This window comes from Cherax quadricarinatus, chromosome 96 (assembly GCF_038502225.1).
Source record: "Cherax quadricarinatus isolate ZL_2023a chromosome 96, ASM3850222v1, whole genome shotgun sequence".
Classification (NCBI taxonomy): Eukaryota; Metazoa; Arthropoda; class Malacostraca; order Decapoda; family Parastacidae; genus Cherax; species Cherax quadricarinatus.
The window spans coordinates 8,618,492-8,762,670 of record NC_091387.1 but is presented as its reverse complement, the minus strand read 5'-3'; the positions used below and the strand labels follow the sequence as shown (position 1 = coordinate 8,762,670).

The 144,179-nt window shown below is 40.8% G+C and overlaps 1 protein-coding gene across 4 annotated transcripts; it reads right to left on the bottom strand.

Moving 5' to 3' along the window:
* Positions 1 to 74,297: 74,297 nt before the first annotated feature.
* Positions 74,298 to 142,989, bottom strand: hrg (poly(A) polymerase hiiragi). 4 transcript variants are annotated; one of them, XM_053795567.2, is made up of 13 exons: positions 142,308 to 142,989; positions 139,619 to 139,766; positions 139,025 to 139,109; positions 137,707 to 137,883; positions 136,824 to 137,079; positions 136,013 to 136,209; positions 134,829 to 135,049; positions 133,857 to 134,128; positions 133,168 to 133,427; positions 125,395 to 125,490; positions 123,820 to 123,867; positions 79,100 to 84,039; positions 74,298 to 78,908 (listed from the first exon to the last, which is right to left on the bottom strand). In XM_053795567.2, exons 2-11 carry the CDS (start codon positions 139,759 to 139,761, stop codon positions 123,844 to 123,846), a joined length of 1,731 nt encoding a protein of 576 aa, XP_053651542.1. In that variant the 5' UTR covers positions 139,762 to 139,766; positions 142,308 to 142,989; the 3' UTR covers positions 74,298 to 78,908; positions 79,100 to 84,039; positions 123,820 to 123,843. The 4 variants fall into 4 exon arrangements, with proteins under 4 accessions (XP_053651542.1, XP_069961170.1, XP_069961171.1 ...); XM_070105069.1 differs by lacking the exon at positions 123,820 to 123,867; XM_070105070.1 differs by lacking the exons at positions 74,298 to 78,908; positions 79,100 to 84,039 and having other exon boundaries at positions 119,519 to 123,867.
* Positions 142,990 to 144,179: the final 1,190 nt, after the last annotated feature.

The window sequence follows — 144,179 nt, the reverse complement described above, 5'->3', positions numbered from 1 at the left end:
ACCTTCATACCTACCTTCATACCACCTTCATACCACCTTCATACCACCTTCATACCTACCTTCATACCACCTTCGTACCACCTTCATACCACCTTCATACCACCTTCATACCTACCTTCATACCACCTTCGTACCACCTTCATACCACCTTCATACCACCTTCATACCACCTTCATACCACCTTCATACCACCTTCATACCTACCTTCATACCACCTTCATACCACCTTCATACCACCTTCATACCACCTTCATACCTACCTTCATACCACCTTCGTACCACCTTCATACCACCTTCATACCACCTTCATACCACCTTCATACCACCTTCATACCACCTTCATACCTACCTTCATACCACCTTCATACCACCTTCATACCACCTTCATACCACCTTCATACCACCTTCATACCACCTTCATACCTACCTTCATACCACCTTCGTACCACCTTCATACCACCTTCATACCACCTTCATACCACCTTCATACCACCTTCATACCACCTTCATACCACCTTCATACCTACCTTCATACCACCTTCATACCACCTTCATACCACCTTCATACCACCTTCATACCTACCTTCATACCACCTTCATACCACCTTCATACCACCTTCATACCTACCTTCATACCACCTTCGTACCACCTTCATACCACCTTCATACCACCTTCATACCACCTTCATACCTGCCTTCATACCTACAATCATACACTTCCTGCCGTTATGTTTTCAAGCAGGTAATAACTAATAGGTAATAAGTAATAGGTAATAACAGGTAATTACTAATAGGTAGTAATAGGTTAGTAATAGGTAATTAATAATAGGTACTAATAGATAGTTAGTAATATTCAATAAGTAATATTAGTAATAGGTAATAAATAATTGGTAATTAGTAATAGGTAATTCCAACTAACAGTCAACTTCTCTTACTTGAACACACATTTCTGGTTTTTCTCTTGCCCTCGTTGTTTTCTCCTGTCCTCTGCTTTCTACAGTTTTTCCATGCTTTTGCACTTCCCTCATTCACCTCTCTGGGTCTTTACTTGACCCACTTGTTCTCTCTCTCTCTTTCCTCACTGTTTTCTCTTCTGGGTGTCAAGTTCTTCTCTGTCTCCTGGCGTTTTTTCAAGGTTTCTTCCACAGCTCATTCATTAACTTTCTTTCTAGTTCCCTTTCCCACTGTGCTACATTCAAGATTTCTCTCCTTTACACAATGTTTTTTTTTGTCTCTCTTGAGATCTAGCTCTTTCTCCATCTTTCTTTCTCTCATCTGGCTATTTTTATCTTGTAAATTCACTATTCAGTAGATCCAGTCTTGATAGATTTACTCTCTCTTTCGTGCTGTGTCCTTAACATTCTTAAACAAACTTTTCCACCACCAGGTGAGTCCCTCAGGTCTCTGGTCTCACAGGTTGGTCTGACAGACCAGCTACAGTACACTAACACAGTGATGGGTGTGAGAGAGGAGACAGAGGGTTGGATAATCTAAATATTCTTGCTTGACGAGAAGCAGAACTAAGTGGGGTCCCGTAGCTCGGTTGGTAGCGCACTCAGCTCACACATTGAGGTCCAGGGGTCGATCCCTGGTACGGCTGGCAACATTATGACGTGTTTCCCTAAGACACTTGCTGTCCATGTTCACCTATCAGTAAAATAGGTACTTGGGTTTTAGTGGACTGGTGTGGGTCGCATCATGGGGACAAAATTAACCTAAGATGCCAGAAATGCTCTGTATAGGATGGATAATGAGAACCTTCAAAATTAAACTTTCATGTCACACATAAGTACGATAAAACACCTAAATTACTGGGAACTAAGAGACAATACAATAAGTATCAGGGGCCCAAGACTATTCAACTGCCTCCCAGCATACATAAGGGGGATTACCAATAGACCCCTGGCTGTTATCAAGGAGCTGGACAGGTATCTAAAGCAAGTACCTGACCAGCCGGGCTGTGGTTCCTACGTCGGTTTACGTGCAGTCAATAGTAACAGCCTGGTTGATCAGTGCCTGATTCACCACGAGACCTGGTCACAGACCGGGCAGTGGAGGCGTTGAACCCTGAAACTCTCTTCAGGTATACTCCAGGTATAACCAGGAACTTTCTATATAGTATGTCATAGGTGTGAACTATGGTCTGTATAAGTTGTATCTTGTACTGGTAGAAATAATAATTACAAAACGAAATACCAGAATGGGAAGAGTGCCTACCGTGGCCTGGTAGACGACGCTTTCGCCTCACACACTGAGTGTCCGTGGTTCGATCCCTAGAACGGGTGAAAACATCGGGTGTGTTTAGTTACACCTGCTGTCACTGTTCACCTAGCAGTAAGTAGGTACCTGGGTGTTAGTTACCTTACACCTGCTGTCACTGTTCACCTAGCAGTAAGTAGGTACCTGGGTGTTAGTAACCTTACACCTGCTGTCACTGTTCACCTAGCAGTAAGTAGGTACCTGGGTGTTAGTTACCTTACACCTGCTGTCACTGTTCACCTAGCAGTAAGTAGGTACCTGGGTGTTAGTTACCTTACACCTGCTGTCACTGTTCACCTAGCAGTAAGTAGGTACCTGGGTGTTAGTTACCTTACACCTGCTGTCACTGTTCACTTAGCAGAAAGTAGGTACCTGGGTGGTAGTGGACTGGTGTGGGTGGCACCCTGGGTGGTAGTGGACTGGTGTGGGTGGCACCCTGGGTGGTAGTGGACTGGTGTGGGTGGCACCCTGGGTGGTAGTGGACTGGTGTGGGTGGCACCCTGGGTGGTAGTGGACTGGTGTGGGTGGCATCCTGGGTGGTAGTGGACTGGTGTGGGTGGCACCCTGGGTGGTAGTGGACTGGTGTGGGTGGCACCCTGGGTGGTAGTGGACTGGTGTGGGTGGCACCCTGGGTGGTAGTGGACTGGTGTGGGTGGCACCCTGGGTGGTAGTGGACTGGTGTGGGTGGCACCCTGGGTGGTAGTGGACTGGTGTGGGTGGCACCCTGGGTGGTAGTGGACTGGTGTGGGTGGCACCCTGGGTGGTAGTGGACTGGTGTGGGTGGCACCCTGGGTGGTAGTGGACTGGTGTGGGTGGCACCCTGGGTGGTAGTGGACTGGTGTGGGTGGCACCCTGGGTGGTAGTGGACTGGTGTGGGTGGCACCCTGGGTGGTAGTGGACTGGTGTGGGTGGCACCCTGGGTGGTAGTGAACTGGTGTGGGTGGCACCCTGGGTGGTAGTGGACTGGTGTGGGTGGCACCCTGGGTGGTAGTGGACTGGTGTGGGTGGCACCCTGGGTGGTAGTGGACTGGTGTGGGTGGCACCCTGGGTGGTAGTGGACTGGTGTGGGTGGCACCCTGGGGAACAGGACTGAAAGATCACAATGGAAGCAAGACAGATAGTCCTTGATGACGCATTGATGTTCTTGGGTTATCCTGGGTGGCTAACCCTCCCTACCCTGGGTTATCCTGGGTGGCTAACCCTCCCTACCCTGGGTTATCCTGGGTGGCTAACCCTCCCTACCCTGGGTTATCCTGGGTGGCTAACCCTCCCTACCCTGGGTTATCCTGGGTGGCTAACCCTCCCTACCCTGGGTTATCCTGGGTGGCTAACCCTCCCTACCCTGGGTTATCCTGGGTGGCTAACCCTCCCTACCCTGGGTTATCCTGGGTGGCTAACACACCCTACCCTGGGTTATCCTGGGTGGCTAACCCTCCCTACCCTGGGTTATCCTGGGTGGCTAACCCTCCCTACCCTGGGTTATCCTGGGTGGCTAACCCTCCCTACCCTGGGTTATCCTGGGTGGCTAACCCTCCCTACCCTGGGTTATCCTGGGTGGCTAACCCTCCCTACCCTGGGTTATCCTGGGTGGCTAACCCTCCCTACCCTGGGTTATCCTGGGTGGCTAACCCTCCCTACCCTGGGTTATCCTGGGTGGCTAACCCTCCCTACCCTGGGTTATCCTGGGTGGCTAACCCTCCCTACCCTGGGTTATCCTGGGTGGCTAACCCTCCCTACCCTGGGTTATCCTGGGTGGCTAACACACCCTACCCTGGGTTATCCTGGGTGGCTAACCCTCCCTACCCTGGGTTATCCTGGGTGGCTAACCCTCCCTACCCTGGGTTATCCTGGGTGGCTAACCCTCCCTACCCTGGGTTATCCTGGGTGGCTAACCCTCCCTACCCTGGGTTATCCTTGGTGGCTACCCGTCTCTACCCTGTGTTATCCTGGGTTGCTAACCCTCCCTACCCTGGGTTATCCTGGGTGGCTAACCCTCCCTACCCTGGGTTATCCTGGGTGGCTAACCCTCCCTACCCTGGGTTATCTTGGGTGGCTAACTCTCCCTACCCTGGGTTATCCTGGGTGGCTAACCCTCCCTACCCTGGGTTATCCTGGGTGGCTAACCCTCCCTACCCTGGGTTATCCTGGGTGGCTAACCCTCCCTACCCTGGGTTATCCTGGGTGGCTAACCCTCCCTACCCTGGGTTATCCTGGGTGGCTAACCCTCCCTACCCTGGGTTATCCTGGGTGGCTAACCCTCCCTACCCTGGGTTATCCTGGGTGGCTAACCCTCCCTACCCTGGGTTATCCTGGGTGGCTAACCCTCCCTACCCTGGGTTATCCTGGGTGGCTAACCCTCCCTACCCTGGGTTATCCTGGGTGGCTAACCCTCCCTACCCTGGGTTATCCTGGGTGGCTAACCCTCCCTACCCTGGGTTATCCTGGGTGGCTAACCCTCCCTACCCTGGGTTATCCTGGGTGGCTAACCCTCCCTACCCTGGGTTATCCTGGGTGGCTAACCCTCCCTACCCTGGGTTATCCTGGGTGGCTAACCCTCCCTACCCTGGGTTATCCTGGGTGGCTAACCCTCCCTACCCTGGGTTATCCTGGGTGGCTAACCCTCCCTACCCTGGGTTATCCTGGGTGGCTAACCCTCCCTACCCTGGGTTATCCTGGGTGGCTAACACACCCTACCCTGGGTTATCCTGGGTGGCTAACCCTCCCTACCCTGGGTTATCCTGGGTGGCTAACCCTCCCTACCCTGGGTTATCCTGGGTGGCTAACCCTCCCTACCCTGGGTTATCCTGGGTGGCTAACCCTCCCTACCCTGGGTTATCCTGGGTGGCTAACCCTCCCTACCCTGGGTTATCCTGGGTGGCTAACCCTCCCTACCCTGGGTTATCCTGGGTGGCTAACCCTCCCTACCCTGGGTTATCCTGGGTGGCTAACCCTCCCTACCCTGGGTTATCTTGGGTGGCTAACTCTCCCTACCCTGGGTTATCCTGGGTGGCTAACCCTCCCTACCCTGGGTTATCCTGGGTGGCTAACCCTCCCTACCCTGGGTTATCCTGGGTGGCTAACCCTCCCTACCCTGGGTTATCCTGGGTGGCTAACCCTCCCTACCCTGGGTTATCCTGGGTGGCTAACCCTCCCTACCCTGGGTTATCCTGGGTGGCTAACCCTCCCTACCCTGGGTTATCCTGGGTGGCTAACCCTCCCTACCCTGGGTTATCCTGGGTGGCTAACCCTCCCTACCCTGGGTTATCATGGGTGGCTAACCCTCCCTACCCTGGGTTATCCTGGGTGGCTAACCCTCACTACCCTGGGTTATCCTGGGTGGCTAACCCTCCCTACCTTGGGTTATCCTGGGTGGCTAACCCTCTCTACCCTGGGTTATCCTGGGTGGCTGACCATCCCTACCCTGGGTTATCCTGGGTGGCTAACCCTCCCTACCCTGGGTTATCCTGGGTGGCTAACCCTCCCTACCCTGGGTTATCCTGGGTGGCTAACCCTCCCTACCCTGGGTTATCCTGGGTGGCTAACCCTCCCTACCCTGGGTTATCCTGGGTGGCTAACCCTCCCTACCCTGGGTTATCCTGGGTGGCTAACCCTCCCTACCCTGGGTTATCCTGGGTGGCTAACCCTCCCTACCCTGGGTTATCCTGGGTGGCTAACCCTCCCTACCCTGGGTTATCCTGGGTGGCTAACCCTCCCTACCCTGGGTTATCCTGGGTGGCTAACCCTCCCTACCCTGGGTTATCCTGGGTGGCTAACCCTCCCTACCCTGGGTTATCCTGGGTGGCTAACCATCCCTACCCTGGGTTATCCTGGGTGGCTAACCCTCCCTACCCTGGGTTATCCTGGGTGGCTAACCCTCCCTACCCTGGGTTATCCTGGGTGGCTAACCCTCCCTACCCTGGGTTATCCTGGGTGGCTAACCCTCCCTACCCTGGGTTATCCTGGGTGGCTAACCCTCCCTACCCTGGGTTATCCTGGGTGGCTAACCCTCCCTACCCTGGGTTATCCTGGGTGGCTAACCCTCCCTACCCTGGGTTATCCTGGGTGGCTAACCCTCCCTACCCTGGGTTATCCTGGGTGGCTAACCCTCCCTACCCTGGGTTATCCTGGGTGGCTAACCCTCCCTACCCTGGGTTATCCTGGGTGGCTAACCCTCCCTACCCTGGGTTATCCTGGGTGGCTAACCCTCCCTACCCTGGGTTATCCTGGGTGGCTAACCCTCCCTACCCTGGGTTATCCTGGGTGGCTAACCCTCCCTACCCTGGGTTATCCTGGGTGGCTAACCCTCCCTACCCTGGGTTATCCTGAGTGGCTAACCCTCCCTACCCTGGGTTATCCTGGGTGGCTAACCCTCCCTACCCTGGGTTATCCTGGGTGGCTAACCCTCCCTACTCTGGGTTATCCTGGGTGGCTAACCCTCCCTACCCTGGGTTATCCTGGGTGACTAACCCTCCCTACCCTGGGTTATCCTGGGTGGCTAACACTCCCTACCCTGGGTTATCCTGGGTGGCTAACCCTCCCTACCCTGGGTTATCCTGGGTGGCTAACCCTCCCTACCCTGGGTTATCCTGAGTGGCTAACCCTCCCTACCCTGGGTTATCCTGAGTGGCTAACCCTCCCTACCCTGGGTTATCCTGGGTGGCTAACACTCCCTACCCTGGGTTATCCTGAGTGGCTAACCCTCCCTACCCTGGGTTATCCTGAGTGGCTAACCCTCCCTACCCTGGGTTATCCTGGGTGGCTAACACTCCCTACCCTGGGTTATCCTGGGTGGCTAACACTCCCTACCCTGGGTTATCCTGAGTGGCTAACCCTCCCTACCCTGGGTTATCCTGAGTGGCTAACCCTCCCTACCCTGGGTTATCCTGAGTGGCTAACCCTCCCTACCCTGGGTTATCCTGGGTGGCTAACACTCCCTACCCTGGGTTATCCTGAGTGGCTAACCCTCCCTACCCTGGGTTATCCTGAGTGGCTAACCCTCCCTACCCTGGGTTATCCTGGGTGGCTAACACTCCCTACCCTGGGTTATCCTGGGTGGCTAACACTCCCTACCCTGGGTTATCCTGAGTGGCTAACCCTCCCTACCCTGGGTTATCCTGAGTGGCTAACCCTCCCTACCCTGGGTTATCCTGGGTGGCTAACACTCCCTACCCTGGGTTATCCTGGGTGGCTAACACTCCCTACCCTGGGTTATCCTGAGTGGCTAACCCTCCCTACCCTGGGTTATCCTGAGTGGCTAACCCTCCCTACCCTGGGTTATCCTGGGTGGCTAACCCTCCGGGTTAAAAATCCTAACAAAATCTTATCTTACCTAAAGACTGTCTGAAACAAGATATCAGAATGCTAGAGTAGATCGAAGATTAAGAAAAACAATGTTGTGTAATTAAGATACCAGAATGGGAGTGTGTGTCACGCGGGGTTCCGCAAGGATCAGTACTTCGACCACTATTATTTCTGGTTTATGTAAATGACTTACCACAAGATGATATAATGTTTATAAGGAGAATAAAAGCTAATGGGGAACAAGGAAAGACTACAAATTAACCTGGACAAACTTCAGAATTATACAGAATTAAAAGGAACAATACCCGTGGCTGGAACAACAATCAGACAAGTGGCTGCTGGAACTCAACCCCAAATTCAACATTACGAACACTTGGGCATAGAGTAAGTAGACTGGAAACTGAGTATAAACACAACCTTGATAAATTAGACACATGTGCAACTCTTGGGTATCTTTATTGAGGAAACGTTTCGCCACACAGTGGCTTCATCAGTCCATACATAGGAGAAACTTGAAGAACAGGAGGAGAATGAGGTAATCAGTCCCTCAACCTTGAGTCGATGTGTTCAGTCCATCAATCTTGAATAGAATACGGCATATGAGCGGAGAAGCAGCTTATAAACCGTATGGCAGGAGAGGTGCAGCAGTCATAGGTGGTGTCACATTTGTTCAGTGTGAACAAATGTGACACGACCTACTTCCACATTGAACAAATGTGACACGACCTATGACTGCTGCACCTCTCCTGCCAACGGTTTATAAGCTGCTTCTCCGCTCATATGCCGTATTCTATTCAAGATTGATGGACTGAACACATCGACTCAAGGTTGAGGGACTGATTACCTCATTCTCCTCCTGTTCTTCAAGTTTCTCCTTTGTATGGACTGATGAAGCCACTGCGTGGCGAAACGTTTCCTCAATAAAGATACCCAAGAGTTGCACATGTGTCTAATTTATCAATATGTCGGTTCTCTGAACCATTCATCTACAAACACAACCTTCAAACCACACTAGTAGAAAGACCTCGGGGTGAGCAGAGCGCCAAGCATATCGCCTGAAGTACACATCAGTCAAATAACCTCTGCTGGCAGTTCTCGTCTGTTAGCCTTCAAGATTCACAACAAAGTTATTGAATACCCTTCTGTATAACATATGTTAGGCCTAGCCTCGAGTACACAGCACCAGCATGGAAGCCAAACCTGATAAAGCATGTTAAGAAACTGGAGAAAGTGCACACACGCACACACAAACACACACCAGACTGGGTCATGGAGACATAAACGGGTTACTAACCCACCATAACCCACACCAACCCACTCTGAACTTAACTCCTCCCCTGAGATACCACCCACAACAACCCACTCCCCCTAAATACCCTAAATGAACAGCAGAGAGCAGGTACAAGACGTGCCCATAAGAAAGGGGTAAGGTGTTAAGCAGGAGAGCAGTATTTCAGCAGGTGATGGGCGTCCCACCAAGATTCATTGAAATTCAAAGAGCGAGAGAGTGAGGAATTTAAGTTGGTGTGACAAGGTGGGTAGAATGCCTTCTCCGGGCACACTAGTGCCCCCTCCTGCCCCTGCCAGGCAGGTATTATTACTGTGTGTAAATTCAGTGCCCCAAATGCGTATTGTGGGTGCGCATGTTGCACGGGGTATCAAGGCAGGACCAGCATCCTACGGTAATTCACATGGGAGAGGCATCTTCTGAAGTTGCCGTTACTGTTGCTACTAGTGATGCTGTTACTAGTGTTGCTGGTGATGCTGTTACTAGTGTTGCTGTTACTAGTGTTGCTAGTGATGTTGTTACTAGTGATGCTGTTACTAGTGTTGCTAGTGATGTTACTAGTGTTGCTGGTGATGCTGTTACTAGTGATGCTGTTAATAGTGATGCTGTTACTAGTGTTGCTGGTGATGCTGTTACTAGTGTTGCTGTTACTAGTGTTGCTAGTGATGTTACTAGTGATGCTGTTACTAGTGTTGCTGTTACTAGTGTTGCTAGTGATGTTACTAGTGATGCTGTTACTAGTGTTGCTAGTGATGTTACTAGTGTTGCTGGTGATGCTGTTACTAGTGATGCTGTTAATAGTGATGCTGTTACTAGTGATGTTGTTACTAGTGTTGCAAGTGATGTTGTTACTAGTGTTGCTGGTGATGTTGCTACTAGTGATGCTGTTACTAGTGTTGCTAGTGATGTTGCTACTAGTGATGCTGTTACTAGTGTTGCTAGTGATGTTGCTACTAGTGATGCTGTTACTAGTGTTGCAAGTGATGTTGTTACTAGTGATGCTGGTGATGCTGTTACTAGTGATGCTGTTACTAGTGTTGCAAGTGATGTTACTAGTGATGCTGGTGATGCTGTTACTAGTGATGCTGTTACTAGTGTTGCAAGTGATGTTGTTACTAGTGATGCTGGTGATGCTGTTACTAGTGATGCTGTTACCAGTGTTGCTAGTGATGTTGTTACTAGTGATGCTGTTACTAGTGTTGCAAGTGATGTTGTTACTAGTGATGCTGGTGATGCTGTTACTAGTGATGCTGTTACTAGTGTTGCTAGTGATGTTGTTACTAGTGATGCTGTTACTAGTGTTGCTAGTGATGTTGTTACTAGTGTTGCTGGTGATGTTGTTACTAGTGTTGCTGGTGATGTTGTTACTAGTGTTGTTGTTACTAGTGTTGCTAGTGATGCTGTTACTAGTGTTGCTAGTGATGTTGTTACTAGTGTTGCTGGTGATGTTGTTACTAGTGTTGCTAGTGATGCTGTTACTAGTGATGCTGTTACTAGTGATGCTGGTACTAGTGTTGCTAGTGATGTTGTTACTAGTGTTTCTGGTGATGCTGTTACTAGTGATGCTGTTACTAGTGTTGCTGGTGATGCTGTTACTAGTGATGCTGTTACTAGTGTTGCTAGTGATGTTGTTACTAGTGTTGCTGGTGATGTTACTAGTGTTGCTGGTGATGCTGTTACTAGTGTTGCTAGTGATGCTGTTACTAGTGATGCTGTTACTAGTGATGCTGTTACTAGTGTTGCTGGTGATGCTGTTACTAGTGATGCTGTTACTAGTGATGCTGTTACTAGTGTTACCAGTGATGTTGTTACTAGTGTTGTTGGTGATGTTGTTACTAGTGTTCCTAGATGATGCTGTAACTAGTGATGCTGGTACTAGTGTTGCTAGTGATGCTGTTACTAGTGATGTTGTTACTAGTGTTGCTGGTGATGTTGTTACTAGTGTTGTTGGTGATGTTGTTACTAGTGTTCCTAGTGATGCTGTTACTAGTGATGCTGGTACTAGTGTTGCTAGTGATGCTGTTACTAGTGATGTTGTTACTAGTGTTCCTAGTGATGCTGTTACTAGTGATGTTGTTACTAGTGATGTTGTTACTAGTGATGTTGTTACTAGTGATGTTGTTACTAGTGATGCTGTTACTAGTGATGTTGTTACTAGTGATGTTACTAGTGTTGTTGTTACTAGTGATGCTGTTACTAGTGATGTTGTTACTAGTGTTGTTGTTACTAGTGATGTTGTTACTAGTGTTGTTGTTACTAGTGATGCTGTTACTAGTGATGTTGTTACTAGTGTTGTTGTTACTAGTGATGTTGTTACTAGTGATGTTGTTACTAGTGATGCTGTTACTAGTAATGCTGTTACTAGTGATGTTACTAGTGATGTTACTAGTGATGTTGTTACTAGTGATGTTGTTACTAGTGATGTTACTAGTGTTGTTGTTACTAGTGATGTTGTTACTAGTGTTGTTGCTACTAGTGATGTTACTAGTGATGTTGTTACTAGTGATGTTGTTACTAGTGATGTTGTTACTAGTGATGTTGTTACTAGTGATGTTACTAGTGTTGTTGTTACTAGTGATGCTGTTACTAGTGATGTTGTTACTAGTGTTGTTGTTACTAGTGATGTTGTTACTAGTGATGTTGTTACTAGTGATGTTGTTACTAGTGATGTTGTTACTAGTGATGTTGTTACTAGTGATGTTGTTACTAGTGATGTTGTTACTAGTGATGTTGTTACTAGTGATGTTGTTACTAGTGTTGTTGTTACTAGTGATGTTGTTACTAGTGATGTTGTTACTAGTGATGTTGTTACTAGTGATGTTGTTACTAGTGATGTTGTTACTAGTGATGTTACTAGTGTTGTTGTTACTAGTGATGCTGTTACTAGTGATGTTGTTACTAGTGTTGTTGTTACTAGTGATGTTGTTACTAGTGTTGCTGGTGTTGTTGTTACTAGTGATGTTGTTACTAGTGATGTTACTAGTGTTGTTGTTACTAGTGATGTTGTTACTAGTGTTGTTGTTACTAGTGTTGTTGTTACTAGTGTTGTTACTAGTGTTGTTGTTACTAGTGATGTTGTTACTAGTGTTGTTGTTACTAGTGTTGTTGTTACTAGTGTTGTTACTAGTGTTGTTGTTACTAGTGATGTTGTTACTAGTGTTGTTGTTACTAGTGATGTTGTTACTAGTGTTGTTACTAGTGATGCTGTTACTAGTGATGTTGTTACTAGTGATGCTGTTACTAGTGATGCTGTTACTAGTGATGCTGTTACTAGTGATGTTACTAGTGATGTTGTTACTAGTGATGTTGTTACTAGTGATGTTGTTACTATTGTTGTTACTAGTGATGTTGTTACTAGTGATGTTGTTACTAGTGATGTTGTTACTAGTGATGTTGTTACTAGTGATGTTGTTACTAGTGATGTTACTAGTGATGTTGTTACTAGTGATGTTGTTACTATTGTTGTTGTTACTAGTGATGTTGTTACTAGTGATGTTGTTACTAGTGTTGTTGCTACTAGTGATGTTGTTACTAGTGATGTTGTTACTAGTGTTGTTGTTACTAGTGTTGTTACTAGTGTTGTTGTTACTAGTGTTGTTGCTACTAGTGATGTTGTTACTAGTGATGTTGTTACTATTGTTGTTACTAGTGATGTTGTTACTAGTGTTGTTGTTACTAGTGATGTTGTTACTAGTGATGTTGTTACTAGTGATGTTACTAGTGATGTTGTTACTAGTGATGTTGTTACTAGTGATGTTGTTACTAGTGATGTTGTTACTAGTGTTGTTGTTACTAGTGATGTTGTTACTAGTGATGTTGTTACTAGTGATGTTACTAGTGATGTTGTTACTATTGTTGTTGTTACTAGTGATGTTGTTACTATTGTTGTTGTTACTAGTGATGTTGTTACTATTGTTGTTGTTACTAGTGATGTTGTTACTAGTGATGTTGTTACTATTGTTGTTGTTACTAGTGATGTTGTTACTAGTGATGTTGTTACTATTGTTGTTGTTACTAGTGATGTTGTTACTATTGTTGTTGTTACTAGTGATGTTGTTACTAGTGATGTTGTTACTAGTGATGTTGTTACTAGTGTTGTTGTTACTAGTGATGTTGTTACTAGTGTTGTTGTTACTAGTGATGTTGTTACTAGTGATGTTGTTACTAATGTTGTTGTTACTAGTGATGTTGTTACTAGTGTTGTTGTTACTAGTGATGTTGTTACTAGTGATGTTGTTACTAGTGATGTTGTTACTAGTGATGTTGTTACTAGTGATGTTGTTACTAGTGATGTTACTAGTGTTGTTGTTACTAGTGATGTTGTTACTAGTGATGTTGTTACTAGTGTTGTTGTTACTAGTGTTGTTGTTACTAGTGATGTTGTTACTAGTGATGTTGTTACTAGTGATGTTGTTACTAGTGATGTTGTTACTAGTGTTGTTGTTACTAGTGATGTTGTTACTAGTGATGTTGTTACTAGTGATGTTGTTACTAGTGTTGTTGTTACTAGTGATGTTGTTACTAGTGATGTTGTTACTAGTGATGTTGTTACTAGTGATGTTGTTACTAGTGATGTTGTTACTAGTGATGTTGTTACTAGTGATGTTGTTACTAGTGTTGTTGTTACTAGTGATGTTGTTACTAGTGATGTTGTTACTAGTGATGTTGTTACTAGTGTTGTTGTTACTAGTGATGTTGTTACTAGTGATGTTGTTACTAGTGATGTTGTTACTAGTGATGTTGTTACTAGTGATGTTGTTACTAGTGATGTTGTTACTAGTGATGTTGTTACTAGTGTTGTTGTTACTAGTGATGTTGTTACTAGTGATGTTGTTACTAGTGTTGTTGTTACTAGTGATGTTGTTACTAGTGATGTTGTTACTAGTGTTGTTGTTACTAGTGATGTTGTTACTAGTGATGTTGTTACTAGTGTTGTTGTTACTAGTGATGTTGTTACTAGTGTTGTTGTTACTAGTGTTGTTGTTACTAGTGTTGTTGTTACTAGTGATGTTGTTACTAGTGTTGTTGTTACTAGTGATGTTGTTACTAGTGTTGTTGTTACTAGTGATGTTGTTACTAGTGATGTTGTTACTACTAGTTGTTACTAGTGTTGTTGTTACTAGTGTTACTGTGATTGTTACTAGTGTTGTTGTTACTAGTGATGTTGTTACTAGTGATGTTGTTACTAGTGATGTTGTTACTAGTGTTGTTGTTACTAGTGATGTTGTTACTAGTGTTGTTGTTACTAGTGATGTTGTTACTAGTGATGTTGTTACTAGTGATGTTGTTACTAGTGATGTTGTTACTAGTGATGTTGTTACTAGTGATGTTGTTACTAGTGATGTTGTTACTAGTGATGTTACTAGTGATGTTGTTACTAGTGATGTTGTTACTAGTGATGTTACTAGTGTTGTTGTTACTAGTGATGCTGTTACTAGTGTTGTTGCTACTAGTGATGTTGTTACTAGTGTTGTTACTAGTGATGTTGTTGTTGTTACTAGTGATGCTGTTACTAGTGTTGTTGTTACTAGTGATGTTGTTACTAGTGATGTTGTTACTAGTGTTGCTAGTGATGTTACTAGTGTTGCTGGTGATGCTGTTACTAGTGTTGTTGTTACTAGTGATGCTGTTACTAGTGATGCTGTTACTAGTGATGTTGTTACTAGTGTTGTTGGTTATGTTGTTACTAGTGTTGTTGGTTATGTTGTTACTAGTGTTGTTACTAGTGATGCTGTTACTAGTGATGCTGTTACTAGTGATGTTGTTACTAGTGTTGTTGGTTATGTTGTTACTAGTGATGTTACTAGTGATGCTGTTACTAGTGATGTTGCTACTAGTGATGTTACTAGTGTTGTTGTTACTAGTGATGCTGTTACTAGTGATGTTGTTACTAGTGATGTTGTTACTAGTGATGTTGTTACTAGTGATGTTGTTACTAGTGATGTTGTTACTAGTGTTGTTGTTACTAGTGATGTTGTTACTAGTGTTGTTGTTACTAGTGATGTTGTTACTAGTGTTGTTACTAGTGATGTTGTTACTAGTGATGTTGCTACTAGTGTGTTACTATGTTGTTACTAGTGATGTTGTTACTAGTGATGTTGTTACTAGTGATGTTGTTACTGTTACTAGTGTTGTTGTTACTATGTTGTTACTAGTGATGTTGTTACTAGTGTTGTTGTTACTAATGTTGTTACTAGTGTTGTTGTTACTAGTGATGCTGTTACTAGTGATGTTGTTACTAGTGTTGTTGTTACTAGTGATGTTGTTACTAGTGATGTTGTTACTAGTGATGCTGTTACTAGTGATGTTGTTACTAGTGATGTTGTTACTAGTGATGCTGTTACTAGTGTTGTTGTTACTAGTGTTGTTGTTACTAGTGATGCTGTTACTAGTGATGTTGTTACTAGTGTTGTTGTTACTAGTGTTGTTGTTACTAGTGATGTTGTTACTAGTGATGCTGTTACTATGTTGTTACTAGTGTTGTTGTTACTAGTGTTGTTGTTACTAGTGTTGTTGTTACTAGTGTTGTTGTTACTAGTGATGTTGTTACTAGTGTTGTTGTTACTAGTGTTGTTGTTACTAGTGTTGTTGTTACTAGTGATGTTGTTACTAGTGATGTTGTTACTAGTGATGTTGTTACTAGTGATGTTGTTACTAGTGATGTTGTTACTAGTGTTGTTGTTACTAGTGATGTTGTTACTAGTGATGTTGTTACTAGTGATGTTGTTACTAGTGATGTTGTTACTAGTGATGTTGTTACTAGTGATGTTGTTACTAGTGATGTTGTAACTAGTGATGTTGTTACTAGTGATGTTGTTACTAGTGATGTTGTTACTAGTGTTACTGTTGTTACTAGTGATGTTGTTACTATGTTGTTGTTACTAGTGATGTTGTTACTAGTGTTGTTGTTACTAGTGATGTTGTTACTAGTGATGTTGTTACTAGTGATGTTGTTACTAGTGATGTTGTTACTAGTGATGTTGTTACTAATGTTGTTGTTACTAGTGTTGTTGTTACTAGTGATGTTGTTACTAATGTTGTTGTTACTAGTGTTGTTGTTACTAGTGTTGTTGTTACTAGTGATGTTGTTACTAATGTTGTTGTTACTAGTGTTGTTGTTACTAGTGATGTTGTTACTAGTGTTGTTGTTACTAGTGTTGCTGGTGTTGTTGTTACTAGTGATGTTACTAGTGTTGTTGTTACTAGTGATGTTGTTACTAGTGTTGTTGTTACTAGTGATGTTGTTACTAGTGATGTTGTTACTAGTGTTGTTGTTACTAGTGATGTTGTTACTAGTGATGTTGTTACTAATGTTGTTGTTACTAGTGATGTTGTTACTAGTGTTACTAGTGTTGTTGTTACTAGTGTTGTTGTTACTAGTGATGTTGTTACTAGTGATGTTGTTACTAGTGTTGTTGTTACTAGTGTTGTTGTTACTAGTGATGTTGTTACTAGTGATGTTGTTACTAGTGATGTTGTTACTAGTGTTGTTGTTACTAGTGATGTTGTTACTAGTGATGTTGTTACTAGTGTTGCTGGTGTTGTTGTTACTAGTGATGTTGTTACTAGTGTTGTTGTTACTAGTGTTGTTGTTACTAGTGATGTTACTAGTGATGTTGCTACTAGTGATGTTACTAGTGTTGTTGTTACTAGTGATGCTGTTACTAGTGATGTTGTTACTAGTGATGTTGTTACTAGTGTTGCTGGTGTTGTTGTTACTAGTGATGTTGTTACTAGTGATGTTGTTACTAGTGATGTTGTTACTAGTGTTGTTGTTACTAGTGATGTTGTTACTAGTGTTGTTGTTACTAGTGTTGTTGTTACTAGTGTTGTTGTTACTAGTGATGTTGTTACTAGTGATGTTGTTACTAGTGATGTTGTTACTAGTGATGCTGTTACTAGTGATGTTGTTACTAGTGATGTTGTTACTAGTGATGTTGTTACTAGTGTTGTTGTTACTAGTGATGTTGTTACTAGTGATGTTGTTACTAGTGTTGTTGTTACTAGTGATGTTGTTACTAGTGTTGTTGTTACTAGTGATGTTGTTACTAGTGATGTTGTTACTAGTGATGTTGTTACTAGTGATGTTGTTACTAGTGATGCTGTTACTAGTGATGTTGTTACTAGTGATGTTGTTACTAGTGATGTTGTTACTAGTGATGTTGTTACTATTGTTGTTACTGATGTTGTTACTATGTTGTTACTAGTGATGTTGTTACTATGTTGTTACTAGTGATGTTGTTACTAGTGATGTTGTTACTAGTGATGTTGTTACTAGTGATGTTGTTACTAGTGATGTTGTTACTAGTGATGTTGTTACTAGTGTTGTTGTTACTAGTGATGTTGTTACTAGTGATGTTGTTACTAGTGATGTTGTTACTAGTGTTGTTGTTACTAGTGTTGTTGTTACTAGTGATGTTGTTACTAGTGATGTTGTTACTAGTGATGTTGTTACTAGTGTTGTTGTTACTAGTGTTGTTGTTACTAGTATGTGTTGTTGTTACTAGTGATGTTGTTACTAGTGATGTTGTTACTAGTGTTGTTGTTACTAGTGATGTTGTTACTAGTGATGTTGTTACTAATGTTGTTGTTACTAGTGATGTTGTTACTAGTGATGTTGTTACTAGTGATGTTGTTACTAGTGATGTTGTTACTAGTGATGTTGTTACTAGTGATGTTGTTACTAGTGTTGTTGTTACTAGTGATGTTACTAGTGTTGCTGTTACTAGTGATGTTGTTACTAGTGTTGTTGTTACTAGTGATGTTGTTACTAGTGTTGTTGTTACTAGTGATGTTGTTACTAGTGATGTTGTTACTAGTGATGTTGTTACTAGTGATGTTGTTACTAGTGATGTTGTTACTAGTGATGTTGTTACTAGTGATGTTGTTACTAGTGTTGTTGTTACTAGTGATGTTGTTACTAGTGTTGTTGTTACTAGTGATGTTGTTACTAGTGTTGTTACTAGTGATGTTGTTACTAGTGATGTTGTTACTAGTGATGTTGTTACTAGTGATGTTGTTACTAGTGTTGTTGTTACTAGTGATGTTGTTACTAGTGATGTTGTTACTAGTGATGTTGTTACTAGTGATGTTGTTACTAGTGTTGTTGTTACTAGTGATGTTGTTACTAGTGTTGTTGTTACTAGTGATGTTGTTACTAGTGATGCTGTTACTAGTGCTGTCGTTACTAGTGTTGTTGTTACTAGTGATGTTGTTACTAGTGTTGTTGTTACTAGTGATGTTGTTACTAGTGTTGTTGTTACTAGTGATGTTACTAGTGTTGTTGTTACTAGTGTTGTTGTTACTAGTGATGTTGTTACTAGTGTTGTTGTTACTAGTGATGTTGTTACTAGTGATGTTGTTACTAGTGTTGTTGTTACTAGTGATGCTGTTACTAGTGCTGTCGTTACTAGTGATGTTGTTACTAGTGCTGTTGGTGATGTTGTTACTAGTGCTGTTGGTTATGTTGTTACTAGTGTTGTTGTTACTAGTGATGTTACTAGTGTTGTTGTTACTAGTGATGTTGTACTAGTGATGCTGGTGATGTTGTTACTAGTGCTGTTGGTGATGTTGTTACTATGTTGTTACTAGTGATGTTGTTACTAGTGATGTTGTAACTAGTGATGTTGTTACTAGTGATGTTGTTACTAGTGATGTTGTTACTAGTGATGTTGTTACTAGTGATGTTGTTACTAGTGATGTTGTTACTAGTGATGTTGTTACTAGTGATGTTGTTACTAGTGATGTTGTTACTAGTGATGTTGTTACTAGTGTGATGTTGTTACTAGTGTTGTTGTTACTAGATGTTGTTACTAGTGCTGGTGTTGTTACTAGTGATGTTGTTACTAGTGATGTTGTTACTAGTGTTGTTGTTACTAGTGTTGTTACTAGTGATGTTGTTACTAGTGATGTTGTTACTAGTGTTGTTGTTACTAGTGTTGTTGTTGTTGTTACTAGTGTTGTTGTTACTAGTGATGTTGTTACTAGTGTTGTTGTTACTAGTGATGTTGTTACTAGTTGTTACTAGTGTTGTTGTTACTAGTGTTGTTGTTACTAGTGATGTTGTTACTAGTGATGTTGTTACTAGTGTTGTTGTTACTAGTGTGTTGTTACTAGTTGTTACTAGTGTTGCTGTTACTAGTGATGTTGTTACTAGTGTTGTTGTTACTAGTGATGTTGTTACTAGTGTTGTTGTTACTAGTGATGTTGTTACTAGTGATGTTGTTACTAGTGATGTTGTTACTAGTGATGTTGTTACTAGTGATGTTGTTACTAGTGATGTTGTTACTAGTGATGTTGTTACTAGTGATGTTGTTACTAGTGATGTTGTTACTAGTGATGTTGTTACTAGTGATGTTGTTACTAGTGTTGTTGTTACTAGTGATGTTGTTACTAGTGTTGTTGTTACTAGTGATGTTGTTACTAGTGTTGTTGTTACTAGTGTTGTTGTTACTAGTGTTGTTGTTACTAGTGTTGTTGTTACTAGTGTTGCTGGTGTTGTTGTTACTAGTGATGTTGTTACTAGTGATGTTGTTACTAGTGTTGTTGTTACTAGTGTTGTTGTTACTAGTGTTGTTGTTACTAGTGATGCTGTTACTAGTGATGTTGTTACTAGTGATGTTGTTACTAGTGATGTTGTTACTAGTGTTGTTGTTACTAGTGATGTTGTTACTAGTGTTGTTGTTACTAGTGTTGTTGTTACTAGTGTTGTTACTAGTGTTGTTGTTACTAGTGATGTTGTTACTAGTGTTGTTGTTACTAGTGTTGTTGTTACTAGTGTTGTTGTTACTAGTGTTGTTGTTACTAGTGTTGTTGTTACTAGTGATGTTGTTACTAGTGTTGTTGTTACTAGTGTTGTTGTTACTAGTGATGTTGTTACTAGTGTTGTTGTTACTAGTGTTGTTGTTACTAGTGTTGTTGTTACTAGTGTTGTTGTTACTAGTGATGTTGTTACTAGTGTTGTTGTTACTAGTGTTGTTGTTACTAGTGATGTTGTTACTAGTGATGTTGTTACTAGTGATGTTGTTACTAGTGATGTTGTTACTAGTGTTGTTGTTACTAGTGTTACTAGTGATGTTACTAGTGTTGTTGTTACTAGTGTTGTTGTTACTAGTGTTGTTGTTACTAGTGATGTTGTTACTAGTGTTGTTGTTACTAGTGATGTTACTAGTGTTGTTGTTACTAGTGATGTTGTTACTAGTGTTGTTGTTACTAGTGATGTTGTTACTAGTGTTGTTGTTACTAGTGTTGTTGTTACTAGTGTTGTTGTTACTAGTGATGTTGTTACTAGTGTTGTTGTTACTAGTGATGTTGTTACTAGTGTTACTAGTGTTGTTGTTAGTGTTGTTGTTACTAGTGTTGTTACTAGTGTTGTTGTTACTAGTGATGTTGTTACTAGTGATGTTGTTACTAGTGATGTTGTTACTAGTGATGTTGTTACTAGTGATGTTGTTACTAGTGATGTTGTTACTAGTGATGTTGTTACTAGTGTTGTTGTTACTAGTGATGTTGTTACTAGTGATGTTGTTACTAGTGATGTTGTTACTAGTGATGTTGTTACTAGTGATGTTGTTACTAGTGATGTTGTTACTAGTGATGTTGTTACTAGTGATGTTGTTACTAGTGATGTTGTTACTAGTGATGTTGTTACTAGTGATGTTGTTACTAGTGATGTTGTTACTAGTGATGTTGTTACTAGTGATGTTGTTACTAGTGATGTTGTTACTAGTGTTGTTGTTACTAGTGATGTTGTTACTAGTGATGTTGTTACTAGTGATGTTGTTACTAGTGATGTTGTTACTAGTGATGTTGTTACTAGTGTTGTTGTTACTAGTGATGTTGTTACTAGTGATGTTGTTACTAGTGATGTTGTTACTAGTGATGTTGTTACTAGTGATGTTGTTACTAGTGATGTTGTTACTAGTGATGTTGTTACTAGTGATGTTGTTACTAGTGATGTTGTTACTAGTGATGTTGTTACTAGTGATGTTGTTACTAGTGATGTTGTTACTAGTGATGTTGTTACTAGTGATGTTGTTACTAGTGATGTTGTTACTAGTGTTGTTGTTACTAGTGTTGTTGTTACTAGTGATGTTGTTACTAGTGTTGTTGTTACTAGTGTTGTTGTTACTAGTGTTGTTGTTACTAGTGATGTTGTTACTAGTGATGTTGTTACTAGTGATGTTGTTACTAGTGTTGTTGTTACTAGTGTTGTTGTTACTAGTGTTGTTGTTACTAGTGTTGTTGTTACTAGTGATGTTGTTACTAGTGTTGTTGTTACTAGTGTTGTTGTTACTAGTGTTGTTGTTACTAGTGTTGTTGTTACTAGTGTTGTTGTTACTAGTGTTGTTGTTACTAGTGTTGTTGTTACTAGTGTTGTTGTTACTAGTGATGTTGTTACTAGTGTTGTTGTTACTAGTGATGTTGTTACTAGTGATGTTGTTACTAGTGTTGTTGTTACTAGTGATGTTGTTACTAGTGTTGCTGGTGTTGTTGTTACTAGTGATGTTGTTACTAGTGATGTTGTTACTAATGTTGTTGTTACTAGTGATGTTGTTACTAGTGATGTTGTTACTAGTGTTGTTGTTACTAGTGATGTTGTTACTAGTGTTGTTACTAGTGATGCTGTTACTAGTGTTGTTGTTACTAGTGTTGTTGTTACTAGTGTTGTTGTTACTAATGTTGTTGTTACTAGTGTTGTTGTTACTAGTGATGTTGTTACTAGTGATGTTGTTACTAGTGATGTTGTTACTAGTGATGTTGTTACTAGTGATGTTGTTACTAGTGATGTTGTTACTAGTGATGTTGTTACTAGTGATGTTGTTACTAGTGATGTTGTTACTAGTGATGTTGTTACTAGTGATGTTGTTACTAGTGATGTTGTTACTAGTGATGTTGTTACTAGTGATGTTGTTACTAGTGATGTTGTTACTAGTGATGTTGTTACTAGTGTTGTTGTTACTAGTGATGTTGTTACTAGTGATGTTGTTACTAGTGTTGTTGTTACTAGTGATGTTGTTACTAGTGTTGTTGTTACTAGTGTTGTTACTAGTGTTGTTGTTACTAGTGATGTTGTTACTAGTGATGTTGTTACTAGTGTTGTTGTTACTAGTGATGTTGTTACTAGTGTTGTTGTTACTAGTGTTGTTACTAGTGTTGTTGTTACTAGTGTTGTTGTTACTAGTGTTGTTACTAGTGTTGTTGTTACTAGTGATGTTGTTACTAGTGTTGTTACTAGTGATGCTGTTACTAGTGTTGTTGTTACTAGTGTTGTTACTAGTGTTGTTGTTACTAATGTTGTTACTAGTGTTGTTGTTACTAGTGATGCTGTTACTAGTGATGTTGTTACTAGTGTTGTTGTTACTAGTGATGTTGTTACTAGTGATGTTGTTACTAGTGTTGTTGTTACTAGTGATGTTGTTACTAGTGATGTTGTTACTAGTGTTGTTGTTACTAGTGTTGTTACTAGTGTTGTTGTTACTAATGTTGTTACTAGTGTTGTTGTTACTAATGTTGTTACTAGTGATGTTGTTACTAGTGTTGCTGGTGTTGTTGTTACTAGTGATGTTGTTACTAGTGATGCTGTTACTAGTGATGCTGTTACTAGTGATGCTGTTACTAGTGATGCTGTTACTAGTGCTGTCGTTACTAGTGATGCTGTTACTAGTGATGCTGTTACTAGTGCTGTCGTTACTAGTGATGCTGTTACTAGTGCTGTCGTTACTAGTGATGCTGTTACTAGTGCTGTCGTTACTAGTGATGCTGTTACTAGTGATGCTGTTACTAGTGCTGTCGTTACTAGTGATGCTGTTACTAGTGATGCTGTTACTAGTGCTGTCGTTACTAGTGATGCTGTTACTAGTGATGCTGTTACTAGTGCTGTCGTTACTAGTGATGCTGTTACTAGTGCTGTCGTTACTAGTGATGCTGTTACTAGTGCTGTCGTTACTAGTGATGTTGTACTAGTGATGCTGGTGATGTTGTTACTAATGTTGTTGTTACTAGTGATGTTACTAGTGTTGTTGTTACTAGTGATGCTGTTACTAGTGATGCTGTTACTAGTGCTGTCGTTACTAGTGATGTTGTTACTAGTGCTGTTGGTGATGTTGTTACTAGTGTTGTTGGTTATGTTGTTACTAGAGTTGTTGGTTATGTTGTTACTAGTGTTGTTGTTACTAGTGATGCTGGTGATGTTGTTACTAGTGTTGCTGGTGATGTTGTTACTAGTGTTGTTGGTTATGTTGTTACTAGTGTTGCTGGTGATGTTGTTACTAGTGTTGTTGGTTATGTTGTTACTAGTGTTGTTGGTTATGTTGTTACTAGTGTTGTTGGTTATGTTGTTACTAGTGTTGCTGGTGATGTTGTTACTAGTGTTGTTGGTTATGTTGTTACTAGTGTTGCTGGTGTTGTTACTAGTGTTGCTGGTGATGTTGTTACTAGTGTTTCTGGTGATGTTGTTACTAGTGTTGTTGGTGATGTTGTTACTAGTGTTGTTGGTTATGTTGTTACTAGTGTTGCTGGTGACGTTGTTACTAGTGTTGTTGTTACTAGTGTTGCTGGTGATGTTGTTACTAGTGTTGTTGGTGATGTTACTAGTGTTGTTGGTGACGTTGTTACTAGTGTTGTTGGTTATGTTGTTACTAGTGTTGCTGGTGATGTTGTTACTAGTGTTGTTGGTTATGTTGTTACTAGTGTTGCTGGTGATGTTGTTACTAGTGTTGCTGGTGACGTTGTTACTAGTGTTGTTGGTTATGTTGTTACTAGTGTTGCTGGTGATGTTGTTACTAGTGTTGTTGGTTATGTTGTTACTAGTGTTGCTGGTGATGTTGTTACTAGTGTTGTTGGTTATGTTGTTACTAGTGTTGCTGGTGATGTTGTTACTAGTGTTGCTGGTGATGTTCTTACTAGTGTTGTTGTTACTAGTGTTGTTGTTACTAGTGTTGTTGGTTATGTTGTTACTAGTGTTGTTGTTACTAGTGTTGCTGGTGATGTTGTTACTAGTGTTGTTGGTTATGTTGTTACTAGTGTTGTTGGTGATGTTGTTACTAGTGTTGTTGGTTATGTTGTTACTAGTGTTGTTGGTTATGTTGTTACTAGTGTTGTTGGTGATGTTGTTACTAGTGTTGTTGGTTATGTTGTTACTAGTGTTGTTGGTTATGTTGTTACTAGTGTTGTTGGTGATGTTGTTACTAGTGTTGTTGGTTATGTTGTTACTAGTGTTGCTGGTGATGTTGTTACTAGTGTTGCTGGTGATGTTGTTACTAGTGTTGTTGGTTATGTTGTGATGTTGTTACTAGTGTTGCTGATGTTACTAGTGTTGCTGGTGATGTTCTTACTAGTGTTGTTGTTACTATTGTTGCTGGTGATGTTGTTACTAGTGATGTTGTTACTAGTGTTGCTAGTGATGTTGTTACTAGTGTTGCTGGTGGTGTTGTTACTAGTGTTGCTGGTGATGTTACTAGTGTTGCTGGTGATGTTACTAGTGATGTTGTTACTAGTGTTGCTGGTGATGTTGTTACTAGTGTTGCTGGTGATGTTGTTACTAGTGTTGCTGGTGATGTTACTAGTGTTGCTGGTGATGTTACTAGTGTTGCTGGTGATGTTGTTACTAGTGTTGTTGTTACTAGTGTTGCTGGTGATGTTGTTACTAGTGTTGCTGGTGATGTTGTTACTAGTGTTGCTGGTGATGTTGTTACTAGTGTTGTTGGTGATGTTGTTACTAGTGTTGCTGGTGATGTTGTTACTAGTGTTGTTGGTGATGTTGTTACTAGTGTTGTTGTTACTAGTGTTGCTGGTGATGTTGTTACTAGTGTTGCTGGTGATGTTACTAGTGTTGTTGTTACTAGTGTTGCTGGTGATGTTGTTACTAGTGTTGTTGGTGATGTTGTTACTAGTGTTGCTGGTGATGTTGTTACTAGTGTTGTTGGTGATGTTGTTACTAGTGTTGTTGGTGATGTTGTTACTAGTGTTGCTGGTGATGTTGTTACTAGTGTTGTTGGTGATGTTGTTACTAGTGTTGCTGGTGATGTTGTTACTAGTGTTGTTGGTGATGTTGTTACTAGTGTTGCTGGTGATGTTGTTACTAGTGTTGCTGGTGATGTTGTTACTAGTGTTGCTGGTGATGTTGTTACTAGTGTTGCTGGTGATGTTGTTACTAGTGTTGCTGGTGATGTGATGTTGTTACTAGTGTTGCTGGTGATGTTGTTACTAGTGTTGTTGCTGGTGATGTTGTGTTGTTACTAGTGTTGATGGTGATGTTGTTACTAGTGTTGCTGGTGATGTTGTTACTAGTGTTGCTGGTGATGTTGTTACTAGTGTTGTTGTTACTAGTGTTGCTGGTGATGTTGTTACTAGTGTTGTTGGTGATGTTGTTACTAGTGTTGCTGGTGATGTTGTTACTAGTGTTGTTGGTGATGTTGTTACTAGTGTTGCTGGTGATGTTGTTACTAGTGTTGCTGGTGATGTTGTTACTAGTGTTGCTGGTGATGTTGTTACTAGTGTTGCTGGTGATGTTGTTACTAGTGTTGCTGGTGATGTTGTTACTAGTGTTGCTGGTGATGTTGTTACTAGTGTTGTTGTTACTAGTGTTGCTGGTGATGTTGTTACTAGTGTTGCTGGTGATGTTGTTACTAGTGTTGCTGGTGATGTTACTAGTGTTGTTGTTACTAGTGTTGCTGGTGATGTTACTAGTGTTGTTGTTACTAGTGTTGCTGGTGATGTTGTTACTAGTGTTGCTGGTGATGTTACTAGTGTTGTTGTTACTAGTGTTGCTGGTGATGTTGTTACTAGTGTTGTTGGTGATGTTGTTACTAGTGTTGCTGGTGATGTTGTTACTAGTGTTGTTGGTGATGTTGTTACTAGTGTTGTTGGTGATGTTGTTACTAGTGTTGCTGGTGATGTTGTTACTAGTGTTGTTGTTACTAGTGTTGTTGGTGATGTTGTTACTAGTGTTGCTGGTGATGTTGTTACTAGTGTTGTTGGTGATGTTGTTACTAGTGTTGTTGGTGATGTTGTTACTAGTGTTGCTGGTGATGTTGTTATTAGTGTTGTTGGTGATGTTGTTACTAGTGTTGCTGGTGATGTTGTTACTAGTGTTGCTGGTGATGTTGTTACTAGTGTTGTTGGTGATGTTGTTACTAGTGTTGCTGGTGATGTTGTTACTAGTGTTGCTGGTGATGTTGTTACTAGTGTTGCTGGTGATGTTGTTACTAGTGTTGCTGGTGATGTTGTTACTAGTGTTGTTGGTGATGTTGTTACTAGTGTTGTTGGTTATGTTGTTACTAGTGTTGTTGGTTATGTTGTTACTAGTGTTGCTGGTGATGTTGTTACTAGTGTTGTTGGTGATGTTGTTACTAGTGTTGCTGGTGATGTTGTTACTAGTGTTGCTGGTGATGTTGTTACTAGTGTTGTTGGTGATGTTGTTACTAGTGTTGCTGGTGATGTTGTTACTAGTGTTGCTGGTGATGTTGTTACTAGTGTTGCTGGTGATGTTGTTACTAGTGTTGCTGGTGATGTTGTTACTAGTGTTGCTGGTGATGTTGTTACTAGTGTTGCTGGTGATGTTGTTACTAGTGTTGTTGTTACTAGTGTTGCTGGTGATGTTGTTACTAGTGTTGCTGGTGATGTTGTTACTAGTGTTGCTGGTGATGTTGTTACTAGTGTTGTTGGTGATGTTGTTACTAGTGTTGCTGGTGATGTTGTTACTAGTGTTGCTGGTGATGTTGTTACTAGTGTTGCTGGTGATGTTGTTACTAGTGTTGTTGTTACTAGTGTTGCTGGTGATGTTGTTACTAGTGTTGCTGTCTTTACCCAGGATAAAATTCACAGTACCTGGGGTATTCACTGTATCTAGGTAGTTCACAATAACTGGGGTAGTTCACAGTACCTGGTAGTTCACAGTACATGGGGTATTTCACCGTACCTGGGTGGTTCACGGTACCTGGGTAGTTCACAGTATCTGGTAGTTCATAGTACCTGGTAGTTCACAGTGCCTAGTAGTTCACAGTACATGGGGTATTTCACGGTATCTGGGTGGTTCACGGTACCTGGGTAGTATGCAGTACCTGGTAGTTAAAAGTACATAGTAGTTCACAGTACACTGGGTATTTCACGGTATCTGGGTGGTTCACTGTACCTGTGTAGCTCACAGTACCTGGTAGTTCACAGTACCTAGTGCATTTCACGGTACCTGGATGGTTCACGGTACCTGGGTAGTTCACGGTACCTGGGAAGTTCACAGTACCTGACAGTTCACAGTACCTATGGTAGTTCCCAGAACCTGTGTTCACAGTAACGTGTAGTTCACAGTACCTGCGTAGCTCACAGTACCTAGGTAGTTCACAGTATATGGTTCACCGTACCTAGGTAGTTCACACTACCTAGTTCACCACACCTGGGATAGTTCACAGTACCTGGTAGTTCAACGTTCATGGGGTAGTTCACAGTTCCTTATAGTTCACAGTATCTGGGACAGTTCGCAGTACCTGGTAGTTCACATTACCTGGTAGTTCACAGTACCTTGTAACTCACAGTACCTTTTAGTTAACAGTACCTGGGTTAGTTCACAGTACCTGGGTTAATCCACAGTACTTGGGTTAGTTCATAGTACCTGGTAGTTCACAGTACCTGGTAGTTCAGAGTACAGGGTGACTTACAGTACCTGGGGTAGTTCACAGTACCTAGGTAGTTCACAGTACCTGGGGTAGTTCACAGTACCTGGGGTAGTTCACAGTACCTGGGGTAGTTCACAGTACCTGGGGTAGTTCACAGTACCTGGGGTAGTTCACGGTACCTGGGGTAGTTCACAGTACCTGGGGTAGTTCACGGTACCTGGGGTAGTTCACAGTGCCTGGGGTAGTTCACGGTACCTGGGGTAGTTCACAGTACCTGGGGTAGTTCACGGTACCTGGGGTAGTTCACAGTACCTGGGGTAGTTCACAGTACCTGGGGTAGTTCACAGTACTTGGTAGTTCACAGTATACCTTGAGAGGGTTTCGGGGGTCAGCGCCCCCGCGGCCCGGTCTGAGACCAGGCCTCGTGGTGGATCAGGGCTTGATCAACCAGGCTGTTACTGCTGGCTGCACGTAAACCGACGTAAGTTCACAGTGCCTGGTAGTTCACAGCACCTGGTAGTTCACAGTACCTGGTAGGTCACAGTACCTGGTAGTTCACAGTACCTGGTAGGTCACAGTACCTGGTAGTTCACAGTACCTGGTAGTTCACAGTACCTGGTAGTTCACAGTACCTGGTAGGTCACAGTACCTGGTAGTTCACAGTACCTGGTAGTTCACAGTACCTGGTAGGTCACAGTACCTGGTAGTTCACAGTACCTGGTAGGTCACAGTACCTGGTAGTTCACAGTACCTGGTAGTTCACAGCACCTGATAGTTTACAGTACCTTGTAGTTCACAGTACCTGGTAGTTCACAGTACCTGGTAGGTCACAGTACCTGGTAGTTCACAGTACCTGGTAGTTCACAGTACCTGGTAGTTCACAGTACCTGGTAGTTCACAGTACCTGGTAGGTCACGGTACCTGGTAGTTCACAGTACCTGGTAGTTCACAGTACCTGGTAGTTCACAGTACCTGGTAGTTCACAGTACCTGGTAGGTCACGGTACCTGGTAGTTCACAGTACCTGGTAGTTCACAGTACCTGGTAGTTCACAGTACCTGGTAGGTCACAGTACCTGGTAGTTCACAGTACCTGGTAGTTCACAGTACCTGGTAGTTCACAGTATCTGGTAGTTCACAGTACCTGGTAGTTCACAGTACCTGGTGGTTCACAGTACCTGATAGTTCACAGTATCTGATAGTTCACAGTACCTGATAGTTCACAGTACCTGATAGTTCACAGTACCTGATACGTCCCAGTACCTGATACGTCACAGTAACACAAACTACCACCATGAATCAACATACCAACATACCAACGTACCCACATACCAACATACCAACGTACCAACGTACCCACATACCAACGTACCAACGTACCAACATACCAACGTACCCACATACCAACGTACCCACATACCAACGTACCCACATACCAACGTACCCACATACCAACATACCAACGTACCCACATACCAACGTACCAACATACCAACGTACCCACATACCAACGTACCAACATACCAACGTACCCACATACCAACGTACCCACATACCAACGTACCAACATACCAACGTACCCACATACCAACGTACCAACATACCAACGTACCAACATACCAACGTACCAACATACCAACGTACCAACATACCAACGTACCAACATACCAACGTACCAACATACCAACGTACCAACATACCAACGTACCAACATACCAACGCACCAACATACCAACGTACCAACGTACCAACATACCAACGTACCCACATACCAACGTACCAACGTACCCACATACCAACGTACCAACATACCAACGTACCCACATACCAACGTACCAACATACCAACGTACCAACATACCAACGTACCAACATACCAACGTACCAACATACCAACGTACCCACATACCAACGTACCAACATACCAACGTACCCACATACCAACGTACCAACATACCAACGTACCCACATACCAACGTACCAACATACCAACGTACCAACATACCAACGTACCAACATACCAACGTACCAACATACCAACATACCAACGTACCAACATACCAACGTACCCACATACCAACGTACCAACATACCAACGTACCCACATACCAACGTACCAACATACCAACGTACCCACATACCAACGTACCAACATACCAACGTACCCACATACCAACGTACCAACATACCAACGTACCAACATACCAACGTACCAACGTACCAACATACCAACGTACCAACATACCAACGTACCAACGTACCAACATACCAACGTACCAACGTACCCACATTCCAAGGTGTATTATACAGCCAATGTATTAACCGCTTGGGTTTAGCGCTTCATGTATAATCATTACTGAGAGTCAGGTGGACTCACACCTCTGACTTAGCGAAGGTTCTAATGCCATGTATATAATGTATACACATGTATACAACTTGCACCTGTATACACCTCGCATACACATGTGTACACCTAAACATGTATACATCTCATGCACAGGTATACACCTCACATACACATGTATACACCTCACATACACATGTATACACCTCACATACACATGTATACACCTCACATACACAGGTATACACCTCACATACACATGTATACACCTCACATACACATGTATACACCTCACATACACATGTATACACCTCACATACACATGTATACACCTCACATACACATGTATACACCTCACATACACATGTATACACCTCACATACACATGTATACACCTCACATACACATGTATACACCTCACATACACATGTATACACCTCACATACACATGTATACACCTCACATACACATGTATACACCTCACATACACATGTATACACCTCACTTACACATGTATACATCTCGCATACACATATATACATCTCATACACATGTATACACCTCACTTACACATGTATACACCTCACTTACACATGTATACACCTCACATACACATGTATACACCTCATATACACATGTATACATCTCGCATACACATATATACATCTCATACACATGTATACACCTCGCATACACATGTATACACCTCACATACACATGTATACACCTCACATACACATGTATACACCTCACATACACATGTATACACCTCACATACACATGTATACACCTCACATACACATGTATACACCTCACATACACATGTATACACCTCACATACACATGTATACACCTCACATACACATGCATACACCTCACACATTTTTACATCTCATACACATGTATACACCTCGCATACACATGTATACACCTCACATACATATGTATACACTTCACATACACATGTATACACCTCACATACACATGTATACACCTCACATACACATGTATACACCTCACATACACATGTATACACCTCACATACACATGTATACACCTCGCATACACATGTATACACCTCGCATACACATGTATACAAACAACAGATTACCTTTAATCACTGACAACAGGAGCGGCTACGTTGCTGTTCCGTTGCCGTTATTTCCCGTTAGGTCACCGCAGTGCTGCAAACAGTGACTGTTGTCTCAGGGTAAAAATCACTGCCCTGAGGGCCCATATTACTGTTATTCACTGTTGATCGATTAGTCACTGTTATAATCACTGTTGATCATTTATAATCACTGTTGATCGATTAGTCACTGTTATAATCACTGTTGATCATTTATAATCACTGTTGATCGATTAGTCACTGTTATAATCACTGTGGATCATTTATAATCACTGTTGATCGATTAGTCACTGTTATAATCACTGTGGATCATTTATAATCACTGTTGATCGATTAGTCACTGTTATAATCACTGTGGATCATTTATAATCGATTAGTCACTGTTATAATCACTGTGGATCATTTATAATCACTGTTGATAGATTAGTCACTGTTATAATCACTGTGGATCATTTATAATCACTGTTGATCGATTAGTCACTGTTATAATCACTGTGGATCATTTATAATCACTGTTGATCGATTAGTCACTGTTATAATCACTGATCATTTATAATCACTGTTGATCGCTCAGTCAATATTAATCGCTTTTAATCACTGCTAATTACTGTTGAACACTGTAGTAGAACTGTGATCACTAATACAGTGATCACTGCAGTCATCTTGTGATCACTGACCGCCTCTAGTCACTGCATCTCATTTCAGATCACTGTTTCTCGTCAGTCATTACACATTAGATCACTGCAAGTCACTGCACTCCATTTATGATCATTGTACTCCATCTAAGATCACTGCAAATCACTACACTCCACATCACTGTAAATCACTGTACTCCAGATCACTGCACTTCATATCACTGCATTCCAGATTATTGAACTCCAGATCATTATATATCACTGCACTTCGGATCACTGTAACTCACTGCACTTCGGATCACTGTAACTCACTGCACTTCGGATCACTGTAACTCACTGTACTCAAGATCACTGTAACTCACTGTAATCAAGATCACTGTAACTCACTGTACTCAAGATCACTGTAACTCACTGCACTAATGATCACTGTAACTCACTGTACTCAAGATCACTGTAACTCACTGCACTCATGATCACTGTAACTCACTGTACTCAAGATCACTGTAACTCACTGCACTTCGGATCACTGTAACTCACTGTACTCAAGATCACTGTAACTCACTGCACTCATGATCACTGTAACTCACTGTACTCAAGATCACTGTAACTCACTGTACTCATGATCACTGTAACTCACTGTACTCAAGATCACTGTAACTCACTGTACTCATGATCACTGTAACTCACTGTACTCAAGATCACTGTAACTCACTGTACTCAAGATCACTGCGGCACAACACGAATAAAACACAGCTAACTTTTTAATTTCACTGTAAATGACTACACACTCACTGTTTCTCACTATAAAGTCACTGTAGGTTTTATATCCCTGAGACTCACTGTAAAATATTAATTATTGTATATTATCATTATTATTACTGGTAGACACTAGTACTGGTAGACACTAGTACTGGTAGACACTAGTACTGGTAGACACTAGTACTGGTAGACACTAGTACTGGTAGACACTAGTACTGGTAGACACTAGTACTGGTAGACACTAGTACTGGTAGACACTAGTACTGGTAGACACTAGTACTGGTAGACACTAGTACTGGTAGACACTACTAGTACTGGTAGACACTAGTACTGGTAGACACTAGTACTGGTAGACACTAGTACTGGTAGACACTAGTACTGCTAGACACTAGTACTGGTAGACACTAGTACTGGTAGACACTAGTACTGCTAGACACTAGTACTGCTAGACACTAGTACTGCTAGACACTAGTACTGGTAGACACTAGTACTGGTAGACACTAGTACTGGTAGACACTAGTACTGCTAGACACTAGTACTGCTAGACACTAGTACTGCTAGACACTAGTACTGGTAGACACTAGTACTGGTAGACACTAGTACTGCTAGACACTACTAGTACTGGTAGACACTAGTACTGGTAGACACTAGTACTGGTAGACACTAGTACTGGTAGACACTAGTACTGATAGACACTAGTACTGGTAGACACTAGTACTGCTAGACACTACTAGTACTGGTAGACACTAGTACTGGTAGACACTAGTACTGGTAGACACTAGTACTGGTAGACACTAGTACTGGTAGACACTAGTACTGGTAGACACTAGTACTGGTAGACACTAGTACTGGTAGACACTAGTACTGGTAGACACTACTAGTACTGGTAGACACTAGTACTGGTAGACACTAGTACTGGTAGACACTAGTACTGGTAGACACTAGTACTGGTAGACACTAGTACTGGTAGACACTAGTACTGCTAGACACTACTAGTACTGGTAGACACTACTAGTACTGGTAGACACTACTAGTACTGGTAGACACTGCAAGTACTAGACACTACTAGTACTGGTAGACACTAGTACTGGTAGATACTACTAGCACTGGTAGATACTAATACTGGTAGACATTAGTACTGGTACACTAGTACTGGTAGACACTAGTACTGGTAGACACTACTAGTACTGGTAGACACTAGTACTGGTAGACACTAGTACTGGTAGACACTAGTACTGGTAGACACTACTAGTACTGGTAGACACTAGTACTGGTAGACACTACTAGTACTGGTAGACACTGCAAGTACTAGACACTACTAGTACTGGAAGACACTAGTACTGGTAGATACTACTAGCACTGGTAGATACTAATACTGGTAGACATTAGTACTGGTACACTAGTACTGGTAGACACTAGTACTGGTAGACACTACTAGTACTGGTAGACACTAGTACTGGTAGACACTAGTACTGGTAGACACTTCTAGTACTGGTAGACACTAGTACTGGTAGACACTACTAGTACTGGTAGACACTACTAGTACTGGTAGACACTGCAAATACTGGTACACTACTAGTACTGGTAGATGCTACTAGTACTGGTAGATACTAGTACTGGTAGACATTAGTACTGGTACACTACTAGTACTGGTAGACACTAGTACTGGTAGATACTAGTACTGGTAGACACTAATGCTGGCAGACACTACTAGTACTGGTAGACACTAGTGCTGGTACAAACTAGTACTGGTAGACACTACTAGTACTGGTAGACAATAGTACTGGTAGACACTAGTACTGGTAGACACTAGTACTGGTAGACACTATTACTAATGTTAGACACTAGTACTGGTAGACACTATTACTAATGTTAGACACTAGTACTGATAGACACTACTAGTACTGGTAGACACTATTACTAATGTTAGACACTAGTACTGGTAGACACTATTAGTACTGGTAGACACTATTACTAACGTTAGACACTAGTACTGGTAGACATTACTAGTACTGGTAGACTCTATTAGTACTGGTAGACACTATTAGTACTGGTAGACATTATTAGTACTGGTAAACACTATTAGTACTGGTAGACACTATTAGTACTGGAAGACACTATTAGTACTGGAAGACACTATTAGTACTGGTAGACACTATTAGTACTGGAAGACACTATTAGTACTGGAAGACACTATTAGTACTGGAAGACACTATTAGTACTGGTAGACACTATTAGTACTGGAAGACACTATTAGTACTGGAAGACACTGTTAGTACTGGAAGACACTATTAGTACTGGAAGACACTATTAGTACTGGTAGACACTATTAGTACTGGAAGACACTATTAGTACTGGTAAACACTATTAGTACTGGAAGACACTATTAGTACTGGAAGACACTATTAGTACTGGAAGACACTATTAGTACTGGAAAACACTATTAGTACTGGTAGACACTATTAGTACTGGAAGACACTATTAGTACTGGAAAACACTATTAGTACTGGTAGACACTATTAGTACTGGAAAACACTATTAGTACTGGAAGACACTATTAGTACTGGAAGACACTATTAGTACTGGAAAACACTATTAGTACTGGTAGACACTATAAGTACTGGTAGACACTATTAGTACTGGAAGACACTATTAGTACTGGAAGACACTATTAGTACTGGTAGACACTATTAGTACTGGTAGACACTATTAGTACTGGAAGACACTATTAGTACTGGTAGACACTATTAGTACTGGAAGACACTATTAGTACTGGTAGACACTATTAGTACTGGTAGACACTATTAGTACTGGAAGACAGTATTAGTACTGGAAGACACTATTAGTACTGGAAGACAGTATTAGTACTGGAAAACACTATTAGTACTGGTAGACACTATTAGTACTGGTAAAGACTATTAGTACTGGTAAAGACTATTAGTACTGGTAGACACTATTAGTACTGGTAGACACTATTAGTACTGGTAGACACTATAAGTACTGGTAGACACTATTAGTACTGGAAGACACCATTAGTACTGGAAGACACTATTAGTACTGGTAGACACTATTAGTACTGGTAGACACTATTAGTACTGGAAGACACTATTAGTACTGGAAGACACTATTAGTACTGGAAGACACTATTAGTACTGGTAGACACTATTAGTACTGGTAGACACTATTAGTACTGGAAGACACTATTAGTACTGGAAAACACTATTAGTACTGGTAGACACTATTAGTACTGGTAAAGACTATTAGTACTGGTAAAGACTATTAGTACTGGTAGACACTATTAGTACTGGTAGACACTATTAGTACTGGTAGACACTATTAGTACTGGAAGACACTATTAGTACTGGAAGACACTATTAGTACTGGTAGACACTATTAGTACTGGAAGACACTATTAGTACTGGAAGACACTATTAGTACTGGTAGACACTATTAGTACTGGAAGACACTATTAGTACTGGTAAAGACTATTAGTACTGGTAAAGACTATTAGTACTGGAAGACACTATTAGTACTGGTAGACACTATTAGTACTGGTAGACACTATTAGTACTGGTAGACACTATTAGTACTGGAAGACACTATTAGTACTGGTAGACACTATTAGTACTGGTAGACACTATTAGTACTGGTAGACACTATTAGTACTGGAAGACACTATTAGTACTGGTAGACACTATTAGTACTGGAAGACACTGTTAGTACTGGAAGACACTATTAGTACTGGAAGACACTATTAGTACTGGTAGACACTATTAGTACTGGAAGACACTATTAGTACTGGTAAAGACTATTAGTACTGGTAAAGACTATTAGTACTGGTAGACACTATTAGTACTGGTAAAGACTATTAGTACTGGTAAAGACTATTAGTACTGGTAGACACTATTAGTACTGGAAAACACTATTAGTACTGGTAGACACTATTAGTACTGGTAGACACTATTAGTACTGGAAGACACTATTAGTACTGGAAGACACTATTAGTACTGGAAAACACTATTAGTACTGGAAAACACTATTAGTACTGGAAGACACTATTAGTACTGGAAGACACTATTAGTACTGGAAAACACTATTAGTACTGGAAGACACTATTAGTACTGGAAGACACTATTAGTACTGGTAAACACTATTAGTACTGGAAGACACTATTACTGGTAGACACTATTAGTGCTGGAAGACACTATTAGTACTGGTAGGCACTAGAACTGGTAATCTTACTCCTGTTTGGTCAGACGTTTGAGGTACTGGTGAGAGGTAATGTTGTGGTGGGTACTGGTGGTGACCTGGGCAGCTTTGTGGGCATGGGTAGTGGGTAGGCAGGGTACTGGTCTGCCATGGTAGTGGGTAGCCTGGGTAGTGGGTAGCCAGGGTAGTGGGCAGAGTGGGCACGTACTTTGATTGGTGTAGTGAGCCCTGCTCCTGCCCACACAAGACTGACCACTGCTGGTGTGTGTGTGTGTGTGTGTGTGTACTCACCTATATATACTCACCTATATGTGGTTGCAGGGGTCGAGTCATAGCTCCTAGCCCCGCCTCTTCACTGGTCGATACTAATTCACTCTCTCCCTGCTCAATGATATTTGTCATACCTCTTCTTAAAGCTATTTATGGAACTTGCTTCCACTACTTCTCTCCACATTATTCCAGTTCCTGACAACTCTAAGGCTAAAGAAATACTTCCTGACATCCTTATGAATCATCTGGGTTTTCAGTTTCCAATTGTGTCCCCTTGTTTCTGTATCCCATCTCTGAAACAGTCGATCCTTGTCCACGTTTTCCATGCCTCTTAGTATGTTATACATTGTTATCATGTCCCCTCTATCTCTCCTATCCTCTAGTGTCACCAGGTTGAGTTCCCTTAACCTCTCCTCATAAGATATACCCCTCAGTTCCGGGACTAATCGTGTTGCAAATTTTTGCACTTTCTCCAATTTCTTGACGTGTTTGACTGAGGGTTCCATACTGGCACTGCATATTCCAGTATAGGCCTTACGTACACTGTGTACAATGTCGTGAATGACTCCTTACTGAGATGTCTAAACGCCAATCTCAGGTTTGCCAATCTCCCATATGCTGCAGCAGTTATTTGATTGATGTGTGCCTCAGGGGACATGTTCGTTATAATGCTTACCCCAAGATCCTTTTCTTTAACTAACGTTTGCAGCTGTTGGCTTCCTAACCTGTACTCCGTCTGCGGTCTTCTGTGTCCTTCCCCAATCTTCATGACCTTACACTTACTGGGGTTAAACTCCAGGAGCCATTTGTCGGACCATACTTGTATTATTATTATTATTATTATTATAATCAAGGGGGAAGCGCTAAACCCGCCATACTTGTAGTTTGTCCAGATCCCCTTGTAATCTTAACTGATCCTCGCCCACTTGTATTCTCCTCATCAGTTTCACATCATCAGCGAACAGTGACACTTCTGAATCTATTCCTTCCACTATGTCATTCACGTATACAGGAAACAGCACCGGGCCTAGGACTGAACCTTGTGGAACCCCACTCGACACATTCGCCCACTCCGACACTTCAGCACGTACCAACACTCGTTGTTTCCTTCCTGTCAGGTATTCCCTGATCCATTGCAGTACTTTCCCCTTTATTCCTGCCTGCTCCTCTAATTTTTGCACCAGTCTCTTGTGTGGTACTGTGTCAAAAGCCTTCTTGCAATCTAAGAAGATGCAATCTATCCATCCCTCTCGCTCCTGTCTTACTTCTGTTACCTTATCATAGAACTCAAGTAAATTTGTGACACAGGATTTCCCATCTCTGAAGCCGTGCTGACTGTCATGTATGAGCCCAATCTTTTCAATGTGTTCCACTACTTTTCTCCTGATAATCTAATCCATGACTTTACATACTATACAAGTCAGTGACACTGATCTCTAGTTTAATGCTGCCTGTCTGTCCCCTTTCTTAAAAATTGGAACTACATGTGCTGTCCTCCACGCCTCAGGCAACTGCCCTGTTTCGATAGATTTACTGAAGATTGCTGCTAATGGCACACACAGTTCCTCTGCTCCCTCTCTCAGTATACATGGAGATATGTTATCTGGGCCCACCGCCTTTGAGGTATCAAGTTCGTCTTGCAGTTTCTTCACCTCTACCTTGGTTATGTGTATTGTGTCCAGCGCCTGCTGGTGCACCCTACCTCCACAGTTTGCTGGAAGCATTCCTGACTCTATTGTGAATACTTCTCTAAATCTTTTTAGTTCATCACATACTTCTTGGTCACTCTTCGTCAGCTCCCCTCCTCCTTTCCTCAGCCTGATTACCTGGTCCTTGACTGTTGTTTTTCTCCTAATGTGACTGTATAACAACTTTGGTTCAGATTTGGCTTTTGATGCTATGTCGTTCTCGTATTGCCTCTGGGCCTCTCACCTTATCCTTGCATATTCGTTTCTGGTTCTTCTGCAGAGCTCCTTGTTTTCTTGAGTCCTTTGCCTTCTATACCTTTTCCATGCTCTTGCACACTTGGCTTTGGCCTCTTTACACCTCCAATTAAACCATGGGCTCACTCTGGTCTTACCATTTTTTCTATTGCCCTTTGGTATGAACCTTTCCTCTGCCTCCCTGCACTTAGTGGTTACTATATCCATCATTTCATTTACTGTCTTTCCATCTAGTTCTCTTTCCCACTGCACTTCATGCAGGAAACTTCTCATTCCTATGTAGTTCCCTTTTTTGAAGTTTGGTTTCTCTCTTTGTTCTCGTGCTTCTGCATTCTCCACTGTTAACAAGATATTCAAAACTCAGGACATCATGATCACTAGTGCCAAGGGGTCTTTTGTGAGTGATATCCCTTATGTCTGAACTATTCAAGGTGAATATGAGATCTAGCCTTGCTGCAACATCCTCTCCTCTCCTCTCTGGTTGTATCCCTAACATGTTGATGCATAAAGTTCTCCAATACAGTCTCCAACATCTTAGCCCTCCATGTTTCTGGTCCCCAATGTGGCTCTAGGTTTTCCCAGTCAATCTCTTTATGATTGAAATCCCCCATTATAAGCAATTTTGTCCTACCCATATGAGCCCTCCTGGCCACTTCAGCTAGTGTATCCACCATTGCCCTATTGCGCACATCATACTCTTCTCTTGTTCTCATGCTGTTAAGTGGTGGGTTATACATCACTGCTATCATTACCTTTGGACCACCAGTCTGAAGTGTTCCTACAATGAAGTCGTCTGTTGCCCTTCTTTCCATTCCTCCATCTCCTCAAAACTCCACTGGTTTTTTATAAGCAATGCTACTCCTCCCCCTCCTCTGTTCTCTCTGTCTTTCCTCATAATCTGATATCCAGGTGGAAAAATTGCATCTGTTATCATCCCTGTAAGTTTTGTCTCTGTTAGTGCTATGATGTCAGGTGATGCATCAATGATGCATTCTTGCCACTCTTCACTCTTGTTATTCCATCTTCATTGGTGTACCATACCTATAGCTTCCTTTCCATTACTGTATTTTGGGAGATGGAAGAGGAAGGTGCAGGCTGGGAGGGTGGGAGGCAGGGCACAATATTATGGGAGGCTGCTGTGATTGTGGAATTAGTGCTTAGGGGGGTGGTGGCTATGGAGTGAGGTTCGTTTCTGTTTACTGTGTTTGGTTGATATGTGGTGACAGGGGTTGAGAGGTTTCTGTAAGGATTTGTGTTTGATGTTCCCTCAAAGGCTGAGTTTTCCTGTCTGTCGTTGCCTGTCCTGTCTCTCTTTCCTTCCACTGGTTCTGTCTTCTCACTTTCAGTTGTTCCCTTTCCTTTCGTGTTCTGTCTCGATTGAGGAACACTTTTTGATAATCTGGAGTCCTTTAACAGTGATTTCTGTTGTAGTATCCTGTTCCATACAACATCTGTCTTGAATGTCAATCTGATTGGTTGTTTTCCATCGAATACCCCCCCCCCCAAGTCTATGAAAATTTTCTACCCGAGACATGTCCCTCTCTCCTGTTATTGCAATGATGTTCTTAATCTCTGTTTTCTCCCAATGCTTTCTTTCATCATAGGTCTGCCCTTCAGCCTCCTGAAGCCCATGAATAATTATTGACCTCTCCCTCTCCTCTTCCCATTTCTTTTCCCTCTGTATCTCATTTAAGCATCTCCTTTGCTGTTTCCCTAATCATCTCCCAGACACCATGATGGCCTGATATTACTGCTGCAAAAGACTGCTTAGATCCATCCCCTTCTTCAGTCCCCTCGCTGCTTGCTGATGTTCCCATTTCAGTCATCTTGCTCCTTTTGGACATCTTTAGATCCTGCTTCAGCATATCCATTTCTTCCTCCAATCTCTGTATCTTTGCCTCAGCTACTACAGCTCGTGATTCCCACTTCTTGCTCTCTGCAGATATTTGCTCTAACATGTTACTGCAAAGCTCATTTAACCTTTCCTCCCATTGTTGTTCCATTTTGTTCTTGCACCGTTCTACCCATTCTTCCTTTTCCGACCAGCCATCATCGGTTCCCTTGCCTTTACGTCCTCCCTTTTGAGAGCCCATTTTGTTTTTATCCTTTTATCCTTCAGCTTATCGTAAAAATGTGTGTGTGTGGTGGGGGGATTTATGAGCTAATGTGTTTGGTTAGGTTAGATTTGTGTGTGTGTGTGTCACCTAATTGTGGTTGCAGGGGTCGAGACTCAGCTCCTGGCCCTGCCTCTTCACTGTGTGTGTGTGTGTGTATGTGTGTGTGTGTACTCACCTATTTGTGGTTGCAGGGGTCGAGTCATTGCTCCTGGCCCCGCCTCTTCACTGATTGCTACTAAGTCCTCTCTCTCCCTGCTCCATGAGCTTTATCATACCTCGCCTTAAAACTATGTATGGTTCCCGCCTCCACTACTTCACTTTCTAGGCTATTCCACGGCTTGACTACTCTATGACTGAAGAGATACTTCCTAACATCCCTTTGATTCATCTGAGTCTTCAACTTCCAATTGTGACCTCTTGTGTCTGTGTCCCATCTCTGGAACATCCCGTCTTTGTCCACCCCGTCTATTCCACGCAGTATTTTATATGTCGTTATCATGTCTCCCCTGACCCTCCTGGCTTCCAGTGTCATCAGGCCGATTTCCCTCAACCTTTCTTCATAGGACAATCCCCGTAGCTCTGGGACTAGTCTTGTTGCAAACCTTTGCACTTTCTCTAATTTCTTGATGTGCTTGACTAGGTGTGGATTCCAAACTGGTGCTGCATACTCCAGTATGGGCCTGACGTAAATGGTATATAGAGTCTTGAACGAATCCTTACTGAGGTATCGGAACGCTATCCGTAGGTTTGCCAGGCGCCCGTATGCTGCAGCAGTTATCTGACTGATGTGCACCTCAGGAGATATGCTCGGTGTTATACTCACCCCTAGATCTTTTTCCTTGAGTGAGGTTTGCAGACTTTGGCCATCTAAACTATATTGTGTATGCGGTCTTCTTTGCCCTTCCCCAATCTTCATGACTTTGCATTTGGCAGGGTTAAACTCAAGGAGCCAGTTGCTGGACCAGGCTTGTAGCCTGTCCAGGTCTCTTCGTAGTCCTCATCCAATTTGATTCTTCTCATTAACTTCACATCATCTGCAAACAAGGACACTTCTGAGTCTATCCCTTCCATTATGTCATTCACATATACCAAGAACAGCACAGGTCCTAGGACTGACCCCTGTGGAACCCCGCTTGACACAGGCACCCACTCTGACACCTCGTCACGTACCATGACTCGTTGTTGCCTCCCTGTCAGGTATTCTCTGATCCATTGCAGTGCCTTTCCTGTTATGTGTGCCTGATCCTCTAGCTTTTGCAGTAACCTCTTGTGAAGAACTGTGTCGAAGGCCTTCTTGCAGTCTGTCACCTTGTCATAAAACTCTAGTAGGTTTGTGACACAGGATTTTCCCTCCCTGAAACCATGCTGGTTGTCAATTATACACTTGTTTCTTTCCAGGTGCTCCACCACTCTCCTCCTGATCTTCTTCTTCATGACCTTGCATACTATACATGTTAGTGATACAGGTCTGTAGTTTAGTGCCTCATGTCTGTCTCCCTTTTTAAGAATTGGGACTACATTTGCCATCTTTCATACCTCAGGGAGCTGCCCAGTTTCAAATGATGTGTTGAAGATCTTTGTTAATGGCTCACACAATATCTCTGCTCCCTCTTTAAGGACCCGCGGAGAGATGTTGTCTGGTCCCACCGCCTTTGAGGTGTCAAGTTCGCATAGCAGCGTCTTCACCTCCTCCTCGGTTATATGTACCTCATCCAGCACTTGCTGGTGCACCCCCCTGCTCTGATTTCCTGGAGTCCTACTGGTTTTCACTGTAAATACTTCTTTAAATCTCATGTTGAGCTCCTGACATACCTCCCAGTCGTTTCTTGTGAATTCCCCATCACCCTTCCTCAGTCTGATTACCTGGTCCTTGATTGTTGTTTTCCTCCTGATGTGGCTGTACAACAGCTTCGGGTCAGTCTTGACTTTCGATGCTATGTCATTTTCGTATTGCCGCTGAGCCTCCCTTCTTATCTGTGCACATTCGTTTCTGGCTCTTCGGCTAATCTCTTTATTTTCCTGAGTTCTCTGTCTTCTGTACCTTTTCCATTCTCTAGTACACCTAGTTTTTGCCTCCCTACACCTTTGGGTGAACCAAGGACTCGTTTTGTTCTTCCCATTATTTCTGTTTTCCTTGGGAACCTCTCCTCTGCCTCCTTGCATTTTGTTGCGACATAGTCCATCATTTCTTGTACTGGTTTTCCTGTCAGTTCCTTCTCCCACTGAATGTCTTGAAAGAAGTTCCTCAAGCCTGAGTAGTTCCCCCTTTTGTAGTTTGGTTTTTCCCACCCTATTCCTGCTGCTCTCTCCACTTGGAGCTCAACTATGTAGTCAAAGCACAGAACTACATGATCACTAGCTCCCAGGGGCCTTTCATACATGATATCCTCAATGTCAGAACTACATAAGGTGAATACAAGGTCCAGTCTTGCTGGTTCATCCTCTCCTCTCTCTCTCTGGTAGTGTCTCTAACATGTTGATGCATGAGGTTTTCCAGTACCACATCCATCATCTTGGCTCTCCATGTTTCGGGACCCCCATGGGGCTCCAGGTTTTCCCAGTCAATCTCCTTGTGATTGAAATCACCCATAACTAGTAACTTTGCTCCCCCCATGTGTGCTCTCCTGGCCACCTTGGCTAGTGTGTCGACCATTGCTCTGTTGCTCTCATGGTATTCTTCTCTTGGCCTCCTGCAGTTCTGTGGTGGGTTGTACAGTACTGCAATTATCACCTTATGTCCCTCAGACTGGATTGTTCCGACTAAGTAGTCCCTTTCGCCCATGCCATCCATTCCTTCAATTTTCTCAAAACCCCACTGGTTTTTAATGAGCAGTCCAACTCCTCCTCCCTCTCCACTACACATATAAGCACCTAAATTACTGGGAACAGTTGAAATTCCTTGACCTGTACTCCCTGGAAAGCAGGAGGAGCAAGAAATAGAGTAGACACCAGTAGACACCCTACATTTCCGGTCTTTCTAATCTCAACAATTCTCTCTGTCCCTTAGACATCAAGCTAACCTTCCGCCAGACTAACACTCTTCGCACTAATCTCGTTCATACCTCTCCTCTCTCTACAGATGTTCCTGGTGTCTACTCTATTTCTTGCTCCTCCTGTCCTCTTCAATACTTCGGAGAAACTGGTCGATCTCTTTCTGACAGACTTAGGGAGCACAAAAATAATGCTAGGCTTGCCGACACTAACAATGCTCTTTTCTGTCACGTCAGAGATCATAGCCATCCTATTGACTTGTCTTCTGCTAAAACTGTCTTCCCTACTTCCAACTCGAACAGTTGCCGTCTAGTTGAATCCTCTCTAATACACAAATTTCCTTGTATGAATCTTAGCCCTGGTTTCATCTCTGTAGATGCCTTCCTCTCCCACTACATTGTAAAATGCTCCAAACTTAACCTGACTCCTCATTTTTTCTTTTACTTTCTCTTCTTCTCCCTCTTCCCCTTTCCTCTTTCCATTTCTCCTCTGGGTTGTCTTTCTCTCTTCTGTCTCGTGTTTCTGTTCCTTCTTCATTTATTTCACCACTTCTCCTTTCACGCACCTCTGTGTGCTTGCTCTCCCTCTGTGGGCACCTAACTCCCTTACAGTGCTCCCCTTCCTTTGTATTTGACTGGCTCGTCCTCCTTATTCCCCACTACTACCACTACCACTACTAGTACCTCTTCTACTACTACTACTACTTCTACTACTGATGAAATTAGGACACATTTGCGGCATCTGGGTGTCTTTGTTGTGGACGTTTCGCCATCCAGTGGCTGGCTGGATGGCGAAACGTCTACGATAGGGATGCCCGGGTGTTGCACGTGTCTTAATTTCATCTTGTCAGTATTATATACCATTCTTGTACTACTACTACTACTACTACCACCACCTCTTCCTGCCTGTATATAGCCGTCCTGCTCCACTTCTGGTTAGTGTGACTTTGTAAATGGTCCAAGTCGGACCGAAATGTTGTCGTAAGCTTCTCTCTTTTATGTGCGGGTTATTTGTGTATCGTTCCAGTCACGGTATTGTGCCTTTTTTGTTATTTACCAGAAATGCTCTGCTTAACCAAGGACTTTCTATATAGTATGTCACTGATGTCAGCTATGGTCTGTATAAGTTGTATCATGCATGTACTTGCAGAAATAAAAAAAATAAAGTATTTATAATTTAGAATAGAGGATCTTTAATAACTTCAAAACTGCTTATGAAATCCTAATTAACTTAAGATCACTGAACCAGTTTAAAGTATTAATGTATACATAACTGAAAATGACCAGTGACTTCCTCAGTCCAGTGCAGAGAAGAATGATAAATTAGACACGTGCAACACTTGGGTATCTTTACATTGGAAACAATTCACTGTGGCAAAACATTTCCACAAAAAAATACCCAAGTGTTGCACGTGTCTAATTTATCAACTTGTCGGTTCTCTGACCTATTTATCTACAGAGAAGAATGTTTGAAAATCAGTAGGCATTCGAGGTAATCAGTCCCTAAGCCTGGAGTCAATGTGATCAGACCATAAATCTTGTTAAGACTACAGCATATGTGCAGAAGACCTTATATACTGCAGACAGGTGAAGTGAAGCAGTCGCAGGCTGTGTCACCTTAGACAAATCCAAAGGTGGAAGTAGGTTGGTGAATTATTATAATCAAAACCAAGCACTAAACCCATCAGGGTCATACAACACGTAAGTTGGCGAAACGCTTCCACAATAAAGATAAACAAGTGTTGCACAAGTGTCTAATTCATGTACCACAACTGCCCACTGGATGGGCACTTATTTTTATTTGAGGGGCAGAGGGAATTTTTGGGCTGAGGTTCCCAAGGTCTCCTATGATGCTTCTACTGCCTTCACTGCTTTTTAAGTTGCACAAGTTTGGTAAAAATTTTTAATGCTACATTAAATCCTTCATTCAACAGATTTCAGAAATACAAGACAAAATCGGCTGAGTCAGTTGATTTGGAAACGATGGACAAAGTCTTTTATTACAGAATTGTTCGTTATTGTTGCAATCACAGCAAAACAATATCGTGTCTTTTAGTGGTATACAATACCGACATGATGATGAATTAGACAGGTGTTGTACATGTATCTAATTTACAATCTTGTGTCTATCACCACAATTACCATTACCATCTATCTTCTCACAATTAATAATCCGTTCAATCAAGTTTACTTAGAGCAGGCCCTCAATTAAAGCACTTCTGTATAGTGTGATATTTGTTGTAAATACGAATGACAAAATGCATTCAAAGCTGCAGAGCATGTGAAAAAGCCTTCATAGTATATACTATTCAGCTTTGGAAACACTTTTTTTAATATCATTTACAGTTGCACAGTAACAGCTTGGCTGATCAGGTGCTGATCCACCACGAGGCCTGGTCATGGACCGGGCCTCAGGGGCGTTGACCCCCTGAACACCCTCCAGGTAGCAGGTACACGGAGGTGCCCTTACTAAAGCCCGACCAACTGTATTATAGATTATTATTACAACGAAAACTAAGCGCTAAACCCACAAATGTCATACAGTATATAATACATTGCACTGCTGTTTGTGTTGTCTTTCAAAGCCAATTACATGTTTAACGTAATTTTCACGTACATGATGTAATTACAGTGGACCCCCGCATAACGATCACCTCCGAATGCGACCAATTATGTAAGTGTATTTATGTAAGTGCGTTTGTACGTGTATGTTTGGGGGTCTGAAATGGACTAATCTACTTCACAATATTCCTTATGGGAACAAATTCGGTCAGTACTGGCACCTGAACATACTTCTGGAGTGAAAAAATATCGTTAACCGGGGGTCCACTGTATACCAGTATACAGTGGACCCCCGGTTAACGAACTTTTTTCATTCCAGTAGTATGTTCAGGTGCCAGTACTGACCGAATTTGTTCCCATAAGGAATATTGTGAAGTAGATTAGTCCATTTCAGACCCCCAAACATACACGTACAAACGCACTTACATAAATACACTTACATAATTGGTCGCATTCGGAGGTGATCGTTAAGCGGGGGTCCACTGTACTAGATTCATACACCTCAAACACTAAGCACATTACAACTTATAGGTGTATTAATAAAAAAACTATACAAATAGCATAATCTTTATTGAAGAATACTATACATAACAAAAATCTGCACTAAGAGATAAGAAACGAACTGAAGCCAGAGATGTATATTGTATTAAGGTTCTCTATTAAATGTTGAATAAATTTAGTTTTGTGAAATAAAGATGAAAAGAAGTCATAAACAGAAAAATAAAAATAGAGAAATAATAATGTGGCATTTTTATCATGAATGGAAAACCAAAATGAAGGAGGCAAGGCAATAAGAAGAGAGAGGGAAATGATTAGAAGGTGAGAATAAAGGAAGAGAAATAGGGAAAAGTGAGAAAGATGAGGAAGAGAGGAGAGAAGAAAAGGACAAAGGGGAGAGGAGGACAATGAAAGGAGGGGTAAGAAGAAATGGAGAAGTATGAGGAAAAGTGGGAAGAAATTGAGGATGAAAAGGGAAGAGAGATGAAGATGGGGCAAAAAGATGAAAAGGAAAGGGCAGAGGGAAATGATGATGATGAAGGGAGGAGTAAGAAGAGTCAGAAAAGTATAAGGAACAGGGAGGGGATGAGCAAAAGGGTGAAGAAAATGATATAGAGGGGAAAGAAATGAAGATAAAGCAAAAAGAAGAAAAAGAGGGAAAGTATGTGATCACGTATCTATAGTCCTGTCTTCAATATTTTTAAAAATCTGCAGTGGCACTAGGATTCACGATCTTTGAGTATACAGTATACATGTATATGTATCATACAAACACACATGGACGAGGTCTTGTAAGTTCTGACACATTTCCTTGAGCACTATGACTTGTGAACAAAAGGGCAAGAAGTTATTCCTATTTTTTTTCACTTCTCAAAGGCTGCTGCTTCACCTCTTCTCAGTGGTGTGTAGCAGGTGGGAAAGTGTAGTTTCTGTTGTTGCAATGAATGGTTGGCCTAGATAAGGTTAGAATAGATTAGGTTTAATTAGGTTGGACTAGGTTAAATTACATTGGGTTAGAGTAAATTTGGTTAAGTTAGGTTTAATTAAATTGGTTTGGCTAGTCCTGTGATACGTAATGAATTTTATGAAGACAGTTTTCCACATAGAATCTGCAACTTAGTAGTAGAGCGCACAGCTTACAAGAGAAGGGGCCAAGCTCCATCCCTGGGCAGAGCAGGTTTACACAAGTTTACACAAATAACTTGCACATAGGAGAGAGGAGCTTATGACAATGTTTTGGCCTGACCTGGAACATTTACAAAGTCACACTGTGACTTTGGGACACTTACAAACTCACAGTGTGATTGCAAATGGTCCAAGTGGGAGTGAAACGTTGTTATAAGTTCCTCTCACCTACGTGCGGGTTATTTGTGTATTGTTCCAGTCACAGTATTGTGCCTTTTTGTTCTTTATGGACAAGTTTCCTTATACCACCTGCCCCTGTTCATCTAACAGTAAGTACCTGGGTCTTTGCTGATACTAGGTTACAACTATGGTTTCAATTTCAATTATGAAATGATCCAAGGCACAATTACTGAACATTGTCAATATTCATGATCCACAGCTCTTCAACCTGCTACCTGCGGCTCTAATAATATTACAAAGCAAATGTAGCAATGTTGTTTGTAATCTGTGTTAAATTAGGAATTATTATTCTTACCATTAGGCTGGAGATTTCTTAGTTTACCATTATTATAGGAAACTAGTCATCTCACAACCATAGTTTAACCTCGACTCAAGCCTCAGGAAGTTTTATTATAATCAAAACCTAGCGTTAAACCTACTAGGGTTATATAACCTCAGGAAGTTTTCAAGAGGTAATTGGACTACTACCTGCAACAAGTGCTAGATCAACCAGGTTGTGATTGTTATACTGGCCTGTATAACAACCTAGACTAACCAGAGAGTAAACATGGAAACTTGGCCCTCAAGCCAGGCTGTCATTGCAATACACAAGTGTACTGTAATGGGTCAGTATCTAGATGAGGCCCTTGTGTCACAAAGTGGTAACTTATTTCTTAAAATGTCTAATATTAAGTGGGCTTGGCCATGGACATATTGTTTTGTGCCAATTGTAAAAAATGTAATCTAATGATACTCATAATAACCCAACCTAATGTAACCTGACCTACTCCACCAGCAGTATATATGAAACTGTAATGTGTTAACATGCGACTGGCCAGTCATGTCACCTGACTCGATACTAACCACTGATTTTCCTTGAGGGAACTTTGAGCTAATATACAGGTGCTGCATTGCTTTTACAAATATCTCCAAAAATAATTTGTGCAAATATTGTTGCAGAGGTGAACAAAAGTTGTTTGTATGCTAAGACTTACAATAATGGCTCAGCTTGGTTAAGGACCTAAACTGGATATTAACCTTGTTATGTCTGCAAGTAGCACAGAGTGACACGCTATGGATCTTGAGTGTAAATACAACCTCTCCTCACTTAACGACGGAGTTTCGTTTCTAAGACCACGTTGGTAAACGAATTCGTCGCTAAGCAAGGAGCATACTATGATGGTAGTGGGTTTGTGTCAACCATCTCTGATATTGTTTTAATGTCATCTTTGCACCATTTATAATATTTTTAGTGTATTTTAAATTTTTATAGTGTACTCTATATTATAATAAACAGAACAGAGGAAATCAACTCTAATATACATTATTTAGGTATTTATACTGGTCAGAGAGCCAGTCGTTAGTCTGAGTCGTTGGTAAATGAGTACGTCGCTAAGTGAGGAGAGGCTATAGTTCATTACTAGTGTATTTTGCTTTGTAATCTACCCACAGGATGGTTATGGGGTATATTAACAAAGACATTAAACTAACACTGAGACCTCATTATATAGTGTCATACATCGTATATTTTTTATTTTACAGTGTGGACTAGTGAGCTACCAGGCCTTGGCTAGCTGGCCAAAACCTCCAATGATCAGGTCATGTGTAAGACCCAGGTCAGGAGACCAGTTAGTCAGCAGACAGACCAAAACATTGCCTTTTGTTTTCTTAACCCTAGAGAGGCTTACCTCTAAAAATAAATCTCTACCTGTTGTACCTGGCTACACTGTATGCAGTGAGGACAAATATTAAAATATGAAACATAATCAGAATTTATTGTTGATACTGAGAAACATGTAAAGTAACAATCATTGAAGTGAATGTGCAGTTTATAACAATTCTATTTCAAGACCCAACACCTGTGAATGCCTCACTAGATTCATGAAATCATAATGACATGAATTCAATCCCCACCCGTACCATGGTTTGCCTCACTAGGTTAAGTGTGGGTATTTTGCGACTTGCTCCGGCCAAGTTATTGTGACTTGCATTCTTCTACAGACAGCCTTGGTTAAATTACCGAAAGCTTTATGAGCAGTTTACCACATGACTAAACCCAGAGTCAGGGAGAACTTTTCCATTTGCAAATATTTGCTATTGTGAAGTTCAGAGCCCGGGACACAAGCAAAAATATAGAGGTGTGCCACTAGCCTCGGTAACTTACATCACTGTTTAATGTATATCATATTTATATTCCTGAGGAGAGAAGATGTAGGGGTAGAAGGAGAGAAAAGTGAGGGAAGATAAGGGAGAGCAAGAACTGATGGAGGATAAGAAGAGTAAGGAATGGAAGGGTAGAGTGAATTAGGGAAGTGGAGGAGAGAGAGAGAGGGAGGGAAGAGAGAGGGAAGAGAGAGGGAAGGGGAGAGAGAGAAAAAGAAAGAAAAGAGAGAGAAACAAAGAGAGATAGCAAAGCAGGGGATGGTAGTTATGCACCTCTTGCTCTCACCTACAGGACCCACCATCTCCAGCCATGAAAAAAATCTCAAAAGTCTGATGCTTGACCGGTAGACCAAAGACCCAGTCAAATCTAACACTTGACAGTAAGACTGGTAGACCAAAGACCCAGTCAAGTCTAACTTGACAGCATGACTGGTAGACCAAAGAGCCAGTCAAGTCTAACTTGACAGCATGACTGGTAGACCAAAGAGTCAGTCAAGTCTAACACCTGAGAGCATTAACTGGTAGACCAAAGCCAGTCAAAAATAAGAGTGAACTATGTATCAAGAGTATTGTGAAAGCAGTAAACAATATATATTACAAGTATTACACACATTTAGCCAACAATTAAAATAGTTTGTCCCCAAAACATTACGATAAATATGAACACCGCCTACCCCGGATTTTACTGCCATCAATATCGGCACATTGCATTTAAAAAAAAGATTACTTAATTTATAATTCAGCATTTTGATGAAAATTTACTCAATGAAATGTTTATTCAATAGATATATAATTTATCAATGAATTAATTTACTTGAAACTCGAGTGGAGGAATAATTAAGATAAATATTTAAAAATGTTGTAAATGCGTTTTCCCCTATCATATTTAAGGCATAACTAAGCTAAACATTAAAAAAAAAAGCTGCAAATATTTGTCCTGTTATATTTAAGGGGTAACTAAGCTTAATATTTGAAAAATGCTGTAAATGTTTTTCTATCATATTTAAGGCATAATAACTAAGCTAAATATTTAATAAAATGCTATAAATTTGTTTTCCTAACACATTTAATATTATGTATATACTGAAAAGCAATTCTATGAAAAAATTCCCATGAATTTATTCCACAAGAATGAACACTGAACACCATACAAAAGTGTACGACCCGAGAAAATAAAACAAATATCATTATTTCATCTTCTTTTATCATTTTTATTCTACAATTTTAGTCTCGTCTTTTTTTTTTCTCAAGTATTTTCATTTCATAATTCCTGAAAAATAAACGTATTTGCCACTGGTGGCTTTTATCACTTTAGGTATAAAATAGAGTACACAGTGTAATATTTTAACAAGAGTCTGGGGTCCCCTTAGCAACATATAAATACAGTAAGCTTTTCTATAAGGCTCTTCTATACAGTGCATTTTTTTTTGTAATAACAAATGAAAATGTACACAAAAAATTGAATATCTCATGGAAAGGCTTTCAACAAAATAAAGTCAGTTGATCAAATGAAATTGCTGGCCCACAGATGGATCCAACTTCACCCTGTTCCCTACTTGTATGTCTCGTAATAATTAAAAGACTTTTAAATGAGCTGATGTAGGTAACAGCTCTTAGCTTGTAAATAAAGTTAGGAATCGTTACCCTAACCTTGTCAAACCCTGAGTAAAAAACAAAAGTGGGAGTAGAAAGATTCAGAACTCATCAAAGGTATATACAGTGGTACCCTGAATTTCGAACAGCTCCCAACTTGAACAATTACGTAAGTGTATTTTTGTAAGTGCTTTTGTAAGTGCATTTTTGGGGGTCTGAAATGGACTAATCTAATTTACATTATTCCTTTTGGGAACAAATTCATTTGGTAATGGCACTCAAACAGCATTCTGGAATAAATTGAGGCCGATATTCGGGGGTTTCACTGTACAGTGGACCCCCGGTTTACGATATTATCTCATTCCAGAAGTATGTTCAGGTGCCAGTACTGACCGAATTTGTTCCCATTAGGAATATTGTGAATTAGATTAGTCCATTTCAGACCCCCAAACATACACATACAAACGCACTTATATAAATACAGTGGACCCCCGCATACCGTCGGCATCACATAACGTTTAATCCACATACCGCTCGCTTTTATCGCAAAAATTTTGCCTCGCATACCGCTCAAAAACCGGCTCACCGCTGTTCGTCCGAGATGCGTCCAATGTGCGCCCTTAGCCAGCCTCACATGTGCCGCCGGTGGCATTGTTTACCAGCCAGCCTCTGCGGTAACATCCAAGCATACAATCGGAACATTTCGTATTATTACAGTGTTTTTGGTGATTTTATCTGCAAAATAAGTGACCATGGGCCCCAAGAAAGCTTCTAGTGTCAACCCTACAGCAATAAGGGTGAGAATTACTATAGAGATGAAGAAAAAGATCATTGATAAGTATGAAAGTGGAGTGCGTGTCTCCGAGCTGGCCAGGTTGTATAATAAACCCCAATCAACCATCGCTACTATTGGTGGTACAGCTGCTGCTGCTGCTGTACCACCGTCAGCTGCTGCTGCTGCTGCTGTAGTACCGTCTGCTGCTGCTGTAGCATCGTCTGCTGCTGCTGTAGCACTGTCAGCTGCTGCTGCTGTTGTACCACCGTCAGCTGCTGCTGCTGTAGTACCGTCTGCTGCTGCTGTAGCATCGTCTGCTGCTGCTGTAGCACTGTCAGCTGCTGCTGCTGCTGTAGCACTGTCAGCTGCTGCTGCTGCTGCTGTAGCACCGTTGTTGGTGTGGCTTATTGAGAATACCAAGAAACAATTAACCCCAGAGGATTTGCCACCCAGGATAACCCAAAAAAGTCAGTGTCATCGAAGACTGTCTAACTTATTTCCATTGGGGTCCTTAATCTTGTCTCCCAGGATGCAACCCACACCAGTCGACTAACACCCAGGTGAACAGGGAAAAATGCCTGGAACTAGTGCTCATATTGGTGAATTTAAAGCCAGCAAAGGTTGGTTTGAGAGATTTAAGAATCCTAGTGACATACACAGTGTGATAAGGCCTGTTCTGGAAGAAAATGCCAAACAGGACCTACAGTACTCAGGAGGAAAAGGCACTCCCAGGACACAGTGTCTCATCAGTCATTGCTGCATCTTCAATAAAGGTAAGTGTCATTTATTCTTCATTTAGTAGAGTAGTACATGCACAATATATATTGTGCATGTACTACTCTACTATTGTGCATGTATCCTTCTCTTTGTGTGTAGGAAAATGTATATTTCATGTGGTAAAATTTTTTTTTCATACTCTTGGGTGTCTTGCATGGATTAATTTGATTTCCATTATTTCTTATGGGGAAAATTCATTCGCATACCGATCATTTCGCATAACAATGAGCCCTCTTGCACGGATTAAAATCGCTATGCGGGGGTCCACTGTACACTTGCATAATTGGTCGCATTGGGAGCTGATCGTAAACCGGGGGTCCACTGTATATCAAAGATAAAGGTAAGCACTAATCAATTTTGGATGGGCTTTTTTCAATCTCATTTGCAAAAAAACACACCGTAGAGGAGCTTCATAAGAGAGCTGCTGAGGTTTTGCAGATGATACACCATTATTACAATAAGAACAATAACTTAACTTTTAAAAATATGTGAGGTTTTCTTGACAATTGATGCCTCAGTGGTTAATTGCACAACAAAATGTGGAAAACATATAGAATATATATATATATACATGCATACATACATACAATCATCTGTTCATACAAATGTATCTGTAAATTTTTTTTAGTTTGTATATCTGCTCTAGGGGAAGGGACGAAATCACATTAATTTGTCTAAAATTAAATTTTAACATTAAAATTTTACTCAGAAGAATTCTGATTAAATACTGAAAGAATAAGAAAATAAAAAAATATATAATATTAACATTAAGGTAATCTCTCTCCCCTATAAAAGCACAGAAAAGTCGGAGATACAAATGTAATTAACAAAGTGATGACTGTCGGAACTGACACGTAAGATACCCATCACCAAGCAATATCATTTCAAAACACTGGTGAGACATGATAGTACAGTAAACCCTCAATATAACAAACAAGGGCAGAGGGGGTGGCTGGTAACGGTTATTGTGGTGGATTGTTTCTGAGTTGGGTGATCCAGCGGATTTCATTCTGTATCTCTGAAGTCCATTACACAGAGCTCCATTATCTCAAGGGTTTACTGTTCTTCCATAACATTTGAGACAAGCAGCACAATGTATGTTGAGAACTATGGCATAATGTACAGAACTAGAGTAGTGTCAACATACATAAGTGAGGTATTCAATCTACATCTTTTAATACATGCACGGAGGATGGAACATCATTTGCTTACATTAGGTTGCTCACCCTTAGAAACCATCATACAAATCATATAAATTAGGCTGACGACCAATGCACATGCGATTCATCTAAATTATAAAAAATATTGCAAGGACAGAGTGTACCACTTTATATTATGCTTTATTTTGAAAAAAACTATATTTAAGCCGTGTCCATCAACAACCTGTAAAAACACATGGTGTCCACTACCGGATACATATTCATATTTGACCTTTTTTATGACCTTCTTTTGTAACCTAAGATATTTACACTCAAATCACTTAATGCTCCCATTATCACTGATTTTCATACCAAGTTATCATACAGGAGAGCATCAACTTGCAAATGAGTTGTGTTCCTGGTGTTTCAACTCACAAATTGGTTGAGTTCCTGGAGTTTCAACTTACATTCCACTTGTATTCCTGGTGTTGCAACTTACAAACTAGTTGTTTGTACTTAAAGCAATAACACACAGGGTTGTTGCGTATCAAATGTGACTCGGCAGTTCTAAAACTCCGAGTCCTAAGTGTTGTGTTGGCAAGTGCAGATGTGTGCAACTTAGTGCACTTGCAAGTTGCAGACCTCCTGTGGTCACAAAAAAAAAGGCAACCAACCTATAAGGGTCATACAGCAGTTCACCATACCAAACATTTTGTCCACTAATGTAAAACTAGAGAAAACCTGAAGACTGACATAGCATATCTCCGTATTCTTTCACCACGTGATATGGCAAAATTCGAGTTGGACACCCTATCAAACTTGGGAAGATTGCTACTACAGAAAGTCCTTAACTTACGAACACATTGGGGACCTTCTATATTGTGTATATGGCCCCTCAACGGAGATTCCTTGACACTGGTGAGAGGCTCTTGATCTAGGGAATTGGATCTGTGCTCCAGTTCTCTGAATCGAGCCTCAATGCCTTCCATCCCCCCCCCCACAGGTGCTGTATAATCCTACAAGTTTAGTGCACCACCATGATTATGATAATACTGTATTGTGTATAATAATGCTATACAAAACAATGATATAATAATATCATAACAATACAGATGGTTCTCAACGTCTTTGTAAGTCGAGGACTTACTGTATAATACATCATAAAAAGACTTACTGTATTTTATTTACAAATAGTGATAGCATAATTTCTCTTATGGAATAACTCATGAAAACATGCATGATGACTTCAATGATGACTTCAATGATGACTTGGGTATATGTCTCTCATGACTGTTGACCCTGACTACATTTTTAAAAAAATTACAAAAGCATTTTTTCTTTTAAATTTGGTCCATGTTGCTAGAGTTGAGAAGCAATAAATATCTGGCATACATCCACACACACACACAGGGCCAGGAGCTATGACTCGACCCCTGCAACCACAACTAGGCGAGTACAACTTCTTGAGTACACACACACACACACATAGTACTAACAGCCAGAGAAGAGGTGGGGCCAGGAGTTGTGAATCAACCCCTGCAACCACAACTAGGTGAGTACAACTTCATGAGTACACACACACACACACACACACACACACACACACACACACACACACACACACACACACACACATATACTTCCAAAAAACCAAGAAGACTTAGATATACAAACAAAACCTATGAATAACAATAGCCATCAGGCCAACTAATGGATGAAGCCCTTGAGATTAATGACAATTATGAACAAATTATAGTGTGTCCTACGAAACCCAAAGCAACAGTTAAAATTACCTCAACAAGACAAAGAAAATTTAGCCATTTTAAAATAAGACAGATGAGCAAACGTCAGACCATATTACAAAAAAGTTTCTGTCTGGGGACCTTGATTACTTTGAAATTCCCAAGAATGAAATATTTTCCAATTAATACATCGCAGTGTTTGTTCACGTGTTGTTTAAAAGTGCGTGTTGGTATAAATTACAGGAGGGCCTCGTGTATACAGCACCTCTTTTCAGTGTTTCACGTTATCGTTGGCTTTAAATTGAGCCATTTTCCATTATGTTCGGTGCTTTTACTGCTTTTCCATCGTTTTTATACAACAGTTGTGTAAGGGCAACTGGCGCCATATTTTTAGAATAAGTATTATATGTACCATTTATTTTACTTTTTCATTTTTTTTTTTTGGCCTAGCTGTACTGAGCACTTAACCCTTTAACTGTCCAAACGTAGATCTACGTTTGGAAAGAGAGAAAGACAACCCAGAGGAGAAAAGGAAAGAGGAAAGGGGAAGAGGGAGAAGAAGAAAAAGAAAAAGAACAAATGAGGATTCAGGTTAAGTCACGGGTGTTCTGAAGTTTGGAGCATTTTACAATGTAGTGGGAGAGGAAGGCATCTACAGAGATGAAGCCAGGGCTAAGATTCATACAAGGAAAGTTGTGTATTAGAGAGGATTCAACTAGACGGCGACTGTTCGAGTTGGAAGTAGGGAAGACAGTTTTAGCAGAAGACCAGTCAATAGGATGGCTATGATCTCTGACGTGACAGAAAAGAGCATTGTTAGTGTTGGCAAGCCTAACACTATTTTTGTGCTCCTTAAGTCTGTCAGAAAGAGATCGACCAGTCTCTCCGGCACTAACAATGCTCATTTCTGTCACGTCAGAGATCATAGCCATCCTATTGACTGGTCTTCTGCTATAACTGTCTTCCCTACTTCCAACTCGAACAGCCGCCGTCTAGTTGAATCCTCTCTAATACACAACTTTCCTTGTATGAATCTTAGCCCTGGCTTCGTCTCTGTAGATGCCTTCCTCTCCCACTACATTGTAAAATGCTCCAAACTTCAGAACACCAATGACTTAACCTGACTCCTCATTTTTTCTTTTTCTTTTTCTTCTTCTCCCTCTTCCCCTTTCCTCTTTCCTTTTTCTCCTCTGGGTTGTCTTTCTCTCTTCTGTCTCATGTTTCTGTTCCTTCTTCATTTATTTCCCACTTCCCCTTTCATGCACCTCTGTGTGCTTGCTCTCCCTCAGTGGGCACCTAGCTCTCTTGCAGTGCTCCCCTTCCTTTGTATTTGACTGCTCGTCCTCCTTATTTCCCACTTCTACCACTACCACTACTACTACCTCTTCTACTACTACTACTACTACTACAACTACTGATGAAATTAAGACATATGTGCGGCGTCTGGTTGTCTTTGTTGTGGACGTTTCGCCATCCAGTGGCTGGCTGGATGGCGAAACGTCTACGATAGGGATGCCCAGGTGTTGCGCATGTGTCTTAATTTCATCTTGTCGGTATTATATACCATTCTTGTACTACTACTTCTACTACCACCACCTCTTCCTGCCTATATATAGCCGTCCTGCTCCACTTCTGGTTAGTGTGACTTTGTCAATGGTCCAAGTCGGACCGAAACGTCGTCGTAAGCTTCTCTCTTTTATGTGCGGGTTATTTGTGTATCGTTCCAGTCACGGTATTGTGCCTTTTTTAGTTATTTAATAAACAGGATACACGAAATCAGCTCTAATATACATTATTTAAGTAAGCATACTGGTCAGAGAGCCTGTTATAAGTCTGAGTCATCAGTAAACAAGTACATTGCTATGTGAGGAGAGGCTGTATAATAATATACAGTGGACCCCCGGTTAACGATATTTTTTCATTCCAGAAGTATGTTCAGGTGCCAGTACTGACCGAATTTGTTCCCATAAGAAATATTGTGAATTAGATTAGTCCATTTCAGACCCCCAAACATACACGTACAAACGCACTTACATAAATACACTTACATAATTGGTCACATTGGGAGGTGATCGTCAAGCAGGGGTCCACTGTATTAATAATGTACTAACTACTACATAAAACAATGTACAGGGAAACTGTACAAATGAATGCTAAATGAAAATTTAACTGAAATACTGAAGAGTAAATGAAAATTTAACTGCCTCTTACCTGTCAGAGGAGAGGTAATGTTGTTTCTCTTCTTTTTCTCTTTTCACCACTAACACCCTGTTCTGGCTCACTGGTTCTTTGTCTCACTAAAAATCTGTCCAGTGAGGCTTATTTCAAGTTCTGTTTTAACACTTGTCTGAGTTGAGACATTACAGTGTCTTAATATATATATTAGAAAGATGGATGGCCACTGCTTTGCCTGGATGATATTTTTCAGCAACTTCCTGCACTTCATGCTATTTGGCACACATTTCCTTGACAAGTGCAATGGGCACATCATCCCTTTCCTCCTCCTCTTTATCCTTCTTTGGATCCATGATAGATTATCTCACAATAACAAAACTGCACCAAAACTGCAAAAAAAAATTCAAGAGATGTTTACAGCATGTGAGTCAATGGATGTACTGACTCATGCTGGACAATGGGTCGAGAGCATGGGCATCTACCTACCTACCATAGGTAGGTAGATACCCATGCTATCGACCCATTATCCAGTGCACATACCATGAGCATGTGACCTGAGCCAATTTGTCACATTCTGTACATGCGAAAACTTGTCTGTTGACAACCAAGAGAACGTACGAAAACCAGAATATTTTTTCCTTGAACACCTCATTCAACAAGAAATGCAATTGACAATCAAGGTTCCACTTTATATAGTAATGTAAACACATCAATTTTAGATGCATTCGATAATGAAAAACAGACTTCCAGCCGCTGGTGATTTTTACTCATCACTTGGTGCCGTGACCCTTCAAGTCCTACAAACTGGGACCCTCCTGTACCAAGGTTATACAATGGGGGGGCCCTCCTGTACCAAGGTTATACAATGGGGGGGCCCTCCTGTACCAAGGTTATACAATGGGAGGGCCCTCCTGTACCAAGGTTATACAATGGGGGGGCCCTCCTGTACCAAGGTTATGCCATGGGGGCTCTCCTGTACCAAAGTTATACCACGGTTATTTAAATAATCGAAGCGAACTGGACATAAAGTCGTAACTACAACATTAATGCAATCACAAATGAGTGATAAAAGATGCAGAATAACCACAGGGGGAGTCGAATAATAACTCTAGGTCTTTCTTGTTGCAATCAACACGTCAGGGGCCTGCAATGTTGCAGAGAGTAGGAAGTGCAGGCAAATTCTGGAGTCATTCCCCTGAATGACTACCTGGACTTCCTACTCTATTTCTGCAACACTGCAAGCTCCTGATGTGTTGACTGCAACATGAAAGGCCTAGAGCTATCATTCAACTCGTCCTGTGGTTATTTTGCATTGGCAGTAACGAAGATAATTCTTAAGCTTTGTCAGGCTCTAATGGTAAAGCCTTAACACGCTCTACCTGTAAAGCTTTATCAAGCACTACTGGTAAAGCTTTATCAAGCACTACTGGTAAAGCTTTATCAAGCTGTACTGGTAAAGCTTTATCAAGCTCTACTCATAAAGCTTTAAACAGTAATTTATTCAGATAAAAATCCCCACTCAACTGCTAACTTCAAAATGCTCACTCAACTGCTAACTTCAAATTCCCACTCAACTGTTAATTTCAGAATTCCCATTCAACTGCTAACCTCAAAATCCCCACTCAACTGCTAACTTCAGAATTCCCACTCAACTGCTAACTTCAGAATTCCCACTCAACTGCTAACCTCAGAATTCCCACTCAACTGCTAACTTCAGAATTCCCACTCAACTGCTAACTTCAGAATCCCCACTCAACTGCTAACCTCAGAATTCCCACTCAACTGCTAACTTCAGAATTCCCATTCAACTGTTAAATTCAGATTCCCTTGAGATCTGGAGGTAATTAAAATAGTACAATATAGGGCACATAAAAAAAAAAACACTAATGGCACAAAGTTCGGCTCACAAAATCATAACACAAGTGTAAACAATCCAGGGACCGGGTGGGGCATAAACTCACAGCCTCGCTGCACCCTCATTTATCACCATGAGTTTTCTCGTGTTCTTGACATGTTTTTACACAATGCAATTTTTATTTATTTTTTAGTACACATCGCCCATCTCCCAACAAGGGAGAGTGACCCAAAAAAGAAGAAGAAACACTTTTATCATCATTCACTCCTTCCCCGTCTTGCCAGAGGCACACCTACACTACAGTTAAAAAAACATATAGTATATATATATATATATATATATATATATATATATATATAGGTATATATAGGTAGTAGGTTGGTAGACAGCAACCACCCAGGGAGGTACTACCGTCCTGCCAAGTGAGTGTAAAACGAAGCCTGTGATTGTTTTACATGATGGTAGGATTGCTGATGTCTTTTGTCTGTCTCATAAATATGCAAGATTACAGGCATGTCTTGCTACTTCTACTTACACTTAAGTCACACTACACATACATGTACACATTTATTTATACACACTCATCTGAGTTTTCTTTGATTTTATCTTAATAGTTCTTGGTCTTATTAATTTTCCTTTTATATCCATGGGGAAGTGGAATAAGAATCTTTCCTCCGTAAGCCATGCGTGTTGTAAAAGTCAACTAAAATGCCGGGAACAATGGGCTAGTAACCCCTTTTCCTGTAAAGATTACTAAAAAGAATAAGAAGAAGAAAATTGTCAAAGTGGGAAGTCTGAATGTGCGTGGATGTTGTGCAGATGATAAGAAAGAGATGATTGTGGATGTTATGAATGAGAAGAAGCTGGATGTCCTGGCTTTAAGTGAAACAAAGCTGAAGGGTGTGGGAGAGTTTCAGTGGAGAGGAATAAATGGGATTAGGTCAGGGGTTTCAAATAGAGTTAGAGCTAAAGAAGGAGTAGCAATAATGTTGAAGGATAAGCTATGGCAGGAAAAGAGGGACTATAAATGTATTAATTCAAGGATTATGTGGAGTAAAATAAAGATTGGATGTGAAAAGTGGGTTATAATAAGCGTGTATGCACCTGGAGAAGAGAGAAGTGTAGAGGAGAGAGAGAGATTTTGGGAAATGTTGAGTGAATGCGTGGGGAGTTTTGAATCAAGTGTGAGAGTAATGGTGGTTGGGGATTTTAATGCTAAAGTGGGTAAAAATGTTATGGAGGGAGTAGTAGGTAAATTTGGGGTGCCAGGGGTAAATGTAAATGGGGAGCCTTTAATTGAGCTATGTGTAGAAAGAAATTTGGTAATAAGTAATACATATTTTATGAAAAAGAGGATAAATAAATATACAAGGTATGATGTAGCACGTAATGAAAGTAGTTTATTAGATTATGTATTGGTGGATAAAAGGTTGATGGGTAGGCTCCAGGATGTACATGTTTATAGAGGGGCAACTGATATATCGGATCATTATTTAGTTGTAGCTACAGTTAGAGTAAGAGGTAGATGGGAAAAGAGGAAGGTGGCAACAACAAGTAAGAGGGAAGTGAAAGTGTATAAACTAAGGGAGGAGGAAGTTCGGGTGAGATATAAGCGACTATTGGCAGAAAGGTGGGCTAGTGCAAAGATGAGTAGTGGGGGGGTTGAAGAGGGTTGGAATAGTTTTAAAAATGCAGTATTAGAATGTGGGGCAGAAGTTTGTGGTTATAGGAGGGTGGGGGCAGGAGGAAAGAGGAGTGATTGGTGGAATGATGAAGTAAAGGGTGTGATAAAAGAGAAAAAGGTAGCTTATGAGAGGTTTTTACAAAGCAGAAGTGTTATAAGAAGAGCAGAGTATATGGAGAGTAAAAGAAAGGTAAAGAGAGTGGTGAGAGAGTGCAAAAGGAGAGCAGATGATAGAGTGGGAGAGGCACTGTCAAGAAATTTTAATGAAAATAAGAAAAAATTTTGGAGTGAGTTAAACAAGTTAAGAAAGCCTAGGGAAAATATGGATTTGTCAGTTAAAAACAGAGTAGGGGAGTTAGTAGATGGGGAGATGGAGGTATTGGGTAGATGGCGAGAATATTTTGAGGAACTTTTAAATGTTAAGGAAGAAACAGAGGCAGTAATTTCATGCACTGGTCAGGGAGGTATACCATCTTTTAGGAGTGAAGAAGAGCAGAATGTAAGTGTGGGGGAGGTACGTGAGGCATTACGTAAAATGAAAGGGGGTAAAGCAGCTGGAACTGATGGGATCATGACAGAAATGTTAAAAGCAGGGGGGGATATAGTGTTGGAGTGGTTGGTACTTTTGTTTAATAAATGTATGAAAGAGGGGAAGGTACCTAGGGATTGGCAGAGAGCATGTATAGTCCCTTTATATAAAGGGAAAGGGGACAAAAGAGACTGTAAAAATTATAGAGGAATAAGCTTACTGAGTATACCAGGAAAAGTGTACGGTAGGGTTATAATTGAAAGAATTAGAGGTAAGACAGAATGTAGGATTGCGGATGAGCAAGGAGGTTTTAGAGTGGGTAGGGGATGTGTAGATCAGGTGTTTACATTGAAGCATATATGTGAACAGTATTTAGATAAAGATAGGGAAGTTTTTATTGCATTTATGGATTTAGAAAAGGCATATGATAGAGTGGATAGAGGAGCAATGTGGCAGATGTTGCAAGTATATGGAATAGGTGGTAAGTTATTAAATGCTGTAAAGAGTTTTTATGAGGATAGTGAGGCTCAGGTTAGGGTGTGTAGAAGAGAGGGAGACTACTTCCCGGTAAAAGTAGGTCTTAGACAGGGATGTGTAATGTCACCATGGTTGTTTAATATATTTATAGATGGGGTTGTAAAGGAAGTAAATGCTAGGGTGTTTGGGAGAGGGGTGGGATTAAATTATGGGGAATCAAATTCAAAATGGGAATTGACACAGTTACTTTTTGCTGATGATACTGTGCTTATGGGAGATTCTAAAGAAAAATTGCAAAGGTTAGTGGATGAGTTTGGGAATGTGTGTAAAGGTAGAAAGTTGAAAGTGAACATAGAAAAGAGTAAGGTGATGAGGGTGTCAAATGATTTAGATAAAGAAAAATTGGATATCAAATTGGGGAGGAGGAGTATGGAAGAAGTGAATGTTTTCAGATACTTGGGAGTTGACGTGTCGGCGGATGGATTTATGAAGGATGAGGTTAATCATAGAATTGATGAGGGAAAAAAGGTGAGTGGTGCGTTGAGGTATATGTGGAGTCAAAAAACGTTATCTATGGAGGCAAAGAAGGGAATGTATGAAAGTATAGTAGTACCAACACTCTTATATGGGTGTGAAGCTTGGGTGGTAAATGCAGCAGCGAGGAGACGGTTGGAGGCAGCGGAGATGTCCTGTTTAAGGGCAATGTGTGGTGTAAATATTATGCAGAAAATTCGGAGTGTGGAAATTAGGAGAAGGTGTGGAGTTAATAAAAGTATTAGTCAGAGGGCAGAAGAGGGGTTGTTGAGGTGGTTTGGTCATTTAGAGAGAATGGATCACAGTAGAATGACATGGAAAGCATATAAATCTATAGGGGAAGGAAGGCGGGGTAGGGGTCGTCCTCGAAAGGGTTGGAGAGAGGGGGTAAAGGAGGTTTTGTGGGTAAGGGGCTTGGACTTCCAGCAAGCGTGCGTGAGCGTGTTAGATAGGAGTGAATGGAGACGAATGGTACTTGGGACCTGACGATCTGTTGGAGTGTGAGCAGGGTAATATTTAGTGAAGGGATTCAGGGAAACCGGTTATTTTCATATAGTCGGACTTGAGTCCTGGAAATGGGAAGTACAATGCCTGCACTTTAAAGGAGGGGTTTGGGATATTGGCAGTTTGGAGGGATATGTTGTGTATCTTTATATGTTTATGCTTCTAGACTGTTGTATTCTGAGCACCTCTGCAAAAACAGTGATAATGTGCGAGTGTGGTGAAAGTGTTGAATGATGATGAAAGTATTTTCTTTTTGGGGATTTTCTTTCTTTTTTGGGTCACCCTGCCTCGGTGGGAGACGGCCGACTTGTTGAAAAAAAAAAAAAAAAAAAAAAAAAAAATATATATATATATATATATATATATATGTATATATATATATATATATACATATATATATATATATATATGTCGGGCCGAATATGTAAAACTGGTCAGTTAGCAAGAACTCATTTAAAATTAAGTCCTTTCTAAAATTTTCTCTTATAGGTTTAAAGATATATTTTTTTCATTAATGTTAATGTAAAAAATTTTAATTTTGCACCAAAAGAATCTTAGAAAACTTACCTAACCTTATTACAACAAGAACAATTTATTTTAGCCTAACCCAACCAAATATATTTTAGATTTGTTTACAATAATTTAATACTAAACAAACACAGTGAAATATATTTTTTTACTTAAGTTCAGAATGATTTTGGCAAAATTATTGCATACACAAATTTTCGCTTGTCCTATATGGCAAGATGAGCGTTGCTATTTAAGCCAAGATGGCAAGTTCTGCCTATTTGGCACGACATACATACATACATACATACATACATACATACATACATACATACATATATATATATACAGTGGACCCCCGCATAGTGAACTTAATCCGTGCAAGAGGGCTGGTCGTTATGCGAAATGTTCGCTATGCGAATTAATTTTCCCCATAAGAAATAATGGAAATAAAATTAATCCGTGCAAGACACCCAAAAGTATGAAAAAAAAATTTTTTTACCACAAAAAAATGTTAATTTTAGTACACACAAACTGAAAAAGGCATGCACAATTACATGACACTTACTTTTATTGAAGATCTGGTGATGATTGATGGGATGGGAGGAGGGGAGAGAGAGTGTTAGTGTTTAGAAGGGGAATCCCCTTCCATTAGGACTTGAGGTAGCAAGTCCTTTTCTGGGGTTACTTCCCTTCTTCTTTTAATGCCACTAGGACCAGCTTCAGAGTCACTGGACTTCTTTCGCACAACATATCTGTCCATAGTGGCCTGTACCTCTCGTTCCTTTATGATTTGTCTAAAGTGGTTCACAACACTGTCATTGTAACAGTCACCAGCACGGCTTGCAATAGCTGTGTGAGGGTGATTTTCATCAAAAAAGGTTTGCACTTCAAGCCATTTTGCACACATTTCCTTAATCTTTGAAGTAGGCAATTCCTTCAATTTCTCTCTCCCCTCCTTTGAACCAGTTTCCCCAGGTCTGGCCTCTTGCTCTTGAAGTTGATCTATCAGCTCATCAGTGGTTAGTTCTTCATTGTCCTCCTCCACCAACTCTTCCACATCCTCCCCACTAACCTCCAACCCCAAGGACTTCCCCAATTCCACAATTGATTCCTCAACTGGTATACTACTCCTCTCAGGGTTAGCCTCAAACCCTTCAAAATCCCTTTTGTCTACACATTCTGGCCACAGTTTCTTCCAAGCAGAGTTCAAGGTTCTCTTAGTCACTCCCTCCCAAGCCTTACCTATAAGGTTTACACAATTGAGGATATTAAAGTGATCCTTCCAAAACTCTTTTAGAGTCAATCGAGTGTCTGTGGTCACTTCAAAGCACTTTTGAAACAGAGCTTTTGTGTACAGTTTCTTGAAGTTGGAAATGACCTGCTGGTCCATGGGCTGCAGGAGAGGAGTGGTATTAGGAGGCAAAAACTTCACCTTAATGAAGCTCATGTCCCCATAAAGTCGCTCTGCCACGTCTGTAGGATGACCAGGGGCATTGTCTAACACCAGGAGGCACTTAAGGTCTAATTTCTTTTCAGTTAGGTAATCTTTCACATTGGGGGCAAATGCATGGTGTAACCAGTTATAGAAAAATTCCCTAGTGACCCATGCCTTACTGTTTGCCCTCCACAGCACACACAAATTATCCTTGAGGACATTCTTTTGCCTGAACGCTCTGGGAGTTTCAGAGTGATACACTAATAAAGGCTTAACTTTGCAATCACCACTAGCATTGGCACACATCAACAAAGTAAGCCTGTCTTTCATAGGCTTATGTCCTGGGAGTGCCTTTTCCTCCTGAGTAATGTAGGTCCTGCTTGGCATTTTCTTCCAGAACAGGCCTGTTTCATCACAATTAAACACTTGTTCAGGTTCCAGTCCTTCAGTTTCTATGTACTCCTTGAATTCATGCACATATTTTTCAGCCGCTTTGTGGTCCGAACTGGCAGCCTCACCATGCCGTATCACACTATGGATGCCACTACGCTTCTTAAATCTCTCAAACCAACCTTTGCTGGCCTTAAATTCACTCACATCATCACTAGTTGCAGGCATTTTTTTAATTAAATCATCATGCAACTTCCTAGCCTTTTCACATATGATCGCTTGAGAGACGCTATCTCCTGCTAGCTGTTTTTCATTTATCCACACCAATAAGAGTCTCTCAACATCTTCCATCACTTGCGATCTTTGTTTCGAAAACACAGTTAAACCTTTGGCAACAACAGCTTCCTTGATTGCCGTTTTCTTGCCCACAATAGAAGCGATGGTTGATTTTGGTTTCTTGTACAACCTGACCAGGTCGGTGATACGTACTCCACTTTCATACTTATCAATGATCTCTTTCTTCATTTCAATGGGTATTCTTACCCTTTGAGGTGTAGGGTTGGCACTAGAAGCTTTCTTGGGGCCCATGGTCACTTATTTTCCACAAACAGCACCGAAAACACTGTAATAATACGAAATATTCCGAGTGTATGCTTGAATGTTACCGCGGAGGCTGGCTGGTAAACAATGGGACGGGCGGCACATGTGAGGCTGGCTGAGGGCGCACATTGGACGCGTCTCGGACGAAGGTCGCTGAGCGGGTTTTTGTCCACTATGCGGGGCAAAATTTTAGCGAACAAAGCGTTCGCTATGCGGATTGTTTGCTATGCAAGGCGTTCGCTATGCGGGGGTCCACTGTATATATATATATATATATATATATATATATATATATATATATATATATATATATATATATATATATATATATATATATATATATATATACACACACACTGATCTCTGGCTGAAGCTTTTCATCTCATCCCCTGTATGCATCAGCCTTATTAGAGATTTTAACAATGCAAGGAATTTGCAAGAGCAGGCGAAATATACACGAACACTGATCTCTGGCTGAAGGAGACTCGAACCTATGAACCTGCGTACCTTGTTCCAGGGTTCGTAGGTTTGAGTCTCCTTCAGCCAGAGATCAGTGTTTGTGTATATTTTGCCTGCTTTTGCGAATTCCTTGCACACACTTGCACACATTTGCGCACACACACACACACACACACACACACACACACACACACACACACACACACACACACACACACACACACACACATATATATATATATAAAGTGGACCCTCGAATTTCATAATCCCTTTTCTGAATGCAAAACTATAGTTATTCTCCATAAAATGTATTTTTTGTTAATATTTTTGGGTGTCTGGAATGGATTAAATGGATTTACATTTTTTCTTATGGGAAATATAAACAAAAATACATTTTATAGAGGATAACTATAGTTTTACACACAGAAAAGGGATTATAAAATTCACACACATACATATACAACGGACCCCCGCTTAACGATCACCTCCCAATGCGACCAATTATTTAAGTGTATTTATGTAGGTGTGTTTGTACGTGTGTGTTTGGGGGTCTGAAATGGACTAACCTACTTCACAATATTCCTTATGGGAACAAATTCGGTCAGTACTGGCACCTGAACATATTTCTGGAATGAAAAAATATCGTTAACCGGGGGTCCACTGTACATATATACACAGCCTCTCCTCACTTAGTGACGTATTTGTTTACCAACAGCTCAGACTTACGACGGGCTCTCTGACCAGTATGCATACCTAAATACTGTATATTAGAGCTAATTTCCTCTATTATGTTTATTACAATATACAGTATACAACTGTATAAACATTTAAAAATATACCAAAAATGTTATAAATGGTGCAAAGGTAACATTAAAACAATATCAAAGATGGTTGACACAAACCCACTACCATTATAGTATGTTCCTTGCTTAGTGATGAATTCATTTACCAATGTGGCCCGGTGGCCTGGTGGCTAAAGCTTCCGCTTCACACACGGAGGGCCCGGGTTCGATTCCCGGCGGGTGGAAACATTTCGACACGTTTCCTTACACCTGTTGTCCTGTTCACCTAGCAGCAAATAGGTACCTGGGTGTTAGTCGACTGGTGTGGGTCGCATCCTGGGGGACAAGATTAAGGACCACAATGGAAATAAGTTAGACAGTCCTCGATGACGCACTGACTTTCTTGGGTTATCCTGGGTGGCTAACCCTCCGGGGTTAAAAATCCGAACGAAATCTTGTCTTATCTTATCTTAGGAACGGGACTCCGTCATTAAGTGAGGAGAGGCTGTATACATATAGATATATAGCATATGCAAAAAATCTTGAACAAGCAATGCAAGATGCAAAGCAGCTACAATGGGAGTTAAAAGATAGCTCTAGGCCATTTGTGTTACAATCAACACATCATCAGGAGCTTGCAATGTTGCAAAAAAAAAAAAAAAGGATGAAATCCGAGCAAACACGTTCAGAGCGTTTTTGCTAGCAAAAACGCTGACACACTCACACTCAATCCCTGCAACCACAACTAGGTGAGTACACACTACACACACATATACAGTAGACTGTTACATTACACTGTAGTTATGGTCCTGAAGAACTTATGGGAAAAATAGGGTTACGTTCCTGGGAACCCCAAAAAACCCATCAACTTTTTTTTTAGACCTCTAGATCTTACAAAAATAAAAGTGAATACATAACTGTTGTTCAATGTCGTGATGTCTTGTTTTTATTGCTTAAGACTACAAATGCAACGGAAATAATAGTATTTCTTGCCTTAAATTGTGGGTGCTGGCGTTTGTTGATGATTGAGGTAGGTAGGTAGGTAAGTATTTAGGTAGTTAGGTAGGTAAGTAGGTAGGTAGGTTGGGGGATAAGTAGGTAAGTAGGTAGGCAGATAGATAGGTAAGTAGGTAGGTAGGTAGAGAAGTAGGTAGGTAGGTAGATAAGTAGGTAGATAGGTAGGTAGGCAGATAAGTAGGTAGATAAGTAGGTAGGTAGATAGGTAGGTAGATAAGTAGGTAGGTAGGTTAAGTAGGTAGGTAGGTTAAGTAGGTAGGTAGGTTAAGTAGGTAGGTAGGTAGGTTAAGTAGGTAGGTAGGTTAAGTAGGTAGGTAGGTAGGTAGGTAGGTAGATAAGTAGGTAGGTAGGTAGATAAGTAGGTAGGTAGGTAGATAAGTAGGTAGGTAGGTAGATAAGTAGGTAGGTAGGTAGATAAGTAGGTAGGTAGGTAGATAAGTAGGCAGGTAGGTAGATAAGTAGGTCAGTCAGTCAGTGAGATGACATCGTGGGTTATTCATTACATGGAGGGCCTGGGTTCGATTCCCGGCAGGGTAGAAACATTTTGACTCGTTTCCTTACACCTGTTGTCCTGTTCACCTAGCAGCAAATCCTGTTCACCTAGCAGCAAATAGGTACCTGGGTATTAGTCGACTGGTGTGGGTTGCATCCTGGGAGACAAGATTGAGGACCCCAATTTAAATAAGTCAGACAGTCCTCAATGACACACTGACTTTCTTGGGTTATCCTGGGTGGCTGTGAGGGAAAAGTTCAACAGATACGAGTAGCAAGTAAGTATATGGTAACAATAGTTTGATTGCCGGCTACTTGTTAAGGTAGGGTAAGTCTAGCTCCCACTATCCCCCCCCCCTTTTCCCCCACCCCAAAAGTGATAGTTTGATTGCCGGCTGCTTGTTAATGTAGGGTAAGTCTAGCTCCCGCTATCTCCCCCCCTGAAAGGTGACGTGTGGGGCTCCGGTCAAACAGTAATCACTCGACTCACAGCTCCCAGCACTACTGTAAGTACATGCCTGCTCATATTCTAGTGGACTTATTGGTTGAAAGCTTCACTTTTGACCAATAATAAACTTAGTCCTTTCAGTCTTGCTCTGTTAAATGTCTTAATAATCACCACGTCTTTTAGGTACTGTACTTATCATGGAGAGTGATTTCTTAAGCAGTGGGTAACCTGTCTCTCTTTCCAGCTTGGAATGACAGATTGGGTCACCTGCCAACCAACGAGAAGAATTGAAGGAGACGGACTAACGTCCAGAGACGTCCCATGTTGGATCTACCTACCTGTTATGTACGCCGATGCAGGACATAACCCCTCATAATAGCAGTGGTAACGAACCTGCTTTCCTGTCATCTGGATTGACTATTCACGGCTATAGACTCTGTGAAGAACGAGCCGGTGGGTTGTCACCAACACCTGCGACCCCCCCCCCCCCACATCATCAGCAGCGGCTACGATTTCAACAACACGCAGTGTCACCAACACCAGACACCCCAGTATCACTATATATATATATATATTAGCGTTGAGTTCAAATGTCATTTTTCCATTTCATTTTTCATTTTTCTTTCAAATAGGATATACCTTCATGCTTCACTGTTTTATGTTTGCTTTAATAAATAATAAAGTGTTTATCTTTGTGAATTATTATTTCTTTTTCTATTCATTAATTTTCCTGAGGAGGAGCCAGCCTTGGTAATACTGTCTGAAGTTGTTACAGGGCTGAGTAAGCCTTCACAGTGGCTAACCCTCTGAGGGGGACCACCTGGCAGTATACTGGAGGACAACCTGGCAGTACACTGCAGGACCACCTGGCAGTATACTGGAGGACAACCTGGCAGTACACTGCAGGACCACCTGGCAGTATACTGGAGGACCACCTGGCAGTACACTGCAGGACCACCTGGCAGTATACTGGAGGACCACCTGGCAGTACACTGCAGGACCACCTGGCAGTATACTGGAGGACAACCTGGCAGTACACTGCAGGACCACCTGGCAGTATACTGGAGGACAACCTGGCAGTACACTGCAGGACCACCTGCTAGTATACTGGAGGACCACCAGGCAGTATACTGGAGGACAACCTGGCAGTACACTGGAGGACTACCTGGCAGTACACTGCAGGACCACCTGGCAGTATACTGGAGGACAACCTGGCAGTACACTGCAGGACCACCTGCTAGTATACTGGAGGACCACCAGGCAGTATACTGGAGGACAACCTGGCAGTATACTGGAGGACAACCTGGCAGTATACTGGAGGACAACCTGGCAGTACACTGGAGGACCACCTGCTAGTATACTGGAGGACCACCAGGCAGCATACTGGAGGACAACCTGGTAGTACACTGGAGGACCACCTGCTAGTATACTGGAGGACCACCTGCTACTATACCAGAGGACTACCTGGCAGTATACTGGAGGACCACCTGGCAATATACTGGAGGACCACCTGCTACTATACTGGAGGACTACCTGGCAGTATACTGGAGGACCACCTGGCAGTATACTGGAGGACCACCTGGTAGTACACTGAACCACCACCTGCTAGTATACTAGAGGATCACATGACAGTATACTGGAGGACCACCTGTCAGTATACTGGAAAACCACCTGACAGTATACCAGAGGACCACCTGGCAGTATACTGGACGACCACCTGGCAGTACACTGGAGGACAACCTGCTAGTATACTGGAGGGACACCTGGCAGTACACTGGAGGACCACCTGGCAGTACACTGGAGGACTACCTGGCAGTATACTGAAGGACCACCTGGCAGTATACTGGAGGACCACCTGTCAGTATACTGGAGGGCAACCTGTTAGTATACTGGAAGACCACCAGGCAGTACACTGGAGGACAACCTGCTAGTATACTGGAGGGACACCTGGCAGTACACTGGAGGACCACCTGGCAGTATACTGGAGGACCACCTGGCAGTACACTGGAGGACCACCTGGCAGTACACTGGAGGACCACCTGGCAGTATACATGGAGTGAGATGACAATTTTTTGAGAATGTTAGTATCCAGTGATGATGCTGGTGAAAGGATCCTGGTCCAAGGAATTAGAGATGTATTTTCTTTCCTCGGATCAAACCTGATTACCACCCGTTATCCAGACACTGCATGACTTCTATGGGATTCAGGGGATTAGGGGCACCCAGTAGCGACTTTAGTCCACACTTCTGAACCGTTATGACAGATTTGCGGAGGCATTGGAAGACGACCAAAACACAGATGTGATTTACACAGATTTTGCAAAGGCGTTTGACAAATGTGATCATGGAGTGATATCGCACAAAATGAAGGCCATGGGCATTACGGGGAAGGTAGGCAGATGGATTTTTGGTTTCCTAATACACACAACACAAAAAGTAGTAGTGAACAGGGCAAGATCCAGCATCAGCGAGGTCAAAAGCTCAGTGCCCTAAGGCACTGTCCTGGCACCTCTGCTGTTTCTCATCCTCATAGCAGACATAGACAAAAACACTTGGCACACTTTTGTATCATCATTTGCAGATGACACTAAAATGAGCATGAGATCCACTATGGTAGACACTGAAAAAGTACAGGAAGATATAAATAGGGTTTTCCAGTGGGCAGTGGAGAACAACATGACGTTCAGTGGCGATAAGTTCCAGCTGCTTAGGTATGGAAAGAATGAAGAACTCAAAAGGAACACTGTATACAAAACTCAAGAGGGTCACCAAATAGAACATAAGGAACACGTAAAAGACCTGGGAATAATTATGTCAGCAAACCTTTCTTTTATTAAAGACCATAAGACAAAGATCATGACAGCCAGGAAGATGACGGGGTGGGTACTGAGAACTTTCAAAACAAGGGAAATAATGCCAATGGTGACACTCTTCAAATCGCTAGTGCTCCCTCATTTAGAATATTGCTCAGTGCTGACGGCCCCTTTCAAAGCAAGAGAAATATCGGAGCTGGAACAAATAGAGAGATCGTTTATGGCTCACATTGAGCCTGTGAAGCACCTAAACTACTGGGAACGCCTGCAAGTCTTGAATTGTATTCATTGGAGTGGAGGAGAGAGAGATACATGATAATATATGTATACCTGGAAAATACTTGGGGGCCTGGTCCCAAATCTGTACACTGCCATAACAACATACTGGAGTGAGAGATATGGGAGGAAGTGTAAAATAAACCCAGTGAGGAGCAGAGGTGCAGTGGGGAAAATAAGGGAACACTGTATCAACATCCAGGGTCCCAGACTATTCAAACATCTTACCAGAAGATATCAGAAACATGGCTGGAACAAGTGTAGAAGTCTTTAAGAGGAAACTGGACAAGTATCTTCACCAGGTGCCAGATCAACTAGGCTGTCATGGATATGGATATGCAGGGCAGTGGGCCTCCAGCAGCAACAGCCTGGTTGACCAGGCAAGCACCAGACGATCCTGGCCCATCTCCACCTCCTCGAGTAGATAAACTCTCGAAACTCTTCAAAGGTATATCAAAGGTATACTGTATGAGTGGGTTGTGAAGGGGGCCCCCATAACAATGCAAGCTTCAGGGTCCCAAAAAATGTAGGGGAGCCACTGATGGGATTACCATCTGTGAATATAACAAAATGGCATTTACACAAGCCGATGATTTAGAAAAACATGCAAGCAAACACTAGGACATATGTAGTTATTAGAAAACATTTTGGTCCCGAGACCTTGATCACTTCTATCATACAGAGGTTAAAAGACAGTATGTTAGAAGTGATCAAGGTCTCAGGACCGAAACATTTTCTAAAATATATGTCCTAGTGTTTGCTTACGTGTTTTTCTAAACAAACTTGTCAGTATTTATTACCAATGTTTATACCACACAAGTCATTAAAAAAAGTCTTAATTTTGGCTGGCCAGGGAATATAAAATAAAATCATATATCACTCTCAAAACACAGTCACTTATGAAGTTTTGTTAGGCAACATAAGGCATGATAATAAAAAGTACAGTGGACCCCCGCTTAATGATCACCTCCCAATGCGACCAATTATGTAAGTGTATTTATGTAAGTGCGTTTGTACGTGTATGTTTGGGGGTCTGAAATGGACTAATCTACTTCACAATATTCCTTATGGGAACAAATTTGGTCAGTACTGGCACCTGAACATACTTCTGGAATGAAAAAATATCGTTAACCGGGGGTCCACTGTATATACAGTTGTACCCCCATATCCACAGCCCAAAAATAATCCTTACTTTTGCTTAATGATGACCTCAAAGTGCAAAAGTAGTGATAGTGGCAGTTCTGGATGTACTGGACAAGTGATGTAAGTTGTGTACTCTAGAATATCGGCAAAAGTTGAACATTTCTGCTATTTTGAGCTCAATTTCAAGCAACCAATCAAAATCATCTCGATTTTTGTAATATATCTTTTATTCCATCATATGAGACCAAAAAGCAAACAATAAAACAATAAAAACCATACGAAAATACCCCGCAAATTTGCTGTTTTAAACCAAAAACATGATCGCAGTCTTTTCTTGTCATGCACTGCGTGCTGAAGGACTTTTTAATTGGTGCATACTTACCACATAGACCCATTCTTTCATATCTAGGCAGAAATTTAGCGCTCACAGCTTATCTGAGAGAGCTGAGGTTATGGTGTAGTTCCATGGGACTGACACTGGCTTCAAAGCCATAGTACAACAGGACCAACCCTAAAAGGGTTAGAACATGAGTGTGTAAACATCTTTTTAGGCTTTATATATGAATCACACAAATAACCCGCACATAAAAGAGAGAAGCTTACGACGACGTTTCGGTCCGACTTGGACCATTGACAAAGTCAATGTCAATGGTCCAAGTCGGACCGAAACGTCGTCGTAAGCTTCTCTCTTTTATGTGCGGGTTATTTGTGTATCGTTCCAGTCACGGTATTGTGCCTTTTTGTTATTTATATATGAAGGCTTTATATATGAAGGAGGGGTGTTAATGTTGCAGTTTAAAAACTGTAGTGTAAAGCACCCTTCTGGCAAGACAGTGATGGAGTGAATGATGGTGAAAGTTTTTCTTTTTCAGGCCACCCTGCCTTGGTGGGAATCAGCCAGTGTGTTAATAAAAAAAATAATAAATATACAGGCAAGTGAAAAAAAAGATGTGACTTGCTTTAAGGTGATATTGGATTTACGGCTTCATTCTGAAACCTGACCCACCATATTAGCAAGCTATGCTTGTATATTACACAAATAATTAACCTATGATAATCCAATGTACAGTAAATCCTAGACTTACAAACAGGTTTAGAATCTTTTATATCATTACTGTGTATATCATTATATCATTACTGTGTATAATATCATTATCATATATCATACACAATACAGAAGTCCCAACGTCTTCATAAGTTGAAGATTTCCTGTACTCTGAATATTACATGCATTTCAGGTGGTCCCCAGTGTGTCTGTACGTCGAGGACTTACTGTAGTCAAGCAATGTCACTTATTTCCAGGTTTTGCAGAGTATTACACCTTGCAACAATTGCAATATTAAAGGTAATACTGGTACATAGTGTTGCAGGAACAAGGCAGTAAAAAATATATATAAAATATTTTTACCAACTGATCTGAAGTGCAGGTGGGCCCCGTTTATACAGCAGGTTAGGTTCCGGCTATTGTAGGGCTCTGCTTATACAGCAGGCTAGGTTCTGGCTACTGTAGGGCTCTGCTTACACAGCAGGCTAGGTTCTGGCTACTGTAGGGCCCCACTTATACAGCAGGCTAGGTTCCGGCTACTGTAGGGCCCCACTTATACAGCAGGTTAGGTTCCAGCTACTGTAGGTGCCTGCTTATACAGCAGGTTAGATTCTGGGCTACTGTAGGGCTCCACTTATACAGTAGGTTAGGTTCCAGCTACTGTAGGTGCCTGCTTATACAGCAGGTTAGATTCTGGGCTACTGTAGGGCCCTGCTTATACAGCAGGTTAGGTTCCAGCTACTGTAGGTGCCTGCTTATACAGCAGGTTAGATTCTGGGCTACTGTAGGGCCCTGCTTATACAGCAGGTTAGGTTCCAGGCTACTGCTATAAAGTGAAAGATAGTCTTTTTTCACTTTTAAATGCATAAATAAGTCTGATAACATGTTTATACTATCATATATTAAGTGAGCAACAGAACTAGGCCTAAAAAATCCATATACAGCACACACATTATTTGCCTTAAAATATTTTCATTCTTAGCTTATAGTGAGTGATGAATATATTTATTATAGGAAGTCTGAATAAATGAAGAATGTCTATAATTGAAAACTGTTGTATTGATGAAACATTGTAAAGTGAAGCACTGTGAAGTGGGGCCCTCCTGTAGGTTAGGTTAGGTTCGTCAGGAAACAGGACAAATGTTTCCTGCCCTCCTGTAGTATCTCTCTGTCTTCTCTTACTTTCAACTCTAATAATTCTGTTGAACATTTTACTCAATATTAGGGATGGGATGATACTAACATTCTTGCCGATACCAATATTCATATCAATTTTAGGCCAATACCAATGCCATCAATATTAGCCAACACTTACTGATACAACAATACACAAATAACCCACACATAGGAGAATGACCATAAACCAGCAAACATTGGTTTATGGCCATTCTCCTATGTGTAATTAACTGTAACCATAAACCAGTTAATTACAATTAATTACATGCTATTTATCTTGTGAAGATATTAGCCAGGGGTTACAAGACACTGTCCTGTATGTTAGTTAAAAGGCATGATGATAAACCCAAATCTATTCTCCATGACTTTACACACAGTGATTATGTTGATGGTGAAAGTGTTGAATGATGAAAGCTTTTTCCTTCTTTTTGGGTCACCCTGCCTTAGTGGCAGACGGCTGACGTATTAAGAAGAAGACTTTACACACTACACGTCAGTGACACTGGTCTGTAGTTTAATGCTGTGTGTGTTTCCTTTCTTAAAAACTGGGACTACATTTGCTGTTTCCACACTTCAAGTAGTCGCCCAGTTTCAACAGATGTGTTGAAGAGTGTTGTTAGTGGCACACACACAGCCTCTGCTCCCTCTTAGGACCCACGGAGAGAAGTTATCAGGTCCAACCACTTGTGAGGTCTCTACTTCACTTAGCAGCCTCTTCACCTCTTTGGCTGTGTGTAGTGTGTCCAGCACTTGTTGGTGCACCCTACTACCTCAGTTTTCTGCAAGCCATTCTGTCTCCACTGAAAATACCTCCCTAAATGTTGTGCTGAGCTCTTCATACCTGTGTGTATGCATGTGTTTATGTGCAGGTGTATGTGAGGATGCGCATCCACATGCCACTTCCTGTACCTCAAATAAAAACAAGGATGTATGCTTGTCTGCCTAACACTGCTCCAGATATAACCTGTGGTCAAGCCACAAGCAGCACTACACATCAATTGTAGATTGTAAGCTTTTTTGTATGATAAATGTGACTCCACTGCCATCCTGTTTTTGACCCAGTCTATTCATTTCCCCTTACTGTTCATACTCACCCTCCTGTAACCTCAAACCTCTACTATCCACTCTTAATACAGCAGTCTTACATTCCTACTGTGTCTCTAGTCTTACATTCCTATTGTACCTTCTAGTCTTACATTCCTATTATACCTTCTAGTCTTACATTCCTATTGTACCTTCTAGTCTTACATTCCTATTGTACCTTCTAGTCTTACATTCCTACTGTACCTTCTAGTCTTACATTCACACTGTACCTTCTAGTCTTACATTCACACTGTACCTTCTGGTCTTACATTCCTACTGTACCTTCTAGTCTTACATTCACACTGTACCTTCTAGTCTTACATTCACACTGTACCTTCTAGTCTTACATTCCTATTGTACCTTCTAGTCTTACATTCCTACTGTACCTTCTAGTCTTACATTCACACTGTACCTTCTAGTCTTACATTCCTACTGTACCTTCTAGTCTTACATTCACACTGTACCTTCTAGTCTTACATTCACACTGTACCTTCTAGTCTTACATTCACACTGTACCTTCTAGTCTTACATTCACACTGTACCTTCTAGTCTTACATTCACACTGTACCTTCTGGTCTTACATTCACACTGTACCTTCTAATCTTACATTCCTACTGTACCTTCTAGTCTTACATTCACACTGTACCTTCTAGTCTTACATTCACACTGTACCTTCTGGTCTTACATTCACACTGTACCTTCTAGTCTTACATTCCTACTGTACCTTCTAGTCTTACATTCACACTGTACCTTCTAGTCTTACATTCCTACTGTACCTTCTAGTCTTACATTCACACTGTACCTTCTAGTCTTACATTCACACTGTACCTTCTGGTCTTACATTCACACTGTACCCTCTAGTCTTACATTCACACTGTACCTTCTAGTCTTACATTCACACTGTACCTTCTAGTCTTACATTCCTACTGTACCTTCTAGTCTTACCTTCACACTGTACCTTCTGGTCTTACATTCACACTGTACCTTCTAGTCTTACATTCCTACTGTACCTTCTAGTCTTACCTTCACACTGTACCTTCTGGTCTGTACCTTCTAGTCTTACACTACTGTACCTTCTAGTCTTACCTTCACACTGTAGTCTTACATTCACACTGTACCTTCTAGTCTTACATTCTACTGTACCTTCTAGTCATTCACACTGTACCTTCTGGTCTTACATTCTTACCTTCTATTACATTCCTACTGTACCTTCTAGTCTTCTAGTACCTTCTGGTTTTACATTCACACTGTACCTTCTAGTCTTACATTCCTACTGTACCTTCTAGTCTTACCTTCACACTGTACCTTCTGGTCTTACATTCACACTGTACCCTCTAGTCTTACATTCACACTGTACCTTCTGGTTTTACATTCACATTGTACTTTCTATCTTACATTCATACCGTTCATTTATGTGGGGACGTCGCAGTCATTCGAATTATGTCTTCACACTTCTAACAAAACAGTTATCGAATGAATGATGGCGAATGCTTTTTTTTTCTTTAGGGAGGGAAGGGGTTACTCTACCTCAGTGGAAGCTGGTTTGACGTGTTAAAATACTCCTTAACCTCATTACTCTAGTCCATTATTTTTCCAACAGTTTTGTATACCTCCCATTAACTGTTCTCATCTTCAGTTCATTTTGCAATTCCTACTTAGCCACTGACACCATTTTCACTGTTGAAGAAGACACATGAGCAACACCCGGGTATTTTTATTAATGGGACGTTACACCCACCAGGGGTTTTATCAATCTTAAACACAGACATGATAAAAGAGATTAATACAAGAATAACAGTGAGGTGATAGTGGTTGTGGTCATCATGTCAGGAAGGGTATGAAAGCAAAGACGTAGTGTGCTGGCAGTGACCAGCAAATTGCATCTCTACAATAAGTCGTTGACTTACGAACACACTGGGGACCTCCTGAATTGATGTAAAAATATTATACACAATACAGAAAATTCTTAATGTGTTAGTAAGACGAGGACTTCCTGTAGTAGTAAGGTTTGGCGTGCAATAACATGGTCACATCTTTCGTAATATTACTACAGCTATCACTGAGGAATGGCAAGGAAGTAAGAGTGAGAACAGGAGCAGGGAATGGGAGAGAATGGAAATGGAACTGTGAAGAAGTAAGAGAGATGTATTTTTAAGTTGAAATTGTTCAGTGTGAAGGAAAATCTGCCATCAATTATGGTCTTCACTCTTAGTCATGAATATAAATCTAGGATCCTACGAAAGGTGTTTGATCCCTTATCCTTGAAGATAACATTCTACAAAAGGTGTTTGATCCCTTATCCTTGAAGATAACATTCTACAAAAGGTGTTTGATCCCTTAGCCTTAAATATAACATTATACAAAAAGTGTTCAGTCCCTAAACTTTGATCTACAAGGAGCCTATTGCCTCTTGCTACAACAAGAATAAACCATTTTTCCTGTACAAATGTGTATGATACTTTTGTTTTTCTTTTTGGGTCGCCCTGCTTCAGTGGGATGGACTGATTACATCGTCTTTACATACACCCTACTATTGCTGCCTCTGTACTTGACTGAAGAAACCTACTGTGTAAGTGAAACATTTCTGAATAAAGATACCTAATTGTTGCATATGTGTCTTACTTATCAACTTGTCAGTACTGTAGACCATTATCATGTTCAAGTGTGTATGTCTAGCATATTTTGCTGTTTATTGTAGACCAACTTTTCGTAGAATGTTGCAATACAGACTGATCTCCACTGCAACTGTTAGAACTTACTACATGGTTGACCACCACCACCAACACTACTACTACTACTACTACTACTACTACTGCTGATACTACTACTACTACTACTACTACTTCTACTGTTGCAACTAATACTCTGACTGCTTTATCATACACCAAATCTACCCATTACATTCTCAGCCCTTACATAAGTTTTCTTTCTCATGTCTGTATTAGATTAAGAAAATGCTGATGGTTAAAACACCTGCAATAAAGATACCCAGATGACTTGCATGCATCTTAGTCATAAAGCAAAATGTTTATACTATACAAACCTTCGAATTATAGCAATTTCTTCATACTCCATCATTCTCTTCTTAATACAGATCTCACTATTATCTGACATATCAGTTACTAATCTAAAATCCTCTAAGCCATATACTCAAGTCCTCATTGCAAACTTCATCACACATTACTTATTTACTAACAACTTTCCATTGGGTAAATGATGGTGAATGTGTTACTTTTTCCCAGGTCACCATACCTCAGTGGTAGACGGACAATGCTAAAAAAAAAAAAAAACTTATTTAAAAATTTCTGTCTAAGCTTAAAGGTGCCCTATAGCCATCTACGTCTTCGACTCCAAACTTACCTACTCCAGCCTCTATAACAGTGTTGCAGGCCTCTCCAACAACAATTCTCTGAGTATGAATATACTACTTCCATTTCTTTTGGGTCGCCCTGCCCTGGTGAAAGATAACTGGTAAGGCTAAAACCAAAACCAAAGTGTCCTTAATAGTTAATTATCGCTTTCCTTAATTTCTTTTCCTAATACTTTTCTCTCCTCTCCTCAAAGTACATAAACAATGTCCCATCTTTATTCTAAGTCAGATATTTTTCAATTTCATTTTGTTCCATATTGAACTTGATAAAATAGCTATGATTATATCTTTTAATTTTAACATTTAAATCCCCTTCAGCTCATTCCATATTAAACTTAATAATGTAGCTATGGTTTATCTCTTCTCTCAAATGTATCTGATTTACCCTAATACCTTTAATATGCCTCTAATGGGTCTTGAGTTACCCTACTGACACATCCCAGTCCTGGGTCAGGCTGTGTCACTTCCTTCATCAAGTCTGGGTGGGGGTCGAACCCCCGCACTTGTGAGCACCATAGCTTAAATCTGGCGCCTTAGACTACTCGGCCAACCAGCGACCAGTTCTGAGGGTTCTTCTACCCTTGTAGTCTGGTCTAAGGCTAGGCTTCTCTGTTAACTGCATGGTCAACCTGGCTACTGCTGCCAGCAGCCTGCTAGCATCAACAACCTAACTGATCAGGCACCTCTTAAGTGTAGCACTCCAGTTTTTTTAAACCCATTTACTCCCCATTCAAGCATTCCAACTCAATTTTTTTTCACCTAGTTCTACATTATTCAGCTTCTTGACCTTCATAACCTAAATAACATTCTTAGCAACTGCACTTGTGCCACACACATTTAAATAACCTCATTTATCTTGTAAGAAATTCACAATGACAAAGGGTTACCATCCCCTAATTCCTGGCATTATATACATACATGTACGTGTGCACGCATATGTATGTATATAATACACACATATGTAAATACGTATACATATATGATACATACATACATACATACATACATGTACAAGACGTATAATGTGGAAAAATCAGAGAGGCAGAAGGCTTAAATAATAAAACCTGCTCGAGTATGGAAAAACAAGATACAGAAAAAGGTGGAAGCATGTCAGGTGATAAATGAAGAGTGTAATAAAACAGGTAGCGTATCATGCCTTACCATTTGACGAATGATAAATGCTGCATCGACTAACATTAGCGGAATGAGTACTATGACCTTGAATATTCCCGGCTCTGGCTGCAACCTCCAAAACGCCCCACTAAGTGGTAATCAAGTGGCAGTTACACTGAGATAAACTGAGAGCTCAACAATTCAAGTGACAATGAGGGTATGACTGACAAATGCTACATGAAAATAGGACCGGAAATAATTCCGGTTGATTGAAAATGTTTGAGTCCCACACAAAGTTCCACAAGTAAACACCACCACTATCAACACGTCTGGGTTCCTTCTATTCGACAAAGATGCCACACAGTGTAGCTAGACTCTAACATTTTTTCCACTATTATGCTGTCTAATGGAACAATAGTGCTCCATTATACACCTCATTTGAATTATGATTTTCATGTGTGCCTGTTTCTGAAGTTGTGTATGAATTATCACTTACAACTGTCTTTTTTCTGTACAAAGTAGCTAGTGAAGCGTTCTTTATTCTTCACACAGTTTGTGAAGTGCTTTGTTCTACACACAGTAGCTCATGAAGTGTTCTTTGCTCCACACAGCAGCTCAATGAAGTGTTCTTTGCTCCACACAGCAGCTCAATAAAGTGTTCCTTGCTCCACACAGCAGCTCAATGAAGTGTTCTTTGCTCCACACAGCAGCTCAATAAAGTGTTCCTTGCTCCACACAGCAGCTCAATAAAGTGTTCTTTGCTCCACACAGCAGCTCAATGAAGTGTTCTTAGTTCTTGACACAGTAGATAATCTCACAACACCTGGTAAATAACATAGATGGGTCCACTGGAAGTGTGTGTGTGCATGTGTGTGTGTCTGTCCCTCTATGATGATTCTCAGTCTTGCTAAACAAATGACCTACCAAACATTGGCACTGCACTTCCTGCCAGCATACAGGCTATAAACGCCTATCATTTAAAACACGTACATTCAAGCACAGTTATATGGGAGTACAGAAAAACACTTCATCTCGATATCTTGTTTTTTCCTGATTATATTTTCTTTAATTTTGTGATTTAGATGAAATTCAGGCTTTAATACCATAAAAATAATGAGATACGGCTTAGAGAAACCAAGTCATATAAGAAAATAAAGGAGCACTGGACCATGCTAGACAGGCCCAGGAAGGACATATACTAATTTCAAATTTGGAACTGTCATAAAGGCAGACGGGAAATACAAGTGTGAACAATGTGCCCTTTTACCCTTTTCAATGGCTCAAAGTCAAGGCACTTGATGACCTCCACTGTAATATTTACTCAATATATTGCAATGCAAATAAAGTTCTCTGTTATGCAAAAAGAAAAAAAAAAAAAATTTATATGATGTTGATGTTCAGAACTGTGCTGTTTTTTTTTTTATTTGCTTTCCCAATTTTTTTTTTTAGTTTTCTTTTTTTAATAAACCATTAAAATAGCCAATAAATGTATACATAGCAGCCAAAATCTCAAAAGGTACCAAACTGTCGTGGTGCTGGAAATTGACACTTCTTGGCGGCATCAACCTGTCCTTCGCAACCAGTGGTGTGCTTACTTGAAGTGAATCACCAGGTTGTGTGGTGTGCCGGCCATCTCGGGTGGCTCGGGGGTGAGGACATCGGGAAGTTCGTGGCTTGATAACCTCTGTCGGGGAACAAGATGCCATAATTACCACACAGTGCAGTTAAACAAAATAAAATGTAATAATGGTAGAATTATCGACAATCTGTTAGGTAAAAGGACACAAAATTCCTGAAGAGCAAAACGTTACTACAATAAAATGTCGTGTTAGTTGCATTTGTGACCTTTTACCAAGTAAAAAAATTGACAAAACACCTATAGTTTATATACAAACAGATCATTCTAATGACTAACAATGGTTATTCATGACTTCATAACCTTCCTCATGGAACAAAACATAACAATTAGAGAATAAAGTTGCAATACCATGGCTGGAACACTCCACAAATAATCCAAACTTATTTCTGCAGTATAGAGGTACATAGTATAGTTTACAAGTACACCTCGGTTTTCGTATGTCCTAGTTTGTATGCAAAACTAAGAGTTATTCTGCATAAAATGTAGTTTTTGTTAATATTTTTGGGTATCTGGAATGGATTAATTAGATTTACATTATTTCTTATGGGAAATATTAACAAAAAATATATTTTATAGAGAATAACTATGGTTTTACACACAAACTAGAGCCGACGAAAACCAAGATTCCACTGTATTAAAATATTGTTTAAGTACAAAAAAAAAGCCACTAACATGCTGTGTATTTCAGGCAGATTAATACTACTGTTTAAAGACTACTTATAAACTACACACAGGTTATTAAATAATAATTTTTTAGATGTACAAAAAATGAGAGACAGCTAAGCAAACAATAGCACAGTTTTAAATATGCATTTATACTTTAAACGGATTCACTGATCTGCAGTTAAGGGGAATTTCTTAAACAATTTCAGACTGTCTTCAGTTTCTGGGATGACTGACAGAGATATTTAGAACCATCCTGGACCACTGTCAAGTCACAAGTGACGACAGAGATCCACAATGAATCAAAATACGTATTATCATAAGTTTACTCATGTAAATGCACATTACAGTAGGACCCTCTTGTCTGCGGGAGATACATTCCAAGGACCTGCCGTAGATACTGAAATCGTGGATAGTAGCAAAACCCTATATATAACTCCTACACATACCTATTATAAAGTTTAATTGATAAATCATGCTCAGTAAGTGGAGAATTATCCATTTTTCACTGATGGGAAGCACGTCACAGCATCTCTTAGGATTTGAACAACTGCCACCTTCTCTACGAAGTTTTGTGGAGAAATATCACCCTAACAAAGCTGTTGCAAGCTGTGTCTGCAACATCTTCAATGGCAATGCCTTGTCCCATTTTAGGCAAATCTTAAAGAGACACCAGAAACAGACATCTCTGGGTAGATTTTTTGTGCAACAGGAGTCCAGTGCCAGTAAAAGACAAAGAAGGGAAGTAACCCCGGAGAGGGCCTTGATGCCTGAAGTGCTTATGGAGGAAGATTCCCTTCCAAACAATAACATCTCCCTCTCCCCTCCACGTCGTCTTCCATACACCAACAAGAGTCTTCAATAAAGGTAAAAGTGATGTTAAATGCTCATTTATCCATTTCATTAGTCATTTATATTTATTTCTCGTTGTTTTCTATGTAAAACTATAGTTATTCTCTATAAAATGTATTTTTTGTTAATATTTTTGGGTATCTGGAACGGAGTGACTGGATTTATATTATTTCTTATGGGAAATATTGCTTCAGTTTTCATACAATTCGGTTTTCGTCAGACTTTCCGGAACGAATTTATCACGAAAACTGAGGTTCCACTGTACTGTACATGCATTTTTTTTTTAGGCCTAGCTCTATTGCTCACTTAATGCACGACACTTGGAGTTTACCTGGAGCGGGTTCCGGGGGTCAACGCCCCTAATGCTCGGTCTGAGACCAGGTCTCATGGTGGACCAGGAAAACTAGAATACAACCATAAATACCATACGAAAATACAGTGCAAAGTCGCTGTTTTAATCCAAAAACACGATCAAAGTTTTTTTTTTCTCATTACGCACTGTGCTGCAGGATTTTTTATACTGCGCACACTGACCACATAGACCCATTATTTCATATGTAGGCCTACCAGCTTTCTCTCGCTAGATTTGAAGGCGCTAGAATTTAGGTGTTCTAGTACGTCAATAACCCTGGTGCGTAAGCTGTACTAGTACATCGAAAACCCTGAAAGGGTTAAGAGTAAGACAGTGAGCAGAATAGCAGATGAACAAAGAGGCTTTAGGAAGGGTAGGGGGTGTGTAGACCAAGTGTTTACAGCAAAATATATAGGTGAATAGAATTTAGATAAGGGTAAAGAGGTTTTTGTGGCATTTATGGATTTGGAAAAGGTGTATGACAGGGTGGATAGGGGACACAATGTGGCAGATGTTGCAAATGTATGGAATAGGAGGTAGGTTACTGAAAGCAGTGAAGAGCTTTCACGAGGATAGTGAGGCTCAGGTTAGAGTATGTAGGAGAGAGGGAGATTACTTCCCAGTAAAAGTAGGCCTTAGACAAGGATGTGTGATGTCATCATGGTTGTTCAATAAATTTACAGATGGGGTTGTAAAAGAAGTGAATGCTCAAGTGTTAGCAAGAGATGTGGGGTTAAAAGATAAAGAATCAAGCACAGAGTGGGAGTTGTCACAGTTGCTCTTTGCTGATGACACTGTGCTTTTGGGAGATTCTGAAGAGAAGTTGCATAGGTTGGTGGATGAGTTTGGTAGAGTATGTAAAAGAAGAAAATTAAAAGTGAATATAGGAAAGAGTAAGGTGATGAGGATAACAAAAAAAATTAGGTGACGAAAGACTGGACATCAGATTGGAGGGAGAAATTATGGAGGAGGTGAATGTATTCAGATACACCTACCATCCGACTTACGACCGATTCGGTTCTGAGAAACAGGTCGTAAGTCGAAATGGACATAAGTCAAACTTTACTACTGAATATCAACATAACATTTTTGTAATGACTTTATTTTATTGTTTTATTTTGGTATTTTATGTTTTACTTTACTTTTTATGTTGTTAGTACTGTATTTTATACTGTAAGGTTTAGGATAAACACTGTGTACAACACAAACACTTGTTTATTTCCCAGAAATTTGTCATAAAAAACACGGTCGTAAGTCGAGTCGTCGTATGTCGAGCAGGTTGTAAGTCGGATGGTAGGTGTATGTAGGAGTGGACGTGTCCGCAGATGGGTCTATGAAAGATGAGGTAAATCATAGAATTGATGAGGGGAAAAAGGTGAGTGGTACACTGAGGAATCTGTGGAGACAAAGAACTCTGTCCTTGGAAGTAAAGAGGGGAATGTATGAGATTATAGTTATACCAATACTCTTATATGGGTGTGAAACATGGGTGGTGAATGTTGCAACATGGAGAAGGCTGAAGGCAGTGGAGATGTCATGTCTGAAGACAATGTGTGGTGTGAATATAATGCAGAGAATTTATACAGTGGACCCCCGAGTTTCGTGATTAATCCGTTCCAGAGAGCGCGCCGAAGGTCGAAATTCACGAAATTCGAAACCGTTTTCCCCATAAGAAATAATGGAAATAAAATTAATCTGTTCCAGACACCCAAAAATATTAAAATAAAATATTTTTTTTTCAAATTAAATAAAGATTTTCATAATGAAAACAATCAGAAATCAAGTACATGCATTTAAAATAATTAATAATAATATTACACTAACCTTTACTGAAGGCTTCTGGGTGGATGGAAGACGAGAGGAGGGGATAGGAGGAAGGTGTACACTACTGTTTGGAAGGAGAATCTCCTTCCATTAGGACTTTATGTAGCAAGTCCTTATCTGGGGTTATACTTCCCTTCTTCTTTTAATGCCACTGGGGACAACTTGAGAGTCACTGGACCCCTGGCGCACAAAATATCTATCCAGAGAGGTCTTTTTCTGGCGTTTCTTTAAGATTTCCCTGAAGTGGGACACAACACTGTCATTGTACATGTTGCAGATACGGCTTGTTTCAGCTTGGTCAGGGTGATACTTTTCAACAAAACTTTGCAACTCATTCCACATTCCACACATGTCCTTAATCACTGAAGAAGGCACCTCATCCACTCCCTCTTCCTCCTCCTCTGAAGCAAGTTCCTCGGCTGTGGTCTGATGCTGTTCCAGTTGAAGCTCTTGCAGTTCGTTAGTGGTTAGCTCTTCCCTGTGGTCCTCCACCAACTCTTCCACATCCCCGTCATTCACTTTATTTACCAAAGGGCTTGCACTAGCTTTCCTTGGGTCCATGATGACTTATTTAGCAGTTGCAAGGACAAAAAACAATGGATTATTATGAAATGCATTGTATGAACCCACGGGGTGATGGTCACGTGTTGGTAAACAATGGCACACTGAGCGTGAATGGCGTGGGAGACTGACTTTGTGTGCGCGGTGACAGGCGGATGGGTACCGGACGGTCGCCGAAACACAAGTTTTTTCACAAAACTCGAGGCCAAATTAAAAAAAAAAACTCGCCGAAGGTCAAATTTCGCGAAAGTCGAGGCTGCCAAAACTCGGGGGTCCACTGTAGTTTGGAAATTAGGAGGAGGTGTAGGATTACCAAAACTATTATCCAGAGGACTGAAGAGGGGTTGTTGAAGTGGTTCGGACATGTAGAGAGGGTGGAATAAAATAGAATGACTTCAAGAATGTATAAATCTGTAATGGAGGAAAGGCAGGGTAGGGGTCAGCCAAGGAAAGGTTGGAGGGAGGGGGTAAAGGAGGTTTTGTGTGCGATGGGCTTGGACTTCTAGCAAGCATCCGTGAACGTGTTAGATAGGAGTGAATGGAGACAAATGCTTTTTAGGGCTTGATGTTTTGTTAGAGTGTGACCAAGGTAACATTTGTGAAGGGATTCAGGGAAACCGGCAGGCCGGACTCAAGTCCTGGAGATGGGAAGTACTACAGTGCCGGCACTCTGAAGGACAGGTGTTAATGCACCTCTGGTAAGACAGTGAAGGAGTGAATGGTGAAAGCTTTCCTATTTCGGGTCACTGTGCCTTGGTGGGAGACTGCCGATGTGTTAATAAAAATAATAAAAAAATAATAGTAATAATAACAATAATTAATAATAATAATAATTAACAATAATTTCTCCATGGGGAAATGGAACAGAATTCTTCCTAAAGTTTTTTTTTTTAGGTCACCCTGCTTCTGTGGAATGTGGCCGGTTCAATGAGAAAAACTAATAAAAATAATATTAGTAATAACAATAGTTACTACTACTACTACTAATAAAAATAACAGTAATAATAGTAATAATAATAATAATAATAGTAATAATAGTAATAATAATAATAATAGTAATAATAGTAATAATAATAATAATAATAGTAATAATAGTAATAATAATAGTAATAATAGTAATAATAGTAATAATAATAATAATAATAGTAATAATAGTAATAATAATAATAATAATAGTAATAATAGTAATAATAATAATAATAGTAATAATAGTAATAATAATAATAATAATAATAATAATAGTAATAATAATAATAATAATAATAATAATAATAATAGTAATAATAGTAATAATAATAATAATAATAATAATAATAGTAATAAATGTTAAGTACAAATGCGAATAACAATAAAGAATCAGCAACAGCAGCTAAGCTACATTCTACAAAAAATTTACATTTTTACTTGTGCTGAGATATACAAGTGTACATTCTACACGACATGACTAAATACACAGCAAGGTCACCTACAACAACTGCAAGTGTAGCAGCTGCGTGAACTTCCCTTTTGCTACACTATATGCTACACCACATAAATAATATGGCTATCTACAGTCAGCTCTCTGAAGGGGCTCCAAATACAGTGTGATAAAGAACAAAAAGGTACAATACCATGACTGGAACAATGCATAAATAACCTGCACATAGGAGCGAGGAACTTACCGCAATGTTTTGATCTGACCTGGACCATTTACAAAGTCACACACAATGTGATTTTGTTAATAGTCCGAGTCAGACCGAAACATCGTCGTAAGCTCCTCTCTCCTATGTGTGGGTTATTTGTGAATAATATAGTATGCTTTTTGGTAAATGGTATAGAAAAATTGCATTTAGAATTGGATAGCATATGAAAAGGCATTCAATTGAAAGTGTGCATGCACACTTTCAACTGAAATATTACATCAAAACTGAACAGCAAGCCTTGAGAGTAACAGAGGTGAGCAGGAGAAAAAGTACCAAGAAAGGGAGTGAGAATTTTGGCCAGAGGTTGTCTCTTATCCTCTTGCCTCTTGGCTGGCCAAAACTCTCACTCCCTTTCTCTGTACCTTTTCTCCTGCTCACCTCTGTCACTCTCAAGACTTCAGTGAATAGCAAGTACCATGTGAATATACTTTCTGAATTACACTTACAAAACATTACACAGTATAGGAGAGCTCTGTTAGAGAGGTGACTATTGGAGATGAGAGAGCACAAGTTCAACTCTGCTTCTGTGACTACCAAGAGATTAATTAGCACATCAATGACTACTTTCACAGACCTGTCTAGCCAACACCAGAGGGGGAGGCTTCACCACTGTTCTTGAGAATGACAACTGGGTGGCGGGGTGAGAGCGATGACTCTGGTGGTGGTGGTGATGGTGGCGGAGAGGTTGCTTTCTCTGATGGCATGGTAGAGAGCTGGCATGACAGGAGCTAGGTGAAGGGAAGTAAGTTAAGTGATGAGGCTGGTGAACTGGAGTACTCGAGTGGTATCCAGGAGAGCTGCTAGAATGAGCAGGATCACAGTACTGGGTTGAAGACTGAAGAGTCAGAGTAGGTTGATGAGAAGGTGATTGAGTATAATACATGGCAGGAGAGTAAGTATCATGAGTAGTGGGAAGGCTAAGATGAAGAGGACTTGCAATATGGCTTGACGTGTGCACCGAATAATGGGAAGGTTGCGGCAAAGCATTAAGACCAAGTGGTTCACATAGGTTATTTTGGAGTTGTGGTCGAGGCTGTGATGACAACTGTGAAATAGTTCTTAAAGAAAGTGTAGAATGTACCTGTGTTAATGAATACGTGGAAGAAATATTAGCTATACAATATGTTGGTGGAGTTAAGTGGATGGAACCTACCTGTGTGGAACTTACTGAACGAGAATATTGAAATGTGTTATTATTTTGCTCCCGACTGCAACAATGCTGCTGGGTGAGAGCGTGGCATCCTGACTGTTGATGGTAATTGTATTGAACTGGCTGTTGGTGTTGAAATAGTGCGATATGTTTGCTCTTATCTGGATATGGCTGAGGCAGAAAATGTGGCGCTAAATGTTGATCCTGCTGGGAATAACCTGACATCTGGGGAACTTTCAGCGTTTGTAGGGGCGAGGAAGAATCCTGATTAAAGTTTGACTGATGATAGACCTGAGGGAGAGGATGCATGTAAGTTGGAAGAGTTGTCAAGGAGGAAGTCAAAGCCATTAAAGGCTGAATGTGCTGTGAGGTGAAGGGATCAGATGTGAATGGTGTCATGAACACTGGACAAAATGATGTGGTAACACTGTTTCCACACCCTCCACCCCCACCCCCTCCACCTCCATCCCTGCCACCACCATCGTATCCACCACGAGTGGCACTGTCGCCACCCATTAAGTCATCGACGTTGCTTCCAGTGTCGCACACGAGCGGGGGCACCAACACACACTAAAGTGGCATCAACGGATGCGACAAAATTAATTAAACATGCGAACACACTGCATATATAGTTAAGAAATTTAACAGCATAACCACTGTACCTGGAGTGACGGAAGACCAAGCTTGAGCAGGCAACACTGAGGTATATTCATGCTTTTCAAAGCTAAGAAGAAAAACAATGAGGAAATGATTACAGTTAGTGGCAGACCTACATTTTTGGGGCCCTGAAGCTTGAACTGTTATGAGGGCCCCTTCACAACGAGGTCTGGGTAACCACTGTCATCTTCTTCAATGGGGTTGTTCCATGATAGATCACAATTTTTAAAAAAAATGAATGAAACATCCATAATTTGAAGGTTTTTTGGTTCATGGCCTAGCCAGGCCTAGCCTACTTGACACTTTAATAATCTTTCAATTTTTATTTTGTATAGAATTATGCTATAGTATTTTAAAAAAAACCTTCTCATACAGTAGACCCAAATTTTTTAAGCAATGTGGACTAAAGTCGCTTCTGGAGCCCCTCCGGGATTAGAGGCCCTGAAGCTTAAGCTTCAGTACTTTCATAGCAGATCTGCCCCTGATTGCAGTGCATTAAGTGTTCCATCATTAAAAGAACTGATGGAAAAGCAATAATCTGTATGTATATATATATATAAAGCAGCTAAAAAGACAACACATATCATAATTCAGACATACAAGTACTGGTACAGGTTGTCACTGGTTTAAGAATGAGTTGTGTTGCTGGTGTTCCAACTTATAAACAAGACGTGTTGCTGGTGTTCCAACTTATAAACAAGATGTGTTGCTGGTGTTCCAACTTATAAACGAGACGTGTTGCTGGTGTTCCAACTTATAAACAAGACGTGTTGCTGGTGTTCCAACTTATAAACGAGACGTGTTGCTGGTGTTCCAACTTATAAACAAGATGTGTTGCTGGTGTTCCAACTTATAAACAAGATGTGTTGCTGGTGTTCCAACTTATAAACAAGATGTGTTGCTGGTGTTCCAACTTATAAACAAGATGTGTTGCTGGTGTTCCAACTTATAAACAAGATGTGTTGCTGGTGTTCCAACTTACAAGTTGTCTGAATAAAACACTATAATACTGACATGTTTGGTACATGTTCATACAGCAGCTTGGCAGTTGTAAAACATTAACTGTTATCTATATGCCTTATTTGCAAGTGAAAATGCTTGTAAATGCAAATGTTAATTAACAGAGGCAAATGTAAATTTCAATGTTTGTAAATGTGAATGTTAACAAAGAAATTGCAAATGTTAGTAAGGGACTTTCAGTATATGTATTATTACTGTGATCAAAACTAAGCCCTAAACCCACAAGGGTCCTCTATATGAAGAATGTAAAAAAAAAAACTTTACCCCTTGATTTAACAGAATAATAGAGGGGAGTGGGTAGCCACTAATGGTGAATGGTGGATAGAGATGAAACTGTTTTGTTGTGTTCGTGACAATAATTGACATTTCTTTAGTCAACAAACTTTATTTCTGAATCAACTGACATCGATAATTTTGTTAAGTATTTCTAAAGACTATTAAATTACTGTATTTTTTGGCATATATGGCACTGGAGCATTTAAGATCCAACATATAGGGCCCATGATCATATGAGATACAGCACATAAGATGATGTTTACAAGCAGTTATAACATAACATAAGAAAGGAGGAATGCTGCAGCAGGCCTGTTGGCCCATACTCGGCAGGTCCTTTACAATCCATTCCACTAACAAAACATTTGCCCAACCCAATTTTCAATGCTCCCCAGGAAATAAGGTCAGATAACTCTATCCACTCATTTGCAAGTCCCACTCAAATCCAACCCCTCTCACTCATATATTTATCCAACCTAAATTTGAAGCTACCTAAAGTCCTAGCCTCAATAACCCAACTAGGTAGACTGTTCCACTCATCTACTACCCTATTTCCAAACCAATACTTTCCTATGTCCTTTCTAAATCTAAACTTGTCTAATTTAAATCCATTACTGCGGGTTCTCTCTTGACCTTATTAATATCCCCTTTATTTATACCCATCGTAATTTAAGAGTCTTCAATCTTTCTTCATAAGGAAGATTTCTAATGCTATGTATTAATTTAGTCATTCTACGCTGAATCTTTTCTAACGAATTTATGTCCATTCTGTAATATGGAGACCAGAACTGAGCTGCATAATCTAGGTGAGGCCTTACTAATGATGTATAAAGCTGCAGTATAACCTCTGGATTTCCATTGCTTACACTTCTTGATATAAATCCCAATAATCTATTTGCCCTATTACGTACGCTTAGGCACTGCTGTCTTGGTTTAAGGTTACTGCTCACCATAACCCCCAAGTTCTTTTCGCAATCTGTATGGCTAAGTTCTACATTATTTAACTTATAAGTGCTAGGGTTATGGACACTCCCGAGCTTCAGAACCTTGCATTTATCTACAATGAACTACATCTGCCACTTTGCTGACCAGGTACTGAGTTTGTCTAAATCCTCCTGAAGTTCCCTGATATCTACGTTTGAATCAATTACCCTATCTTTGTGTCATTGGCAGATTTGCTCATTTCACTAGTAATTCCCTCATCAAGATCACTGATATATATTATAAACAACAACGGGCCCAAGACTGATACCTGTGGAACACCACTTGTTACAGACCCCCACTCGGATTTAACCCGATTTATGGACACACTCTGCTTCCTGTCAGTGAGCCATGACTCGATCCACGAGAGCACTTTTCCCCCAATGCCATGAGCTGCCACTTTCTTCAACAGTCTTTGGTGCAGAACTCTATCAAAAGCCTTACTAAAATCTAAGTAAATAATATCAAATTCTTTATCGTGATCAACAGCCTCAAAAGCTTTACTGAAGAAAGTTAATAAATTAGTTAGACAAGAACGGCCTCTCGTGAATCCATGCTGAGTATCACTAATCAAGCTATGCTTATCGAGATGGCTTCTTATAATCTTAGCTATAAATGACTCGGTAATTTGCCTACAATTGAGGTCAGGCTTATTGGGCGGTAATTTGACAGTAACGACTTGTCCCCTGCTTTAAAAATAGGAATTACATTAGCCATCTTCCACATATCAGACACTACACCTGTTTGAAGAGATAAATTAAAAATATTAGTTAATGGTTCACAGAGTTCCATTTTGCATTCGTTAAGAACCCTTGAAAAAACCTCATCAGGACCCGGTGACTTATTTTGCTTCAGTCTGTCTATCTGCTTCACAACCATTTCACTAGTGACTGTGATGTTACATAATTTATCTTCTTCTGGCCCACTATAAAAATTAATTACTGGAATATTATTAGTGTCTTCCTGTGTAAAAACCGAGAGAAAATCATTATTTAAAATCGAGCACATTTCATTCTCTTTGTCCACAATACAGTGGACCCCCACCTTAAGATATTAATCCGTTCCTGAGAGCTCATCATAAGCCAAACTTATCGTTAGCCGAATTAATTTTCTCCATAAGAAATAATGGAAATCAAATTAATCCGTTCCTGACACTCCCAAGTATGGAAAAAAAAAATTTTTACCACATGAAATATTAATTTTAATACACACAAACTGAAGAAGACATGCACAATTACTACTCTACTAAGAATAGAATATAATAAAGTTGGTAGAATTACCGACAATATGTAAAGTAAAAGGACACAAGTGCAACTAATGTGATATTTTTATTGTGGCAACGTTTCGATCTCCAGGAGGTTTATCAAGCCGTTATAAACAGTACATGGTCACAGAGGGTATATATAGGCTCAGAGTGAGGTGCAGTACTAGTGGTAGTAGTAGTGAGATAAGTTGTTGTAGTAGTAGTAGTAATAGTAGTAGTAGCAGCAGTAACACAATATGTAGAACAACTGACTCGCACAAGAGTAAAATGATATAAAAGCTATAACTTGGGTAACATAAAAATAGGTTAGACAAATATTTCTATTGGAGGCTGGATAGAGAAGGTCTGTTTCAATTTAATATGCTATGTGTATTATTAACAGGAGAGACTATGTGATGGCAGGGTTTACTGTTTTCAGGAGGATTCTTGCTAAGACTTCAGAGATGGTGAAGCTGCCTTTGTTTTGTTTAATTGTGTTAGAAATAGCTATTAGTGAAGATTCAAGACACTTGCGTTTGTGGAAATTGAATAGAATACATGACACTTACCTTTATTGAAGATCTGGTGATGATTGATGGGATGGGAGGAGGGGAGTGTGTGGAAGTTATTGTTTAGAAGGGGAATCCCCTTCCATTAGGACTTGAGGTAGCAAGTCCTTTTCTGGGGTTATTTCCCTTCTTCTTTTAATGCCACTAGGACCAGCTTGAGAGTCACTGGACCTCTGTCGCACAACAAATCTGTCCATAGAGCTCTGTACCTCCTGTTCCTTTAAGACTTTCCTAAAATGGGCCATAACATTGTCATTGTACAGGTTGCCAACACGGCTTGCAGTAGCTGTGTCAGGGTAATTTTCATCCGTAAAGGTTTGCAGTTCAACCCACTTTGCACACATTTCCTTAATCTCTTTTTTCAATTCCATACTAATTCTTGCCATTTTTACCACAGGGATGGCACTAGAACCTTTCTTCGGGTCCATGGTGACTTATTTTGCAGTTACAAGCACTAAAAACACTGGGATAATGTGAAATATACCGAATGTATGCATAGATGCGACCGCACTGGCTGGCTTGTAAACACTGGTGCTGAGGTCACATGTGGGACACGTCCCGGACAGATCATGTAAGGCGAGTTTTTTATCGTGAGGCGAGGCAAAATTTTTGCGTTCAAATGCTTCGTATGGCGGATTTAATGTAACGCGATGCGTTCATAAGGCGGGGTTCCACTGTATTAGCAAACAAGTGCTGAAGCTTAACAGAAAACCTACCCTTGACCCTGAAACTGACCTTGACCTTGACCCTAACCTGGAGTATATAAGGCTCAGGATGATTTTCCAAGGCCTCTATACCTGCTACACTCCTTGCCTCTATACCTGCATATCGTAAGGGTTCTTAAATGGAGATATCGTAGGATGGTAACTATATTGTCAGACTGAGATGAGGGATGGAGCCCAGCTGCCTTGCCTGTCCGCTGAATGGTCTGCCACCGAGTGAGGCCGGGGCAGAGGTATGAGCCTCCACATGTGCATCCTGTGACGTCACACAAAGCCACAGGCCTACAAGGGATCTCGTATCTAAAGCACATGGATGATACTAATATGCTATGCTATATAATACAGGGAATACAGGGATCAGCAACTATGCTGACATGCATGCCTGCTACACTCCTTGCCTCTATGCCTTCATGCCTGCTACACTCCTTGCCTCTATGCCTGCATGCCTGCTACACTTCTTGCCTCTATGCCTGCATGCCTGCTACACTTCTTGCCTCTATGCCTGCATGCCTGCTACACCCCTTGCCTCTATGCCTGCTACACCCCTTGCCTCTATGCCTGCTACACCCCTTGCCTCTATGCCTGCTACACCCCTTGCCTCTATGCCTGCTACACTCCTTGCCTCTATGCCTGCTACACTCCTTGCCTCTATGCCTGCTACACTCCTTGCCTCTATGCCTGCTACACTCCTTGCCTCTATGCCTGCATGCCTGCTACACTCCTTGCCTCTATGCCTGCATGCCTGCTACACTCCTTGCCTCTATGCCTGCATGCCTGCTACACTTCTTGCCTCTATGCCTGCATGCCTGCTGCACTTCTTGCCTCTATGCCTGCATGCCTGCTACACTTCTTGCCTCTATGCCTGCTACACTCCTTGCCTCTATGCCTGCATGCCTGCTACACTCCTTGCCTCTATGCCTGCATGCCTGCTACACTTCTTGCCTCTATGCCTGCTACACTTCTTGCCTGCATGCTTGCTACACTTCTTGCCTCTATGCCTGCTACACTCCTTGCCTCTATGCCTGCATGCCTGCTACACTCCTTGCCTCTATGCCTGCATGCCTGCTACACTCCTTGCCTCTATGCCTGCATGCCTGCTACACTCCTTGCCTCTATGCCTGCATGCCTGCTACACTCCTTGCCTCTATGCCTGCATGCCTGCTACACTCCTTGCCTCTATGCCTGCATGCCTGCTACACTCCTTGCCTCTATGCCTGCTACACTCCTTGCCTCTATGCCTGCATGCCTGCTACACTCCTTGCCTCTATGCCTGCCTGCCTTGAATTCTATCATGTTTCTCACTTTCTTTACCAAAGGAACTTTACTAAGAACTTTTTTGGGGGCAATGGCGAGTTATTTCACAGTTACACTTGATAAATAACCACCAAAAACAACGGATTATAGCAAAATATTTGGAAGAAAGGGCAGAAGCTTCCTCACTCACCCAGAAAGACAGTCAGACTGACGCGAGCAGCTGCCGGTGCTGAGGTCACATGTGGGACATGTCCCGGACAGATCATGTAAGGCGAGTTTTTTATCGTGAGGCGAGGCAAAATTTTTGCGTTCAAATGCTTCGTATGGCAGATTTAATGTAACGCGATGCGTTCATAAGGTGGGGTTCCACTGTATTAGCGAACAAGTGCTGAAGCTTAACAGAAAACCTACCCTTGACCCTGAAACTGACCTTGACCTTGACCCTAACCTGGAGCATATAAGGCTCAGGATGATTTTCCAAGGCCTCTATGCCTGCTACACTCCTTGCCTCTATACCTGCATCCCTGCTACACTCCTTGCCTCTATGCCTTCATGCCTGCTACACTCCTTGCCTCTATGCCTGCATGCCTGCTACACTCCTTGCCTCTATGCCTTCATGCCTGCTACACTCCTTGCCTCTATACCTGCATGCCTGCTACACTCCTTGCCTCTATGCCTTCATGCCTGCTACACTCCTTGCCTCTATGCCTGCATGCCTGCTACACTCCTTGCCTCTATGCCTGCATGCCTGCTACACCCCTTGCCTCTATGCCTGCTACACTCCTTGCCTTTATGCCTGCTACACCCCTTGCCTCTATGCCTGCTACACCCCTTGCCTCTATGCCTGCTACACCCCTTGCCTCTATGCCTGCTACACCCCTTGCCTCTATGCCTGCTACACCCCTTGCCTCTATGCCTGCTACACTCCTTGCCTCTATGCCTGCTACACTCCTTGCCTCTATGCCTGCTACACTCCTTGCCTCTATGCCTGCTACACTTCTTGCCTCTATGCCTGCATGCCTGCTACACTTCTTGCCTCTATGCCTGCATGCCTGCTCCACTTGCCTCTATGCCTGCATGCCTGCTACACTCCTTGCTTCTATGCCTGCATGCCTGCTACACTCCTTGCCTCTATGCCTGCATGCCTGCTACACTCCTTGCCTCTATGCCTGCTACACTTCTTGCCTCTATGCCTGCATGCCTGCTACACTCCTTGCTTCTATGCCTGCATGCCTGCTGCACTTCTTGCCTCTTTGCCTGCATGCCTGCTACATTTCTTGCCTCTATGCCTGCTACACTCCTTGCCTCTATGCCTGCATGCCTGCTACACTTCTTGCTTCTATGCCTGCTACACTTCTTGCCTGCATGCCTGCTACACTTCTTGCCTCTATGCCTGCATGCCTGCTACACTCCTTGCCTCTATGCCTGCATGCCTGCTACACTCCTTGCCTCTATGCCTGCATGCCTGCTACACTCCTTGCCTCTATGCCTGCATGCCTGCTACACTCCTTGCCTCTATGCCTGCATGCCTGCTACACTCCTTGCCTCTATGCCTGCATGCCTGCTACACTCCTTGCCTCTTTGCCTGCATGCCTGCTACATTTCTTGCCTCTATGCCTGCTACACTCCTTGCCTCTATGCCTGCATGCCTGCTACACTTCTTGCTTCTATGCCTGCTACACTTCTTGCCTGCATGCCTGCTACACTTCTTGCCTCTATGCCTGCATGCCTGCTACACTCCTTGCCTCTATGCCTGCATGCCTGCTACACTCCTTGCCTCTATGCCTGCATGCCTGCTACACTCCTTGCCTCTATGCCTGCATGCCTGCTACACTCCTTGCCTCTATGCCTGCATGCCTGCTACACTCCTTGCCTCTATGCCTGCCTGCCTTGAATTCTATCGTGTTTCTCACTTTCTTTACCAAAGGAACTTTACCGAGAACTTTTTTGGGGGCAATGGCGAGTTATTTAACAGTTACACTTGATAAATAACCACCAAAAACAACGGATTATAGCAAAATGTTTGGAAGAAAGGGCAGAAGCTTCCTCACTCGCCCAGAAAGACAGCCAGACTGACGCGAGCAGCTGCCGGTGGGTAGGTGTACGTGTCCCATATGGCCGATAAGTGAAATAACAGCCAATAACCGGAAGCTAAAAAACCAGCCTATAACCAAGTTGGCTGATAACCGAGGGTCCACTGTATTAGACAAGAGATAACCTGTGGCTGTAATGAAGCGGCAATGTGCCCATAAAATGAGGTAAATATGAGTTTGTGTGATTGACTTACTGACTTACTGAATGATTGACTTGTTGAATGACTGAATGACTTACTGACTTGACTGAATGACTTACTGACTTGACTGAATGACTTACTGACTTGACTGAATGACTTACTGATTTGAGTGACTGACTGACTGATTTGACTGAATGACTTACTGACTTGACTGAATGACTTATTTACTTGATTGAATAACTTACTGACTTGACTGACTGAATGACTTACTGACTTGACTGACTGAATGACATACTGACTTAACTGGCTGAATGACTTAAAGTTAGATTTTTTCACTGAAGAGGACCCTGAAACGGTGTCTAGAGCAGCTGATGACTTACCATCAGTTGTATAATGTACTGTGGGGTAAAATAGAACAGAAATCCATTACAGAATTTATGCACACTCCAGTACAACCATCGACTTTAGAGCCAGAACCTCTACCATCCACCTCAGCCCAGTAGGGCCACAGCATAACTCTCTACTCTCATCACAATCATCCACAAACACCAACACCCACAATTTAAGGTAAGAAATACTATTATTTTTGTTGCATTTGTAATCTTAAGCAGTAAAAACTACAATTACGTATTCACTTTAATTTTTGTAACATGTGGAGGCCTAAACAAAAAAGTCTGGCTTTTTTTGGGGCTCCCAGGAACGTAACCCTATTTTTCCCATAAGTTCTTCGGGTCATCTAACATGGTTTTACCTAACACGCCATTTTCAGGAATGTAACTACTGTACTGTATAAAAAAAAATTCCTGTCCCATGCAGTGCATGATGGGAAAATAAAACTGTGTGTATGGTTTAAAATAGTGAATTTCATGTACTTTCTTGGATGATTTTTATGGTTTTATTGGCTGCTTCTTGATATCATTTGATTGACTGGAAGCTATACATGTACTAGTATTACTAAAATGGAGATGATTTTGATTGGTTTCAGAAATGGAAGTAGCTTGAAATTGAGCTCGAAGAAGTCTGGAGTTTACCTGGAGGGTGTTCCGGGGGTCAACGGCCCCGCAGCCTGGTCCATAACCAGGCCTTTCGGTGGATCAGGGCCTGATCAACTAGGCTGTTACTGTTGGCTGCACGTAGTCCATCATACGAACCACAGCTCGGCTGATCCAGCACTGACTTTAGGTATCTGTCCAGCTCCCCCTTGAAGGCAGCCAGAGGTATATTGGTAATTCCCCATATGCTTGGTGGGAGACTGCTGAACAGTCTCGGGCCCCAATGGTACCCCTACTTTTCACAGGGGGTATTTTGTACTTCATGCCCAGTCTTTTGCTTTTGTGGGGAGTGATTTGTGTGTGCAGATTAGGGACTATTCCTTCTAGGATTTTCCACGTGTAGATTATGATGCATCTCTGTTGTCTGCATTCCAGTGAGTACAGGTCATGAGCTTCCAGGCCTTCCCAGTAGTTAAGGGGTTTGGCAAAACTGTACATTCTCTAGAGCTGCAATTTCACCTGCTTTGAATGGAGATGTTTATGTACAACAGTATTCCAGCCTAGAAAGAACAAGCGATTTAAAAAGGATCACTATTGGCTTGGCATCACTTGTTTTGAATGCTCTCATTACCCATCCTATCATTTTCTTTGCAGATGTGATAGTGGCACTGTTGTGATCTTTAAAGGTGAGATCCTAAGACATTACCACTCCCAGGCTCTTCACATTACTTTTCCACTCTATTGTATGATCAGAGTTTGTAGTCAGTGGTGGGGGGGGGGGGGGGGACTGCATGACTGCAGCCTCATAGAACACCATAATAAACATTATTAAAGTAATAATTTTTTAAATTAAATTTAATAATGGTAAGTATTCACATATATGTACGTGGACAATACATTTCTATTTTTTCAACCTCCTCGTTTTGCTATCGAAATTTTGTACACTGTATCAGGCTGAGCTGCAATGTTCACTTTACCCAGCATTGACAAATCAATAACGTTATTTATAGGCTTGGTTCACTTTGCCTTTGATATACCTTTGAAGAATTTCGAGAGTATATCTACTCTCTGAGCCCGGCCATGGGCCAGGCTCGTCTAGTGCTCGCCTGGTCAACCAGGCTGTTGCTGCTGGAGGCCCGCTGCCCCATATATCCATCACAGTCTGGCACCTGGTGAAGATACTTGTCTAGTTTCCTCCTGAAGGCTTCAGCACTTGTTCCAAATATTTTGAAAAAAAAAAAAATGTTATAGGATAAGAAAATTTTTTAGGGTCAGTACTTACCGAGATATAAGCCTGTGAAGCTGGTGCTAAATGATGAGGTGTCGACTACATGGAGCAATGTCACTTGCAGAAACAATGAAAATTTATCGTTTTTCCAATTCTTTTCAATTTTTTGCTGTTCATATGTTATGATAATAATGTTTTGTTGCAGATCTTTTGATTTCATAGCTAATTCTTGTTGAGACACTAATGTTTGGCACTGAATTAGTAATCATACTCTCACAAACACACATGTTCATACTGACAGATGAATTTGTACACCTGGTTCAATCACATACTAGTGCTTACATATACAGAAGACCATCATTTAACACGGTAGTTACGTTCCTGATAATGCCGTGTTAGGTAAAAAACCGTGTTAGATGAACTTAAGAACTTAGGGGAAAAATAGGGTTATATTCCAAAGAGTCCCCAAAAAGCCAAATAACTTTTTTTTTTTAGACCAACAGATCTTACAAAAATAAAAGTGAATATGCAATTGTAGTTCATTGTTGTGATGTATTATGTTCACTGCTTAAGATTACAAAAACAACATAAATAATAGTATTTCTTACCTTAAATTGTGGGTGCTGGTGTTTGTGGATGATTGTGGAGAGTGGAGAGTTAAACTGTGGCCCTACTGGGCTGAGGTGGATGGTAGAGGTTCTGGTACTAAAGTCGATGGTTGTACTCGAGTGTCCATAAATTCTATTCTATTTTACCCCACAGTACATTATGCAACTGACGGTAAGGCATCAGCTGCTCTAGACACCGTTTCAGGGTCCTCTTCAGTAAAAAAGTCTAACTTTAAGTCAGTCAGTAAATCAGTCAAGTCAGTAAGTTAGTCAGTCAATTCAGTCAATCAGTCAGTCAGTCAGTCATCACACAAACTCATATTTACCTCATTCTTATGTGCACAAAGTGAAGCTTCATTATGGCCACAGGCTATCTCTTGTCTAATATCTCTATTTTCTTCATTAATTCTCAGACTTTAATGCTTATACCTTTACTTGCCAATGTCGGCAACACTGGTATGCCTACTGGGTGCCATGATTGCTTGGCACTTACAAGATATGGTAAAGATCAAAACACAATTCACAAACACAGCTAGCTTGTAGGAGAGAAGTGGAACTGAACAGTATTCATGAAGGCTGGGATGGCGGTGGTAGGAGTGTCAGGGGATGGTGGGAGGTCTCCCCCGCTGACCCACAACAAGGCGGCAGCTTGAGCTTGGGAAATTTTTTTCTGTGCCCGCAAACGGAACCATGTAAAGTTAATTTTACAAAGTGCTCTATGAAATTGTGCTGCAATTTTTCAATCATGCTATAACCAAATCATGCCAAATAAACTCATGTTAAATGACGGTCTACTGTATATACAAGGTATTTACAGGTTCCAATTATGTTTCTAAAAGTCCACCATTGTATGATACTCCAAGAAGCATGGATTCATACAGAGTGCCATCCCACATTGCTGACATATGAATCGTGTCTTTTTGCACTTGGGGTCGCCTTGTAGTGTAAGCACATACAACACACTTCTTCTGCAAATACTTCTTCTTTGGGGTAGATGGTATTGGTATCAGGCAGTGACAGTTAGGGATTATTCGGTTGGGCACTTCCCCCCTCTGGTTGTGGAGTGACAGGTTGCTGTTGTGGGGCAGCAGGTCGCTGTGGAGCTGCAGGTACAGGTGTGGTACTATACCTTTTCACTTTCTGCTTGATGACGTTGAGGGTGAATTCCTCACATTGTTGTTGCTTCCCAGTCTTTATTTTGTACATGTTGAAGGTATTGAGCATTGCAATGTCTACAAGGTGGAAAAATACTTTCATATACCACTAGTGACTCCTATGCACACAGTCAACAGACCTTATTTGCATTTCACACGTCGACTAGTTGCACATTGTTTGTATAGTCCACGACAGCAGCTGGCTTTACAATACATTCATTGATGTCCCTGTTCACCTCATCTGTTTGTACCATCTTGTTTCTGTGGATGATTGACAGCAACGCCATGTCCCGTTTGTCATGCCATGTCAGTGCCACGATGTCATTGGCATGAAACACTTGCACTACACTTCCTCCAATGAACCTTGGCATGTGTTTTCTATTCCTTCTCACTGTTCCACATATATCAGCATTGTTCACAAGTAGGAAATCAGCGAGCATAGGGCTTGTATACCAGTTGTCTGTATACAATGTATGACCTTTGCCAAGGTAGGGCTCCATCATCTTGCGAACATCACAAGAAATGCCCAACATCCGCCTGGTATCGTTGAGTGTATTTTTCCGTGAAGATAATGACATCCAACACAATACCAGTCTCACAGTCACACATAACAAAGAGCTTTATACCAAAGTGGTTACATTTGCTTGGTATATAATGTTTGAATGACAGTCGTCCCTTGAACAGAATCAAAGACTTGTTGACAACAATGTTCTTGAATAGATAAAAGTAGACAATAAATTTTTTGCTTTACATACACAAACAATTCCCAGATTTTGTATAGGTTATTTCTGTTGGGCATATTTCTGTCCGAGAAGTGCAACATTCGTAGCAACAGAGTGAATCTGTCGCAGGGAAGGAGGTCATGGAAGACTAGAGTGCTGATGAAGTAGTCTGTGGAACGGTAGTGTGCTATATTGTTCTTATATGTATGACAGTGCCAAGGAATAAATAAATTTCAGCCACAGTTGTATCCTTCCACTTGTGCAGCCATGATGATTCTGCAACATCTGTGTGGTCCATTGTATGCCTGTAGTACATGCTGGTCTGGATAACAATCTGGTTCATTATAGGCTCATCAAAGAATAGTTGGAAATAGTCTAACTCTGTAGACTTAATTGTGACGGGACATTCGGGCCTGATGCCACTTCCACTGGCATCAAAATTGAAGGGATGTGGCATGAATGGTGTACTTTGTCCAGTTCCAGTCACAGTCACATGGTGCAAGGTAAACCTGTGGCATGGGGCATAGGGGAGCAGGAGGGGGGGGATGGGAGTGGAAGCAACACGTGGTTGAGAGGGTGCTGGGCAGTCCTTTGTCTGCCCACCAACTGCAGCTACCAGGAAGTTGGTCCTTTCAAGGCACTGGTTTGGATCAATGATATTTAAGATATTTTCCCAACATGTTTCATTTAAGACAAGGTTCCCAGTCAATGTTCTTGCTGTTCAGGTTGAATTTGGTGAAGACAACTGCGTGCATTTTGCTGGTCAGGACCCCTGTGCAGTAACATTGGACTTTTTGCCAATATTCCAAAGGACAGATAAGGCTTCCTACAACCCTCAGTCTGTTTTATGGGTTTATAATATGTCTGATTCAATTAGTGGCAGGCTGTAAACCACGACCAATACTGCCTGGTTATTTTTTGTCCGACAGAGTAAATTTTCTATTTGTCTGTGAATAAGAATCAAAATGGAAAGCAAATGTAATATAGGAGAGGCCTGGGATGTGACTAATGAACAGAGGAAATGTTGTTTTAGTGCCAGGAATGTCTATATTGTTTATTATGGACTCAATTTTTAAATTACTAAATTGGCATTTTTTCAATTTTGTGTGAAAATGGCCAAATTACCAAATTCTGACCATTTTATAGGGCAGTTGAAATAGTTGAAATGGTGGTTTCTTGTGCTCAATCAATAGAATGGAATCCACACAAGTGAAATAGCTAAGAATATGGTCAACTAGAACAATGAACTTGGCCTAAAATAGAAAAAGATTCTCTACCATTTCGGAAGAATTAATAATGTTTTTGGGAGAAAATTATTTTTTTTTTGACACTGAGAGCAAGATTGGTGTCGGTCATCTGGAAAGTGAAAAACTTAATGTCCATTACATTGAGACTTCATACTTAAGTCTTAATACTTCAACCACTGCAGCATTTCTCACTTACTCTCATCACATACTATTAATATAATTAACCTTTTATGTGCAGGAGAGCCTCTCTTTACAGCGCTTTGCTGCACAGCATTTCATTAATATAGCGGCTTTCAATTATAGTCATTCTTCATTTATTCAAACTTTTGTTTTCAACAAGTCGGCCGTCTCCCACTACTCACTATAAGGTAACGATGAAAATATTTTAATGTGTGTACTGTATATGCATTTTTTTAGGCCTAGCTCTATTGCTCACTTATAATATGATATTGTAAACATGTTGTCAGGCTATTATATGAACTTAAAAGTGAAAAAATGCTATATTTCACTTTACAGCAGCAGCCCGTAAGCTAACCTGCTGTATAAGCACAGCCTCCTGTACAGCAGTAGCCCAGACCCTAACCTACTGTATAAGTGAGGCCCTCCTGTACAGCAGTAGTTGGGAACCTAATTTCCTATATAAGCAGGGCCATCCTGTACAGCAGTAGCTCAGAACTAGAGATGTATTGGATATCCGCATCTGCATCTGCGGAACATCCGCACAATTTCTTACATCCGCATTTTACTGTAAACAGATATTCACATCTGCATCTGTGGAACATCCACAAAATAAGTAAGACATCCTCATACACATCCACATATATCTAAATTTCCACATCCAATACATCTCTACTCAGAACCTAACCTGCTTTATAAGTGGGGCCCTCCTATACAGCAGTAGTCTGGAACCTAATCTGCTGTATAAGTGGGGCCCTTCTGTACAAGTGTTAGTACCTTATACTTTTTTCGTTCCTCATTTTAGCTTACATAGTAATAATAATATCTTTATTTACTACAAGTACATGTACAAGGTATACAGGCCTAGCTGACATCAGTGACTTACTACTACATACACTGGTCCCTCAATTATCGTCCTTAATCCGTTCCTGGAAGTGGGATTATTATCAAAATAGACGATTTTCGAATCAATTTTCCCCATAAGAAATAATGTAAATCCGTTCCTGACACCCAGAAGTATTAAAACAAAAATTTTTTTTACATGAAATATAGATGTAGTACATAAACAATACAATGGCACATGATGAATGAAACATTAACAGAATAACACTTAACTTTATTGGCGATTCTACTTAGTGTATGGAAGACTGGAGAAGGAGACAGATTTGATTATTTACTGTTTGGAAGGCGAATCCCCTGCCATCAACACCTCTGGTACCCAGGTACCAAGTGCTTTTCTGGGGTCACTTCTCTTCTCTGTTTCTTAATGCCACTAGGACCAGCTTGAGAGTGACTGGAGTCCTGTCTCGCAAAAAAACTGTCCAGAGAACTCTGTTTCTGGCATCTCTTTAAAACTTCCCTAAAATGGGCCAAGACTCTGTCACTGTACAAGTTACCGATATGGCTTGCAATATCCTTCTCAGGGTGATGTTTCTCCATAAATCTTTCCATCCTCCCTCACATTTCAAAAATCTCCCTAATTTCTGAAGAAGGCAACTTCTTACATCTCTCTTCCTCCTCCTCTGCAGCAAGATTCTGAGCTGCGATCTGTTCCTGTTCCTGCTGAAGCTCTTGCAGCTCCTCAGTGGTTAGCTCTTCGTTGTGGTCCTCCACCAACTCTTCCACATCCTCCAAACTCACATCCAACCCCATGGAACTCCCAAGTGCCATAATAGAGTTCACAACTGACATAGGCTCATCAGGGGCTGCCGCAAACCCTTCAAAATCCTTCTTGTGAACACAATCTGACCACAATTTTCTCCAAGCAGAGTTCTAAGTCCTGGTAGTCACTGCCTCCCAAGCTGTACCTATAAGGGTTATGTAATGGAGAATACTGAAGTGTTCTTTCCAAAAATCTCTTAGGGTCAAGTGAGTGTCTGAGGTCACATTCAAGCACCTTTCAAACATTGCTTTGGTGTATTGTTTTTTAAAGTTTGAAATGACTTGCTGGTCCATGGGCTGGAGGAGAGGAGTGGTATTCGGGGGCAAGAACTTTACTGTGATGAACCCAAACTCCTTCAGAATTAGGTCATCCAAGTTTGGAGGATGAGCAGGTGCATTGTCCATTACTAGGAGGCACTTGAGATCCAATTTCTTTTCCAGGAGGTAATTCTTCACACTAGGGCCAAACACTTCATTGAACCACTCGACAAAAATGTCCCTTGTGACCCATGCCTTACTATTAGATCTCCAAAACACACACAATTTACTCTTCATAACATTGTTTTTCCTGAACACTCTGGGATTTCCAGAATGATACACTAGTAACGGCTTCACTTTGAAATCCCCACTAGCATTAGCATGGAACATGAGCGTCAGCCTGTCTTTCATAGGCTTGTGTCCTGGCATTGCCTTTTCTTCCTTTTCTTCCAAAAGAGGCCTGTTTCATCACAACTGAACACTTGTTCAGGTTTCAGTCCTTCAGCCTCTATGTATTCCTTGAATTCCTGCACATATTTTTCAGCTGCTTTTTTGTCAGAACTGGCAGCCTCACCATGCCTTACCGAAATGGACGACTTTCAGGCTGGACGATTATTGAGGGACCACTGTATATAGAAAGCCACTTGTTATGCAGACCATTTCAGGCAAATTTGGTCAGTTTTGTCACAGTATGCGACCCACAGCAGTCCATTAACACCCAGGTACCCATTATTACTGATGGGTGAACACAGACAACTGGTGTAAGGAAACACTTCCGATGCTTCCACCCTTTCGCCGGGAATCGAACCCGGACCCTCACCATGTGAAGCGAGAGCTTTTGCCACCAGGCCACGAGACATTAACTTCTTTCCACAGATGCCTCAATACACTACCCACCTTTTTCCTCTTATCTATGTCAGTTATGGTCTGTATACCTTGTACATGTACTTGTAGAAATAAAGATTATTATTAAATAGCCATGCATCAAAACAGCAACACAGTGTACAATGAGCCTGTATAATTTTATCTCTATCTGAGGTTTTCTTCAGCAATTCAACAAAGCGAAAAAGTCTGTTTATACAGGGGCTAATCTAATATTTCAAAAACTACATGATATTAGTCTTCTCAAAATGCACTGCATGTTAGCGGCTTTCTTTGTGCTTAACAATATTTTACATGTAAACTACACATTGTATACTATGCAAAGAATTAAATTTTTTAATCTGAATTTGAATTTTGAACAGTATAAGTTCCCGACCACCAGTGATAGCCAAAATCACCTATGTGTGGAAAGGAGCATTTTCTCAATATCAAATGTATCTAAAATGCCTGATAAAATATTTACACTATCATACATCAACCCTTCCATAGTCCAGACCCCTGATCTGAAACTTGTCCACAGCATCCACAAATTTTCAAAAAGTAATTTTATTTTTTCTTATAACAAGGCAGAGAAGGATCACTACACCTTGCTCATGTGTGGTAATACATCAGTTGATTTCAAGGGCAAGTCCAAGACTCCTCATGCCTTGAAAGTTGTAGGTCAAACCAGTCACCATGGATGACAGAGGATTTATTTATTTACTGTTTTAGTAATCACTTTATTTCTGAAGTCAAGTTTTACCTTACATTCAAGGTTCTCTTCACTCTTAATAATTCCTGTACTTATTCTAAGGCTTTCTTGAATGTGGACCCACATGTAAAAGTTGTATTTTTACCTCCAAATACATCTTTAATACAACAGACACACAAGGGAGGCAGATAACAGAGGAAGAAGCACCTGAAGTAACACATTGCAACAGTTACGTGAGCAGTTCCAAGTGGCTGTTAAACTGGCAGACTTTTTTCCTGAAGTTAACCCTGACAAATCTAGAAGCACTGCTCTGAAATAGAACCTGGAGCAGCTGATAATGCCTTACTATCACCTGTATAACATATTGTAGGGTAGAAAACACCAGAGATGTATTACAGAATTTATCCATTATTTAGTAAAACCATAGGCTTTTATGCAACAGCCTCAACCATCCACTTCAGCTGACAATCAGCATTCATGCTGTGGCCCTACTGGGTTGATGTGAATAGTTGTTGGTTGTCAGTAGAGGTGGATAGCTGTTCAGTGTTAGGCGAAGTGGATTTTTGAGGCTCTGGCACTAAAGTACAGTGGACCCCCGGTTTACGATATTATTTCATTCCAGAAGTATGTTCAGCTGCCAGTACTGACCGAATTTGTTCCCATAAGGAATATTGTGAATTAGATTAAGTCCATTTCAGACCCCCAAACATACACATATAAACGCACTTACATAAATACATTTACATAATTGGTCGCATTGGGAGCTGATCATAAACCGGGGGTCCACTGTATATGATTTTACTAAACAGTGGATAAATTTTGTAATACAGTACATCTCTGGTGTTTTCTACCCTACAGTGCTGGTAAGGCATTATCAGCTGCTCTAGGCCCCATTTCAGAGCAGTGCTTCTAGATTTGCCAGGGTCCACTTCAGGGAACAAGTCTGCCAGTTTAGCAGCAATATGGAAGTGCTCACATAACTGTTGCAATGTGTTTCTTCAGGTTCTTCTTCCTGTGATCTGCCTCAAGAGTCAAGAGTTTTTTCATCACTTTTAGCGCGCAATTACACTTGAATGAAAAACTCAATGATCCAATGGTTGTACTAAAGATGTATTTGGAGGTAAAAATACAACTTTTACATGTGGGTCCACATTCAACAAAGCTTCAGGATGAGTACGGGAATTATTAAGAGTGAAGAGAACCTTGAATGCAAGGTTCTTGCCGTGCAGGTAAAACCTGACTTCAGGAATACAGTGATATAATTCCTGTGTCATCCATGCTGGTTTGACCCCCAAATTACTAGTAAGGTTTTTATCACGAGGAGTCTTGGAGCGATAAATTACCATAGACTTACACTTGAAATCAATTGATATATTACCGCAAAGGAGCAAGGAGAAGTGATCCTTTGCTGCCTATAATCATGAAACACTTTCCTCTTGCTGACTGATGTGAGTTCGTGTTGACATTTTCTTCCAAAACACTCGTCTCATCAGCATTAAACACTTGTTGTGACACGTAGCCACCCTCAGAAATAGTTTCCTGCAATTTAGCAGGGTAATTACTTGCTGCTACATATATGATCAGCTGAAGCACTTTTACCAGAAAACTTTCTTTATTTTTTTATTAACACATCGGCCGTTTCCCACCAAGGCAGGGTGGCCGGAAAAAGTAAAACTTTCATCATCGTTCACTCCATTACTGTCTTGCCAGAGGCATCCCTACACTACAGTTATAAAACTGCAACATTAACACCACTCCTTCAGAGTGTAGACACTGTACTTCCCATCTCCAGGACTCAAGTCCGGCCTGCCGGTTTCCCTGAATCCCTTCATAAATGTTACCTTGCTTACACTCCAACAGCACGTCAAGTCCTAAAAGCCATTTATGGTGGTAGTGGATGTGATGGTGGTAGAGGGTGGTAGTGGATATGATGGTGGTAGAGGGTGGTAGTGATGTTGGTAGAGGGTGGTCCAGTGACTCTCAAGCTGGTCATAGTGGCATTAAAAAAACAAAGAAGGGAGATAACCCCAAAAAAGGACTTGTTACCTGAAGTATTAATGGACGGGGAATCCCTTTCCAAACACTAGAACACCTTCATCCTCTCCCCTCCTCCCGTCTCATCACTCATCAACAAGTCCACAATAAAGGTGTCATTTCAGTGTAAAAAAAATTATTTTGTTTAATATTTTTGGGTGTCTGGAACGGATTAATTGGATTTCCTTTATTTCTTATGGGGAAAATTAATTAGGCTAAAGGTTAAATCGGCTAAAAGGCTAGCTTTCTGAAAAGGATTAAAGGCGTTAGCCGAGGGTCCACTGTAGATCTACGTTCACATGTGTAGTGCTACAAAAGTAGATCTACCTTTTTTTTACATATTTTCAAATGTAACAAGAAAAAAAGTAGATCAAAGTTTTTTTACACGTTTTCAAATGTAAAAAAAAGCAAAAAGATCATCTACTTTTTTTACATACAGGTCTCCCTCAACATTCAAGTTTTCAACTTTCACGGGCTTCACACATTCGCAAATTCCCAACCGCCAAATTCCCAGCCGCCAAATTATATTTAAGTTTCCCGCCACCTGCGAGTCCCTACTACCCTCCCTCCGACCCCCACAACTGGCAGCCAGCCCTCCCACCACTCAGTGTGGTGAGTGTTTTGTTTGTTCATTATTTGCTATTAAACTACAGTATAAATAATGTCAACCCATTCATGACTGCATATTGGAATGGCTATTAGGAAAGGTATTAGACGGTGACATCATGTGTTTACTCTTGAACACAGCAAAGAATCGAACATTTCTGCTATTGCTAATAATAACAATAATAATAATAATAATAATAATAATAATAATAATAATAATAATAATAAATACGATATAATTGAAGAAGGAAATTGTACAAAAATACGAGGGAGTGGTTGACACATCGTCAGTGTGACTTTGTTTATGCTGGAGTGAACATTAGTCTCCCTGCACTTCCAAACATTTCACAATAATTCATTGTGTTTGGTGCTTGTAGATTGAGTGTGACTGGAGTGGTAGAGGCAGTGATTGAGGCAATGGTATTTAATAACATACATGTTATTAATAATATGTACTATTATTATTTATAACATGTTATTAAATACATACATGTTAATAATAATACATGTTATTAATAATAACAATAATAACAACTGGCAGCCAGCCCTCCCACCCGCCACTCACTCACTCAGTCTCCAGCCACTGTGCGAGTCGGTCATTGCTGTTTGTGTGGTGGTGAAAGTATGGCTCTCAAGGGAGCAGTAACCGCTATTGATGAGCCAACCCCTAAGCGCTCAAAGAAAGTCATGAATCTTGAGCAGAAGGTGAAATTGCCACTACTACTGCCTCACCTGAGGCAGTGAAGACTTAGAATCCACACACTAGTCTCATGCCATGCAGTTACACTCCATATAATCATCTCCATTCAACTGTCATCAGTAACTGCATGTAATATATCAATAGAGAAATAAAGAATTATAATTTAAATTTTTTTAATCATCACAAGTCATCAGAGTTCGTCTGCCTTACGAGTGGTGAGTGTTTTGTTTGTTCATTATTTATTAAACTACAGTATAAATAATGTCAACTCATTCATGACTGCTAATAATAATTATAATAATAATAATTATAATAATAATAATAATAATAATAATAATAATAATAATAATAATAATAAATACGAGGGTTGAAGCAGTGGGTGGTAGAGGCATCGTCAGTCAGTATGGCTTTGTTTATGCTGGAGTGAGTATTATCCTCTGCGCTCTTCCAAACATTTCACAATAATTCATTGTGTTTGGTGCTTGTTGATTGACTGTGACTGCTACATAATTAACCATGGGCCCAAATAAATTTTGGTAAAGAAACTGAGAAGCACGAAAGAATTGAAGAAAGAAATTATATAAAAATACGAGGCAGTGGTGGAGGCAGTACAATATTTTACGATGTTCTCAGGTACGTATTTTATGATTGTTCATGAGAACATAAGAAAGGAGGAACATGTTCATGAGAACATAAGAAAGGAGGAACATGTTCATGAGAACATAAGAAAGGAGGAACATGTTCATGTGAACATAAGAAAGGAGGAACATGTTCATGAGAACATAAGAAAGGAGGAACACTGCAGTAGACCTGTTGGCCCATACTATTCAGGTCCTTCACAAATCCAGCCCAATAACAGAATAAATGCTATCCAAGCAATAAGCTTTGAACATTCTATTTACTCGCATGCAAGACCCATTCAAATCCAACCACCTCTCACTTGTGTATTTATCCAACCTAAATGTGAAGCTACCCAAGGTTTTAGCTTTGATAGGACCTTGGGTAGCTTTAAAAAGAGATTGGACAAACATATGAGTGGGAGGAGCATGTATGTACAGTGGACCCCCGCATAGCGAACGCCTTGCATAGCGAACAATCCGCATAGAGAACGCTTTGTTCGCTAAAATTTTGCCCCGCATAGTGGACAAAAACCCGCTCAGCGACCTTCGTCCGAGACGCGTCCAATGTGCGGCCTCAGCCAGCCTCACATGTGCCGCCCGTCCCATTGTTTACCAGCCAGCCTCCGCGGTAACATTCAAGCATACACTCGGAATATTTCGTATTATTACAGTGTTTTCGGTGCTGTTTCTGGAAAATAAGTGACCATGGGCCCCAAGAAAGCTTCTAGTGCCAACCCTGTGGTAAAAAGGGTGAGAATTAGTATGGAAATTAAGAAAGATTTTGAAGGGTTTGGGGCTAACCCTGAGAAGCCTATGCCAGTTGTGGAATCCATTGTGCCTACTTCAAAAATTAAGGAAATGTGTGCACAGTGGGTTGAACTGCAAACCTTTATGGATGAAAATCACCCTGACACAGCTGTTGCAAGCCGTGCTGGTGACTATTTCAATGACAATGTTATGGCCCATTTTAGACAAATCGTAAAGGAACGGGAGGTACAGAGCTCTATGGACAGATTTGTTGTGCGACAGAGGTCCAGTGACTCTGAAGCTGGTCCTAGTGGCATTAAAAAAGAAGGAAAGTAACCCCGGAAAAGGACTTGCTACCTCAAGTCCTAATGGAAGGGGATTCCCCTTCTAAACACTAACACTCTCTCTCCCCTCCTCCCATCCCATCAATCATCACCAGATCTTCAATAAAAGTAAGTGTCATGTAATTGTGCATGCCTTTTTCAGTTTGTGTGTACTAAAATTAACATTTTTTTGTGGTAAAAAAAATTTTTTTTTCATACTTTTGGGTGTCTTGCACGGATTAATTTTATTTCCATTATTTCTTATGGGGAAAATTAATTCGCATAGCGAACATTTCGCATAACGACCAGCCCTCTTGCACGGATTAAGTTCGCTATGCGGGGGTCCACTGTATATACATGTATATACATAGATTATTTAATTTTATTATATTTCCCTGCAATATATTGGAGCACCAAACATTCGCAATTTTTCAACATTCACGAGGCTCTTGATCCCCTAACCCCCGTGAATGTTGAGGGAAACCTGTACTTTCAAATGTTGAAAAAACATATATATACGTTTGGACCATTTATGGGTTAAAATTGTACCACTCAATACCTATGTCTAGTCTTCAGTAGGATGTAAGTAGAGTGGTACTCAGAGTTTCAAACAGCTCCCAACTCGAACAATTATGTAAGTGCATTATTGTAAGTATTCTTGGGGTCTGAAATGGACTAATCTAATTTACATTATTCCTTATGGAACAAATTCGTTCGATAACGGCACTCAAGCAGTCTTCTGGAACGAATTATGGCCGAAACTCGGAGTACCACTTTATTAGTATGTATTAGTTTGCCAGAAATGAACAGTATGTTACCGGCTTTATTTTGTGCTTAACAATATTTTATTACATGTAAACTACATTTTGTATACTGCACAAAGGAATAAAACGATTGTACGCACCTCCATGACTTATGTCTGGCTAAATGATTTCCCCTGATTCCCTGGTACTGCTCACACTTCAACAAATATAAACCACGTGTCTCGACTCCAGTGCCTGTACTTAAGGAAGGGAGGTGGCGGGAAGTACAGTGCCTGTACTTAAGGAAGGGAGGTGGTGGGAAGTACAGTGCCTGTACTTAAGGAAGGGTGGTGTTGGGAAGTACAGTGCCTGTACTTAAGGAAGGGAGGTGGTGGGAAGTACAGTGCCTGTACTTAAGGAAGGGAGGTGGTGGGAAGTACAGTGCCTGTACTTAAGGAAGGGAGGTGGTGGGAAGTACAGTGCCTGTACTTAAGGAAGGGTGGTGTTGGGAAGTACATTGCCTGTACTGAAGGAAGGGTGGTGTTGGGAAGTACAGTGCCTGTACTTAATAAGGAAGGGTGGTGTTGGGAAGTACAGTGCCTGTACTTAATAAGGAAGGGTGGTGTTGAGAAGTACAGTGCCTGATCTTAAGGAAGGGTGGTGTTGGGAGGTACAGTGCCTGTACTTATGGAAGGGTGGTGGTGGGAAGTACAGTGCCTGTACTTAAGGAAGGGTGGTGTTGGGAAGTACAGTGCCTGTACTTAAGGAAGGGAGGTGGCGGGAAGTACAGTGCCTGTACTTAAGGAAGGGAGGTGGTGGGAAGTACAGTGCCTGTACTTAAGGAAGGGAGGTGGCGGGAAGTACGGTGCCTGTACTTAAGGAAGGGAGGTGGTGGGAAGTACAGTGCCTGTACTTAAGGAAGGGAGGTGGTGGGAAGTACAGTGCCTGTACTTAAGGAAAGAAGTACAGTGCCTGTACTTAAGGAAGGGAGGTGGTGGGGTACAGTGCCTGTACTTGTAGTGGGAAGTACAGTGCCTGTACTTAAGGAAGGGTGGTGGTGGGAAGTACAGTGTCTGTACTTAAGGAAGGGTGGTGTTGGGAAGTACTGTACTTAATAAGGAAGGGTGGTGTTGGGAAGTACAGTGCCTGTACTTAATGTGGTGTTGAGAAGTACAGTGCTGATCTTAAGGAAGGGTGGTGTTGTACACTGTACTTATAAGAAGTACAGTGCCTGTACTTAAGGAAGGGTGGTGTTGGGAAGTACATTGCCTGTACTGAAGGAAGGGTGGTGTTGGGAAGTACAGTGCCTGTACTTAATAAAGAAGGGTGGTGTTGAGAAGTACAGTACCTGATCTTAAGGAAGGGTGGTGTTGGGAAGTACAGTGCCTGTACTTAATAAGGAAGGGTGGTGTTGGGAAGTACAGTGCCTGTACTTAATAAGGAAGGGTGGTGTTGGGAAGTACAGTGCCTGATCTTAAGGAAGGGTGGTGTTGGGAAGTACAGTGCCTGTACTTAAGGAAGGGTGGTGTTGGGAAGTACACTACCTACACTGAAGGATGGGTGGTGTTGGGAAGTACAGTGCCTACACTGAAGGATGGGTGGTGTTGGGAAGTACAGTACCTACACTGAAGGATGGGTGGTGGTGGGCAGTACCTACACTGAAGGATGGGTGGTGGTGGTGGGAAGTACAGTACCTATACTGAAGGATGGGTGGTGGTGGGAAGTACAGTACCAACACTGAAGGATGGGTGGTGGTGGGAAGTACAGTACCCACACTGAAGGATGGGTGGTGGTGGGAAGTACAGTACCCACACTGAAGGATGGGTGGTGGTGGGAAGTACAGTACCTACACTGAAGGATGTGTGGTGGTGGGAAGTACAGTACCTACACTGAAGGATGTGTGGTGGTGGGAAGTACAGTACCTACACTGAAGGATGGGTGGTGGGGGGAAGTACAGTACCTACACTGAAGGATGTGTGGTGGTGGGAAGTACAGTACCTACACTGAAGGATGGGTGGTGGTGGGAAGTACAGTACCTACACTGAAGGATGTGTGGTGGTGGGAAGTACAGTACCTACACTGAAGGATGGGTGGTGGGGGGAAGTACAGTACCTACACTGAAGGATGTGTGGTGGTGGGAAGTACAGTACCCACACTGAAGGATGTGTGGTGGGGGGAAGTACAGTACCCACACTGAAGGATGGGTGGTGGTGGGAAGTACAGTACCCACACTGAAGGATGGGTGGTGGTGGGAAGTACAGTACCTACACTGAAGGATGTGTGGTGGTGGGAAGTACAGTACCCACACTGAAGGATGGGTGGTGGTGGGAAGTACAGTACCTACACTGAAGGATGGGTGGTGGGGGGAAGTACAGTACCTACACTGAAGGATGTGTGGTGGTGGGAAGTACAGTACCCACACTGAAGGATGGGTGGTGGTGGGAAGTACAGTACCTACACTGAAGGATGGGTGGTGGGGGGAAGTACAGTACCTACACTGAAGGATGGGTGGTGGTGGGAAGTACAGTACCAACACTGAAGGATGGGTGGTGGTGGGAAGTACAGTACCCACACTGAAGGATGGGTGGTGGTGGGAAGTACAGTACCCACACTGAAGGATGGGTGGTGGTGGGAAGTACAGTACCCACACTGAAGGATGGGTGGTGGTGGGAAGTACAGTACCCACACTGAAGGATGGGTGGTGGTGGGAAGTACAGTACCCACACTGAAGGATGGGTGGTGGTGGGAAGTACAGTACCCACACTGAAGGATGGGTGGTGGTGGGAAGTACAGTACCCACACTGAAGGATGGGTGGTGGTGGGAAGTACAGTACCCACACTGAAGGATGGGTGGTGGTGGGAAGTACAGTACCCACACTGAAGGATGGGTGGTGGTGGGAAGTACAGTACCCACACTGAAGGATGGGTGGTGGTGGGAAGTACAGTACCTACACTGAAGGATGGGTGGTGGTGGGAAGTACAGTACCCACACTGAAGGATGGGTGGTGGTGGGAAGTACAGTACCCACACTGAAGGATGGGTGGTGGTGGGAAGTACAGTACCCACACTGAAGGATGGGTGGTGGTGGGAAGTACAGTACCTACACTGAAGGATGGGTGGTGGTGGGAAGTACAGTACCTACACTGAAGGATGGGTGGTGGTGGGAAGTACAGTACCTACACTGAAGGATGTGTGGTGGTGGGAAGTACAGTACCTACACTGAAGGATGGGTGGTGGTGGGAAGTACAGTACCCACACTGAAGGATGGGTGGTGGTGGGAAGTACAGTACCTACACTGAAGGATGGGTGGTGGTGGGAAGTACAGTACCTACACTGAAGGATGGGTGGTGGTGGGAAGTACAGTACCTACACTGAAGGATGGGTGGTGGTGGGAAGTACAGTACCTACCATGGGTGGAGTTAGAACACAAAACTCCACTGGACGCGTCAGTCTGGAGTTTTGCGACTCCCTGATCGTGGGTTCTAACCCCACCCATGGTATGGTTTTTCCTGTACATATTTTTAAATGTAAAAGGAGAAACTTTAGTTTTTCTTTTTGGGTCACCTCGCCTTGGTGGGATACGACCGGTTTGTTGACAAAAGTAAATAAATAACTACTGTCACTGAAAAAGTAAATAAACAAATAATTACCGTAACTAAATATCTGTAATGAAAAGTAATTGCTTTTGTACCATCGTAAAGTTGAAATATCGTATGAACGAGATGTGCGGAAGTTACAGCTGATCTAGTCATTTACATGGCAATATCACTGCACTACTGATTATTATTATAGTCAAAACCAAGCACTAAACCCACCAGGGTGCTTACTGAATGAATGAATGGTGAATATTTTTTTTTACATCTCCCTACTCTGCTGGGAGGAGGCCAATGTAGTAAAAAATTTGATGCTACTTATTAATTTCAGGTGTTTACTAGTTGTGTTTAAGACAGGTGTTAACAATGACCTGCCTAATATGGGCCTGTAGGCCTACTGCAATGTTTTATGGGCCAGAAGGTCTGCTGCAGTGTTCCTATATTTTGTATTCTTCAAACAGAGCATCAAAGCAATGAGGGAGGAGGGAATCATGGCATCCATTTCCTTTTTAACTTATTTATTTCAAGCTATTTACATCCAGTTCAACCATATTCAATCCAATCTACTACAAAGTGGGAGTCAATTATGCAACTGTCAAACCGAAACAAATTAACACAATACTATAACATCTGAGTAGAAACTGTCTAGATGCTCACAGGCTGCTTCCTAGTATAACTTATATTATCTTCTAATTATGTGCATATTACTATACACTATTTGATAAACAAGTGCTTTACATACTGGAACATGGTTCAATAAACTGTCTAATTTCACTTCATCTTTAGGTACAAAAATCTAAATCTATATCAATTAGATTATATTTAACATTTTTCATGCATATGTAAACTTATTGTCTTTTTACATGAATGGTCTCTTAAAAATAAGAACAATGAACTGCAGCTACTAATTTTTGTACTAATGTAACATTAGTGTTTGTTCAGTCATGTAAAGTAGGGAACACGGGTGGTACACTGGAGATTTCCAAGAACACAATACTGGGATCTTCCAGTGCTAAGAAGCTCTGTATTTTCTCGGTACTAGGAAGTTCCGTATTTTCTCGGTACTGCGAAGTTCTGGATTTTCTCGGTACTGCGAAGTTCTGGGTTTTCTCATTACTGGGAAGTTCTGTATTTGCAAAGTCCCTTATCAGAGAGTAGTTGTGTTAATGGACTGGAAAGTCTATTCCTGTGATTCTCAAACCAGGCTCGTGTATCAGCAGCTTGCATATACACGGTACATGAATGAAAGCCTCCCAAAAGATGCAGGATTCACGGCACATTACTTAGTGTCCGTCATCCAGAACTTGAAGAATTAGTGGGATGACTCCAGAAAGCATTCACTAACAAGAAGGCAGTCTGGAAGGTGCCTTTGGCATACTGTTGCCTGCAGTGGTGAAAGAACAACTGCAAAGGGGAATAGGCTTCTGAAGAAGACCATTTCACAGGCGAACATGTCTCTGCAAATGGGTCTTATCCCCCACTTAATGGCTTTGTACCATTTGTCACTGCTACTATCTGCAGTTGCACCTCTGAAATTGGAGATTGATGTCTTGGAAGGAGGGGATTTGCCAATTTAAGTAATATTGCGTCACCTGTGGAGAACGTGACACAGCTGACTCTTGACCAGCTGTACTTGAGAGACAAATATACAGTAACTGTGTAGAAGAAAAAGTGGAGCAAATCCCACAGTAGAACCTCTGGCCACAAACTTTCCTCTCACATCGTCAAACTCACAAAAAAGATGACCATAGAAGTGGAAAACATTAATCTGAATGTTTGAGTCATGGCTTCCTCTACAAATCTACAGAATACAAAGCCCTTTCAGAGCCACATAAACAAAATTATCCTCTCCAGGAAAACTCTGCACTCCGAGTGAACAATGACCTTGAAGCTGCTAAATGACCTGCCAGTAAGTAACCATCTTTCAGCAGTAATCTATATTATTCATCTATTAGATCATTTTTCTTGTACTACAACTCGAAAACTTTGATTACAGGTGCTCCTTCAGTTACGATGGGATTACGTTCTGACAAACCCATTTCAAGTCGAAAATATCTAATGTGAATGATATGCTGAATAAGTAAATAAATAAATAAATAAAAAAGATAAAGACTTTATTTCATTGCAAGGTTACAATTTTGATTACTGTAATTAACTGCTTTTGCACCATTGTAAAGTTGAACCATAAGTTGAACCATCGTAAGTCGAGGAGCACCACTAACAGTATGTTTGGACAAGGGTCCATAGGGGTTTGAAACATATTTTCTTAGTTTATATGTAAATTTATGGGAGCAATATGGCAGGTCCCATATGGAATAATTGGTGGATTATTAAGAAAGGCTTAGGACAATCATGTAACAATTATTTTCCAGGAAAAGTTGAGTGTAGACAGAGAGATGTGTGTGATGTCACCCTGATGTTAGATAGGAGTGGAGACAAATTGTTTTTGGGACTTGGCAAGCTGTTCAATGCTAAGGGAATCCCAGTATTGAAAATGCAGAGTGAAGAAAACAGATGAGCAAAAATGCAACACTGAGTGGAGCAGCTGGAAAGTGTAAATATGTACAAATCGTGTCATGATTTTTGCATACATATATGTATGTTTACAATACACTAAAATGGAAGTGAGTGACAGTACATTTGAGAACAATGATTAATATCACACACTGACAAAAATTAAAGCCAGTGACAGTATTTATACAATTATTTAAGACAAACAACTGAAGCAATTAGAAATATGTGAATTACCTTAAAAAAGTACAGTCTAACCCCCAATGATAATATTCTAGTGTAACACCATAAATTCTCATTATCCTTATAAACAAGAGATAATCCGTCTATAGCTCAATGCTTGTTTTAAAGACAGGGTACAATCCTTAAGCTTTGTGTGGGTAACTAGTCTAAGAGTAGACACAGCAGTAAATCAGTGTTTGGAGTAAGTCCTAGCAAGACTTACTTCACATCAGAACATATATGTGCAAAATACACATATCCAAAAAACTCGCTGCTGATACAAAAAAGTGTGTGTGCATGCTTAGAATCATTCTGGCATTAAGGAGCAAGGCCACATTTTTGTGGAAATACTAGATTACGGCCACTTCGTATAAGCTACTACAGAAAAGGAAAAAATATACTAGTGGTAGTCTATACAAAACACTGGTTTTGTGGAAAAAAAAATGAATGAAATACTTTCAAGTGTATCAAGTTTACATTGAGGAAATGTTTATGCCACCAAGATAGGGCTGGGTAGAAAAAAAAGGTAACAAAGAAAAAGGAGGGAGATGGGAGAGACAAAAAGAGAAAGGGTGGAGGAGTGAAAAAATGAGAAAAGAAAGAATGAATAAAACAAAATGTGTGCCAGCTGCCTACAAGGTCAGGGAAATGTAGCTGAATGTAGCCACAATACCTTCAGCTATAATTTAAAAAAATGCCATCTTATAATGGTGATACTCCATCATGGAACCATAATTCTACATGTAGTCTGCATCAAAACTAAAGTGGTACATACCTAGCCTTAGGGACTGATTATGTAATTAGCATACACTGATAAGTCGCAGAATAAAACACAAGAGACTAAGTGTTAAGGGTATGTGGATGGCTAATGAGACTGATGCCATAAATCTACCTTGGATGGAGAAACTAGAGGGAAGAAACTATTAAGATGTGGAAAAGCCACTTCAAAGTATGGCAGAATGTGCCTGAAGAAATGTATACAAAATAATAAAATTTCTATGAACTATTTAATTTCTGACATACTTTTTCAATCACATTTACAAAAAAACTGTTCTATGTAGAACTTTATAAGAGTATTTATTCTAAGTATACCTGGAATTAACAAAATTAGACAATGTTACATATCTGAGAAACAGTGATGGCATAATGCCCTCTATAGATTTATTCAGAAGAATTATTCCTAGCGCACACACAGTTATACTTTTGTACCCCTGACTTTATGAATTTTCAACTTAACCTAATTTCCATCAGTCTGTAGCATAACTTATGCTGCAATTACATTCTCTCATGCTTTCTATATCAGATGTCATATAAAAGTTTATTAGTGTTTGTGCAAATAAATCAGTGAGTATGTAATGGGATAAAAGTGAGTTAGTCTCTGTACTGTCACCACTTGTGAAGAACCACCAATTTTGTAAATACAAACAACAAGCTGTGTTATATTTGCACTCATTGCTGCTACTCAACAAACAAAACAATTTAATCACTGACTGGAATGCATGTATGAAGGTTCAAGAGCTAGGGTACAACATGAAAGATACCCATTAGAGGGAGTTCCTGAGTTACATATGACAGAGTTACGGTAATTCACACTTACGAACAAGGTCAAAGTCAAACTATGATATGATCCTGGTGATCGTAACTTCAGCATTTTGTTGTCGTGTGTAAAGTCTGACGTGCGAGTGTTTCTGAATTTCTTGAAAGAATGGGCATTCGAGAAGTATAAAATCCCAAAATATGATAACCAATCTGCAGTTATGAACATGTGTAAGACAACCAACAATGTACTGTAATGTTCTGGGGGATAACAGGTTTAGGATTACAAACGATTTGTTCATAAGTTGAAACACAAGGAACATAACTAATTCAAAACTTGTAAAACTAGTAATAGTAGGAAGCACTATTTGAGCCTGCAAGCACTGGGACATTTTTATTTTCATTCCGTGCATATATGCATGAGGGAGCAGAAGGAGGCAGTGCAGCGCAAAAATGCACCACTGATCATGCAGTAAGCATCCTGAAACAGCAAGCTTGATCAAGAAGACCAAAAGACAACTCATCCAACTTACAGGTGCTGTCACTTTCTGCTACCCTCAGCTAGACAATGGTAAAGATTGCTGAAACAAAAGTAATGCCCATTTAGAATCAAGAATTATAAAGCAATGGAGTTTACCACACATGAGGTAAAGTATATTCCAAATTAAAATAAACTTATCATTTATAAAATACCCGGCCTAGCGCTGTAACCACTCAGCCACAGAGTTTGTAAATAGAATGGTTTTACAAGAACCAGCACAACCGTGACATGGTTGCATCATCGGCAACAACTACGACCCTACTGTCTCATCGCTCAATCTCAGAGGTCTTTATGTTACATCTACTTTAATACCCCTCAAAGCCAGCACTGGGCATGGAATGTTCATATCCCCCACCCAGTATTATGTTTATTCAATAACTTATCTTGGGTTAAGCCATAAAAAGTCAAAGTAACCCCCCCAAAAATCTATGAACATGTCGAGTAAAAATTATTCAAGTTAACCTCTCATAATATATTGTCTGTTTCTGAAATCAGCTCATGAAAATTAATGGTGTATGTACTTTCAAATTTGCCAAACAATTTCTTTTTAATATTTAACTAGGTACAAATTACTACATTTAACTTCTCTTACAAGGGGTGAAAAAGACACTTGCAGAGAGGAGTGTTATTGAGATCTTCCATGTAAGACACTTCTTCCTTCACTGACTGAAGAAGCTGATGTCACAGGTGAAACTCCTCACTAGTTCATTACTGCACATGTGTCTTCTTCACCACTTGTTGCCTCTATACCATTCATCCCTATCTTGTCTTATATTCTGGTAATTATTTCTTGTTGACAAGTGAGTGAAGGCTTTCCTTTCCTCTCACACACAATTTTAAGCACTTGCTTTCTGATATCATCAGTCCACATTCAGTAACCATTCATTCAATCTTTTAACTACGTCACAAACTGCACTACTTACTGCACAGGTGACAAGATGTAGACTATATATATATAGGCACATACATTATGCACATCCACACTTCTTTCAACAAAATGGCCTTATCCCACTGAAGCAGGGTGGCCCAAATAAAGAAAAACAAAAGTTTCTCTATTTTAAGTCTAGCAATATATACAGGAGAAGGGGTTACTAGCCCCTTGCTCTCGGCATTTCAGTCGCCTCTTACGACACGCATGTTTTACGGAGGAAGAATTCTGTTCCACTTCCACACATGCATACATATACACATTACCCAAAATATTGCAGTGTCTTGGTTCCTATTATATAAGGTATATGCTAAACTGTAAAAAATTTTATTCCTACTATTCCAGATGGAAAAAATAATCAACCTTGGGTAAAAAAAAAATGTTTAATATAAATTTCAGGAAAATAAGACTCACAAAGATTTAAGATAGCAAGAAATATACCAAACATATAAAGATAATATTTATATTAAAGACAGTTATCATAATATAGAGATCACTAGGCTTTCAACTCTCTCAAACTAACAAAAATGTCAACCTTTATGATAAATAAAAGAAAAATATCCCACAATATGAAAATACTTTTCATTGTCAGTAAATTTTCAAGAGAATCATAGAATGAATGATGCAGTGAAGAATTACCTGTGTGGCATTTATTTCTGGGGCAAGGCCAGGTATTGATGTATTTGAGAAGGCCTCATCCATGGAGATAATGGAGTCATCACCATTTAAGGTTGCCTGTGAAGAAAGAGAAAAAAGATTTAAGACATTCTCAAGGTAAGTTGTAATGAGCAACTGTCAATAAATAAATAGAAAAATCAACGCTGGGTCTATCTGCCGTTGATTCACCATCTGTGAGCCTAAGAACATGGAGAACTAAGAAAGTGGAGGAGCACTGTATCGAACCTACTAGCCTACTATGCAGGTTTTTCTCATATCCAACCCTACTTATTTTTTTTTCAACATGTTGGTCATCTCCCACTGAGGCAGGGTGACCAAAAAAAGAAAAACACTTTCAACATCATTCAACACTTTCATTCATGTTGTAATAAAGTTGGTAGAATTACCGACAATATGTAAAGTAAAAGGACACAAGTGCAACTAATGTGACATTTATTGTGGCAACGTTTCGCTCTCCAGGAGCTTTATCAAGCCATTACAAACAATACATGGACACAGAGGGTATATAAAGGCTCTGAGTGAGGTGCAATACTAGTGAGGTACCATTTCGATGTTCACTAGTGGTAGTAGTAGTAGTAACAAAAATAATACAAAAGGGAAGAGCAAATAATTCGTACATGAGTAAAAGGATATAAAAGCTATTACTTGGGTAACATAAAAATAGGTTGGACAAATATAGACTGGAAAGAGGCAGGTTCTTTTCGGTGTTCACTCTCTGTAATGTGCTTGTGTAGTATAACAGGAGAGACTATGTGATGGCAGGGTTTACTGTTTTCAGGAGGATTCTTGCTAAGACTTCGGAGATGGTGAAGCTGCCGTTGTTTTGTTTAATTGTATTCGAAACAGCGATATATATATATATATATATATATATATATATACAGTGGACCCCCGCATACCGGACGCCTTGCATAACGGACAATCCGCATACCAGACGCTTTGATCGCTAAAATTTTGCCTCGCATACCGCCCAAAAACCCGTTCAGCGCCCTTCGTCCGAGACGCGTCCAATGTGCGGCCTGAGCCAGCCTCATATGTTCCGCCGGTGGCATTGTTTACCAGCCAGCCTCCGCGGTAACATCCAAGCATACAATCGGAATATTTCGTATTATTACAGTGTTTTCGGTGCTTTATCTGGAAAATAAGTGACCATGGGCCCCAAGAAAGCTTCTAGTTCCAACCCTACAGCAATAAGGGTTAGAATTCCAATAGAGATGAAGAAAGAGATCATTGATAAGTATGAAAGTGGAGTGCATATCACCGACCTGGTCAGGTTGTACAAGAAACCCAAATCAACCATCTCTACTATTGTGGGCAACAGAAAGGCAATCAAGGAAGCTGTTCTTGCCAAAGGTTTAACTGTGTTTTCGAAACAGAGATCGCAAGTGATGGAAGATGTTGAGAGACTCTTATTGGTGTGGATAAATGAAAAACAGCTAGCAGAAGATAGCGTTTCTCAAGCGATCATAAGCGAAAAGGCTAGGAAGTTGCATGAGGATTTAATTAAAAAAAGGCCTGCAACTAGTGATGATGTGAGTGAATTTAAGGCCAGCAAAGGTTGGTTTGAGAGATTTAAGAAGCGTAGTGGCATACATAGTGTGATAAGGCATGGTGAGGCTGCCAGTTCGGACCACAAAGCGGCTGAAAAATATGTGCAGGAATTCAAGGAGTACATAGAAACTGAAGGACTGAAACCTGAACAAGTGTTTAATTGTGATGAAACAGGCCTGTTTTGGAAGAAAATGCCAAGCAGGACCTACATTACTCAGGAGGAAAAGGCACTCCCAGGACATAAGCCTATGAAAGACAGGCTTACTTTGTTGATGTGTTCCAATGCTAGTGGTGATTGCAAAGTTAAGCCTTTATTAGTGTATCACTCTGAAACTCCCAGAGCGTTCAGGCAAAAGAATGTCCTCAAGGAGAATTTGTGTGTGCTGTGGAGGGCAAACAGTGAGGCATGGGTCACTAGGGACTTTTTCTATAACTGGTTACACCATGCATTTGCCCCCAATGTGAAAGATTACCTAACTGAAAAGAAATTAGAACTTAAGTGCCTCCTGGTGTTAGACAATGCCCCTGGTCATCCTACAGACGTGGCAGAGCGACTTTATGGGGACATGAGCTTCATTAAGGTGAAGTTTTTGCCTCCTAATACCACTCCTCTCCTGCAGCCCATGGACCAGCAGGTTATTGCAAACTTCAAAAAACTGTACACAAAAGCTCTGTTTGAAAGGTGCTTTGTAGTGACCTCAGAAACTCAACTGACTCTAAGAGAGTTTTGGAGAGATCACTTTAATATCCTCAATTGTATAAACCTTATAGGTAAGGCTTGGGAGGGAGTGACTAAGAAGACCTTGAACTCTGCTTGGAAGAAACTGTGGCCAGAATGTGTAGACAAAAGGGATTTTGAAGGGTTTGAGGCTAACCCTGAGAGGAGTATGCCAGTTGAGGAATCAATTGTGGCATTGGGGAAGTCCTTGGGGTTGGTGGAGGACGACAATGAAGAACTAACCACTGATGAGCTGATAGATCAACTTCAAGAGCAAGAGGCCAGACCTGAGGAAACTGGTTCAAAGGAGGGGAGAGAGAAATTGAAGGAATTGCCTACTACAAAGATTAAGGAAATGTGTGCAAAATGGCTTGAAGTGCAAACCTTTTTTGATGAAAATCACCCTCACACAGCTATTGCAAGCCGTGTTGGCAACCTGTACACTGACAATGTTGTGAAACACTTTAGGGAAGTCATAAAGGAACGAGAGGTACAGGCCACTATGGACAGATATGTTGTGCGAAAGAAGTCCAGTGACTCTGAAGCTGGTCCTAGTGGCATTAAAAGAAGAAGGGAAGTAACCCCAGAAAAGGACTCGACACCTCAAGTCTTAATGGAAGGGGATTCCCCTTCTAAACACTAACACTCTCTCTCCCCTCCTCCCATCCCATCAATCATCACCAGATCTTCAATAAAAGTAAGTGTCATGTAATTGTGCATGCCTTTTTCAGTTTGTGTGTATTAAAATTAACATTTCATGTGGTAAAAATTTTTTTTTTCATACTTTTGGGTGTCTTGCATGGATTAATTTGATTTCCATTATTTCTTATGGGGAAAATTCATTCGCATACCGAACATTTCGCATAACAGCCAGCCCTCTTGCACGGATTAAGGTCGCTATGCGGGGGTCCACTGTATATATCTATATATATATATATATATAATGTATATTACCTTTTCATATAATTTTATATTGCTTATATTTGCGATAATAGCTAAATCGTAAATGTACTGCTTTATATTGTTATTTGACTTATGTTGTTAGGATGTAACATATTAAGTGCTCAGTTGAAGTCTTGATTGTCAAACTACTGTAATTATCGCTTGTAGCTCGTTAGACTGCCGGCTTCTGAGCTGCAATTGTCCATGTAGCTATCACGTGATCGAGGGGAAGGGGGTTGTTCTCACCTCGCCTGAAGTATTCAGTCTGCTCTAGACTCTCTTGGTGGTTGGACAGATTGTCTGTCTCATTATTCTTGTTAGTTCTGTAGAACTCTGTTCACAGAACATTGTATAGACTTCGTGATTTTCGACATTGTACTGAGGTTGTGTGTCACATAGACACTCTGAGTAACTTCTCACTTAACTTGTACTGGTATCTGTGTATTATCACAGTCAGGGATTTTCTTACGCTGAACTTAGATTCAGTAGTATGGGAGTTTTGTGACTTTTGTGGAGGATCTGCAGATGGTCCCTACGTAGTGTCGTTATATTATCTCCTTGTTCCTGATTCTGTGTCGCAGTTGCTTGTTGTATTGCTATTGGGCTTAGCATTCTTTTTGTTGTTCAAGCAGACTGTTCTGGTTGCCAGTAGGTCAAGAAGTTAGTTTATTTGAGGACTTAGTCAGTCACTTGTTTAAGTCTAGTCGAGTCGTGAGACAGAGAACTACTTAGAGCACTTACACACATACACACAAACTTGTACATATTTGTAATATCTTATTAAATGTTAATGTACCAGATGGTACTTAAGAATTATAAATGTGATATGTGCTTTCAGCACAATAATATTGTACTTGAGAGAAGTGATATTATTTTGATTACTGTGATTAATTTAATTTAATTTACTTTGATAATATACCTCTAGACTTAATAAATTTATTAAATTTTAATTTCTCTAGTTAGTAGCCTACCAGTTGTAATCCTGAAGCACTATTGAATAATATTGATTTCTAATGGATAATTGGACAAGGATACTGACTACTTGTTACGAAAACCCAGTAACAGGCTGGATGCTAGAAGGGCAGTCCTTTCTAGTATTCACTGGAGATCTCTAAGCTTTTAGAATCGCATTTTTTGTAACAACCTCTAACTCTCCATTTAATAACTCTCCTCTCCTATTTTTAACTGACAAATCCATTTGTTCTCTAGGCTTCCTTAACTTGTTTATCTCATTCCAAAACTTTTTCTTATTTTCAACAAAATTTGTTGATAACATCTCACCCACTCTCTCATTTGCTCTCTTTTTACATTGCTTCACCACTCTCTTAACCTCTCTCTTTTTCTCCATATACTCTTCCCTCCTTGCATCACTTCTACTTTGTAAAAACTTCTCACATGCTAACTTTTTCTCCCTTACTACTCTCTTTACATCATCATTCCACCAATCGCTCCTCTTCCCTCCCGCACCCACTTTCCTGTAACCACAAACTTCTGCTGAACACTCTAACACTACATTTTTAAACCTACCCCATACCTCCTCGACCCCATTGCCTATGCTCTCATTAGCCCACCTATCCTCCAATAGCTGTTTATATCTTACCCAAACTGCCTCCTCTTTTAGTTTATAAACCTTCACCTCTCTCTTCCCTGATGCTTCTATTCTCCTTGTATCCCATCTACCTTTTACTCTCAGTGTAGCTACAACTAGAAAGTGATCTGATATATCTGTGGCCCCTCTATAAACATGTACATCCTGAAGTCTACTCAACAGTCTTTTATCTACCAATACATAATCCAACAAACTACTATCATTTTGCCCTACATCGTATCTTGTATACTTATTTATCCTCTTTTTCTTTAAATATGTATTACCTATAACTAAACCAATTTCTATACAAAGTTCAATCAAAGGGCTCCCATTATCATTTACACCTGGCACCCCAAACTTACCTACCACACCCTCTCTAAAAGTTTCTCCTACTTTAGCATTCAGGTCCCCTACCACAATTACTCTCTCACTTGGTTCAAAGGCTCCTATACATTCACTTAACATCTCCCAAAATCTCTCTCTCCTCTACATTCCTCTCTTCTCCAGGTGCATACACGCTTATTATGACCCACTTTTTGCATACAACCTTTACTTTAATCCACATAATTCTTGAATTTACACATTCATATTCTCTTTTCTCCTTCCATAACTGATTCTTCAATATTACTGCTACCCCTTCTGATGTAAATTATGTGGTAGTTCCCATTGATAAGACCTCAAAAACTAAAACTTAGCACATTAATGAATTAAAATCTTTTCATACACCAGATAAAGTCCCAGTAATGACTCTGTCCTCTACCTCTGAGGACGACTCTGATTCTTTGCACTCTATCTCTAAAATTAATGTTAAACTTTCAAATTCTGTCCTCCTCAAGGACCCTTGCCCTTTAATGGAGGGACTATCTGAAACGCAAGCAACAAGTTTAACTGACCTTCTACAGTCATACCCTAATATTTTTTCGGATGTGCTGAAAAAATGTACGTTAGGTTATCATGATGTAGATGTGGGAAACTCTAAACCTATTAAACTCTCCCCCTGCAGAGCTAATCCTGAAAAGCAGAGGCTACTTCAGCAGGAAGTAGAATTTCTGTTAAAGCATGGTTTAGTGGAGGAGTCATCTAGTCCATGGGCTTCACCGTGCATCCTTGTAAAGAAGGCTTATGGAGGGTTTCCTATGTGTACAGACTACTGTAAGGTGAATGAGGTCACAATTACAGATGCTTACCCTCTTCCTTGTCTGAATGACATAATTGACTGTGGGTAAGGCTACTTTTGTGTCCAAGTTAGATCTCCTTAAAGGTTACTATCAGGCGAAGGAAATCTTTGCCTTCGTAATTCCAGGAGATCGTTATCAATACAGTTACCCCCTTCGGAATGAAAAACTCCCCCTCTTCATTCCAGAAACTTATCCATCAAGCTATTAAAGGACTTGAAGGCACGGCAGCGTACCTAGATGATATTGTTGTGATGTCTGATACTTGGGATCAACACCTACTTAGACTTAAGGCTCTCTTTGAGACCTTTCAGAGTTCCATTTAACTGTTAATTTATCTAAATCTTCCTTTGGCCAGGCCACTATCACTTTTCTAGGCCATGAAGTCGGTAGTGGTAAAGTTGCTCCTAAACTTGCTAAAGTTCTTGCTATTAAAGATTATCCAGTTCCGTATGATAGGAAATCTCTTCAATGTTTCCTAGGCATGATAGGATTTTACAGAAGATTCTATAAGAATTTCTCAGATATTGTAGCCCCTCTTACCTCTCTTTACCAGTCATAAAGTTCCCTTTAATTGGACCCCAGACTGTAAAAATGCTTTTGACAAAGCAAAAAGATTGTGTACTGCACCCATTCTTTTGTCCCCAGACTTCTCCAGGTTGATGCTTGTGAGTCTGGGGTTGGGGCAGTATTATTGCAAAACGGGAACGAGGAGTTGCAGCCTGTAGCCTTTTTTTCGTCCAAGTTCCAGCCGCATCAGAGGGCTTACTCTACCATTGAAAAAGCCCTCGCGCTAGTACTGGCTTTGGAGCATTTCAATGTTTATGTGGGCCAGACATCGCAGGTGGTCACTGTCTACAGTGATCACAATCCTCTAGTATATCTCCAAGCCATGAAGAACCACAACACAAGGCTCATGTGTCGGGCTTTACGACTGCAACCCTTTCAAGCTCTTTTTTTTTTATCCCCCTGGTGTGGGTTTTTTTTTAGTGAGGGGATGCGGGCTACCGTCCGCCTGTATCTTGGACCTATGCTAGGTCCGAGTTTAGGGTTTGGCTTTTGGTCACAAGAAAAGCTGAGCTCTATCTAAGAGTTGGATGGTGGAGAGGAAAGGCGGTCCCATTATTTTGTGCCATGGCGGCACGGTTACCACTGGGAGGTGGCAGCCTAATCCTGAGCCTTCTCGGCGTGGGGTTGTGGCATGCAAAGAGTACGTAACCTTTATTTGACGCATGTACACACCCTCATTTACAGGCTATCTCTCCCAACCAGCGAACCAGGTAACTAAGAGTTGACGATGGGGCCCCGTCGTTCAACTAGTAACCAGGTTCCAGCCAATAATAAGATGGTTTTGGCAATCGCAGAGGTTATGTGGGTACCACTCTCCTGTCTGCCCTTTTCATTCCCATTCTAGAGCTGGTTGAAGCACGGTCTGCTCTATAGTGTACATATTGCTGTTCTGAATTGGTGAAGGATAATATAAGTCAAAACTTTTCTGCTGTGTTTATTTTGCTCCCATTACACTCCTGGGTTGTAATACATACAATACTTAGTAGTTGGTGAATAAGACACATTCAATACAAGTCTTCATATATTCAGCTGAAGAGGCCTGCACAGGCTTATATATTCAAGTGGACTGTGTCATGCACTTCTGAAGTCTAAATTATTTAATCAAGTGATTCTGTACATGAACATTAGATTCTAGACACAAGGAAACAAAGATTCTAGACACAAGGAAAATTAAAATTAAACCGACTTACCTGAGTTGGAAGAGTTTCTGAGTCTATCTTGAGCTTTTTATTAGACTCTGGACTGTTTCGACTTGGAGAGTCTGGGGGTAAAGGGTCAGACTTACGCTTCTGTCCTATTGGTCGTGGTTGCCCTCCTTCCTCGATTTTGGACTTGTATTTGTCTAATATATCTTGTGATAGATAGTTGGTCAACTGTTTCCGTTTGACGTACTTGCAGTTCACCTCCATTCCCTCCTTATAAGCCTTGTTGTAGGTACTTTGCTTGTACACTGCAAGGAGAAAGATTGAAATACATGCATTAAAATGGTTTAATGTTTGAAAATCCAGACTAAAATACATGGCCCTAGGCCACACCAGAATTATTTTACCCCATTTTTTAACATACTGGCCATCTCTCCCACCAATTTCTATCCTCTCTACTTATCCCACCAAGACAGGGTGACCTAAAAAGAAAAAAGTTTCTCTTTTTAAATTTAGTAATGTACACAGAAGAGGTTACTAGCCCCTTGCTCCTGGCACTTTAGTTGCCTCTTATGACATGCATGGATTACAGAAGAATTCTGTTCCACTTCCCCAAAGCTATTACATTACATTGCTCAATTTCCTCATATCAATCATTTAATACAGCTAATACTTATATTTTGTACTTAAGTCGTGAAAATCTTACCAAAGATGTTAATATTTTTATAATCACTTACCTACTTCAACAAACTTATTGATGTCATTGGTGAGATCTATGTTTACATTCTCTGATTTATTGAAGTCAACTCCTAGGAACCAAGATGAGTGGGGTTTGTCCACATATTCGTTGTCGCGACAATTAAACGTTGCAGGGTTAATGTGAACAGTTTTTATTGCAACATTGTGCTCTAAGGTGGCGATTAGGTGTCTAATTTTTGACTCTACAAGGCCATACCATTCTAGGTGATCCTCTGGGGTTCGAGCAACAGCGATCACCACAAGGTAGTGTCTGTCGAGGAAGAAACATTAAAACTATAACAATTAGCAACCACAAGTATTAGAGAAAAACAAAACACACTAAAGGATTGAACTGTAAGATTAATTTTTTTTACGACACTGGCCATCTCCAACTGAGATAGGGTGACCCACAAAAGAGGAAACACATTCACTAGCATTCAGTCAATTGCTGTCTGAAAGAATCACATTCACCATCACTAATCGTCTTGTCATCGTATATAGATGTTGCTATTCAAATTTCACAGCCTTTATCTATTTACCATTAATAACAATTGATAACTACTACAAACCTAGGTAGTAGACTGGTAGACAGCAACCATCCAAGGAGGTACTACTACACTACTGAAGTGTAGAGTGCCTACACTCTACACTTCAGATGTCAACATATTTTGCAAAAAGCAGTACTAGAAGAATGAGACACTTATGCACCATTTGGGTATCTTTATTGTGGAAATATTTTGCAAGCTTGTGGCTACTTCAGTCCAACACACAAACCGCTGGCCGGCAAAACATTCCCACAATAAAAACTGCCCAAATGTTGTACAAATATCTCATTCTTCAACTTGTCAGTTGACCTAAACAATTTACATCAAGGCAATAGTAGCATGAATGATTGTGAAAGTTTACTCTCATTTGGGTCACTCTACCTCACTGGGAGATTAAACAAAACAAAATACCAAAAATAAACATACTTGTATTTAGTAAAAAAGTTTGGAGGCTGGAAGAGTTTATCCCAGGTGGCTTTAGCCAGCATGATGTCTTCTGTTATCTGTAAACCTGCTTTAAATTCCTCAACCATAACTGCTCTTGTTGACTGAGAGGTATTGAAAGTTGAGTTCTGCTGGGGATATGCAGGTGTGATGATGGGCATTAAATGAAATCTATCTTGGACATTCACTCGAGGATCCCACACCTGAAAAGACCAAGAGCAATGTAATAATAAAAAATATGTACAGAAACTGGAAATTTCCTGAAGGAACTTTTCAGGATCTGGTGTTGATGTTGCATTGTGAGATGCTAGCACCAACAGGCTGAGTGATCAGGCTATCGACAAAGAAGATTCGTCTGGGACTAGACTGCAGGGGTATTGAACCCTAGATATAACTTCCGAGAGCTTCAACACACCATAAAACGGCAAATATTTATCAGATTCTACTCATTTCAGTCTTATTCAATTCAGAAAAGTATACTTTTAAACTAAGATTTTCTTTTTTTAAATTCCTCACTCCCCACACACACAATTTTATTTTCCAGATATGCCACAGCTGAGGGAGTTAATGTTGAATAAATCTAGTGGCTACCTGTGAATCTAAGAAAAAATTACTTGTTAACTTGCAGTTGAGCTAACATTTAACAAATAGAAAATATTACTACTGGAATACAGAGGTACCTTTCATACATCTCCAGTAAAAACTAAATTCTCTTCAATATCTGAATGAAGTTATGGTAGTAGGTTGGTAGACAGCAACCACCCAGGGAGGTACTACCATCCTGCCAAGTGAGTGTAAAACAAAAGCCTGTAGGATTGCTGGTGTCCTTTTTTCTGTCTCATGAACATGCAAGATTTCAGGTACATCTTGCTACTTCTACTTACACTTAGGTCACACTACACATACATGTACAAGCATATATATACACACACCTCTGGGGTTTCTTCTATTTTCTTACTAGTTCTTATACTTGTTTAAGTCCTCTTATCTCCATGGGAAAGTGGAACAGAATTCTTCCTCCGTAAGCCATGTGTGTTGTAAGAGGCGACTAAAATGCAAGGGGCTGGTAACCTCTGAATGAGGTTTGCTGACAAGGTTCAACATTTTGGTACTAACATTACCTAAGTGTAGTACATGTGAAAAATACATCAATTAGAAACACTTACCTTAAAACCAAGCTTGGCATCGTAAGGTTGTTTGAGGTATACCGGTGCTGGCCACGTCCATTTTGAAAACACGAGGAAGAATTTTTCCACGAGTGTCGACGCTGTAGCATTAGGGTACAGCTGACATGTGCGTGCGACCAGCATAGCCCATGAAACTCCACCAAGATATCCAAAGACGTTACTGTATACACCATGACCTGTTGATATATAAGCATAACTTAAAAACCAAAGGATCACTACTATGCTGGCCTACCTTAGATAGGTTTTATGTATAACTTAAAAATTAAAGGATCACTACCTTAGCTAAGTTTTATATAGCCTCTCCTCACTTAACGACGGAGTTCCGTTCCTAAGACCACGTTCGTAAATGAATTCATCGCTAAGTGAGGAGCATACCGTAATGGTAGTGGGTTTGTGTCCACCATCTTTGACACTGTTTTAATGTTACCTTTGCACCATTTATTACACTTTTGGTATGTATTTTTAAATGTTTATTACAGTACTATATACTGTAATAAAGAGAATAGAGGAAATCAGCTCTAATATACATTATTTAGGTATGCATACTGGTTGGAGAGCCCATCGTAAGTCCGAGTCGCCGGTAAACAATTATATCACTAAGTGAGGAGAGGCTGTATAAAACTTAAAAACCAAAGGATCACTACCTTAGCTAGGTTTTATACATAACTTAGAAACCAATGGATCACTAAATGATAGTATCCTAAGTGAATCAAAATGAAACATTTTTCCCTTCAAGGTCAGTCTAGTATATCTGAAGATAAGAAAATAATTAAAAATTTTAAATACTCACGTTTAGCCCATAACTTTATTGCCCTTAAAGCCAAACGAAAACTTTCTCTGTTTGGCACTTGGCGTAAAATTTCATCAGTCACGCGACACCCATTAAGACTTCGCACGCACTTCTCATCCAGGTTTTTTAGAATAGTGTCATCCTTTAGGTCTACAGAGTCAGGTACCTCCTTTAACGCTAACCGAGCGAACAGAAGATCAATCTCTATTCCCTCGTATTTCATTTTAATGACAGGTACAAATGCTTCTTCTACGGCCTAAGACATTGAAAGAAATATTCATTAGCACAGTAACCTTAGACACAATATATTTGTATACAATGCAGTAGCTATATAGCTGAAAAGTAGTACATATTAAAAATTTATGATGTACAATATATTTATGAAAGTACTCGGGAAACTGGTTAGGTGTGAGCTGTTAGGTGTGAGCACTTACACTCTGGAAGAGGAGTGGGGAACGGTGGGGGTTTTGCAAGTCAAAGAGTTACTTGAACTGTGATGCCCTACCTAGGTAGATGACGACTAGCATAACAAAAATATTGAAAAAAATTACATTCCTATAATGCAAGCAGTCATCCCTCTAAATTCATAGGATATTACATTACCCTTCCACTGTCCATTACATTGAATTACATCACTGAGACAGGGGTCACTGATGCAGTTCTCTGTCAGGAAAGCAATGAGCAGTAAATTTTGGTCTAGAATGAGAGTATGGATTTGTGAGGCAAGTGTGCACAGTATAAAAAAAAAAATCCTGCCTCATGCATGCTGCAAAAAACAAAACTGTGACTATGTGTATGGTGTAAAATTAAGGAATATACAAATGCTAAGAAATTCCAGCCCATTCACACCTTAATGCTTGTAACATAAACAATAAAAACTTACACGCATCTCTGTTACTTCTGGCTGATCCTTCAAGAGGTCATAAAAGCTACCAAAATAGTCACTTCGTTCAATGTGTCTTGGAGCAACACACAAAGCGTCAATATCCGCACCTTTGCCAGCCACTCCAAGTCGGTAAGATCCAAATGTACAAATCTTTCCACCAACTGTATCTGCAATCTGAAGATGTATATACGGTATTAAGGAGATATAATGGAGAAGCAATATGTCTGCTGTCAACAGTTGATCAGTAAGTGAGATGGATGAGACAGAGAGAAAGGGGGGGTGAGTGAGATGTGCGAGAAAGAGGGGCGAGTGAGATGTGCGAGAAAGAGGGGCGAGTGAGATGTGCGAGAAAGAGGGGCGAGTGAGATGTGCGAGAAAGAGGGGCGAGTGAGATGTACGAGAAAGAGGGGCGAGTGAGATGTACGAGAAAAAGGGGCGAGTGAGATGTACGAGAGAGAGGGGTGAGTGAGATGTACTAGAAAGAGGGGCGAGTGAGATGTACGAGAAAGAGGGGCGAGTGGTGAGTGAGAGCAATAAAAGCTGGAGGGAGGGAGGGTAGGGAGAATGTTGACAAAATTCATCATATAATTCATTTTTCAAAAGATGACTACTGTATGCACAGTATATTTTGTGTGTAGTGGGTTCCTAAATATTTAATACCAGTCTAATAAAAATATAGTATTTTTTAATAATTTTTCTCAAGTTTCTTTTAGGTCACTTACATTTATATTTATATTTATCAAATAATACACAAATACAAATATTATTGCCCTCATTGATAATAACAAAAGTTTGAATCTACAGGTCAACAACCCAAATTTAAGCTCTGAGCTAGAGTGGATTCCAACCACACAATAGTTTTTAAGAGTTCTTTTCAAACTTGAAGTTACAAATAATAGAATTCTTGTGAAAGAATGTCATGAAAGAAAATAAATTGAAAGATCTTGCATGAAGGTAAAAAAAATAATGTGTACCAACCTAAAAAAAATAAATATAATATTTATTGAAGGGATTCAGGGAAGTGCAGTGCCTGCACTCTGAAGGAGGGAGTGGATGTGGGAAGTACAGTGCCTGCACTCTGAAGGAGGGGGTGGATGTGGGAAGTACAGTGCCTGCACTCTGAAGGAGGGGGTGGATGTGGGAAGTACAGTGACTGCACTCTTAAGGAAGATGTAATTATTTTAACTGCTATGTCAACATTCTTCTGGCAAGAGAGCAATTGAAAGATTGTGGGGGAGGGGGTCACCTTGGTGAGAAATAGCCAGTGTGTCAAGTGTGTAAGAAGTGGGACATAAAGTAACTGATAAAAACTCACCTGAGGAGGCATATTCTTAACGTTGATGCTTACATCTCGTATCCACTGTGTCACCAACGTATTCAACTTGCCCAACACCTCAAATCTGAATAGAGAGAAAGAATGCACTGTCATATGAGAAATAGTGGAACTGGTACTGATTAGCTGTAGGTACAAAACATTAAGGCACAAGTATTATCTCAAGCAATACTTTCAACAAATCTTTCCAGATGCTCTGGAGAGCCAGGATAACACTGATCCACAAAGGTAGTAATGTTACTAACTACAGACCAATCTCTAATCTTCAATTACTATCAAACATATTGGAGAAACTGATCCACAAGCAACTGTAAATGTACCTAACATAGCACAATGTACTTACTCCTAGCTAATTTGGATTCAGACATAAAAAAAAGTAATGATGCAATAATAAAAATGCACAACACTGTTTATTGAAGAGAAATGAACATCTTTTTTGTCGATCAATGAAACCCCTTTTGATACCACTGATCACAGCATATTACTACTCAAGAGGAAAGTTACACATATTTCCAACTCCCCATCATCCCCCTAGCAATGTAAAGTTTAAAACAAGTTGAATGTAATTAAACTGACCTGTGATTCAACTCTGCATCAGTCTCAAACATTCCTGCATCTCGAAGGTATTCTTCCAGTTCCTTTGTGTGTTCTAAATCGGAAGGCTTGGGTTTGGCCAGGCTGATTGCTGATGTCATGCCCAGTGTTTTACTGGCATCCATGTTGTCTGTAAATATACCGTCAATTAGTTACTACAGCATATAATGAGTTCATGAAAAGTAGGAATAACAGTAGGAACAGAAACACAATATTTGATAATTAAAGATAAAGATGCCAGTCAGTAAAACTGAGGGTTCACTCTGTATTCAAATTCATAATTGATTTCCACATGTGGGTATATTTCCAGTCATGAAGGTACTGAGGATATAACAGTGGTAGATGCATCTGCCACAAGACACTTGGTGAAGTAACTCAACTGTGTGAAAATCAGTTACAATAGACAGAGATACACTAGGAATAGAGTAAAGCGAGTAATTTACAACATTAAAGAGAGGATCAGCTTACAATAATAGGTAGACCAATGTTAGCAACTACGATGAGTTTTCACTTACAAAAAATGAGAATTTTTGGGTTATACTGATGGGTAATTTACACTATATATCATAATTGTTCTTATGTATTCATGTGTCTAAATAAACTTACTAGTGTAAACTACCTGGGAAAACTAAAATTAATATTCAAGTGAGATTCCTAAAATTATTTTTGCATTTATGCTTTGGCAGGAAATAATTTGCATGCAAATAATCCAATCTTTTGGTTTTTATATTCATGAAATAATGCAAGGGAAGAATAATTTCAGGTCCTTGGATCAAGAGCCCCTCAATAGCACCAGGGAGACCCTTGAGAATTCTATTATTTTCTTACATTCGATATTAAGAGTGGAGTAACACTGAGTATCAAATTCTATAATTTCTATAATTCTATATCAAATTCTATAATTTTTTTCAATATAAACCAAAAGTAAAAAGTAACCCAGACCAACCCACCGAAAATTTACATCTAAATCTAAGTTAACCCTTAAACGGTCCAAACGTATATATACATTCACCTGCGCAGTGTCCCGAATATTCTGAGGGAAAAAAATATTTTTTTTAATAGGAAAAAAAGGCATGTGGTGCCCAGGCGTCCCCAATTTTTTTCACATGGCGCACACTGAGTGCGCACACCCATTCTCTCATGTCTAGGCGACTCAGGCCCATCGTGCCAATGTTGAATGAATGACAAATGAAACATATATATACGTTTGGGACGCTACACGAGAGAACGTATATACAGTGGACCCCCGGTTTACGATATTATTTCATTCCAGAAGTATGTTCAGGTGCCAGTACTGACCGAATCTGTTCCCATAAGGAATATTGTGAATTAGATTAGTCCATTTCAGACCCCAAACATACACGTACAAACGCACTTACATAAATACACTTGCATAATTGGTCGCATTGGGAGCTGATCATAAAGCGGGGGTCCACTGTATATGTTTGGACCGTTTAAGGGTTAAGTAAACTTTTTTTGCAACTGCCTACCAATGGATTATCTTTATCTTTTGCCACAATGGACAGGTTCATACAGTATCTCTGTTGTACAATCCATATGATATTTTATAGTTCGCATATTGCTACACTCACAGGCTCCTAAACTTGCTGTTAACTCGTACAAAAATTATGAAAAGTGTTAGAGAAGTTAACGTTAATTTTCCAAAAATGGAAATACGAGGACCAAAGTGGAAATACGAGGACCAAAGTGGAAATACGAGGACCAAAGTGGAAATACGAGGACCAAAGTGGAAATACGAGGACCAAAGTGGAAATACGAGGACCAAAGTGGAAATACGAGGACCAAAGTGGAAATACGAGGACCAAAGTGGAAATACGAGGACCAAAGTGGAAATACGAGGACCAAAGTGGAAATACGAGGACCAAAGTGGAAATACGAGGACCAAAGTGGAAATACGAGGACCAAAGTGGAAATACGAGGACCAAAGTGGAAATACGAGGACCAAAGTGGAAATACGAGGACCAAAGTGAAAATACGAGGACCAAAGTGAAAATACGAGGACCAAAGTGAAAATACGAGGACCAAACTGAAAATACGAGGACCAAACTGAAAATACGAGGACCAAACTGAAAATACGAGGACCAAAATGAAAATACGAGGACCAAAATGAAAATACGAGGACCAAAATGAAAATACGAGGACCAAAATGAAAATACGAGGACCAAAATGAAAATACGAGGACCAAAGTGAAAATACGAGGACCAAAATGAAAATACGAGGACCAAAATGAAAATACGAGGACCAAAATGAAAATACGAGGACCAAAATGAAAATACGAGGACCAAAATGAAAATACGAGGACCAAAATGAAAATACGAGGACCAAAATGAAAATACGAGGACCAAAATGAAAATACGAGGACCAAAATGAAAATACGAGGACCAAAATGAAAATACGAGGACCAAAATGAAAATACGAGGACCAAAATGGAAACAAGTCACTTTTTGGGTTATCGTGGTGGGTAATTTACACTGTATGATAATAACGGAACTTATGTGTACCAGTATATAAACAAACCTACTAGTATGCTGAACCACAGAAGGAAAAATGGTGAACTTATTTCTCCTAACTTTTAGTGAGTTGTAGCCATGGGGTCGTGACTTTTATATTATCAATGATGCTAGAGGGTAAAACAAGCAGCGGTACTTGCCCTGCGACAGGTCCAGAGTGGCGGAGAAAGTGACCCTGGGCTTGTGAGCTCTAGATCCTCAGGTCTGAGCTGACCATCAGCCCAACACTTGCAACAATCTCTCCCTGGGTTCGACTCCCCTCCGCACTCTCATACACAACGTACGTGGTCGCACTTTTTTCCACTTATATCGTGCTGCACTCAGAACACATTTCTCCGGTAGATCATTGTATCTGTATGGGGTCGGTGGTCGCTGCTCCCACCATTACTACATCACTGACTGCTGACGTAGCAGCAGCAGCTATGGGGTACGGTGGGTACTATGGGGTACGGTGGGTACTATGGGGTTTCCCCTTAATTGGGGGTTGTCAGGGGGTTAACCTCGAGGGGGTAATTAAGTAGGTTGACCCCCAGCAGCAGGTTCACGTCACTAGGGGGGGGATTTACCCCTTAATTGTGACTTTCGAGTGTGTCAGCAGGACACCTGCCGCTGATGACTCCAGCAGGTTAACTAGCTAACATGTGAGTCACTACTAGGCTCCACCTGCTGCTTCACACACTCCCTCACCCTCTCTCAACTTTCTGCTGAGCAGAAACACTAGTAGGTGAGCAGAGTGAGGATATAAGAGGGTGATAGAGGCGCCTCAGTAACCTGGTAAACAAAGCTCACTAGACTGACAACAACAAACATGGCGGACAACACTTCCCATGACGTCACAACTTCCCACTTTCTTTGATCAACTCCGCCAGGGATCATATATATATAAAACTTTAATTGCTTTATAATAATAATAATAAAATAACTATAAAAAATTTGTTAAAGTTACAATGTGTGTTTATGTATCATAATTTGATTGGAGCAAAGAAAGCCACCATCATGGCGAGGTATTTCGTGTGCTTATACACACATCTTCAGGGGAATGTTAGCACATGAGAGCTCAGGTTTTATTTAATATATTCACTGTGATTTTCTTTCTTCATATTTGCAGTCAAGGGTTTTATTGTCAAGTCTTCCAAATACAACTTTATATTCACCTCAATATATACATATCTCTGTATACAAACTGGTATATTTTACTACATATGTTGTGGAATAAAATATTTTTTTTACTGATGGTGAGGTTACATACAACTTTATGTAGTAGATAGACTTTAAACCCCCATTAACCATGTCTATCACTGTGTACCGGTGGCCCAGTGGCTAAAGCTCCCGCTTCACACACGGAGGGTCCGGGTTCGATTCCCGGCGGGTGGAAACATTTCGACAAGTTTCCTTACACCTGTTGTCCTGTTCACCTAGCAGCAAATGGGTACCTGGTTAGTTGGGTGTGGGTGGCATCCTGGGGGACAAGATTAAGGACCACAATGGAAATAAGTTGGACAGTCCTCGATGAAGCACTGACTTTCTTGGGGTATCCTGGGTGGCTAACCCTCCAGGGTTAAAAATCCGAACGAAATCTTATCTTACACACTAAAATATTGACTGTTATAGAACACGTTACATAGAGATATAATAACCTTCATGTATTTGATTGGATTTCAACCACTATTAACTAAGGAATTAAAATAATTTCGACTGATATTAACACAAACCTGAAATGCTCTACACAATCCTACAGACTTTTGATAACATATAATTGGAAAATCCTAGAGGAACTAATACCAAATTTGTACACGGAAATCCCTATGACAGCACGAGATGTAACATTACCCCAGTGAAAAACGGGCACCACGAGTACACTAAGAGACAACAATAAGTGTCAGGGGACCAAGACTGTTCAACTGCCTCCCAGCATACATAAACCCCTGGCTGTCTTCAAGACACAACATTAACTCTTTTAGTTGAAGTCTTGGCAGTAAAGATTGAAACGCAACCTTGTCGTTGTGGTTGTA

What these genes read in the sequence shown, in the direction of transcription:
- hrg (XM_070105069.1), bottom strand. Translation starts at nt 139,761, where the DNA reads ATGGATGCCAGTAAAACACTGGGCATGACATCAGCAATCAGCCTGGCC. An exon ending in AATAAAGTTATGGGCTAAAC is followed by an intron (nt 136,210 to 136,823) that starts GTGAGTATTTAA and finishes ATATATCAACAG; the next exon opens with GTCATGGTGTATACAGTAAC. An exon ending in CAATAAGTTTGTTGAAGTAG is followed by an intron (nt 133,428 to 133,856) that starts GTAAGTGATTAT and finishes TTCTCCTTGCAG; the next exon opens with TGTACAAGCAAAGTACCTAC.